This window comes from Coregonus clupeaformis, chromosome 11, assembly GCF_020615455.1.
Source record: "Coregonus clupeaformis isolate EN_2021a chromosome 11, ASM2061545v1, whole genome shotgun sequence".
NCBI lineage: Eukaryota > Metazoa > Chordata > Actinopteri > Salmoniformes > Salmonidae > Coregonus > Coregonus clupeaformis.
This window is the reverse complement of record NC_059202.1, coordinates 50,780,010-50,924,188: the sequence shown is the minus strand read 5'-3', so window position 1 is coordinate 50,924,188 and position 144,179 is coordinate 50,780,010. Positions and strand designations below refer to the sequence as shown.

Below are 144,179 nucleotides of genomic sequence, written 5' to 3'. Positions count from 1 at the left end.
ATATACAGCGTTCCTCTCTGAGTTTCCTGAATTCCTATCAGACCTTGTAGTCATAGCAGATCATATTCTAATTTTTGGTGATTTTAATATTCACATGGAGAAGTCCACAGACCCACTCCAAAAGTCTTTCGGAGCCATTATCGACTCAGTGGGTTTTGTCCAACATGTCTCTGGACCTACTCACTGCCACAGTCATACTCTGGACCTAGTTTTGTCCCATGGAATAAATGTTGTAGATCTTAATGTTTTTCCACAAAATCCTGGACTATCGGACCACCATTTTATTACATTTGCAATCGCAACAAATAATCTACTCAGACCCCAACCAAGGAGCATCAAAAGTCGTGCTATAAATTCTCAAACAACACAAAAATTCATTGATGCCCTTCCAGACTCCTTCTGCCTACCCAAGGACGTCAGAGGACAAAAATCAGTTAACCACTTAACTGAGGAACTCAATTTAACCTTGCGCAATACCCTAGATGCAGTTGCACCCCTAAAAACGAAAAACATTTGTCATAAGAAACTAGCTCCCTGGTATACAGAAAATACCCGAGCTTTGAAGCAAGCTTCCAGGAAATTGGAACGGAAATGGCGCCACACCAAACTGGAAGTCTTCCGACTAGCTTGGAAAGACAGTACCGTGCAGTACCGAAGAGCCCTCACTGCTGCTCGATCATCCTACTTTTCCAACTTAATTGAGGAAAATAAGAACAATCCAAAATTTCTTTTTGATACTGTTGCAAAGCTAACTAAAAAGCAGCATTCCCCAAGAGAGGATGGCTTTCACTTCAGCAGTGATAAATTCATGAACTTCTTTGAGGAAAAGATCATGACCATTAGAAAGCAAATTACGGACTCCTCTTTGAATCTGCGTATTCCTCCAGGGCTTAGCTGTCCTGGATCTGCACAGACTCTGCGAGGGCCTGGGATCGGGAGAGACACTTAAGTGTTTTAGTACTATATCTCTTGACACAATGATGAAAATAATCATGGCCTCTAAACCTTCAAGCTGCATACTGGATCCTATTCCTACTAAACTGCTGAAGGAGCTGCTTCCTGTGCTTGGCCCTCCTATGTTGAACATAATAAACAGCTCTCTATCCACCGGATGTGTACCAAACTCACTAAAAGTGGCAGTGATAAAGCCTCTCTTGAAAAAGCCAAACCTTGACCCGGAAAATATAAAAAACTATCGGCCTATATCGAATCTTCCATTCCTCTCAAAAATTTTAGAAAAAGCTGTTGCGCAGCAACTCACTGCCTTTCTGAAGACAAACAATGTATACGAAATGCTTCAGTCTGGTTTTAGACCCCATCATAGCACTGAGACTGCACTTGTAAAGGTGGTAAATTACCTTTTAATGGCGTCAGACCGAGGCTCTGCATCTGTCCTCGTGCTACTAGACCTTAGTGCTGCCTTTGACACCATCGATCACCACATTCTTTTGGAGAGACTGGAAACCCAAATTGGTCTACACGGACAAGTTCTGGCCTGGTTTAGATCCTACCTGTCGGAAAGATATCAGTTTGTCTCTGTGAATGGTCTGTCCTCCGACAAATCAACTGTACATTTCGGTGTTCCTCAAGGTTCCGTTTTAGGACCACTATTGTTTTCACTATATATTTTACCTCTTGGGGATGTTATTCGAAAACATAATGTTAACTTTCACTGCTATGCGGATGACACACAGCTGTACATTTCAATGAAACATGGTGAAGCCCCAAAATTGCCCTCGCTAGAAGCCTGTGTTTCAGACATAAGGAAGTGGATGGCTGAAAACTTTTTACTTTTAAACTCGGACAAAACAGAGATGCTTGTTCTAGGTCCCAAGAAACAAAGAGATCTTCTGTTAAATCTGACAATTCATCTAGATGGTTGTAAAGTCGTCTCAAATAAAACTGTGAAGGACCTCGGTGTTACTCTTGACCCTGATCTCTCTTTTGACGAACATATCAAGACTGTTTCAAGGACAGCTTTTTTCCATCTACGTAACATTGCAAAAATCAGAAATTTTCTGTCCAAAAATGATGCAGAAAAATTAATCCATGCATTTGTTACTTCTAGGTTAGACTACTGCAATGCTCTATTTTCCGGCTACCGGATAAAGCACTAAATAAACTTCAGTTAGTGCTAAATACGGCTGCTAGAATCCTGACTAGAACCAAGAAATTTGATCATATTACTCCAGTGCTAGCTTCCCTACACTGGCTTCCTGTTAAGGCAAGGGCTGATTTCAAGGTTTTACTGTTAACCTATAAAGCGTTACATGGGCTTGCTCCTACCTATCTTTCCGAGTTGGTCCTGCCGTACATACCAATACGCACGCTACGGTCACAAGACGCAGGCCTCCTAATTGTCCCTAGAATTTCTAAGCAAACAGCGGGAGGCAGGGCTTTCTCCTATAGATCTCCATTTTTATGGAACAGTCTGCCTACCCATGTGAGAGACGCAGACTCGGTCTCAACCTTTAAGTCTTTACTGAAGACTTATCTCTTCAGTAGGTCATATGATTGAGTGTAGTCTGGCCCAGGAGTGTGAAGGTGAACGGAAAGGCTGGAGCAACGAACAGCCCTTGCTGTCTCTGCCGGGCCGGTTCCCTCTCCACTGGGGTTCTCTGCCTCTAACCCTGTTGCAGGGGCTGAGTCACTGGCTTGCTGGTGCTCTTTCATGCCGTCCCTGGGAGGGGTGCGTCACTTGAGTGGGGTTGAGTTACTGACGTGATCTTCCTGTCTGGGTTGGCGCCCCCCTTGGTTTGTGCTGTGGTGGAGACCTCTGTGGGCTATACTCGGCCTTGTCTCAGGATTGTAAGTTGGTGGTTGGGGATATCCCTCTAGTGGTGCGGGGGCTGTGCTTTGGCGGAGTGGGTGGGGTTATATCCTTCCTGTTTGGCCCTGTCCGGGGTTTCTTCGGATGGGGCCACAGTGTCTCCGGACCGCTCCTGTCTCAGCCTCCAGTATTTATGCTGCAGTAGTTTATGTGTCGGGGGGCTGGGGTTAGTTGGTTATACCTGGAGTACTTCTCCTGTCTTATCCAGTGTCCTGTGTGAATTTAAGTATGCTCTCTCTAATTCTCTCGTTCTCTCTTTCTCTCTGAGAACCTGAGCCCTAGGACCATACGTCAGGACTACCGGGCATGATGACACCTTGCTGTCCCCAGTCCGCCTGGCCTTGCTGCTATTCCAGTTTCAACTGTTCTGCCTGCGGCTACGAAACCCCTACCTGTCCCAGACCTGCTGTTTTCAACTCTTTAATGATCGGCTATGAAAAGCCAACTGAGAGACCTGAGCCCTAGGACCATACGTCGGGACTACCGGCCGTGGTGACTCCTTGCTGTCCCCAGTCCGCCTGGCCTTGCTGCTATTCCAGTTTCAACTGTTCTGCCTGCGGTTATGGAACCCCCTACCTGTCCCAGACCTGCTGTTTTCAACTCTTAATGATCGGCTATGAAAAGCCAACTGAGATTTATTCCTGATTATTATTTGACCATGCTTGTCACTTATGAACATTTTTGAACATCTTGGCATGGTTCTGTTATAATCTCCACCCGGCACAGCCAGAAGAGGACTGGCCACCCCTCATAGCCTGGTTCCTCTCTAGGTTTCTTCCTAGGCTTTCGCCTTTCTAGGGAGTTTTTCCTAGCCACCGTGCTTCTACACCTGCATTACTAGCTGTTTGGGGTTTTAGGCTGGGTTTCTGTACAGCACTTCGAGATATTAGCTGATGTAAGAAGGGCTATATAAAATAAAATTGATTGATTGAAGATTTCTGGCTCTTACAGACCTGTAACTTCTTCTTTAAGAGGCTCCTCTGTCCTCCACTCGTTACCTGTATTAACGGCACCTGTTTGAACTTGTTATCAGTATAAAAGACACCTGTCCACAACCTCAAACAGTCACACTCCAAACTCCACTATGGCCAAGACCAAAGAGCTGTCAAAGGACACCAGAAACAAAATTGTAGACCTGCACCAGGCTGGGAAGACTGAATCTGCAATAGGTAAGCAGCTTGGTTTGAAGAAATCAACTGTGGGAGCAATTATTAGGAAATGGAAGACATACAAGACCACTGATAATCTCCCTCGATCTGGGGCTCCACGCAAGATCTCACCCCGTGGTGTCAAAATGATCACAAGAACGGTGAGCAAAAATCCCAGAACCACACGGGGGGACCTAGTGAATGACCTGCAGAGAGCTGGGACCAAAGTAACAAAGCCTACCATCAGTAACACACTACGCCGCCAGGGACTCAAATCCTGCAGTGCCAGACGTGTCCCCCTGCTTAAGCCAGTACATGTCCAGGCCCGTCTGAAGTTTGCTAGAGTGCATTTGGATGATCCAGAAGAGGATTGGGGCGGCGCGCAATTGGCCCAGCATCGTCCAGGGTAGGGGAGGGAATGGCCGGCAGGGATGTAGCTCAGTTGATAGAGCATGGCGTTTGCAACGCCAGGGTTGTGGGTTTGATTCCCACAGGGGGTATGAAAAAAAATATATATATAATAATAAATATGTATGCACTAACTGTAAGTCGCTCTGGATAAGAGCGTCTGCTAAATGACTAAAATGTAAATGTAAAATGATTGGGAGAATGTCATATGGTCAGATGAAACCAAAATATAACTTTTTGGTAAAAACTCAACTCGTCGTGTTTGGAGGACAAAGAATGCTGCGTTGCATCCAAAGAACACCATACCTACTGTGAAGCATAGGGTTGGAAACATCATGCTTTGGGGCTGTTTTTCTGCAAAGGGACCAGGACGACTGATCCGTGTAAAGGAAAGAATGAATGGGGCCATGTATCGTGAGATTTTGAGTGAAAACCTCCTTCCATCAGCAAAGGCATTGAAGATGAAACGTGGCTGGGTCTTTCAGCATGACAATGATCCCAAACACACCGCCCGGGCAATGAAGGAGTGGCTTCGTAAGAAGCATTTCAAGGTCCTGGAGTGGCCTAGCCAGTCTCCAGATCTCAACCCCATAGAAAATCTTTGGAGGGAGTTGAAAGTCCGTGTTGCCCAGTGACAGCCCCAAAACATCACTGCTCTAGAGGAGATCTGCATGGAGGAATGGGCCAAAATACCAGCAACAATGTGTGAAAACCTTGTGAAGACTTACAGAAAACGTTTGACCTGTGTCTGTCACGGTTCAGACAGACGACAAGAGGACCACAATTGCGTCACACCAGAAAGTTTATTAAAACTTAAGGGAAAAGGGAAGTAGGGGGTGAGTGAAGGCTCCAGGGGTATCCCGTCCAATGTGCTGGGTCTGTGCCCCCCCCCAGTGGCAGCGATGCGTCCGATGACGCCGGTGGTTGGTGGTCCAGAAGTCCTGGGGGGGGTGGAAACACAGACACAACGGGGCGGATGAAACAAGGCAGAAGTACAGTTCAAGGGAATTCCAAATACGTTGTAGCAAGGCAGAAGGCTGGTCAGAGTTACCGGGGTCGAAGAGTAGTCAGGAGTCGTAATGGCAGAAAGCAGGTCTGGTTTTCCTGGGGCAGAAGAGTATCCAAGAATCAGGCAGGTCCGGGGTCACGAAACAAGGGTGAGCCAGAAGCGCGAGCACACAGGTTCCGGGGGTGAGCTTTGCAGACGATCTGACAAAGGAGAGCTGAAAGACAGGACTTTAAATACTGGGAGAGGTTAGTGGGTAATGCAGCGCAGCTGGCAGAGTAATTAGAGCCGAGCAGAGCAGGGACAGGTGGAGCTAGTTAGGCTGAGTAGAGAGAGAGATGAGCAGAGTGGAAGATAGTGGAAACACATTAAGGTGGTAACCCGGTGGAGTGAGAGGGCTCATGACAGAACCCCCCCCCCAAGGGACGGCCCCAGAAGTCCCAAGAGCAACACCACGCCGGGCGGGAGGAGGGGAGCCGGAGGAGGGCTAGAACTCCTCCGAACGGTCCGAGCGAACGCCCTCATCCTCGGAGGAAGCCGGAGGGCCGTGGTCGGGAGATGGGACAGGTCCCGAGACAGGATCAGGCACAGGACAGGAAGCCGAGCGGGCAGGACGGTTAGGGATCCCTCTGGGGCGGCCCCTACGGATTGCAGGTTGATCAGGATGCCGTTGGTGGAAGGCGGTGATGAGAGTCCTATCCACAATCCGACTAGCTGGCACCCAGGTCCTTTCCTCAGGTCCATAGCCCTCCCAGTCAATGAGGTACTGGAGACCCCTACCCCCTCCGTCTGGACCGAAGCAGGCGGCGGACGGTGTAAACCAGACCACCATCGACGAGCTGTGGAGGAGGAGGACAAGGCGCAGCAGGGACCAGCGGACTCTCATGAATGGGCTTAATCTTAGACACATGGAAAGTGGGGTGCACCCTCATGGAATTAGGCAGTTGGAGCCGGACAGCAGTTGGGCTAATCACTCTTATGATAGGGAATGGGCCAATGAACCGAGGTGCCAACTTCTGCGACTCCACCCTGAGTGGCAGGTTCCTTGACGACAACCACACCCTTTGACCAACATGGTAGGTGGGAGCAGGGATTCTCCGACGGTTGGCCCCGCTAGTGTAGCTGGCAACGGATCTGAGAAGTGTGGCTCGGGCCTGTGACCAGGTGCGGCGACATCGACGGGCAAACGCAAGTGCAGATGGGCAAGTAACCTCCCCTTCCTGACTGGCAAATAGAGGAGGCTGGTATCCATAAACACATTGGAAAGGGGACATACCGATGGCAGAGCAGGTCAGAGAATTGTGTGCGTACTCCACCCATGTCAATTGCTGCGACCAGGAGTGGGGGTTGCGTGAGGTCATGCATCGCAGTGCCTTCTCGAGCTCCTGATTTGCCCGCTCTGACTGCCCATTGGATTGGGGATGGAATCCGGAAGTCAGACTGACTGTGGCTCCCAGCAGGTGACAGAACTCCTTCCAAAAAGCGGAGGAGAATTGTGGACCACGGTCAGAAACTACATCCTTTGGCAGTCCGTGGATCCGGAAGACGTGTTCCAGGACCACCTGGGCGGTCTCCTTGGCGGTTGGGAGCTTGGGGAGGGGAATGAAGTGTGCCATCTTGCTGAATCGGTCAACTATGGTGAGAATGACGGTCTTGCCCCTTGAAGGGGGCAGCCCCGTGACAAAGTCAAGGGCGATGTGAGACCAGGGACGTCTGGGCACAGGCAGGGGCTGCAGCAATCCGGCTGGGGGCTGGCAGGACGACTTGTGTTGGTTGCAGATGGGGCAGGCTTGGACGAATTCCCGTACATCCTTTCTCAGAGCGGGCCACCAGAACCTCTGGGCGAGCAGGTTGTAAGTGCGGGTGGAGCCAGGGTGACAAGCTAGGCGGGAGTCATGTCCCCACTGAACGACCTGGGACCTTAGGTTTTCGGGGACAAAAGGCGGTCAGCTGGGCAAGTGCTGGGACCGGGCTGGTTACGGAGAGCTTCCAGCACCTGTTCCTCAACAGCCCAGGTCAGAGCTGCTACGATGCAGGGACTTGGCAGAATCGACACAGGATCCTTGGAGGGGTTGTCATCCTTCTGGAATTGACGGGAGAGGGCGTCTGGCTTGGTGTTGCGTGATCCAGGCCGGTATGACAGAGTGAAATTAAACCTGGTGAAGAACAGGGCCCAGCGGGACTGCCTGGAGTTCAACCGTTTGGCCGTGCGGATGTACTCCAAGTTCTTATGATCGGTCCAAACGAGAAATGGAATGGTGGACCCCTCCAGCCAGTGACGCCACTCCTCCAAGGCAAGCTTCACAGCCAGCAGCTCTCGGTTCCCTATGTCGTAATTGCACTCAGAGGGGGACAACCGACGTGAGAAAAAGGCACAGGGATGGAGCTTCCTATCCTCCGCAGCCCACTGAGAAATCACAGCACCAACTCCCACATCCGAGGCGTCCACCTCCACAATGAATTGCCGGTCCACGTCAGGCATCTGGAGGATGGGAGCGGAGGTGAACCTTACCTTGAGGGTACTGAAGGCCTTGTCGGCTGCTGGGGTCCAGGTGAAGGGTTGCTTGGTGCTGGTTAGAGCAGTGAGAGGGGCAGCAACGGTACTGTAGTTCCGGATAAACTTTCTATAGAAGTTAGCAAACCCCAGAAACTGTTGCAGCTTCTTTCTGTTCTCCGGAACTGGCCATGAAGTGACTGCTGATACTTTGGCAGGATCCATTTGGATACTTCCCTCTGCCACTATGTACCCCAGGAAGGCCACTGTCTTGACGTGAAACTCACATTTCTCTGCCTTGGCGTAGAGGGAATTCTCCAGAAGACGATGAAGGACTTGCTGGACATGGCGGGTGTGTTCAGACAGGTTTCTGGAGTAGATTAAGATGTCATCCAGGTAAACGAAGACAAACTTGTTTAACATGTCCCGCAGTACATCATTCACTAGAGCCTGGAACACAGCAGGAGCATTGGTGAGGCCAAAAGGCATAACCAGATACTCGTAGTGGCCTGTTGGTGTATTGAATGCGGTCTTCCATTCATCTCCCTCCCGGATCCGCACTAGGTGGTAAGCGTTTCTGAGATCCAACTTGGTAAAAACAGTGGCTCCCTGGAGCAACTCAAAAGCAGAGGTGAGCAGAGGGAGAGGGTAACGGTTTTTCACTGTGATGTCGTTGAGTCCCCTGTAGTCGATGCAGGGGCGAAGAGATCCGTCCCTCTTCCCCACAAAGAAGAAGCCAGCACCAGCCGGAGATGAAGATGAACGGATCAATCCTGTGGACAGAGAGTCATTGATGTAGTCCTCCATGGACCTTCTTTCAGGAGCAGACAACGAATAAAGACGGCCCCTTGGAGGGGCTGTTCCAGGGAGGAGGTCGATGGCACAGTCGTACGGTCGGTGAGGGGGGCAGAGATGTGGCTCTTGCTTTGTTAAACACTTCTCTGAGACCATGGTAGCATTCTGGGACATGGGAGAGGTCAGGAGCGGAGTTAGTAGGTACTGGCCGAGGGGGAGTGCGGCAGCAAGCAGGCAGGTTCGGTGGCAGTCCTCTCCCCACTCCCTGATCACCCCGGTCACCCAGTCGAGCTGAGGGTTGTGCCGGCGGAGCCATGGGTAACCCAGGATGAGGGGTTGGCCTGGAGAGGGGAGCAGGTGAAACTGGATAGTTTCTTGATGGTTTCCCGGACAGACCCATCAAGACCGGGGCCGTGACATGAGTGACCGATCCGAGTAAGTGTCCGTCCAGTGCCCGGGCAGGAATAGGAGGTGTCAAACGGAGGTTCTCCAGTCCCAGTTGGCGTGCCAGCTTGATGTCCATTATGTTGGCTTCGGGCGCCCGAATCCACCAGAGCAGCCAGGGTGTGAGTTGAGTCAGAGAGGCGGAGGTGAACTTGCAGCAAGGGTTTGCGGTCGGAGGACTGGGTGGTCATTGAGCTCAACCGGACTCCCCCTATGCCCGGTGAGCTTCGGCTTTTAAAGGGCAGGTTACCACACGATGTCCATCACCTCCACAATAGAGGCAGAGGTTTGAGGTGAGCGGCGCTGGCGCTCTGCAGGAGTGAGAGAGGCTCGCCCAATCTCCATAGGCTCAGACTGATCAAGCTGACTTGGGTGAGTGGCAGTAGCTGACAGGAGCCCAGTCGGATCTCTCCGAATGCCGGTAGTTGGTGGACCTTGGCGCCCCCTCTCACGACGACGGGTCTGTATCCTTCTGTCGATCCGGACAGTCAGTGCGATGGCTTCATCAAGAGTGGAAGGCAGTTCATGGGAGACCAACTCGTCCTTGATATAGTCAGCCAAGCTATGGAAGAACGCGTCCACCAACGATGGTGTGTTCCAAGAACTTCGTCTTGCCAGGGTTCGGAAGTCGATGGAATGGTCTGCGACTGTACGTCTGCCTTGTCGAATACTGAACAGTTCACGAGACGCCTCTGCGGTTGGTGAATCCAGGTCAAACACCTTCAGCATCTCCTCAGCAAACAGGTCGAAGGTTGCACATGCGGGGGTTTGACGTTCGAACTCTGCTGTTCCCAGAGTCGAGCTCGGCCCGTCAGGTGAGTGATGGCATACCCGACCCTAGCCCCCTCCGTGGCGAAGGTCCTTGGCTGCAAGGAGAACTGAAGTCGGCAGCTAGTCAGGAATGGCCGGACCTGGGTAGAATCGCCGTTGAACCGCTCGGGGTTTCCAATCTTGGGTTCCGGGGCAGCGGCTGCAATGACCGGGGCAGGTAACTCGGAGGCAGGGCTGGTGGGCAGACTGGCTGGGGTAAGGTTGGTGAGGAGTTGGATGATCCTGGCGAGTTGTTGTTGCTGCTGCTGGGACTGCTGCTGGTGCTGCTGGAACTGCTGATGCTGTTGGTGGCCGACCTGAAGCAGAGAGGTGATGTCGCCGCTCATGCGGCCTAGCTCTCTCTCAGTGTGTTCCAGGCGTAGCATGGCGGTGGGTTGCTCAGGTTCTTCGGTTTCCATGTCGGGGGAAGTGTGCGCTGAGTCCATGATGGTCAGATCGTACTGTCACGGTTCAGACAGACGACAAGAGGACCACAATTGCGTCACACCAGAAAGTTTATTAAAACTTAAGGGAAAAGGGAAGTAGGGGGTGAGTGAAGGCTCCAGGGGTATCCCGTCCAATGTGCTGGGTCTGTGCCCCCCCCCAGTGGCAGCGATGCGTCCGATGACGCCGGTGGTTGGTGGTCCAGAAGTCCTGGGGGAAACACAGACACAACGGGGCGGATGAAACAAGGCAGAAGTACAGTTCAAGGGAATTCCAAATACGTTGTAGCAAGGCAGAAGGCTGGTCAGAGTTACCGGGTCGTAAGAGTAGTCAGGAGTCGTAATGGCAGAAAGCAGGTCTGGTTTTCCTGGGGCAGAAGAGTATCCAAGAATCAGGCAGGTCCGGGGTCACGAAACAAGGGTGAGCCAGAAGCGCGAGCACACAGGTTCCGGGGGGTGAGCTTTGCAGACGATCTGACAAAGGAGAGCTGAAAGACAGGACTTTAAATACTGGGAGAGGTTAGTGGGTAATGCAGCGCAGCTGGCAGAGTAATTAGAGCCGAGCAGAGCAGGGACAGGTGGAGCTAGTTAGGCTGAGTAGAGAGAGAGATGAGCAGAGTGGAAGATAGTGGAAACACATTAAGGTGGTAACCCGGTGGAGTGAGAGGGCTCATGACAGTGTCATTGCCAACAAAGGGTATATGACAAAGTATTGAGAAACTTTTGTTATTGACCAAATACTTATTTTCCACCATAATTTGCAAATAAATTCATTAAAAATCCTACAATGTGATTTTCTGGATTTTTATTTCTCATTTTGTCTGTCATAGTTGACGTGTACCTATGATGAAAATTACAGGCCTCTCTCATCTTTTTAAGTGGGAGAACTTGCACAATTGGTGGCTGACTAAATACTTTTTTCCCCCACTGTATATAGGTCATTATCAATAAAACATCACGATAAGGTGCAGAGCGTTTGATTTGTCTTCTGGGGGGCAAGGAGACCCCCAGCTCCTCTAAAACCATTGACAACTATGTGCCATTTGTGGTGGAGAAATCAGAATTAGCTAGGTAACATAGATAATTAAGATGTCTTATCTGCAGAATATGCTTATATGATTGAACTGTTGAACTCTTGTTATTAGAATGTCTCCTTTCAGACTCTGGTGTGGGCAGCTGCACTTCCTCCCTCATATGGGCCTCAGTCACCTGGGGCCCAGAGAGGGGAGAAATCAGGCTTGTCTATCACATGTCCCGGTTGCTATGCAGAATATCAGAAAGAGAATAGGGCAAAGGGGGTCCGAAGGAAACATTGTTTCCAAATGTGAATATGTGTCTTTACCTATTGCAAACCATGTGAACGGATGGCATGAGGAATGGGAACCAATCACTTGTCTCCACAATGTGTGTGTGTCAGTCACCCCCTCCTTTGGCCTTGGGAGATTGTTCTCTCGCCGGTTCCCTTTCTAGCAAGGTGGAAACTACGTAACAACAAATGTCCTTCTAAATTCTTAGTACTGAACAAAACAATGAGTTCTTTGGGCCTATGGTCTGGCACAGGATGTGTGGGTTTAGTGTCTGGAACCATTGTATGTTATCTCTGAGGTTGCACCTATCCTGACCCATCCTGAGATGGTATTTAACCCAGAGGCTCACTCCACTCAGTAAGATCTCACTCTATTCACTTTGGTGTGGGTATTGTGACCAGCTCCCTTATTGATAAGTTTTGAATAAATTTAATATTCTGATTGGTGATTGACCTTGTCTCTCGTCATTATTGATTAAAATACCCACTACACATTTCCAATGGATTGTTAAATAAATGGTAACTATTTGGTTGTAATATCATCACCTCTTGATGAGCATAGTCAGAACTACACATTTCCGATTATTCCATGCAAAACAATTGCGCACATTTAACTCTATTATCAGAGTAACTGCATGTTTTTAATTATCAGTAAACATCAATTGATCATGTAATGTCAGATACGTGAGGATGGCCGGCTCACAATATTTCTCAATATTGGCCACCATTAATTGGATATTTGAGTGATATAAAATAAAATTGAACTATACCGCACAAGTATGAGTGGTTTAGGTTCATTTCCCATCCTTTGTGGGCTCTGCCTGTCAAGAAGCAGAAGGGCGCATTTGCTGATGTACAAGCTGATAATGTTTACTTTGCAAGATACCGGTAGAAGCTTTGTACAGTTGGCTAAACATAGTGGTAAGTAGACCTAATGTACTTTTTTCTCCAACTAACGTAGGCATACCATGCGAAGTTAGCTAACGTTATCCCCTTTTCAAAATTGTTTTTAAGAGTGTTTAATCACGATTGCTGCTGTCAGGCATGATAGGCTACATTGATTGATTGATTAACAAGTTGTGTCAAATTGGCTAGCTAGCTAATAACAGATCACGTCAATATGGCTAGTTAACAAGTTAACTTTCAGGGGATAAACAAATATTGTTTGATTTGTTTGCCATCTATAGTGGTGATGTCTAGTGCCTGTAATCTGGTTCAGGTTATTAATCAACATACCAGGGTGTTTACAAACACTACAGGAACAAGATCATCCACATGTATTTATCACATTTTTACTAATACTGTTGAACTTTTGTTCTAAAGCTGTATCCGAACCCATTGGATGCAGTGATCACAATAAAGTAGCTATATCCAGGAAATCCAAAGTTCCAAAAGCTGGGCCTAAAATAGTGTTTAAGAGATCATACAAAAGATTTAGCTGTGATTCTTATGTGGCTGATGTGTGATTAATAAGGAGCATCCAGACTCTGCACTTCATGAATTTATGAAATTGCTTCTTCCAATTATTGATAAACATGCACCTGTTAAGAAACTGACTGTTAGAACTGTTAAGGCTACATGGATTGATAAGGAATTGAAAAACTGTATGGTTGAAGAGATGGGGCAAAAGGAGTGGCTAATAAGTCTGGCTGCACATCTGACTGGCTGACTTACTGCAAATTGAGAAATTATGTGACTAAACTCAACAAGAAGAAGAATAAACTGTATTATGAAGCCTAGATCAATTACATAAAAAATGATGGAAAAAAAACTTTTGAGAACTTTAAATAAAATGATGGTCAGAAAGACAAATTCAACTCCATCTTTCATTGAATCAGATGGCTTAATCATCACAAAACCATTTGATGTTGGCAATTATTTTAATGATTACTTCATTGGCAAAGTGGGCAAATTTAGGCAGGAAATGCCTAACCAACTAACAGTGAGCCATAGTATTCATGCATGAGAAAACGAATAATGAAAGAATTGTAAGTATGAAGGTTGTAATGTTAGTGTGGGAGAGGTGGAAAAATGATTGTTATTGGTCAATAATGACAAACCTCCTGGCATTGACAACTTAGATGGAAAGCTACTGAGGATGGTAGCTGACTCTATGGCCACTCCTATCTGTCATATCTTTAAACTGAGTCTAGAGGAAGGTGTTTGTCCTCAAGCCTGAAGGGAAGCCAAAGTCATTTCGATACCCAAGAGTGGCAAAGCGGCCTTTACTGACACGAGCCTACCAGATGGGCTAAATGCCTTTTATGCTCGCTTCGAGGCTGTGTGAGTAAGAACTTTACAAAGGTCAACATTCACAAGGCCGCAGGGCCAGACGGATAACCAGGACGTGTATTCAGAACATGCGCGGACCAACTGGCAAGTGTCTTCACTGACATTTTCAACCTCTCCCTGACCAAGTCTGTAACACCTACAGTTGAAGTCGGAAGTTTACATACACCTTAGCCAAATACATTTAAACTCAGTGTTTCACAATTCCTGACATTTAATCCTAGTAAAAATTCCCTCTCTTATTTTAAGAATGTGAAATGTCAGAATAATAGTAGAGAGAATTATTTATTTCAGCTTTTATTTCTTTTATCACATTCCCAGTGGGTCAGAAGTTTACATACACTCAATTAGTATTTGGTAGCATTGCCTTTAAATAGTTTAACTTGGGTCAAACGTTTCGGGTAGCCTTCCACAAGCGTCCCACAATAAATTGGGTGAATTTTGGCCCATTCCTCCTGACAGAGCTGGTGTAACTGAGTCAGGTTTGTAGGCCACCTTGCTCGCACACACTTTTTCAGTTCTGCCCACAGATTTGCTATAGGATTGAGGTCAGGGCTTTGTGATGGCCACTTCAATACCTTGACTTTGTTGTCCTTAAGCCATTTTGCCACAACTTTGGAAGTATGCTTGGGGTCATTGTCCATTTGGAAGACCCATTTGCGACCAAGCTTTAACTTTGCACTTTTTGCACCAAACTACGTTCATCTCTGGGATACAGAGTGCGTCTCCTTCCTGAGCGGTATGACGGCTGTGTGGTCCCATGGTGTTTATACTTGCATACTATTGTTTATACAGATGAACGTGGTACCTTCAGGCATTTGGAAATTGCTCCCAATGATGAACCAGACTTGTGGAGGTCTACCATTTTTTTTCTGAGGTCTTGGCTGATTTCTTTTGATTTTCCCATGATGTCAAGCAAAGAGGCACTGAGTTTGAAGGTAGGCCTTGAAATACATCCACAGGTACACCTCCAATTGACTTTGCAATTTTCTAAGCTGTTTAAAGGCACAGTTAACTTAGTGTATGTAAACGTCTGACCGACTGGAATTGTGATACAGTGAATTATAAGTGAAATAATCTGTCTGTAAACAATTGTTAGAAAAATGACTTGTGTCATGCACAAAGTAGATGTCCTAACCGACTTGCCAAAACTATAGTTTGTTAACAAGAAATTTGTGGAGTGGTTGAAAAACGAGTTTTAATGACTCCAACCTAAGTATATGTAAACTTCCGACTTCAACTGTACATGTTTCAAGCAGACCACCATAGTCCCTGTGCCCAAGAACGGCAAGGTAACCTGCCTAAATGACTACCGCTCCGTAGCACTCACGTCTGTAGCCATGAAGTGCTTTGAAAGGCTGGTCATGGCTCACATCAACACCATTATCCCAGAAACCCTAGACCCACTCCAATTCGCATAGCGCCCCAACAGATCCACAGAAGACGCTATCTCAATTGCACTCCACACTTCCCTTTCCCACCTGGACAAAAGGAACACATATGTGAGAATGCTGTTCATTGACTACAGCTCAGCATTCAACACCATAGTGCCCACAAAGCTCATCACTAAGCTAAGGACACTGGGACTAAACACCTCCCTCTGCAACTGGATCCTGGACTTCCAGGTGGTAATAGTACATTTACATATTTACATTTTAGTCATTTAGCAGACGCTCCAGGGGGGGGTAGAAGGATTACTTTATCCTATCCCAGGTATTCCTTAAAGAGGTGGGGTTTCAAATGTCTCCGGAAGGTGGTGAGTGAGGGAGCTGTCCTGGCGTCGTGAGGGAGCTTGTTCCACCATTGGGGTGCCAGAGCAGCGAACAGTTTTGACTGGGCTGAGCGGGAACTATGCTTCCGCAGAGGAAGGGGAGCCAGCAGGCCAGAGGTGGATGAACGCAATGCCCTCGTTTGGGTGTAGGGACTGATCAGAGCCCGAAGGTACAGAGGTGCCGTTCCCCTCACTGCTCCATAGGCAAGCACCATGGTCTTGTAGCGGATGCGAGCTTCAACTGGAAGCCAGTGGAGTGTGCGGAGGAGGGGGGGTGACGTGAGAGAACTTGGGAAGGTTGAACACCAGACGGGCTGCGGCATTCTGGATGAGTTGTAGGGGTTTAATGGCACAGGCAGGGAGGCCAGCCAACAGCGAGTTGCAGTAGTCCAGACGGGAGATGACAAGTGCCTGGATTAGGACCTGTGCCGCTTCCTGTGTAAGGCAGGGTCGTACTCTCCGAATGTTGTAGAGCATGAACCTGCAGGAGCGGGTCACCGCCTTGATGTTGGCGGAGAACGACAGGGTGTTGTCCAGGGTCACGCCTAGGCTCTTCGCACTCTGGGAGGAGGACACAGCGGAGTTGTCAACCGTGATGGCGAGATCATGGAACGGGCAGTCCTTCCCGGGAGGAAGAGCAGCTCCGTCTTGCCAGGGTTCAGCTTGAGGTGGTGATCCGTCATCCATACTGATATGTCTGCCAGACATGCAGAGATGCGATTCGCCACCTGGTTATCAGAAGGGGGAAAGGAGAAGATTAGTTGTGTATCGTCAGCGTAGCAATGATAGGAGAGGCCATGTGAGGATATGACAGAGCCAAGTGACTTGGTGTATAGGGAGAAAAGGAGAGGGCCTAGAACTGAGCCCTGGGGGACACCAGTGGTGAGAGCACGTGGTGCGGAGACAGCTTCTCGCCACGCCACTTGGTAGGAGCGACCGGTCAGGTAGGACGCAATCCAGGAGTGAGCCGCGCCGGAGATGCCCAGCTCAGAGAGGGTGGAGAGGAGGATCTGATGGTTCACAGTATCAAAGGCAGCAGACAGGTCTAGAAGGACAAGAGCAGAGGAGAGAGAGTTAGCTTTAGCAGTGCGGAGAGCCTCCGTGACACAGAGAAGAGCAGTCTCAGTTGAATGACCAGTCCTGAAACCTGACTGGTTTGGATCAAGAAGGTCATTCTGAGAGAGATAGCAAGAGAGTTGGCTAAAGACGGCACGCTCAATAGTTTTGGAAAGAAAAGAAAGAAGGGATACTGGTCTGTAGTTGTTGACATCAGTGGGATCGAGTGTTGGTTTCTTGAGAAGGGGAGCAACTCTCGCTCTCTTGAAGACGGAAGGGACATGGCCAGCGGTCAAGGATGAGTTGATCAGCGAGGTGAGGTAGGGGTTGAAGGTCACCGGAGATGGTCTGGAGAAGAGAGGAGGGGATGGGGTCAAGCGGGCAGGTTGTTGGGCGGCCTGCAGTCACAAGTCGCAGGATTTTATCTGGAGAGAGAGGGGAGAAAGAAGTCAAAGCATAGGGTAGGGCAGTGTGAGTAGGACCAGCAGTGTCATTAGACTTAACAAACGAGGATCGAATGTCGTCAACCTTCTTTTCAAAGTGGTTGACGAAGTCATCCACAGAGAGAGAGGAGGGGGGGGGCGGGGGGGGGAGGATTCAGGAGGGAGGAAAATGTGGCAAAGAGCTTCCTAGGGTTAGAGGCAGATGCTTGGAATTTAGAGTGGTAGAAAGTGGCCTTAGCAGCAGAAACAGACTGTAGGCAACAACACATCTGCCACGCTGATCCTCAACATGGGGGCCTCTCAGGGGTGCATGCTTAGTCCCCTCCTGTACTCCCTGTTCACCCATGACTATGTGGCCAAGCACGACTCCAACACCATCATTAACTTTGCTGACAACACAATGGTGATCACTGACAACGATGAGACAGCCTATAGCAGGGTTCTTCAATTCCGGTCCTGGAGGGCCGAAACACCTCTGTTTTTCATCCTCTCCTTCTAATCAGGGGCTAATTCAGACCTGGGACACCAGGTGAGTGCAATTAACTACCAGGTAGAAATAAAAAACAGAAGTGTTTTGGCCCTCCAGGACCGGAATTGAAGAACCCTGGCCTATAGGGAGGAGGTCAGAGACCTGGCAGTGTGGTGCCAGGATAACAACCTCTCCCTCAACGTGAACAAGACAAAGGAGCTGATCGTGGACTACAGGAAAAGGAGGGCCGAACACGCCCCCATTCACATCGACGGGGCTGTAGTGGAGCAGGTCGAGAGCTTCAAGTTCTTTGGTGTCCACATCACCAACACACTATCATGGTCCAAACACACCAAGACAGTCATGAAGAGGGCACAACAATGCCTATTCCCCCTTAGGAGACTGAAAAGATTTGGCATGGGTACACAGATCCTCCAAAAGTTCTACAGCTGCACCATCGAGAGAATCCTGGCCGGTTGCATCACCCTCTGGTATGGCAACTGCTTGGCTTCTGACCATAAGGCGCTACATAGGGTAGCGCGTTCGACCCAGTACATCACTGGGGCCAAGCTTCCTGCCATCCAGGACCTCTATACTAGGCGGTCTATTTGCATTGAACCCCCCCTCCCATATTTTTTTACACTGCTGCTACTCTCTGTTTATTATCTATGCATAGTCACTTTACCCCTACCTACATGTACATATTACCTCAATTACCTCAACTAACCGTTGCCCCCGCACATTGATTATGTACCGGTACCCCTGTTTATAGCCTTGTTATTGTTATTTTATTGTGTTACTTTCGTTTATTTAGTAAATATTTTCTTAAAACTGCATTGTTGGTTAAGGGCTATTAAGTAAGCATTTCACTGTAAGGTCTACACCTGCTGTATTCTGCGCATGTGACAAATAACATTTGATTTGATTTGACTGGTTCTAACAGCAGACCTATCAGCTTGCTCCCAAACTGTTGGAAATAATTGTGTTTAACCAAATACAATGCTATTTCTCTGTAAACAAATTGACACCAGACTTTCAGCATGCTTATAAAGAAGGGCACTCAATATGTACTGAACTGACACAAATGACTGATGATTGGTTGAAAGAAATTTATAGTAAGAAGATTGTGGGAGCTGTACTGTTAGATTTCAGTGCAGCCTTTGATATTATTGACCATAACCTGTTGTTGAGAAAACGTATGTTTTATGGCTTTTCAACCTCTGCCATATCCTGGATTCAGAGCTACACTACATGCCCAAAAGTATATGGACTCCTGCTCGTCGAACATCTCATTCCAAAATCATGGGCATTAATATGGAGTTGGTCCCCCCTTTGCTGCTATAACAGCCTCCACTCTTCTGGGAATGTTTTTCACTTGATGTTGGAACATTTCTGTGGGGACTTGCTTCCATTCAGCCACAAGAGCGTTAGTGAGGTCGGGCACTGATGTTGGGCGATTGGGCATGGCTCGCAGTCGGCGTTCCAATTCATTCCAAAGGTGTTAGATAGGGTTGAGGTCTGGGCTCTGTGCAGGCCAGTCAAGTTCTTCCACACCGATCTCGACAAACCATTTCTGTATGGACCTTGCTTTGTGCACAAGGGCATTGACATGCTGAAACAGGAAAGGGCCTTCCCCAAATGGTTGCCACAAAGTGGGAAGCACAGAATCGTCTAGAATATAATTGTATGCTGTAGCGTTAACATTTCCCTTTACTGGAACTCACGGACCTAGCCCGAACCATGAAAAACAGCCACAGACCATTATTCCTCCTCCATCAAACTTTACAGTTGGCACTATGCATTGGGGCAGGTAGCGTTCTCTTGGCATCTGCCAAACCCAGATTCATCACTCCAGAGAACGCGTTTCCACTGCTCCAGAGTCCAATGGCGGCAAGCTTTACACCACTTCAGCCAACGCTTGGCATTGTGCATGGTGATCTTAGGCTTGTGTGCGGCTGCTCGGCAATGGAAACCCTTTTCAAGAAGCTCCCAACGAACAGTTATTGTGCTGACATTGCTTTCAGAGGCCGTTTGGAACTCAGTAGTGAGTGTTGCAACCGAGGACAGACGATTTTCACGTACTACGCACTTCAGCATTTGGCGGTCCCGTTCTGTGAGCTTGTGTGGCCTACCACTTCGTGGCTGAGCCGTTGTTGCTCCTTGATGTTTCCACTTCACAATAACAGCTCTTACAGTTGACAGTGGCAGCTCTAGCAGGGCAGAAATTTGACGAACTGACTTGTTGGAAAGGTGGCATCCTATGACGGTGCCACGTTGAAAGTCACTGAGCTCTTCACTAAGGCCATTCTAATACCAATGTTTGTCTATGGAGATCGCATGGCTGTGTGCTCGATTTAATGCACCTGTCAGCAAAGGGTGTGGCTGAAATAGCCAAATCCACTCATTTGAAGGGGTGTCCACATACTTTTGTATATATGGTATATCTATCTAATAGAACTCAGAGGGTTTTCTTTAATGAAAGCCTCTCTAATGTCAAACATGTAGGGTGTGATGTAACACAGCGCAGCTCTCTAGGCCCTCTACTCTTTTCTATTTTTACCAATGACCTGCCACTGGCATTAAACATAGCCTGTGTGTCCATGTATGCTGATGACTCAACCATATACATGTCAGCAACTACAGCAACTACAGCTAATGAAGTCACTGAAACCCTTAACAAGGAGGGTCAGTTTTGGAATGGTAATAAACTGGTCCTGAAAATCTCTAAAACTAAGAGCATTGTATTTGGTACAAATCATTCCTTAAGCTCTAGACCTCAGCTGAATCTGATAATGAATGATGTGGCTGTTGAACAAGTTGAAGAGATTAAATTACTTGGTGTTACCTTAGATTGAAACCGGCATGGTCAAAACATATAGATTCAACGGTTGTAAAAATGGGGAGAGGTATGTCCATAATAAAGAGATGCTCTGCTTTTTGGACACCACACTCCAAAAAGCCAGTCCTGCAGGCTCTAGTTTTGTCTTATCTTGATTATTGTCCAGTCATGTGGTTAAGTGCTGCAAAGAAAGACATAGTTAAGCTGCAGCTGGCCCAGAACAGAGCGGCACGTCTTCCTCTTCATTGTAATCAGGGGGATAATAAAAATAATATGCATGCCAGTCTCTCTTGGCACAGAGTTGAGGAGAGACTGACTTTTATCACTTCTTCTTTTTATAAGAAACATGAATGTGTTGAAAATTCCAAATTGTTTGCATAGTCAACTTACACACAGCTCTGACACACACACTTACCCCACCAAACATGCCACCAGGGGACTTCTCACAGTGCCCAAATCCAGAAAAAATTTAAGAATGTGTACAGTATTATGTAGAGACATTATTGCATGGAACTCCCTTCCAGCTGATATTGCTCAAATGAACAGCAGACCTGGTTTGAAAAAATAGATAAAGCAACATCTCACAGCACAACGCCTCTTCCCTATTTGACCTAGATATTTTGTGTGTATGTATTGATATGTAGGCTACAGTGGTGGAAAAAAGTATTTATTCAGCCACCAATTGTGCAAGTTCTCCCACTTAAAAAGATGAGAGAGGCCTGTAATTTTCATCATAGGTACACGTCAACTATGACAGACAAATTGAGAGAAAATGTTTCCAGAAAATCACATTGTAGGATTTTCTATGAATTTATTTGCAAATTATGGTGGAAAATAAGTATTTGGTCACCTACAAACAAGCAAGATTTCTGGCTCTCACAGACCTGTAACTTCTTCTTTAAGAGGCTCCTCTGTCCTCCACTCGTTACCTGTATTAATGGCACCTGTTTGAACTTGTTATCAGTATAAAAGACACCTGTCCACAACCTCAAACAGTCACACTCCAAAATCCACTATGGCCAAGACCAAAGAGCTGTCAAAGGACACCAGAAACAAAATTGTAGACCTGCACCAGGCTGGGAAGACTGAATCTGCAATAGGTAAGCAGCTTGGTTTGAAGAAATCAACTGTGGGAGCAATTATTAGGAAATGGAAGACATACAAGACCACTGATAATCTCCCTCGATCTGGGGCTCCACGCAAGATCTCACCCCGTGGGGTCAAAATGATCACAAGAACGGTGAGCAAAAATCCCAGAACCACACGGGGGGACCTAGTGAATGACCTGCAGAGAGCTGGGACCAAAGTAACAAAGCCTACCATCAGTAACACACTACGCCGCCAGGGACTCAAATCCTGCAGTGCCAGACGTGTACCCCTGCTTAAGCCAGTACATGTCCAGGCCCGTCTGAAGTTTGCTAGAGTGCATTTGGATGATCCAGAAGAGGATTGGGAGAATGTCATATGGTCAGATGAAACCAAAATATAACTTTTTGGTAAAAACTCAACTCGTCGTGTTTGGAGGACAAAGAATGCTGAGTTGCATCCAAAGAACACCATACCTACTGTGAAGCATGGGGGTGGAAACATCATGCTTTGGGGCTGTTTTTCTGCAAAGGGACCAGGACGACTGATCCGTGTAAAGGAAAGAATGAATGGGGCCATGTATCATGAGATTTTGAGAGAAAACCTCCTTCCATCAGCAAGGGCATTGAAGATGAAACGTGGCTGGGTCTTTCAGCATGACAATGATCCCAAACACACCGCCCGGGCAACGAAGGAGTGGCTTCGTAAGAAGCATTTCAAGGTCCTGGAGTGGCCTAGCCAGTCTCCAGATCTCAACCCCATAGAAAATCTTTGGAGGGAGTTGAAAGTCCGTGTTGCCTAGCGACAGCCCTAAAACATCACTGCTCTAGAGGAGATCTGCATGGAGGAATGGGCCAAAATACCAGCAACAGTGTGTGAAAACCTTGTGAAGACTTACAGAAAACGTTTGACCTGTGTCAATGCCAACAAAGGGTATATAACAAAGTATTGAGAAACTTTTGTTATTGACCAAATACTTATTTTCCACCATAATTTGCAAATAAATTCATTACAAATCCTACAATGTGATTTTCTGGAAAAAAAATTCTCATTTTGTCTGTCATAGTTGATGTGTACCTATGATGAAAATTACAGGCCTCTCTCATCTTTTTAAGTGGGAGAACTTGCACAATTGGTGGCTGACTGAATTATTTTTCCCCCCACTGTTTGTGTGCTGTTTTTATATTTATGTAGTTTTGTCCTTGAGCTGTTCTTGTTTATTAACGTTCTGTATTATGTCTGTTATGTGGGCAGCTTGTCTCTCCCTTTTCTGTTTCCCTTCCTCCTTGTTTTGTCCCCTCTTTGTCTGTTGTATCTGTATGTGTGTTTGTCCCCATTATGTTGGTGCGTCTGCCGGTGTGTGTCTGGAGTGGATCGGGGGGCGTGCTCAGGATCTGCCTCTCCTGTGCAGCTGCGGGTTGTTTCCAGTGATTCCTGCCTACGCAGCTGCATCCTATTCTCTCATCAACCTGCACTACTAATTCCTGGGCATGGCTCTCCACCGGCGCCAGATCGTTGTTCTTACTAGAGCGGTAACTTGGCTCACCAGTAGAGTTAAATTGTCTTTGTCTTCAGCCTGGCTCTTTACTCTCCTTAACCTGTCGTTTGTTTTGTCTTCAGTTCAGACATACCTCCCAACCTGCCTGCCTGCCTTCCTGCCTGCCTGCCTGCCTGCCTCAGCCTCTCCTTCCTCCGGAGCCGACTAGCCCACTCTGTTCCTTTTCTTCAGTTGTTTTTGGACTAAGACAAATTGAACTTTTATTAAAATAATTTTTGTTTCTTCCACTCCCTTAGTCGTGTTTTGTTTCTCTGAGTGCTGGGTTTAACCATAGCGTAACAATGTCATGTTTTAGGTTTTGTGTGGACCCCAGGAAGAGTAGCTGCTGCTTTCGAAACAGCTAATGGGTTTCTAATAAAATACCAAATACCAATGACAGTAGTCCGACTGAAAACTATACCTTGATGAGGACTTGCCAATGTCAAACTCTTTTCAAAAGCTAAATGACATACTGTTTGTTTAGCTAGCTACATGCCATATGCCAAATGGATAGGCTACCGTCACTTATCTGAAAATAAATGCTAAATTGATGTTTAATGATCATGAAAAGCATGCAGTTAGTTCCTATATAACTCGGATAGAGCTAAATGTGTGCAATTATTTTGCATACAATAACCAGACATTTGTAGTTCTGACTCTTCAAGAGGTGATGATATTATAACCAAATAGTTAACATTTACAGTGCATTCGGAAAGTATTCCAACACCTTGTCTTTTTGCACATTTTGTTACATTTACAGCCTTATTCTAAAATGTATTCAATAAAACATCTACACACAATACCCCATAATGACAAAGCGAAAACAGGTTTTTAGAATATTTTGCAAATATAAAAAATTTAAAAACAGAAATACCCTATTTACATAAGTATTCAGACCCTTTGCTATGAGACTCAAAATTGAGCTCGGGTGCATCCTGTTTCCATTGATCATCCTTGAGTTGTTTCTACAACTGGATTGGAGTCAGCCTGTGGTAAATTAAATTGATTGGACATGATTTGGAAAGGCACACACCTGTCTATATGAGGTCCCACAGTTAACAGTGCATGTCAGAGCAAAAACCAAGCAATGAGGTCAAAGGAATTATCAGAGACAGGATTGTGTCGAGGCACAGATCTGGGAAAGCGTACCAAAACATTTCTGCAGCATTGAAGGTCCCCAAAAACACAGTGGCCTCCATCATTCTTAAATGGAAGAAGTTTGGAACCACGAAAGACTCTTCCTAGAGCTGTCCGCCCGGCCAAACTGAGCAATCGGGGGAGAAGGGCTTTGGTTAGGAGGTGACCAAGAACCCAATGGTCACTCTGACAGAGCTCCAGAGTTCCTCTGTAGAGATGGGACAACCTTCCAGAAGGACAACCATCTCTGCAGCACTCCACCAATCAGGTCTTTATGGCAGAGTGGCCAGACAGAAGCCACTCCTCAGTAAAAGGCACATGACAGCCCGCTTGGAGTTTGCCAAAAGGCACCTAAAGACTCTCAGACCATGAGAAACAAAATTATCTGGTCTGATGAAACCCCAGAGCGCTCAGGATCTCAAACTGGAGCGAAGGTTCACCCTCCAACAGGACAACGACCCTAAGCACACAGCCAAGATAACGTAGGAGTGGCTTCGGGACAAGTCTCTGAATGTCCTTGAGTGGCCCAGCCAGAGCTCGGACTTGAACCCGACCGAACATCTCTGGAGAGACCTGAAAATAGCTGTGCAGCAACGCTCCCCATCCAACCTGACAGAGCTTGAGAGGATCTGCAGAAAAGAATGGGAGAAACTCCCCAAATACAGGTGTGCCAAGCTTGTAGCGTCATACCCAAAAAGACTTGAGGCTGTAATCGCTGCCAAAGGTGCTTCAACAAAGTACTGAGTAAAGGGTCTGAATACTTATGTAAATGTGATATTGCAAAAAAATTGGGTATTGTGTGTAGATTAATGAGGGAAAAAACAATTTAATCAATTTTAGAATAAGGCTGTAATGTAACAAAATGTGGAAAAAGTCAAGGAGTCTGAATACTTTTAGAATGATCTGTATTTAACGATCTCACATAGTTGTTGTCAATGGTTTTAGCGGAGCTGGGGGTCTTCTTGCCCCCCAGCAGCCAAATCAAACGCTCTGCACCTTATTGTGACGTTTTATTGATAACGACCTATAGAATCCTTTTTGATAGTTCTTTATAGAACCTTTATGGAGAATGTTTCTATTAAGAACCTTTCTCAATCTCAAAGGTTCTTTGTTGAACAAATATATAAACACAACATGCAACAATTTCAAAGATTTTACTGAGTTACAGTTCATATAAGGAAAACAATCAATTGAAATAAATAAATTAGGCCCTAATCTATGGATTTTACATGACTGGGAAATAAATACAGATTATGCATCTGTTGGTCACAGATACTTTAAAAACAAATGTTTGGGCAAGGATCAGAAAACCAGACAGTATCTGGTATGACCCCCATTTGCCTCATGCAGCATGACACATCTCCTTTGCATAGAGTTGATTGTGGCCTCTGGGATGTTGTCCCACTCCTCTTCAATGGCAGTGCGAAGTTGCTGGATATTGTCGGGAACTTAAACACGTTGTCGTACACGTCGATCCAGAGCATCCCAAACAAGCTCAATGTGCCATGGATGAACTGGGACATGTTCAGCTTCCAGGAATTGTGTACAGATCCTTGCATTATGGGGCCGTGCATTATCATGATGAAACATGAGGTGATGGCGGCGGATGAATGGCACGACAATGGGCCTCAGGATCTCGTCACGGTATCTCTGTGCATTCAAATTGCCATCAATAAAATGCAATTGTGTTCATTGTCCGTAGCTTATGCCTGCCCATACCATAACCCCACCGCCACCATGGGGCACTCTGTTTGCAACGGTGACATCAGCAAACCGCTCGCCCACAAGGCGCCATACACGCGCCTGCCATCTGCCGGTACAGTTGAAACCGGGATTCATCCGTGAAGAGCACACTTCTCCAGAGTGCTAGTGGCCATTGAAGGTGAGCATTTGCCCACTGAAGTCGGTTACGACGCCGAACTGCAGTCAGGTCAAGACCCTGGTGAGGACGACGAGCACACAGATGAGCTTCCTTGAGATGGTCTCTGACAGTTTGTGCTGAAATTCTTCGGTTGTGCAAACCCACAGTTTCATCAGCTGTCCGGGTGGCTGGTCTCAGATGATCCCGCAGGTGAAGAAGCCGGATGTGGAGGTCATGGGCTGGTGGGTTACACGTGGTCTGCGTTTGTGAGGCCGGTTGGACGTACTGTCAAATTCTCTAACACAACGTTTTATGGTAGAGAAATGGCTTATGGTAGAGAAATTAACAATCAATTCTCTGGCAACATCTCTGGTAGACATTCCTGCAGTCACAATGCCAATTGCACGCTCCTTCAAAATTTGAGACATCTGTGGCATTGTGTGACAAAACTGCACATTTTAGAGTGGCCTTTTATTGTCCCCAACACAGGTTCACCTGTGTAATGATCATGCTGTTTAATCAGCTTCTTGACATGCCACACTGGTCAGGTGGATGGATTATCTTGGCGAAGGAGAAATGCTCACTAACAGGGATGTAAACACATTTGTGCACAACATTTGAGAGAAAAAAGCTTTTTGTGCGTATGGAACATTTCTGGGATCTTTTATTTTAGTTCATGAAACATGAGACCAACACTTTACATGTTGCGTTTATATTTTTGTTCAGTGTAGCTATTTGATTTGGAATTTTAGGACCACTTTAGGTATCCCCAAAAAATATATTTAAAAACAATTATTAAACATTGAATTTGGCCTTACTGCCATTGGTCCATAGAAATGCATTGAATAACAGATTCATACATGGAAAAACAGATAGTAAAAAAAAACTCTAAAGGAAGTTTGTTTTGAAGTGTCTGTCCTATATCTGAGAGATCTAAGAAAGATCAGGAAATTATCTATAAATATTTTTACACATACCTGTATTTAACCCCTTTTTTAAGGCACTAAACTACTTCCATACAGGATATACTGTACTTCCATTTTTTAAACTGGTATCGGACTACCTTCAGACGAGTCTTGTGAGCGTCCGAGAGCAAAACAACCGACATGTACAGTACGTGATCGTGAGAGTCTTGGTGAGTAGCCCAAACTGTTCGGACGCTACAGACAGAAGTTGGCAGCTCGGCGGTACCGACATCGGCAGATTGAGACACAGCCCATGCAAAAATCCAGATATCTCTAATTTAAACAGACACATTTTTTATGGGAATTTTTGTAGTATGCTAACTAAAACTGTAGCAGCAATGACAATGAGTAACGATAACTTGGCTATATACATGGGGCACCAGTACCAAGTCGATGTGCAGGGGTACGAGGTAATTGAGGTAGATATGTACTGTACATATTTACATTACATTTACATTTACATTTACGTCATTTAGCAGACGCTCTTATCCAGAGCGACTTACAAATAGGTGCATTCACCTTATAGCCAGTGGGATAACCACTTTACCATTTTTTAAAAGTTTTTTTTTTTTTTGTGGGGGTGGGTTGGAGTAAGGGGAGGGGGGTAGAAGGATTACTTTATCCTATCCCAGGTATTCCTTAAAGAGGTGGGGTTTCAAATGTCTCCGGAAGGTGGTGAGTGACTCCGCTGTCCTGGCGTCGTGAGGGAGCTTGTTCCACCATTGGCTGGGCTGAGCGGGAACTATGCTTCCGCAGAGGTAGGGGAGCCAGCAGGCCAGAGGTGGATGAACGCAGTGCCCTCGTTTGGGTGTAGGGACTGATCAGAGCCTGAAGGTACGGAGGTGCCGTTCCCCTCACAGCTCCGTAGGCAAGCACCATGGTCTTGTAGCAGATGCGAACTTCAACTGGAAGCCAGTGGAGTGTGCGGAGGAGCGGGGTGACGTGAGAGAACTTGGGAAGGTTGAACACCAGACGGGCTGCGGCATTCTGGATGAGTTGTAGGGGTTTAATGGCACAGGCAGGGAGCCCAGCCAACAGCGAGTTGCAGTAATCCAGACGGGAGATGACAAGTGCCTGGATTAGGACCTGCGCCGCTTCCTGTGTAAGGCAGGGTCGTACTCTCCGAATGTTGTAGAGCATGAACCTACAGGATCGGGTCACCGCCTTGATGTTAGCGGAGAACGACAGGGTGTTGTCCAGGGTCACGCCAAGGCTCTTCGCACTCTGGGAGGAGGACACAACGGAGTTGTCAACCGTAATGGCGAGATCATGGAACAGGCAGTCCTTCCCCGGGAGGAAGAGCAGCTCCGTCTTGCCAAGGTTCAGCTTGAGGTGGTGATCCGTCATCCATACTGATATGTCTGCCAGACATGCAGAGATGCGATTCGCCACCTGGTTATCAGAAGGGGGAAAGGAGAAGATTAGTTGTGTGTCGTCAGCGTAGCAATGATAGGAGAGGCCATGTGAGGATATGACAGAGCCAAGTGACTTGGTGTATAGCGAGAATAGGAGAGGGCCTAGAACTGAGCCCTGGGGGACACCAGTGGTGAGAGCACGTGGTGCGGAGACAGATTCTCGCCACGCCACTTGGTAGGAGCGACCGGTCAGGTAGGACGCAATCCAAGAGTGAGCCGCGCCGGAGATGCCCAGCTCGGAGAGGGTGGAGAGGAGGATCTGATGGTTCACAGTATCAAAGGCAGCAGACAGGTCTAGAAGGACAAGAGCAGAGGAGAGAGAGTTAGCTTTAGCAGTGCGGAGAGCCTCCGTGACACAGAGAGGAGCAGTCTCAGTTGAATGACCAGTCTTGAAACCTGACTGGTTTGGATCAAGAAGGTCATTCTGAGAGAGATAGCAAGAGAGTTGGCTAAAGACGGCACGCTCAATAGTTTTGGAGAGAAAATAAAGAAGGGATACTGGTCTGTAGTTGTTGACATCAGAGGGATCGAGTGTTGGTTTTTTGAGAAGGGGTGCAACTCTCGCTCTCTTGAAGACGGAAGGGACATAGCCAGTGGTCAAGGATGAGTTGATCAGTGAGGTGAGGTAAGGGAGAAGGTCACCGGAGATGGTCTGGAGAAGAGAGGAGGGGATAGGGTCAAGCGGGCAGGTTGTTGGGCGGCCTGCAGTCACAAGTCGCAAGATTTTATCTGGAGAGAGAGGGGAGAAAGAAGTCAAAGCATAGGGTAGGGCAGTGTGAGCAGGACCAGCAGTGTCATTTGACTTAACAAACGAGGATCGGATGTCGTCAAACTTCTTTTCAAAATGGTTGACGAAGTCATCCACAGAGAGGGAGAAGGGGGGGGAGGATTCAGCAGGGAGGAGAATGTGGCAAAGAGCTTCCTAGGGTTAGAGGCAGATGCTTGGAATTTAGAGTGGTAGAAAGTGGCCTTAGCAGCAGAAACAGATGAAGAAAATGTAGAGAGGAGGGAGTGAAAAGATGCCAGGTCCGCAGGGAGTCTAGTTTTCTTCCATTTCCGCTCAGCTGCCCGGAGCTCTGTTCTGTGAGCTCGCAATGAGTCATCAAGCCACGGAGCTGGAGGGGGAGGACCGAGCCGGCCGGGAGGATAGGGGACATAGAGAGTCAAAGGATGCAGAAAGGGAGGAGAGGAGGGTTGAGGAGGCAGAATCAGGAGATTGGAGGGAGAAGGATTGAGCAGAGGGAAGAGATGATAGGATGGAAGAGGAGAGAGTAGCGGGAGAGAGAGAGCGAAGGTTGCGACGGCGCATTACCATCTGTGTAGGGGCAGAGTGAGTAGTGTTGGAGGAGAGGGAGAGAGAAAAGGATACAAAGTAGTGGTCGGAGACTTGGAGGGGAGTTGCAGTGAGATTAGTAGAACAACAGCATCTAGTAAAGATGAGGTCAAGCGTATTGCCTGCCTTGTGAGTAGGGGGGGACGGTGAGAGGGTGAGGTCAAAAGAGGAGAGGAGTGGAAAGAAGGAGGCAGAGAGAAATGAGTCAAATGTAGACGTAGGGAGGTTGAAATCCCCCAGAACTGTGAGGGGTGAGCCATCCTCAGGAAAGGAACTTATCAAGGCGTCAAGCTCATTGATGAACTCTCCAAGGGAACCTGGAGGGCGATAGATGACAAGGATATTAAGCTTAAATGGGCTAGTGACTGTGACAGCATGGAATTCAAATGAGGAGATAGACAGATGGGTCAGGGGAAAAATTTAGAATATCCACTTGGGAGAGATGAGGATTCCTGTGCCACCACCCCGCTGACCAGATGCTCTCGGGGTATGCGAGAACACATGGACAGACGAGGAGAGAGCAGCAGGAGTAGCAGTGTTTTCAGTGGTAATCCATGTTTCCGTCAGCGCCAAGAAGTCGAGGGACTGGAGGGTAGCATAGGCCATCAATAAAATGCACATGTGTTCATTGTCCGTAGCTTATGCCTGCCCATACCATAACCCCACCGCCACCATGGGGCACTCTGTTTGCAACGGTGACATCAGCAAACCGCTCGCCCACAAGGCGCCATACACGCGCCTGCCATCTGCCGGTACAGTTGAAACCGGGATTCATCCGTGAAGAGCACACTTCTCCAGAGTGCTAGTGGCCATTGAAGGTGAGCATTTGCCCACTGAAGTCGGTTACGACGCCGAACTGCAGTCAGGTCAAGACCCTGGTGAGGACGACGAGCACACAGATGAGCTTCCATGAGATGGTCTCTGACAGTTTGTGCTGAAATTCTTCGGTTGTGCAAACCCACAGTTTCATCAGCTGTCCGGGTGGCTGGTCTCAGATGATCCCGCAGGTGAAGAAGCCGGATGTGGAGGTCATGGGCTGGTGGGTTACACGTGGTCTGCGTTTGTGAGGCCGGTTGGACGTACTGTCAAATTCTCTAACACAACGTCAGACGAGGAGAGAGCAGCAGGAGTAGCAGTGTTTTCAGTGGTAATCCATGTTTCCGTCAGCGCCAAGAAGTCGAGGGACTGGAGGGTAGCATAGGCTGAGATGAACTCTGCCTTGTTGGCAGCAGAACGGCAGTTCCAGAGGCTGCCTGAGACCTGGAACTCCACGTGGGTCGTGCGTGCAGGGACCACCAGGTTAGAGAGGCAGCAGCCACACGGTGTGAGGCGTTTGTGTAGCCTGTGCGGAGAGGAGAGAACAGGGATAGGCAGAGGCATAGTTGACAGGCTGCAGCAGATGGCTACAATAATGCAGAGTAGATCGGAATGAAATGAACTAAACATCTGGGAAAGGAGAGAGCGGGGCCTCCCTCACCACAACTCCCAAATATAACTCTCCCAACTTCCACCTCAGAAACTATAATTGTTGTAAACTACAGCGGTTCAATGTTTTCTAGGAATAGACTAACTTAGTTTATTCAGCTAGCTAACTAGGTGCAGTATTATTCCGTGAAAAACCTCCGGGCACCTCGTCATAAGACGCCACAGCCAGCTAGCATGCCGGTCTCCAACAACACGGTTTAGCGCCAATACTTGGCCACAACAAACCACCAGTGTATCAACACGCAAGCAGATCGTTCGTGTCCGTGTCTAACGTTGTGGGTTAGTCCCGACAGCTTGAGCGAGTCCGTCGTCAACTTATTCAGCCAGTTAGTTAGCTAGAATAGTTAGCAAACTAGCTAGCCATTGCCTTCAGACAAAGAAGAACCCCTCCTTTCACGGCACGAACACACAGAGAGAGCCAAACTAACGTTAACTAGTCACCCATGTCCCGAATTCCTTGAACGACTCGGGCTATCAATATGTAAAAAAAAAAAAACACAAGTGTAGGTTATGACTTACCCCTAGCAGCTACTGTTAGCTAGCCAAGTGCAAAGCTAGCCACTGAATTGACTCAGCCAGTTCGCGTCTGTTCGCTCGGTCGTTCCAGCTATTGTTTACATATGGGTGTGTGTGTTCAGTTCCGTCTGTATGGAGAGAGGCAACACAGGCAAGTCGGTGCTCTCAAAATCAGTTCTGTCATTGCTTTCCAGGATTGGGAATTGCAGTGTTGTAGTAGTTGCAAGTCATCCATTGCTTTCCTGTCTGATAGGTGTAAACATTAAACATATACTGTAACTGTCGGTAAGTCTCTGGTGTACAGCTGTATCCTGGAGTCCTGCTCAGCAACGAGTCTCCACACATGGCATTAATGACAAAAGAACACATTTGTCAATGTCAAACCCAATCAAAGCTTTACAGCTCTCCCTTAAAGATGTTATGGAGCATTACGTTGAGTGGAATGATTTACAGCACAACCTCGGGTAAGACTTTACTGCAGGTATACATTATGAAGCTGTAATAATGCAATGTAATACTTGTGGCATGAATGACCTCTCATTGAGTCCTTCCCTTCATTGCAGATTGAAATCTCTAATGATACAAAATACAAGGAGCTCCACCGAGGTTCACTATCCTCACAATAATCAATCACACACAAAGACAAGGGGGCAGAGGGAACACTTATACAGGTACTGATGAGGGGATATGAACCAGGTGTGTGTAATGAACAAGACAAAACCAATGGAATTATGAAATGAGGAGCGGCAGTGGCTAGAGGGCCGGTGACGACGAACGCCAAAGCCTGCCCGAACAAGGAGAGGTGTCAGCTTCGGAGGGAGTCGTGACAGGACCATTACCATATATTGTGTAAGTCCAGCTCCAAAGGTTAGGGGTCGGGGGTATATTACTTTTGAGGGTTTTCAGATCAAACTGTTTAAGTACTTGAAAAACTGAAATTATGTGGCTTATGTGAGAAAACCTTGTTAATGTTTTTGTGGCGTTGCTTCTATGGTCCCCATGAATATCCCCATGGATCCTCTCTTCCCCTCCCTGACCAACGGTTTGTCAAAGCCTCCGAAATTCCATCTAGCTGATCTTCCCCCAGACCCCCCCCTCCTGGGTGCCATCTGCTCTCACGTACGTTTCTCTTTTTACCTCTCTTTCTCTCTCTCCATCTCTCTCTCTCTCTTTCTCTCTTTCTCTCTTACTCGCCTCCTTCTTCTCTCTCGCTCTCTCTCTCTCTCACTCTTTCTCTCTCACCTCACTCACCACTCTCCTATCCCTGAACGGCTCAGACACAGCTCTCAAGATGTCCTGGACGCATACAACCTTCCTTGCGCTTGTCGCTGTGCTCCTGTCACTGTCCTGTGAGTGAGTCTGCCTGCAGGGGGACTGTATTGTCAGGGAATAATATATATTTACGGGGTGTGAATGAATACTTGAGGAGGATGGTGCAAGTCATATTTTCTGTGATATCGCTAGAGAAACTTTGAGAGTATTCTGAGGGCAGAGTGACTCTGTTACTAGTGATAGTGGTATGGGAACATTGTGATAGAGAGCTCAACGCTGATCTGATGTTTTGTTCTATCATCATGTACCTCTGAACCACTGCAGTGTCTCAGGAGGTAGACAGTGCAGCTGTCCCCGATGATAAGGGCATTACCAAGGCAACCGACCCGAGAGGTGAGAAGCACGACCTTCACTGAACCCTCTTCGTCTTCTGCAGCATATACAACCTAATTGCTTGGTGCGGGCTGGGACTTCAAACCTTACTGAACGCACTCTTTTTTTGCTTGCTGCTAAATCTACCCTCCTCTCATCTCTTATGCGATTGTAACATAATGGAAACGTTTTGTTGTCTTTGTTTTCCCCGATCTGGGAGCGAACTCACCACCCTCTGCATACCAACACAACGGCTCTCAACTCAAAGTCTTCTCTTTATCTTTTCTTCTCAGGTCCACTGAGGGAGATCTTCATGCCCGAGGCCGATGCAGCAAACTTCTTCAGACGCCGCAGCAGAAGAGCTGCGAAGTCTCAGGACGAAATCGACGGTGAATGAAGCTTTCTATGTCTCTTTGTTTGGATCTCTTTTAGGATCTCCTTTATGTTGCTTGGATGTTTCTGGGGTTGTTTTTCACCAATGGTCAGTGGTGAACTGGCAGTGGATGGTGTGGTGTTGCGTGCCTCTGTCTGTGGATGCCTGAACGAAGCATAGCTTGTGTGTCTAGCCTAGATGGATGGTTTGGTCCCACACATCTCTAGATTGATCAATGCTTTTTAAGGTCAGCTGAATGTTTTGGTTACAGAGGTGGTCTACTACTGCACTATGCCAGAGTATATTACTGGATGGAGTTTATATAGCTGCCTTCTACTGTGGATGGAGTTTACATTGCTGCAATTGAATACAGCAATGGCTGAAGTCCCAGTGTTTTATCTGTATTTGTAATGATTCGGTCCCGTGTGGCTCAGTTGGTAGAGCAACACCACTGTGGTTCGATTCCCATGTGGGACCAGTACGAACAAATATGAAAATGTATGCACTCACTACTGTAAGTTGCTCTGGATAAGAGCGTCTGCTAAATGACAAAAATGTCAAATGATTCAGCTGAATAGGTAATGTTATGACACTGAGTGAATACAGATTGAATACTGTTATGGCTGTACTGAGATGGAGAATAGTGTTTTTACTGTGGAAAGGCTGGCTGACAACTGGAAGCTGCAAAACCTATAGCCCTGGACACCTCAGGTGCTATACCCTTGCCAGACCGCCTCAGACCAGAGTTTTGTTCAGTAGGGCACACTACAAAACACTAAAATGTTTTGCAACAGAAAACCAAACCAAGTGTTCTCATTGGACAAGTTTAGGTATGGTACCTCCCTGTTTCAAACGTTTTCTCCCCACTGAACATGACCCAGCTATAAACGGTAGCATATTGGAGGCTGCCGCAGGAGCCACAGGGTACCATGGAGCATTTAGCTTCTCTCCTCCTTTTATCCTACTCAGCTAAAACTGAGGAGTAGACAAAAATCTCTACTTTCATTTCACTTCTGAGAAAAGTACATGTATTATGCAGGGAAAGGTGATACTTAGTCAGTTACAAAACTGAATGAATTCAACTGAAATGTGTCTTCCACATTTAACCCAACCCCTCTGAATCAGAGAGGTGCGGGAGTTTCCTTAATCGACATCATCAGGGTCAGGGGAAGAGTTGTTGTGGGGGTTAACTGCCTTGTTCAAAGGCAGAATGGCAGATTTGTACACCTTTCCAGCTCAGGGATTTGAACAAGCAACCTTTCAGGTTACTATCCCAACACTCTAACCACTAGGACACGAGAGGAGACCTTGTGAAAGTTCCCATAAGTGAGATGTTTGATTGTTTTCTTTAACTACTCAGTTGACGGCCAGGTGAGAGTTTAGCTGGAGAAAGAGAGAAAGAGAGCCGCTGAGAAGCGAGTTACATAATACATAAACTGTTAGCTGAAAGAAGTTAGAGATAGAGAAGAAAAAGAGAGAAAGAGAGAGTGAGATGGAGTGGTTTGTATTCAGTCTGGATATGGAGAGAGAGAGCAGTTAGAAGTTGAGTGTGGAATGTGCCAACACACAGTGGAGGGAGGGGGTCAGAGAGAAAAGAGACGGACAGAGCGAGATAAAAATGTGTTTACTTTTTTAAAGCCACTTTCGCAGCCACATGTTGACACTACTAAACCACAGTAAGTCACATGAGACCTGGAGAAAATGTGGATAAACCTATAGTGTGTGTGTACAGTCGTGGTCAAAAGTTTTGAGAATGACACAAATACTAATTTTCACAAAGTCTGCTGCCTCAGTTTTGATGATGGCAATTTGCATATACTCCAGAATGTCATGAAGAGTGATCAGATGAATTGCAATTAATTGCAAAGTCTCTCTTTGCCATGAAAATGAACTTAATCCCCAAAAAACATTTCCACTGCATTTCAGCCCTGCCACAAAAGGACCAGCTGCCATCATGTCAGTGATTCTCTCGTTAACACAGGCAAGAGTGTTGACGAGGACAAGGCTGGAGATCACTCTGTCATGCTGATTGAGTTAGAATAACAGACTGGAAGGAGGGTGGTGCTTGAAATCATTGTTATTCCTCTGCTAACCATGGTTACCTGCAAGGAAACACGTGCCGTCATCATTGCTTTGCACAAAAAGGGCTTCACAGGCAAGGATATTGCTGCTAGTAAGATTGCACCTAAATCAACCATTTATCGGATCATCAAGAACTTCAAGGAGAGAGGTTCAATTATAGTGAAGAAGGTGTCAGGGCGCCCAAGAAAGTCCAGCAAGCTCCAGGACCGCCTCCTAAAGTTGATTCAGCTGCGGGATCGGGGCACCACCAGTGCAGAGCTTGCTCAGGAATGGCAGCAGGCAGGTGTGAGTGCATCTGCACGCACAGTGAGGCGAAGACTTTTGGAGGATGGCCTGGTGTCAAGAAGGGCAGCAAAGAAGCCACTTCTCTCCAGGAAAAATATCAGGGACAGACTGATATTCTGTAAAAGGTACAGGGATTGGACTGCTGAGGACTGGGGTGAAGTCATTTTCTCTGATGAATCACCTTTCCGATTGTCTGGGGCATCTGGAAAACACCTTGTCCGGAGAAGACAAGGTGAGCGCTACCATCAGTCCTGTGTCATGCCAACAGTATCCTCCCGAGTGGCACAGTGGTTTAAGGCACTGCAACGCAGTGCTAGCTGTGCCACTAGAGATCCTGGTTCAAATCCAGGCTCTGTTGTAGCTGGCTGCGACCGGGAGACCCATGGGGCAGTGCACAATTGGTCCAGGGTATGGGGAGGGAATGGCCGGCAGGGATGTAGCTCAGTTGGTTGTGGGTTCAATTCCCACGGGGGGCCAGTGTAAAAAATAATGTATGCACTAACTGTAAGTCGCTCTGGATAAGAGTGTCTGCTAAATGACTAAAATGTAAAGCATCCTGAGACCATTCGTGTGGGGTTGCTTCTCAGCCAAGGGAGTGGGCTCACTCACAATTTTGCCTAAGAACACAGTCATGAATAAAGAATGGTACCAACACATCCTCCGAGAGCAACTTCTCCCAACCATCCAAGAACAGTTTGGTGACGAACAATGCCTTTTCCAGCATAATGGAGCACCTTGCCATAAGGCAAAAGTGATAACTAAGTGGCTCGGGGAACAAAACATCGACATTTTGGGTCCATGGCCAGGAAACTCCCCAGACCTTAATCCCATTGAGAACTTGTGGTCGATCCTCAAGAGGCGGGTGGACAAACAAAAACCCACAAATTCTGACAAACTCCAAGCATTGATTATGCAAGAATGGGCTGCCATCAGTCAGGATGTGGCCCAGAAGTTAATTGACAGCATGCCAGGGCGGATTGCAGAGGTCTTGAAAAAGAAGGGTCAACATTGCAAATATTGACTCTTTGCATAAACTTAATGTAATTGTTAATAAAATCATTTGACACTTATGGAATGCTTGTAATTCTACTTCAGTATACCATAGTAAAATCTGACAAAAATATCTCATAACACTGAAGCAGCGAACTTTGTGAAGACCAATACTTGTGTCATTCTCAAAACTTTTGACCACGACTGTACATCTGCATTTCTTGATGTTTGGGGTTTTAGGCTGGGTTTCTGTTTAAGCACATATGTTGATGTAAAAAGGGCTTAATACATTTATTTGATTGATTTATTGATTGATTGTGTGTCTGTGTTTTTGGTTTTCCTATCCTTGTGGGGACCAGAAGTCCCAGAAGTCCAACATCAATGTGCCTTTCACCTGTATTCAAATGGGTGAACCTGTTTGACTTTGGGGTTTTAGGTGTTGAGGTTATGCCATGTAGAAGTGAGTGGGTGGGTCAAATACTGTAAGACAGGAGTAAGGAGCATATCACTCATTTGCCCTGTGAGAAAATAAACTAGCAAAGAGTGTCTTTGTCTGTGTGTCACATTATCATCTTGATGTGTAAATAAGTGACTTGCATACAGTGCATTATCCCGATGATTGACATAACTCCTGAGTGGCGCAGTGGTCTAAGGCACTGCATCGCAGTGCTAACTGTGCCACTAGAGATCCTGGTTCGAATCCAGGCTCTGTCGCAGCCGGCCGCGACCGGGAGACTCATGGGCGGCGCACAATTGGCCCAGCGTCGTCCAGGGTAGGGGAGGGAATGGCCAGCAGGGATGTAGCTCAGTTGATAGAGCATGGCGTTTGCAACGCCAGGGTTGTGGGTTCGTTTCCCATGGGGGGCCAGTATAAAAAAATATGTATTCACTAACTGTAAGTCGCTCTGGATAAGAGCGTCTGCTAAATGACTAAAATGTAAATGTATAACCCTCCTGTAGCTCAGTTGGTAGAGCATGGCGCTAGCAACGCCAGAGTTGTGGGTTCGATTCCCACGGGGGGCCAGTACGAAAAATGTATGCACTCACTAACTGTAAGTTGCTCTGGATAAGAGCGTCTGCTAAAATGTAAATGTAAAATAACCCTTGGTTGATGATATTGGTGGTCACCTTTTTAGTTTTATTCACACTGGGTCATTACTTCACAACTCCCTGACCACCGACCTGCAAAGGAACGCTGCAAGCTTTACCATTTCAACTGTTAATCTTATTGCTTATCCATTTAGTTGTTATTTACAACTACCTGACTGACCTGAATTCCCAAAAGAAAATTCCAAAGGGAGTCGTTATGCAGGCAAAGACCTGTCCCATGGAACAACAATGACGACAAGGTCAGAGGTCAGGACTAGGAGAGGATTCCATGGCCCAAACCCAGAGTCTGCCTGTACTCTGCAGAGATCCAATCCTACGTAATGTTGTTGGTGCAGTTTGACGCAGGTGAAACTATTTAATTTACTTCCTTTTTATTTTGATCCTCCCCTATAGCTGAACAGAGGCAGGTGCTGGCTGCAGATGAGCGGAAGAGAGAGAACCATGAGGAACAGAGGAATAAGTTTGAGAACTACGCTGAGGAGGAGCAAGACGGTATAATAATAGACCTTGTACAAAACATTAGGAACACCTGTTCTTTCCATTATAATAATTTATTACATTTCTATAGCGCTTTTCATAATCTCAAAGTGCATCAAAAACTAAAAAGCAATACATCATCATGAGTAGCCTAACTATAGTTAGGTCAACCAATAGAGGCCAAGTCATCCTCCAAAGATAGAGAGGGTCAGTTCATGGCTTGATCAGAGGAAGGTGTTCAGCGAGATGGTTGATGAAGAAGAGAGGGTTGCTCTGGGAACCAGCCTGATTCGTGGTCCTCTGAGGCTCAATTGGTAGAGCATGGCGCTTGTAACGCCAGAGTAGTGGGTTCGATTCCCGGGACCACCCATACGTAAAAATGTATGCGCGCATGACTGTAAGTCGCTTTGGATAAAAGCGTCTGCTAAATGGCATATTATTATTATTATTATTATTGAACACCACGCTTGGATCCAAGTGGGTTTGCAGTTTCAAAGTCATCATAGTACAAATGGCATATTATTTATTTGTGTAGCTACTGGACTTCTCCTCCTTCCTAATGTATGCCACCCACTTGAGTGATGCCTTGACAGCCAGAAAGCTCACCACACACAGTTCAGAGTAGTAGCCAGTCGCCCTCACTACGAGCCCTCTGCCTCAGCATTCCTTTACTACATCTCCCATTCCTCTCAAGCTTCAGGTGACTCTTCAATTGATGTTTTCAAAAGATCAGGAACCAGCAGCCAGGTGAAACAAAAAAGCTGGTACAGTGTACAGATGCATAATTCTAACAAAAACTATTAAAAAGAGTTGACTTGCCAGTCCATCTGCAAATCTGTGGATCAAAACCACCAGAAATATGCAATAAAACTCAATGTATTCAAAAACAAAACAGCTGATTAAAAAAACACAGTTAAAAACACAAAAATAATTAAATATGTACATATTTACAGAAACTTTTTGCTTAGGCTGCTACTAGGGCGACATGGCAACTACCATGACATAGACTGACCAGGTGAATCCAGGTGAAAGCTATGATCCCTTATTGTTAAATCCACTTCAATCGGTTTAGATGAAGGGGGAGACAGGTTAAAGAAGGATTTTTAAGCCTTGAGACAGTTGAGACATGGATTGTGTATGTGTGCCATTCAGAGGGTGAATGGGCAAGACAAATGATTTAAGTGCCTTTGAACGGGGGATGGTAGTAGGTGCCAGGAGCACCGGTTTGAGTGTGTCAAGAACTGCAGCGCTGCTGGGTTTTCCATGCTCAACAGTTTCCTATGTGTATTAAGAATGGTCCACCACCCAAAGGACATCCAGCCAATTTGACACAACTGTGGAAAGCATTGGAGTCAACATGGGCCAGCATCCCTATGGAACACTTTCAACACCTTGTAGAGTCCATGCCCCGACGAATTGAGGCTGTTCCTAATGTTTTCTACACAGTGTATAATATACTGTATAATACCTTAATACACAGCATAATCAATAACAGGTTATTTTGTATTCTACTCCTGTAACAGTCCCTCTTTAGTTTGGGTGTATAATCAGAGCACAGTATGGCAGTAGGAAGGTAGCCTATGTTTATCAGTGAATTGATCCAGTAACTTGGATCTGTCTACCCTCCTCATTCCCTCCCATAACTTACCTCTGACATCAGAGCAAGACGAGAGGACACGGGAGAGCACCGAGCAGTGGCGAGAGTTCCACTATGACGGCCTGCATCCCCCCCAGGAGTACAACCGCCAATCTACCTGAGAGACATCACCGCCCTCCTGGAGAACAGTGGTATTACAGCAGGCAGGACACAGAGGGCCCGCCCCCTACTATAGACACACCTCTACCTGTAAAATTCGACTTTTTATCATCTCATGTACACTTTCATAAATACATTGGAAAGACTTTAGGTAGAAGGTGATCTCTTTTATATCTGTCTTATAAATAAGCGTTTTAAAGAAACAAATTAATGTTATTCTTCTGTGCTGGTTTGAAAGTTTGCATGTGTGTTGCATTTTCGCATGCTGTGTGACTATACAATGATGTAGATTTGAACATATACTGTACCAGTCAAAAGTTTGGACACACGTACTCATTCAAGGGTTTTTCTTAATTTTTTACTATTTTCTACATTGTAGAATAATAGTGAATACATCAAAACTATGAAATAACACATATGGAATCATGTAGTAAACAAAAAAGTGTTAAACAAATCAAAATATATTTTATATTTGAGAATCTTCAAATAGCCACCCTTTGCCTTGTTGACAGCTTTGCACACTCTTGGCATTCTCTCAACCAGCTTCATGAGGTAGTCACCTGGAATGCATTTCAATTAACAGGTGTGCCTTGTTAAAAGTTAATTTGTGGAATTTATTTCCTTCTTAATGCGTTTGAGCCAATCAGTTGTGTTGTGACAAGGTAATGGGGGGTATACAGAAGTCTTTGAAGATTTACACAAACAAGGATATTGATAAGAATCCACAACTCAAATCCAGCACCTAAAACCGGTAAAGGATAAATGCTCTGCATTGGCTGGGAATTTCACCCAGGTTAAGTGCTTGGAAGGCTGCTATGCTCACTATTATACCACCAATAAAATGTGTCTTTATACATAACATGGAGACATCAATTCATATCCTGACTGTCATTTGTGTGGAAACAAAAATTCTTTGACCAAATGGCTCGTTGGTCTAGGTGTATGATTCTGGCTTAGGATGCGAGAGGTTCCTGGTAAACCAATACCCGTTACCTTCAAACGATTCCAGTGACACTTGTGGGGAACGTAGGGCAAAACAGAGAACCTTTTGACAAATGGGGTCACATTAGTTTGTAGCCTTTGAAAGTTTATTCAAGTGCAGTCGCAAAAACCATCAAGCGCTATGATGAAACTGGCTCTCATGAGGACCGCCACAGGAAAGGAAGACCCAGAGTTACCTCTGCTGCAGAGGATAAGTTCATTAGTTACCAGCCTCAGAAATTGCAGCCCAAGTAAATGCTTCACAGAGTTCAAATAAACAGACACATCTCAACATCAACTGTTCAGAGGAGACTGCGTGAATCAGGCCTTCATGGTCGAATTGCTGCAGAGAAACCACTACTAAAGGACACCAATAAGAAGAAGAGACTTGCTTGGGCCAAGAAACACGAGCAATGGACATTAGACCGGTGGAAATCTGTCCTTTGGTCTGGAGTCCAAATTTGAGATTTTTGGTTCCAACTGCCATGTCTTTGTGAGACGCAGAGTAGGTGAACGGATTTTCTCTGAATGTGTAGATCCCACCATGAAGCATGGAGGAGGAGGTGTGATGGTGTGGGGGTGCTTTGCTTGTGACACTGTCTGTGATTTATTTAAATTCAAGGCACACTTAACCAGCATGTCTCCCACAGCATTCTGCAGCGATACGCCATCCCATCTGGTTTGCGATTAGTGGGATTATCATTTGTTTTTCAAAAGGACAATGACCCAACACACCTCCAGGCTGTGGAAGGGCTATTTGACCAAGAAGGAGAGTGATGGAGTACTGCATCAGATGACCTGGCCTCCACAATCACCCGACTTCAACCCAATTGAGATGGTTTGGGATGAGTTGTACCGCAGAGTGAAGGAAAAGCAGCCAACAAGTGCTCAACATATGTGGGAACTCCTTCAAGACTGTTGGAAAAGCACTCCAGGTGAAGCTTTTTGAGAGAATGCCAAGAGTGTTCAAAGCTGTCATCAAGGCAAAGGGTGGCTACTTTGAAGAATCTCAAATATAAAATGTAGCATAGTTTTGTTTGATAAAATCCATTTTTATATTCAAATGTAGGAACTGGGTTCTACAGTTTGAACCCCTGCTGTCTCTGGCTCCACACCCATCCCCCCCGGCCATCTAGATGTGTTAAAGTTAGTGTATAAACTAATGATCCATCATGTATGACATTCCTGGGAGTGTGTAAGCTTACATTTTGTATTACCATATCATTTTTGTATGTTCTCTATCAATTGACCAAGTTCGGCACATTTGGGCAGACTTGATACAAAATAGTCCAGTATTGCAATGCTTCACTGGATCAATCTGAAACTACAATATTATATTGTGGCCTTTCTCTTGCATTTCAAAGATAGAACAAAAAAAGTAATAGAAAACGCATGTTTTTTGGTTTGTATGATCTTTTACCAGATCTAGTGTGTTATATTCTCCTACATTAATTTCACATTTCCACAAACGTCAAAGTGTTTCCTTTCAAATGGTATCAAGAATATGCATATCCTTGCTTCAGGTCCAGCGCTACAAGCAGTTCGATTTGGGTATGTCATTTTAGGCGAAAATTGAAAAAAAGGGTCCGATCCTTAAGAGGTTAACACTATTTGGTTACTACATGATTCCATGTGTTATTTCATAGTTTTGATGTCTTCACTATTATTCTACATTGTAGAAAATAGTAAGAATAAAGAAACACCCTTGAATGAGTAGGTGTCCAAACTTTTGACTGGTACTGTATATAAATACATTTACATACAGGTGTAATATTTCTGTTTTATAGTCACTCCTTTGCAATAGCATTCCACACCAAGCCTCCTGGAGTTTGAAGTATATTGTAACTTTTTTTTTTTTTTTGAGTTAGTCATTTTGTAGTCCAATTTATCACAACTTACATACAGTACATCTAAAAATAAAAGTGCTTTTCATACATGCTTTGTAAAGCTTTATATTGTGCTTTGTATCATGCTGTTTTTGAAGAGAACATACAGTATTTGTAACGTAGAAAATCCATAATAAACACTACAATTCAAGCAAATATGGTTAATGAGATGTTTATCTACAAAGGACAAGAGGATCTACATCTTCATGAACATATATCTATACTCATAGTTTACTGCCCATGAGAAGTAGTTTTTCAAGTCCTTTACATTAACATTGCACATTGAGTTCTACAATCCAAAGTGACATTGTGCTCAACATCGAAACATACTAATTTCAAGCTTTTAAGTTGCATACAGGGTTGGGGTCAATACCATTAAAATAAAGTCAATTCAGAAAGTAAACAAACTGAAATTCTAATTCTGTTCCTGAATTGAAATGAAATAGACCTCAACGCTGGTTCCATCCATGTGGAACAGTGAAATATTAAGCAGCGATAACACAGGTAAAATGCTTGCTAGACAGATTTCCCTTCTCCTTGCAGTGTGAAGACCATCAGTTTTGGGAGAGAGGAGCGAAGAGAGAGAGTGAGGAAAGTGAGAGAGACAGCAACTGGCTGCTAAATTCAAAGGACGGGTATGAAAGCACACTGACCAAACAGCGTGTGAGCAGTTCTGGGAACAGGAGGGGACGTAAAGCAGCACAGCTAACTAAAGTAGGTTATACTACACAGGCTTCCACTAAATGATTCTGCAATGGAGCAATGATTATCAAATTACTTCAATCTTTATTTCTTAGTTTGTCATATGTGTTTAAATTGAGCTATATTGCAGTGGTCATTGTTTTCATATGCATTCTTTCAGTCTCATCCCAAACAAATCTAAAACAATGCCCCAACCATGGGATATATCAAACTGTCCATTCCATGTAAGGTTCATCCCCCCCAAAACATTTTTTTATTATGAGCTGAACTGTCCTGATGGCACGTAAGAATATGCAACGCTTGCTATAGTCAATACATGTATCATCATAAACTTCAACCTCAGCATCATAACTGGGGTTTCATTTCATCAAATTGTCAAAGTATCTCCCTGAGAACGGGTCAACAAGCTATGTTTATACACTGCATCCTTATGCTAAGGATGGCATCACAGTTACATCACAATTATTCATAATAAGTAACAACTATACATTTTAACCTATTATTGACATAACATATTTTCCCGTTTAAACATTTCAACGTAAAAGTCGAGTAGCACATTTACAATTTTTTTGTAAGTAATGTTCTTACAAAAGTCAGAATATAAGAAAATAAATAATTCAATCCCTTTCAATTAGGAAAAGTGTACAATGAATGCACTGTTATTCAAGTCATAACTGTCACAACCATCATTAGTCACAACTATCACAACTGGATATCAAAACTGCTCATGCCAGTTGTCTCACACTACTAAAGCACTTCATTCACAGGTGTGTGCATGATTCTGCAGATAGATATGTTTCTCTGACATTTTATATCCAGAAAACGTAAAGCAAATATATAACAGCTATGCCCTACAGTTGGGAATAATGAACCAGTGAACTACTCAACCTGAACTGCAGCTAAAAATGAAAACTAGAAATTAGGATAACAAGTAATCACTATTTTACCCTTGAATGCTCTTTCAGTTGCATAAAACACTAACTCCACTCAATGTTTTCCCACTGATTCAAGGTGCAATGTTGAACACAGGGCATAGAAGGCGTTATGCCCCTGACACTCACAGTCTCACAGAGTTACAGCAGTCTCAATAACAAAGAATAATAAAAACATGGTGAGTTCCCATAGTGTCTAGGTCGAAAAAAAACCCCAGAGGTTAAGATAACGTAATAATTCCATGCGTCAGCGTTCAAAAATATTGGACCAGCGCTGTTGCGGATTCTACAGGATAAGAATTGAAAACGTGACCAGCGGTTGGGTAATCAAGCTGTAAAGTGGCTGTAGCTCATTTGAAAAACATTTAAACTAATAGAATGACAGTAAAACAGTTATGCTATGTGTTTGCTGAGTAGTTAACAGAAATTCTCTACGATAGTGTTTATTTTCCAATTTGATGGCAAACTTTCTGTACTGCTAACATTCACTTCCAGTCATTTTCACTCCAGCGCTGGTCCAATGAATTTGTTTGTATTCAAACGCTTCTGCATGGAATTATTACATTGTCTTAACCTTCTCCATCTTCAACCTAGCATAGTGTGGCCTCATAACACCACCAATGTCCCATTTAGAGTGAATATTCTATAAGAGGTGAACATTTTAGGTTGCAATTACTCCGTACCGAGTGCACCAACCCAATTCAAGCACTGGGAAACTGGCCCAAAAATGTTTTACCCTCTGGTCAGGAGACGGAGAGAGAGAGACAGTGGTCCTCCTCATCTCTTCACCACCAGACCTGTGGCCTGTTAGGAAGCAGAATGTTCAAATAGGAATGTATCGTGTAGAACAGATATGATTGTCTGTTAGATAGAATAGGAAATCCTGTCAGCTCTCAAAATTCTATTTCACATCTCTGAAAACACTTCCTGTGGTTGGGTACAGACAGAGTGCTGCCCTGAGAATGCAGTAAGTGCTGAGCCATGTTAAATAGAAGGGGTCCTCAAGTTCTCAATCCTAACAGCTGATAATGGGCGGGATGGGCAGACTAGGAGAGAAATTCTGGAATTCTGAGGGGCTGAATTGGAATCCCAACTCAAAGCTCTGTGGTCTCCCAGCTGACCTCCCGCGGAACCAGACGTCATTTAGTCCCCATGTGGATGGTGGTGACTGTGGAGGGGCGTGGCCGGGGTGGTTCCACCGCTGCAGCTGGAGCCACAACCTGTGGTTCTGCCTGTGGTTCCACTCCGAAGCTGGCAGGGGCGCTGCAGGCTGCAGGGGAGAGAGGCAGAGGAGGCAGAGTAGGCAGAGGTCGTGGAGGACCTGAGGGGAGAAGAGCAACATCAAGACTAAAGCACTAGAATCACTGAAGTCTACAGTTAATAGAAAACAATTACTGCAACAGAATTGGAGTAAATAATCCTTCCTGAATATGGAATTGCACTACAACATAAGTCAATGGAACCAATAGATGAAAAAGTTAGATAGGCTTGATAAATCCAAAATACTAGACTAAATAGTAAATCGGTAAAGTAACGTAAAGGCGTCATTCAGTCACCGTCTTTGCGTGAGAGGGTGGCACAGTCTACAGACATGCTCTTGGCCAGCATAGAGTTCGGTCCCTGTTGGTCCATACTGCTGCCAAAGCTACTGTTCAGACTACTGCCCAGCTGCAAGCGCCTCATATGACGAATCACTGCCGTGGCGTTAAACGCTTGCTGTGGAGGAAACAGAGAGAGAAAAGGAGGGAGAGGAGGCAGGTAAGGAGAGATAGCGAGAGGAGAGCAGGCATGCAAAATAGACAGGATACAGATAGGACAAATAAATTACAGTACATTTACATTTTACATTTTAGTAATTTAGCAGACGCTCTTATCCAGAGCGACTTACAGGAGCAATTAGGGTTAAGTGCCTTGCTCAAGGGCACATCGACAGATTTTTCACCTAGTCGGCCCGGGGATTAGAACCAGCGACGATGTTTATGTTGGACACAATTTAAAATGTGTACTTGGTAAATTAGTACTTTTTGCATGCTTGGGTGTTTAATATTAATGTGTTTTTATAATCAAATCTCATGTGGGATGGGCCACAGGGGGTGGCAGGACAAAAAAATAATAATAAAAAAAGGAAAAAGAGAGAAGAGTAAATTGGATACCCACCCTCCATTTGCTTTTGGCAAAATTTTTCCTCATCTGCCGACTGACTGATTCATGGATGTTCTTGCAGAGAGCTGTGTCCCCAGCAATCCTGAAATACAAAGTCTGTTTATTGGTTAAAAAGTATTGATAAAGAACATGTAGTGTGCAGATGTTTTTCTTTTTACATGGTTAAAATTCCTGGCCTGGGTATCTATCACCAGCTCCAAGGTGTTGGATGTGTACTGACCTGTCTCACGTTATATAATACCCACCTGTTACAACCACCCATTGTGAGTCTGTATAAACTCTATCAAGCCACAATAGGCCCAAGACAGAATGGCTAGATTGCAACGGACAGGCATAATTTAACCTGCTCCTGCAGGTTACCGCTAGATTTCTTAAAACGCTAGTAACATGAGATTACATGCACCTGCGGGCTAAACTAAGCTTGATTGCAACGAAAAACCCACAAGGATAAACCAGCAGATCAGTTGATCTCTCATTGTTACCGTATCAAGTGATTATGATACCAGACAGCTGGTCTAGATTCTCTATTTGAAATATCGACCTATCGGGAGCATCAGAAACAGTAAGGCTGATTAATGTTAAAATACTTATTTGAGTATAAGAATAAAGAAGTAGTAGGCCTATATTTCAATCAAACGTTTCACCTTAAATGGCAAAACATTATAATATATGCCATTCAAAATAACTTTAGACTACATTTTCCTTTGATAAAACTCAATCACGATTTAGTTACACATTTCAAATAAGGACTATCCAGGGATATTTTTACCCCCAATCTTGATAAGAAATTACCATATTAGACAATTTTCTTTTAAAGACTGTTGTATTTAATGGACTATATAAATTTGAAACAAATAAAATAATGAGTAGGCTACACGTCAACATTAGTTTTCCGTGTCAGGTAATCTGCCACAGTTGATTTGCTGTGGTAAATGAGGAAATGCTTTATTTCAGTTGTACGGAATGATTGTCAAATATATAAATCACCCTTAGTCTGCTCATAAAGTAGGACTAAGTTGTTCCAATTATAATAGCAACCAGAGGGCAAAATTGTCTTAAATGTAATCAAGACTAAAAGACAATCTCGACATCCCCATTCGGGAGTCGTAAATCGCTGGCCAATGTTGGTTGCAGTTGAGATCAGCTGTGTGCGTGATTTTAGCACGTATTGATGGTTTAATGAGACATCAGCTGGTAATAACCTGGTGGCTTTCGATGGTTGCAATTGGCCTAAGATGTCCAAACAAGAGGCAATAAGTAAGATGCAATACGCCCATTACTAGATGCCTAACAGTCCTGTTCATATTCTACTCCAAAGCCAAGCCAATCACCCACATATTGTCTCTTTCATTAAAGCTACAATCTGGGATTTCTTTTGTAGCTAAATGGCAGCCCCACCACTTGAGTACTGTTCACATCGCAGTTTGAAGTGACTCAAATCTATTTTTTTGCATATCCGATTCAAATCTGTTATTTTCCTGCAGTCTGAACAGCCAAAAAGCACATGGAATCGGATATTTCAAGCGACATTCCGTAAGTGGTTTTAAACCAGATACAAATCTGATTCCTGGTCATGAGACTTGTCTGAATGGTCAAATCTGATGTATTTGCCCTCAAGTTTATAGACTGTTATTTGGCATATCTTGTTGCTTACTAGCTACTGTGTTGACAGTTTGACAAGAACATGTGGTAGCTAACTAGCTTGTTAATTGTTTACAAACAAATTAGTGAATGTGCTAGAAAGCTAAACAGCTACCCAGCTAGCTAGTTCTGAGCTAGTTGACTGCTGTGGCTAGCCAAGAAGGACTCGTTTTGAAAGTTGGACCATCTTATCCTTTGAGGCTTACAAAGTGTTCTTACACTATGATTTTGAACATTCAAAGCAACTGGGAAACATCCATGGCAGGCATTGTTGTCACCTTAGCTTGCTACATAGCCTCTGAGTGATAGGAAGCACGAGCACCACCAATCAGCCTACACCACTGCTCACACACCCGTCATTACTATGACAACTAGCCTAGCCATGTCAGCAAATGACTGCTGTCTGAACACACACAAATCTGATTTTGGTCACTTGTAACTTGCTGTTTGGACAGTAAGTATTCCAAAACGGATTTGAAAAACTGCATAAAGCATAAAGGCCTGCAGTTGGAACAAGGCTTTGATGTCCACTGAACAGATTCCCAGATCACAGACTAATGTTAGGTCTGGCCCAGGCCTGGGAGAGACATGCTAATTGTTCATTAGCGCCTCTGCTTCCCAAATGGCTCCCCATTCCCTATATAGTGTAAACATTCTGACCAGGGCCCATATGGTTCTGGTCAAAAGTAGTGGATTTTATAGGGAATAGGGTGCCATTTGGGACACCCACTGCCTCAGCATTCTCCAAGCATCCTTCAGGATGCAGCCTTCTAATTGGCAGCCATTTATTGAGAAGATTTCTCTCCCTCCTCTAATTACACTCTCTCTCCCTCTGCCTCTCTCTATCTCCATCCATCTCACCCGGTCTCTGTCTCTGTGTGTGTCTCTGTGTCCCTCTCTGTGTGTGTGTGTCTCTTTGATAGTGTGGTTCCAATTCACTTGTGTGCGTGTCTCTGTGTGTGTCTCTCTCTCTGTGTGTCTCTCTCTCTCTGTGTGTGTCTCTCTCTGTGGGTGTGTGTGTCTCTCTCTGTGTGTATGTGTGTGTGTCTCTCTCTGTGTGTGTGTGTGTGTCTCTCTCTCTCTCTCTCTGTGTGTGTGTGTGTCTCTCTCTGTGTGTGTCTGTGTTTGTCTGCTCTAAGTAACACCTGCGTCACCCAGACATCCTCTATTTGCGTCAGCTTCACCATGGTGCATTGATCCCTTTGATTGCGTGGTTCCAATTCACTTGTGTGCGTGTCTCTGTGTATGTGTCTCTCTCTCTGTGTGTGTGTGTCTCTCTGTGTGTCTCTCTGTGTGTGTGTGTGTGTGTGTGTGTGTGTGTGTGTGTCTCTCTCTCTCTCTGTGTGTGTGTGTCTCTCTGTGTGTTTGTGTGTGTGTCTCTGTGTGTTTGTGTGTCTCTCTGTGTGTTTGTCTGTGTGTGTCTCTTTCTGTGTGTGTGTGTGTGTGTGTGTGTGTGTGTGTGTGTGTGTGTCTCTTTCTGTGTGTGTGTGTGTGTGTGTGTCTGTCTCTGTGTGTGTCTGTCTCTCTCTGTGTGTGTCTGTTTCTCTCTCTGTGTGTGTGTGTGTGTGTGTGTGTCTCTCTCTGTGTGTGTGTGTCTCTCTCTGTGTGTGTGTGTGTGTGTGTCTCTCTCTCTCTCTGTGTCTCTCTCTCTCTGTGTCTCTCTCTCTCTCTGTGTGTGTGTGTGTCTCTCTCTCTCTCTGTGTGTGTGTGTGTGTCTGTCTCTCTCTGTGTGTGTGTGTCTGTCTCTCTCTGTGTGTGTGTGTGTCTCTGTCTCTCTATGTGTGTCTCTGTCTCTCTCTCCCAGTCTCTCTCTCCCAGTCTCTCTCTCCCAGTCTCTCTCTCCCAGTCTCTCTCTCCCAGTCTCTCTCTCCCAGTCTCTCTCCCAGTCTCAGACCAGCAGAGCAGAGAGTTTAGGAGGCGGGGAGGGAGTCATGGTGACAGATGACAGTGGGAGGACACGCATGGCACTGCTCTAAGTAACACCTGCGTCACCCAGACATCCTCTATCTACGTCAGCTTTCACCACGGTGCAATGTTCCCTTTGATTGTGCGGTCCCAATTCACTTACCACCCCTTCCCATTGTTCCTAACACTTTGATGTTTACAGATCTGTAATATGGAAGAGATATGAGGAGGCTTTATCACTACACGGACTCTACCTACCCAGACCCTTCAGATCTGCAAACATCAAAGGGTTAGGGCCAAGAGAAAGGGGTATGGAGTGAATTGGGATCAGCAGCTGTATGACGGTGCTCAGTAAGTATGGTGGTAATCAGACACTCACCAGGGGTGGGCTAGAGCCTGGTCACAGGTGAATCTCTTCTCTGGATCCTTCTCCATCAGAGAGCTGATGAACTCTTTGGCTGTATGTGGAACAGAGGAAGATACACACAATCTCACTCATGGGGCTGTATACCATGTACCATTAATTCAAGATAGCATTACACACAAACAATTGTATATGTGCACACACACACACATACAAGCCCAGCTATATCTTACTATACTTCTGAGGAGTTTTTGGGGACCAACAATTGATTCTCATTCAAAATCTTATTTTCCCTAACCCCTAAACCTAACCCTAAAATCGCCATTTTACAAGTGAGGACCGGCAAACTGTCCTCACTTCTCTGAATTTTAGTTGGTTTACTTTTCTTGTAAGGACTTATGGTACTGGATCCCACATGGCACTTGCAACGCCAATGTGGTGGGTTCAATTCCCACAGGGGACAAGTACGGAAAAGTATGAAAATGTATGCACTCACTAGTTTAAGTAGCTCTGGGTAAAAGTGTCTGCTAAATGACTAAAATGTAAAATGTGTACACACACATGCACACACGCGTACAGATGCAAACACACACAACTCACCTGAATCCGATATATCATCCCAATAGGGTGCATCAAACTCATAGTCTGCCTTGAGTATCTGCTCAAACAACTTAGAGTCATTCTCGTCATAGAATGGAGGGTAACCACACAACCTAGGGGACAGATGATAACATATCAATATACAGTGCCTTCAGAAAGTATTCATACCCTGGACTTATTCCACATTGTGTTGTGTTACAGCCTGAATTCAAAATGGTTTTCCTTCTCATTTACATAACTGTTCACACCTTGTAGCCAATACATGTTAGAGTCACCTTTGGCAGTGATTACAGCTGTGAGTCTTTCTGGGTAAGTCTCTAAGAGACTGTACAATATTTGCACATAATTCTTTAAAAAATTCTTTAAGCTCTGTCAAGTTCGTTGTTGATCATTGCTAGACAGCCATTTTCAAGCCAATTTAGGTCAAAACTGTAACTAAGCCACTCAAGAACATTCAATGTCGTCTTGATAAGCAACTCCAGTGTATATTTGGCTTTGTGTTTTAGGTTATTGTCCTGCTGAAAGGTGAATTTGTCTCCCAGTGTCTATTGGAAAGCAGACTGAACCAGGTTTTCTAGAATTTTGCCTGTGCTTATATCTATTCCATTTCTTTCTTTTTCTCCTAAAAAACTCCCTAGTCCTTGCCGATGACAAGCATACCCATAGCATGATGCAGCCACCACCATGCTTGAAAATATGAAGAGTGGTACTCAGTGACGTGTTGGATTTGCCAAAACATAACGCTTTGTATTCAGGACATAAAGTTCATTTCTTTGCTGCAGTTTTACTTTAATGCTTTATAACAAACAGGATGCATGTTTTGGAATATTTGTTATTCTGTACAGGCTTCCTTCTTTTCACTGTCAATTAAGTTAGTATTGTGGTGTAACTACAATGTTGTTGCTCCATCCTCAGCCATTAAACTCTGTAACTGTTTTAAAGTCACCATTAGCCTCATGGTGAAATCCCTGAGCGGTTTCCTTCCTCTCCGGCAACTGAGTTAGGAAGGATGCATGTATCTTTGTAGTGACTGGGTGTATTGATACACCATCCAAAGTGTAATTAATAACTTCACCATATTCAAAGGGATATTCAATGTCTGCTTTTTTTTACCCACATACTAATAGGTGCCCTTCTTTGTGAGGCATTGGAAAACCTCTCTGGTCTTTGTGTCTGAAATTCACTGCTCGACTGAGGGACCTTACAGATAATTGTATGTGTGTGGTACAGAGATGAGGTAGTCATTCAAAAATCACGTTAAACACTATTTCTGCACACAGAGTCCATGCAACTTATGTGACTTTTTAAACACATTTTTACTCCTGAACGTATTTAGGCTTGCATAACAAAGGGGTTGAATACTTATTGACTCAAGACATTTCAGCTTTTCATTAATTTGTAAAAATATCTAAATTCCACTTTGACATTATGGGGTATTGTGTCTAGGCCATTGACACAAAATATGAATTTAATCAACTTTAAATTCAGGCTGTAACACAACAAAATGTGGAACAAGTCAAGGGGTGTGAATAGTTTCTGAAGACACTGTATATGCTCTGTGTGAGTGTCATTTTGATTTCTGGCCATTTTTATTCCCTTTGGCAAAGAGTTTAGATTATCCCCGTTATGCAAAGTAATAATGCAAAGTTGCTAGTTAGAGAAATGATACAGTAAACATTATGGTTTGTCATGATAATGTTACTGGATGTTTAATTCTGACAAATATGTCAAAATGACAGCTATTTCTAAATGAGTAGGCCTATTGAATCTAGTATCAACATTGGGATTTTGTATCACATTAGTGTCTACACGTTCTCTCATTAACCACAATGCACTGCAACAACTTTCTTATTTTTGAAACTATTCCACCTGATTACCTTAACAGCATTCACATCTAACGAGTATTGGGTCACTATCGAGCAGTTTGACTACAGTTAATTGATTTGGAAGCTTAATGTAGATGCATTTGTCAGGGCTGCTTTTAGAAGAATATAATACAACAGATCTGTACAGCACCAAAGATAATGTGTTACATGGTCACACTTTTATAAAGGTTATACAAATGATTCCCAAATCATTTGAGTGAATGTTATAAGTTATATACTTTGCTTAAAGTGTGACCTGTTACATATGGATAGCCAAACTACCATCCACCCTCAATAACCATAAAATCAATGCACAATATCTATCACCAGGAGCTCAACTATTCACTCTGATATTACATCAAACAACCATATGTTATGGTCGGTTACTAACCTAACATAGCAGGCGTAAAATAAATGACTGAGCAGCGTTTCTTTCTGCCTGGTCCTGACGAGAGAAAAAATAAACAGTCGGGGAGGTTCTCTTCTGCACTGTTCAACCAATCCAGTAAATGTGGAGGAGGATTTAAGATGGAGTGTCGCCTTTTTAACGTCAAAAGGGGAAGTCGTGTCACGGGCTCTCTCTTTGCATGTCCCCTGAAAACCGGATGCATCCGGTTGTTTCCGGTCCCACTGAGGTCCTATGTTATGAGGTACTTACAGAATGTAAGCGATGACTCCGATAGACCAGCAGTCCACTGCTTTGCTGTAGGGCTTCTGAGCCAGAACCTCTGGGGCTGTGGGGAACAACATAAGGTTCAGAGGGAGATTTAGAACATTGAGGCCTTGCATAACAATCCCTGTGTTGAGCTTGAACTGACACTATCAAAGTATGTTCCAAACATACTGGTGTGGATAGGACATAAGGATTCTTCCACATTAACCCCCAAGTAGACAAGGACATAATAGAAGTAAGGGAGAGCCGAAGCTCTGTTGCCATATGTTCTTATGGAGGGCTTTTCAGCAACCACCCACTACTTCACCACTGTATCTACTAAACTCCTAATCATTTTGTTTGGGTGAGGTTTCCTCTGGTCAGATGAGGTGAATTATGTTTAGGTTAACCCAGAGGTAGAGATACGTTTAGGTTATGTCAAGGTTGGGTCTCTACTGCAGACTTCCTTATGTCATCATGGCTGGTCTTCCTTCCATTTTACCTAATGAAACCCATAGCAGGTTGTACTGTAACACGTTGCATTATATCTCAACTAACCCGTTAAGGTCGATAAAGTGTATCAAGGCTTAAGATTCAAGGCCTGGTTATTTCATGTTCATGAATGTTGCATTTTACCTAATGAAACCCATAGCGGGTGGTAACTATAAAAAAAGGTCTACAAGTTTAAGAGATTACATGTTACCCCAGGAAACCCATTGTGTGTGGTAACCGTAAAAAGTCTATACTTTACTCCAGGATACCCATTACGGGTGGTAACTATAGAAACAAGGTTGCTATATTCACGTCAGGGGAATTTAGTGACGTGTCATCCTATTTGCAACGCACCTCCTTGTTATTGCATTTCCATTTCCTTTTTTGTGTATTGCACTTGCATTCGGTAGCATCTATGAATCTATGAAGGCAGAAATGTATGAAAGCGTGTATACTTTTTTGCATTTATGTCGTTTTGTCTTTGTGATGTACTTGTCTATTCATGTTATGTATTATGTCATGTTTATGTTTTGTGAGGACTCCAGGAAGAGTAGCTACTGCTTTAACAGTAGCTAATAGGGATCCTAATAAAATACTACTACTAGAGAGAACAGCCTCACCCACATATCCTGGCGTCCCACAGGCAGTGGCCATCACGTCTCCTGTCCCCTCCATCTTAGACAGACCAAAGTCACTGATCATGATCTTAGCCTCATCATGGGGGTTGTAGTAAAGCAGGTTCTCTGGCTGAGAAAATAAACAATCAATATTGGGAAATAAGATAATTGAGCTGTGTGTGTGTGTCTCACTCAGTACCTTGAGGTCTCTGTGTACGATGCCCATAGCGTGGAGGTAGTTGACAGCGTCAAGCACCTGTTTAATGAGCCTGCTGGCGTCCATCTCTGTGTAGAAACCCTTCTCTACGATGCGATCAAACAACTCACCACCAGACACCCTGAGACAGAGACAGAGGTTTAGTCAATCTAACCCAACCGTAACCCTAGCTTCAGGTCTAGATCTTGGTTCAACTTCAACCCTAATCCTTACCCCAACCCTGGCTTCATGTCCAGATTCTGGTTCAACCCTAGCCTCAACCACAACCCTAACTCTAGCTTCATGTCCAGATCATGGTTCAACCCTAGCCTCAACCACAACCCAACTATACCCCTGGCTTCATGTCCATGTCCTGGTTCAACCCTAGCCTCAACCACAACCCTAACCCTTTATGATGCAGTCAAACAGCTTTCCTCCAGATAATCTGAGGACTGAATTAACCTACCCCTCACTTAGAGCTGGTTTCCCAGATACTTAAAACACATGTAACCCTAATGAAGCTTGCTGTCGAAATGTTGGTGAATAAATGATTGCATCGGAGCTAGAGTGTGCAGCTTTATCTTTTCCTTCAAAGGTTTCAGACACTTCATCCTAGTCCTGAATTAAAAGGCTATTTCAATAGAGATTCTCCATTGATCATGCTTTTTAGTCAAGGGCGAGGCAAAATCTTTGTCTGGGAAACTTTTTATTAGTCTTTCGCCAGACTGTGTTTGCTACAGTGTTAAAACAACAATGACGCATAAAGGAAACATAGAAGCAACTCTTGGGGAATGCTAATATCCATACAGGTTGCTTTCTAATAGCCAAGGCCAAATGCACCTCGATAGCACTTGAATGCTTACTGCAGCAAAACATGATACATTATCACAGTGATTGATTTGGACCAGTGTACACACTGATACAGAGTACCGGCACATATTATTTTCTACTGCGCGAGTACTGACACCTCTTGTAGAAATATGAACACCGGTCCTACATTATCAGAAAGACAGACAGACACATACAAGACACAGCCAGACAGACAAAATGGTGGTTGAGGTACTGTACTCACAACTGCATGATGAGGTATAGGTGGTTGGGGCTCTCATAGATGTCATCCAAAGCCACAATGTTCTCATGTTTTATCCTGAAGAGGGGAAACAGTAGATTTAATTGACTTACTGTTCTATTAACATCTGATCATTTCAATGCACAGCACAATTAAGCACAATTTCCTCACAAAATGGTTTTATTCATTACATACATCACAACAAAGCAATGTCAGTCCCAAACAGCACCCTATTCCCTATAGTGCACTACTTTTGACCAGAGTCCTATGGGCCCTGGTCAGAAGAAGTCGACTATAAAGGGAATGAGGGTGCCATTTGAAACGCAGATCTTTTCATGTTAAATTGCTCTGCCATTAAGTGTTTTCCAATTTCTTTCTGTTCTCAACAGGCCATAGAAAAAATCTCCTCTGTGTGTGTGCTCGTGGGCGAGAGAAAGTGAGTGTGTGTGTGAGTGGTTGTGTGTGTGGTGACAAGGCAGACAATGAACTTGTTGAAACCTCTACTTCAGTGTTTCACTAGCCGCAAAGAGAAATGTTGGGATCCCAAATTGTACCCTATTCCCCATATTGTGCACTACTTTTGACCAGAGCCTATTGAGCTACATAGGGAATAGGGTGCCATTTGAGATGCATTGAAAGAAAGCCCCTCTGCTCAGAGTTCTAACTAATCATAGGGTGTCCACCCACTCTGCCCAGGGATATTGTTATCCAAGTCGGCACCAAAGACGTTAGGATGAAACAGTCAGAGGTCACCAAGAGCAACATAGCTTCAGAGTGTAAATTAGCTAGAAAGATGTGTCGGCATCGAGTAATTGTCTCTTGCCCCCTCCCAGTTAGGGCGAGTGATGAGCTCTACAGCAGTCTCACAACTCAATCGCTGGTTGAAAACTGTTTTCTGCCCCTCCCAAAATATAGGATTTGTAGATAATTTGCCCTCTTTCTGGGACTCACCCACAAACAGGACCAAGCCTGGCCTGCTGAGGAGTGACGGACTCCATCCTAGCTGGAGGGGTGCTCTCATCTTATCTACCAACATAGACAGGGCTCTAACTCCTCTAGCTCCACAATGGGATAGGGTGCAGGCCAGGCAGCAGGCTGTTAGCCAGCCTGCTAGCTTAGTGGAGTCAGTGTAGTCAGCTCAGCTATCCCCATTGAGACCGTGTCTGTGCCTCGATCTAGGTTGAGCAAAACTAAACATGGCGGTGTTTGCCTTAGCAATCTCACTGGAATAAAGACCTCCTCCAATCCTGTCAATATTGAAAGAGATTGTGATAGCTCACATCTCAAAATAGGGCTACTTAATGTTAGATCCCTCACTTCCAAGGCAGTTATGGTCAATGAACTAATCACTGATCATAATAATCTTGATGTGATTGGCCTGACTGAAACATGGCTTAAGCCTGATGTATGTACTGTGTTAAATGAAGCCTCTCCTCCTGGTTACACTAGTGACCATATCCCCCGCGCATCCCGCAAAGGCGGAGGTGTTGCTAACATTTACGATAGCAAATGTCAATTTACCCCCCAAAAATGACTGCGTTTTTGTCTTTTGAGCAACTAGTCATGAAATCTATGCAGCCTACTCAATCACTTTTTATAGCTACTGTTTACAGGCCTCCTGGGCCGTATACAGAGTTCCTCACGGAGTTACCTGAATTCCTATCGGACCTTGTAGTCATGGCACATAATATTCTCATTTTTGGTGACATTAATATTCACATGGAAAGGTCCACAGACCCACTCCAAAAGACTTTTGGAGCCATCATCGACTCAGTGGGTTTTGTCCAACATGTCTCCGGACCTACTCATTACCACAGTCATACCTTGGATCTAGTTTTGTCCTGTGGAATAAATATTGTGGATCTAAATGTTTTTCCTCATAACCCTGGACTAATCGGACCACCATCTTATTACGTTTGCAATCGCAACAAATAATCTGCTCAGACCCCAACCAAGGACCATCAAAAGCCATGCTATAAATTCTCAGACAACCCAAAGATTCCTAGAGGCCCTTCCAGACTCCCTCCACCTACTCAAGGACGTCAGAGTACAAAAATCAGTTAACGACCTAACTGAGGATCTAAATTTAACCTTGCGTAATACCCTAGATGCAGTCGCACCACTAAAAACATTTCTCACAAGAAATTAGCTCCCTGGTATACAGAAAATACCCGAGCCCTGAAGCATGCTTCCAGAAAATTGGAACGGAAATGGCGCTTCACCAAACTGGAAGTCTTCCTACTAGCTTGGAAAGAAAGTACAGTGCAATATCAAAGAGCCCTCACTGCTGCTCGATCATCCTATTTTTCCAATCTAATTGAGGAGAATAAGAACAATCCAACATTTCTATTTGATACTGTCGCAAAGCTAACTAAAAAGCAGCATTCCCCAAAAGAGGATGCCTTTCACTTCAGCAGTGATGAATTCATGAACTTCTTTGACGAAAAGATCATGAGAAAGCAAATTATGGACTCCTTTTGAATCTGCGTATTTCTCCAAAGCTCAGCTGTCCTGAGTCTGCACAAAACTGCCAGGACCTAGGATCAATGGAGACACTCAAGTATTTTAATCCTATATCTCTTGACACATTCATGGCCTCTAAACCTCCAAGCTGCATACTGGACCCTATTCCAACTAAACTACTGAAAGAGCTACTTCCTGTGCTTGGCCCTCCTATGTTGAACATAATAAATGACTCCCTATCCAATGGATGTGTACCAAACTCACTAAAAGTAGCAGTAATCAAGCCTCTCTTGAAAAAGCCAAACCTTGACTCAAAATCAGCCTATATCGAATCTCCCATTCTTCCATTTTTTAAAGAAAAAGCTGTTGTGCAGCAACTCACTGCCTTTCTGAAGACAAATAATGTATACGAAATGCTTCAGTCTGGTTTTAGACCCCATCATAGCACTGACCTTTTAATAGCGTCAGACCAAGGCTCTGTCCTCGTGCTCCTAGACCTTAGTGCTGCTTTTGACACCATCGATCACCACATTCTTTTGGAGAGATTGGAAACCTTAATAATTGGTCTACACGGACAAGTTTTTGCCTGGTTTAGATCTTATCTGTCGGAAAAATATCAGTTAGTCGCTGTGGATGGTTTGTCCTCTGACAAATCAATTGTAAGTTTAGGTGTTCCTCAAGGTTCCGTTTTAGGACCACTATTGTTTTCACTATATATTTTACCTCTTGGTGATGTCATTCGGAAACACAATGCTAACTTTCATTGCTATGTGGACGACACGCAGCTGTACATTTCGATGAAACATGGTGAAGCCCCAAAATTGCCTACCCTGGAAGCCTGTGTTTCAGACATAAGGAAGTGGATGGCAGCAAATGTTTTACTTTTAAACTCGGACAAAACAGAGATGCTAGTTCTAGGTCCCAAGAAACAAAGAGATCTTCTGCAATGCTCTACTCTCCGGCTACCCGAATAAAGCACTAAATAAACTTCAGTTAGTGCTAAACACGGCTCCTAGAATCTTGACTAGAACCAAACAATTTGATCACATTACTCCAGTGCTAGCTTTTGGCTTCCTGTTAAGGCTAGGGCTGATTAAGGTTTTACTGCTAACCTACAAAGCATTACATGGGCTTGCTCCTACCTAATTCTACGATTTGGTCCTGCCGTACATACCTACACGTACGCTACGGTCACAAGACGCAGGCCTCCTTATCATCCCTAGAATTTCTAAGCAAACAGCTGGAGGCAGTGCTTTCTCCTATAGAGTTCAATTTTTATGGAATGGTCTGCCTATCCATTTGAGAGACGCAGACTCGGTCTCGACCTTTAAGTTTACTGAAGACTCATCTCTTCAGTAAGTCCTATGATTGAGTGTAGTCTGGCCCAGGTGTGCGAAAGTGAACGGAAAGACACTGGAGCGACAAACCGCCCTTGCTGTCTCTGCCTGGCCAGTTCCCGTCTCTCCATTGGGATTCTCTACCTCTGACCCTATTACGGGGGCTGAGTCACTGGCTTACTGGTGCTTTCAATGCCGTCCCTAGGAGAGGGTGCATCACTTGAGTGGGTTGAGTCACTGACGTGATCTTCCTGCCCGGTTTGTCGCCCCCTCTGGCTCGTGCAGTGGAGGAGATCTTCGTGGGCTATACTCAGCCTTGTCACAGGGTAGTAGGTTGGTGGTCTGCTGATATCCCTCTGGTGTTGTGGGGGCTGTGCTATGGCATAGTGGGTGGGGTAATATCCTGCCTGATTGGCCCTGTCCGGGGGTATCGTCGGACGGGGCCACAGTGTCTCCCGACCCCTCCTGTCTCAGCCTCCAGTATCTATGCTGCAATGGCCTATGTGCCGGGGGGCTAGGGTCAGTCTGTTATATCTGGTGTTATTCTCCTGTCTTATCCGGTGTCCTGTGTGAATTTAAGTATGCTCCCTCTAATTCTCTCTCTCCCTCTCTCCCTCTCTCCCTCTCTCTCTCCCTCTCTCCCTCTCTCCCTCTCTCCCTCCCTCCCTCCCTCCCGGAGGACCTGAGACCTAGGACCATGCCTCAGGACTACCTGGCCTGATGACTCCTTGCTGTCCCCAGTCCACCTGGTCATGCTGCTGCTCCAGTTTCAACTCTTCTGCCTGTGGCTATAGAACCCTGACCTGTTCACCGGACGTGCTACCTTGTCCCAGTCCTGCTGTTTTCAACTCTCTCTCTCTACCGCACCTGCTATTTCAACCTCTAAATGCCCGGCTATGAAAAGCCAAGTAACATTTACTCCTGATGTACTGACCTGTTGCAACCTCTACAACCACTGTGATTATCATTTGACCCTGCTGGTCATCTATGAACGTTTGAAAATCTTGGAGAAAAATCTGGCCTTAAATGGCCATGTATTGTTATAATCTCCACAGCCAGAAGGGGACTGGCCACCCCTCAGAGCCTGGTTCCTCTCTAGGTTTCTTCCTAGGTTTCTGCCTTTCTAGGGAGTTTTTCCTAGACACCGTGCTTCTACATCTGCATTGCTTGCTGTTTGGGGTTTTAGGCTGGGTTTCTGTACAGCACTTTGTAACATCGGCTGATGTAAAAGGGGCTTTATAAATCAATTCGATTGATTGGGTAAAAACGCACTTTGGTGATGAAGTTTCACTTCCTTATGTTATAAAACACATTTTACCAAGACAAATATGATTATTCATGTTCTGAATCGTTCAGTGGGGTCTTCCCCTAACATTTAATTAAGAGTATATCCAAAAAGTCGGATTTCGTAACCTAACACATCCGATAATAAGCAACGAGTTCTGTTGATAGCGGTGCAGGTTTCTCGTAACAACTTCAGTAGATTTTATATTTTGTGGTCTTTAAAGTTGTTTCCGCGGGTCGCATAAGGCACAATTTGCGTGACATGAGCTGAAATAAATGTAAAAGGCTTTGAAAATAAAAAGCTTAGTATGAGCTCAGAGAAATCTTAGAAAAACAGGAATTTCAAATTAATATGAAATGCGTATACTAAAACATGAAAACACGTCATGTCTCAAAATCATATCCATCTTACCTCTAAATTGTTTTATGTCCTGCAGATTCGAGAAGAAATATGACGAGTTCAACGGGAAAGTGAGCCTGTCAGGTAGCCAGTAGCCTAAATTCTTGCATAGAATCCAGCCTAGTTGACGCATTACTATTTTCCAGATTTCTGACCACTTTTTTTCTCTGGTCTCCATTGATTTAGTCTCCCTAATTCTGGCCATCCTACAAGGGTAAATGGATTGAATGGATTATGATAGAGACATGAGGTTTGGACCATTGGGTTTCTTAGACGATTATCCACACAAAATGTATTATTTTACCCATTGGGGTCAAAAGATGCACCTGGGTCCTGTTCAGTACGCAAGAAACAGAAGAAAAACTGTCCAAAGCGGAGGGAAACTGGGAAATGTTATCTGAATGTGTCCAATCAGAAAGGCTTGCTTCAGGTTTTTCCATAGCAAATTGTAATTTTCATCATAGGTACATATCAACTATGAGAGACAAAATGAGAAGAAAGAAAATCCAGAAAATCACATTGTAGGATTTTTAATGAATTTATTTGCAAATTATGGTGGAAAATAAGTATTTGGTCAATAACAAAAGTGTCTCAATACTTTGTTGTATACCCTTTGTTGGCAATGACACAGGTCAAATGTTTTCTGTAAGTCTTCACAAGGTTTTCACACACTGTTGCTGGTATTTTGGCCCATTCCTCCATGCAGATCTCCTCTAGAGCAGTGATGTTATGGGGCTGTCGCTGGGCAACACAGACTTTCAACTCCCTCCAAAGATTTTCTATGGGGTTGAGATCTGGAGACTGGCTAGGCCACTCCAGGACCTTGAAATGCTTCTTACGAAGCCACTCCTTTGTTGCCCGAGCGGTGTGTTTGGGATCATTGTCATGCTGAAAGACCCAGCCACGTTTCATCTTCAATGCCCTTGCTGATGGAAGGAGGTTTTCACTCAAAATCTCACGATACATGGCCCCATTCATTCTTTCCTTTACACGGATCAGTCGTCCTGGTGCCTTTGCAGAAAAACAGCCCCAAAGCATGATGTTTCCACCCCCATGCTTCACAGTAGGTATGGTGTTCTTTGGATGCAACGCAGCATTCTTTGTCCTCCAAACACGACGAGTTGAGTTTTTACCAAAAAAGTTCTATTTTGGTTTCATCTGACCATATGACATTCTCCCAATCCTCTTCTGGATCATCCAAATGCACTCTAGCAAACTTCAGACGGGCCTGGACATGTACTGGCTTAAGCAGGGGGACACGTCTGGCACTGCAGGATTTGAGTCCCTGGCGGCGTAGTGTGTTACTGATGGTAGGCTTTGTTACTTTGGTCCCAGCTCTCTGCAGGTCATTCACTAGGTCCCCCTGTGTGGTTCTGGGATTTTTGCTCACCATTCTTGTGATCATTTTGACCCCACGGGGTGAGATCTTGCGTGGAGCCCCAGATCGAGGGAGATTATCAGTGGTCTTGTATGTCTTCCATTTCCTAATAATTGCTCCCACAGTTGAGCCAGAAATCTTGCTTGTTTGTAGGTGACCAAATACTTATTTTCCACCATAATTTGCAAATAAATTCATTAAAAATCCTACAATGTGGTTTTCTGGAAGAAAAATTCACAATTTGTCTGTCATAGTTGACGTGTACCTATGATGAAAATTACAGGCCTCTCTCATCTTTTTAAGTGGGAGAACTTGCACAATTGGTGGCTGACTAAATACTTTTTTCCCCCACTGTATGGAGCCAGATACCTGCCAAAAGGTTGAACGTACGTATCGTTAGGATGGTAAGAAAATCCATACGTAAATTGTTAGGATCATAAGAAAAGCCATGCGTGAAACATGAACGTAAACGTGAAATTTCATCTGTGAACATACAAACACCATGTTACAATTACAGACTAACCTTTTAGGCTTGAACAATTATTGTGTTGCAATTCTGATGAAACTCTAAAAGGTATTATTGTACATCTCACCAACAACAAAAAAACGTACACCAAACGGTCTGTGAGGAGTACTACTCGAACAAGCATAACGCAGTATAAAAACAATTTGAAGTCAGGAAGACCGGAAAGAGGTATCCTGCATGCTTTCAAGTTAAAAGTCTCCATTCTCTATTACTCCTGTTGAGTTTACTGCACATTTAGGTAGCTAACGTAATGGATTTGTTTGCCAGCGCAGGTCTAGATAGCACTAGCTGTATTATGCCTACAACAGTGAAGTTTCAGTCCGCTAGGTGTATCTCTACAGCATGGGCATATCTCTGGGTGACGTGGACATCCCCATGCATGCACCTTATCAAAATATGCCTAATTCAATATTGCACCATCCCATTCTCCAGGCTCTGTTTGCAACCACAACCAGTAGTATATACCAGGAATAATGAGACATAGAATAATAATAGATGTTTGGTGAATCTATTAATTATGTATGACCACTCTTTTGCAGTGGTCTTAGGTAGTCTCCGTATAGGCTACTCCCTCCATGGCGACACTGCTGTCCAGTTGAAGAGCTTGTGATCTCCATGCAGCACTACAGCACCATGCGCCTTGGGAAAAGCACCCCTCAGCCTCAGAAGATGCCCTTCTGGAGGCATGCAGCCATAGAGTCACTATACCCTAATGTAGGCCTATTTGCCTACTAGCCAAATAAAGTGCAGAGCATGCATGATGCGTGCAACTCGTCATTCCAACATACTTGAACATTTAATTCATCCTTCATGTCAGTTCAGTCAGTCAGTATGTCATCCATTCAGTCATTTGTCTGAGTTGTAATAGGAACTAAATCAAAGAGAATAGAACATTCATGTGTATTCAAAATTATCTAAATTCTCCAAAGTTGTTTAGCCTATCACTTTAATAATTCAATGTTAAAATTAGGCATATCCAAATAAAAAAATTGGCCTTCAACTTGTAGGCATTGCAATTTAGGATATCATTTTGGGTACTGGTGACTTGCGGAATAATTTTAGAACTCTATTTGTGTTTTATAACTGTTTTTATTATAGGCCTTCCCTTAAAAAGAGCTCCCTAGCTCACAGGCCTCTAAATATAGCCTCTAAATAAATGTTAAACAAAATAGTTGAAGAAGCACATGCAGTGGCTGATAGGGAAAACAGATCTGGCAATATGAATAGGCTATAGATAGTCTAGAACATTTGGGACCCCTTGGCTATTTGGCTCAGGTCAAGTTATAGCTAAGAATTAATCAATATTTAGCTTTGTCTCATTTATTGAAATGGATATAGCCTCTGCGTGATGGGGTTGTGCAACACAAATGGCTATAACAAGCCTACATACAGCGTGGAATTCATTAATAAAACAGTCCAAATGCCTAATATAAGGCCTACAGTCCGTGCTCCCAAATACTGGAAAAAGTGTGATTCATTAGGTTACATGACCACCACAGCAGCCTCACGTGGCTATAAAAATAAATTCTGCAATTATATGGCCATTAAATAACACACAACAGCATGGCATATTTAGATAGCGGAATAGTCCTAAATCATATTTACTTTTGTGGTATCTAAGGAATTTATGACTTTGTTAGCTTTGCAAATGGTAATGTGGTATCTAAGGAATTTGTGACTTTGTGGGCGTTTGCAAATGGTAGTGTGGTATCTAAGGAATTTATGACGTTGTTAGTGTTTGCAAATGGTAGCTTAGAGAATGTTGATTTGGCCCAGGGAGACATCTGGAGAGCAGTTCTATAGGAGTACCCTAAAACAGAGGAAGTCTGTTGTGTGGAGTGATGGGATTGGTCTGTAGGGGAAACCACCCCTATCTTGGTAAAGATTATAAATACTTGGTGAAGACAAAGGAGGTCAGAACAACATATTATTTTGGGTCCACTGTTCTCCAGATGCCTGCAGGTATCTGTAAATCGACGCTGAAATCCTTTGTTATGAATAAACCTTTATAATCAAAGTACAGTGTCAGCGGATCTCCTTGTCCTCCACAGCATGATTAGCAACATGTTGTCAGACACTTTCTATGTTGCAGCTCAGGTGGTTGTTCTAGACAAGGCTCTTCTGTCTTTATCATTCTCACACAAGTCATTTCCTGAAGGCCCAAGCCTATACTGCGTCATCTACGGGTATAACGTCATTATTGAATGCGTGAAACATGAAATGTAAACGTTAAAATAGATCTGTAAACGTACAAACCCTATGTTAAAAAAACATTTAGGAAATTAAACCGGAAGCTGCAAAGCAACTCTAACGTCTGTGCTAGAGTTGCTTGATTGACTAGCTAACTTCGACTAGCTACGTTCGGTTCATGTCCTTTACAGATGTCACATTACTGACAAAAGTTTGTACGCATAAATATCATCTGTAACTGAGTAAAGGGAGACGTAAAGTAAGAATTGAATGTGGAAATATTCATTAATAGGTCGTAACATAGGGTTTGTACGTTTACAGATCTATTTTAACGTTTACATTTCATGTTTCACGCATGGCTTTTCTTACGATCCTAACAATTTACGTATGGATTTTCTTACTATCCTAACGATACATACGTTCAACCTTTTGGCAGGTATTTGGCTCCATACCTATACTATGTACCTGGTTTGAGAAGTTAACGAGGTAACTTTGGTCAACTGAGTTAAACTCTGGATAACCCAGTGGGGAAAAAGGTGCTTGTGATTTGATAAACACACCAAAGGCGGCATCAACAATAAGTAATAAAATAAAGACGCACAAGTAATAACATAAAGAGGGCACTTCTAAAAGCCTATTTCACACCATAGCCTGCTGAATTTGCAAGATAACTTTTTTCTCATTTTGATATCGGCACAAATGATAACGTGGCACTGAATCGCCCATGGATTGACGTTTCAGCATTGTCTCAATGAAGAGTTTGGCGTTCGACACGCACACGCAGTTACAAGCCTGCGAGAGTTAGCGGCAGGCGGACGAGCAATATCCACTGTTGTAAGACGGATGACGCCCGAGCTAGAATGTGACGCTAACTGAAGCTGGCTAGCTTAAGAAAACCCTGAGTAGATCTAGCTTGCATGACGGGCCTGTCATGTGGACTCTATAGACTGACAGAGTGCATGTACAGTATGAGATTCAACATGTAAGTTGCTTTGAATATCAATGACTGCTAAATAAACAAGGTAGAATTGTGCTGTATTGTTATCACAACTTCAGCCCTAATTTTCAGCGGCTGATAGGCCAGATATGGAGGAGAGGTCCAAGATTTGATTCCACCTTGGAGATGATATACAGTGGGGGAAAAAAGTATTTAGTCAGCCACCAATTGTGCAAGTTCTCCCACTTAAAAAGATGAGAGAGGCCTGTAATTTTCATCATAGGTACACGTCAACTATGACAGACAAAATTAGATTTTTTTTTCCAGATAATCACATTGTATCAATCAATCAATCAATTTTATTTTATATAGCCCTTCTTACATCAGCTAATATCTCGAAGTGCTGTACAGAAACCCAGCCTAAAACCCCAAACAGCTAATAATGCAGGTGTAGAAGCACGGTGGCTAGGAAAAACTCCCTAGAAAGGCAAAACCTAGGAAGAAACCTAGAGAGGAACCAGGCTATGAGGGGTGGCCAGTCCTCTTCTGGCTGTGCCGGGTGGAGATTATAACAGAACCATGCCAAGATGTTCAAAAATGTTCATAAGTGACAAGCATGGTCAAATAATAATCAGGAATAAATCTCAGTTGGCTTTTCATAGCCGATCATTAGAGTTTAAAACAGCAGGTCTGGGACAGGTAGGGGTTCCATAACCGCAGGCAGAACAGTTTAAACTGGAATAGCAGCAAGGCCAGGCGGACTGGGGACAGCAAGGAGTCACCACGGCCGGTAGTCCCGACGTATGGTCCTAGGGCTCAGGTCTCTCAGTTGGCTTTTCAAGCCGATCATTTAGAGTTGAAAACAGCAGGTCTGGGACAGGTAGGGGGTTTCGTAGCCGCAGGCAGAACAGTTGAAACTGGAATAGCAGCAAGGCCAGGCGGACTGGGGACAGCAAGGTGTCATCATGCCCGGTAGTCCTGACGTATGGTCCTAGGGGCTCAGGTTCTCAGAGAGAAAGAGAGAACGAGAGAATTAGAGAGAGCATACTTAAATTCACACAGGACACTGGATAAGACAGGAGAAGTACTCCAGGTATAACCAACTAACCCCAGCCCCCCGACACATAAACTACTGCAGCATAAATACTGGAGGCTGAGACAGGAGCGGTCCGGAGACACTGTGGCCCCATCCGAAGAAACCCGGACAGGGCCAAACAGGAAGGATATAACCCCACCCACTCCGCCAAAGCACAGCCCCCCGCACCACTAGAGGGATATCCCCAACCACCAACTTACAATCCTGAGACAAGGCCGAGTATAGCCCACAGAGGTCTCCACCACAGCACAAACCAAGGGGGGGCGCCAACCCAGACAGGAAGATCACGTCAGTAACTCAACCCACTCAAGTGACGCACCCCTCCCAGGGACGGCATGAAAGAGCACCAGCAAGCCAGTGACTCAGCCCCTGCAACAGGGTTAGAGGCAGAGAACCCCAGTGGAGAGGGGAACCGGCCCGGCAGAGACAGCAAGGGCTGTTCGTTGCTCCAGCCTTTCCGTTCACCTTCACACTCCTGGGCCAGACTACACTCAATCATATGACCTACTGAAGAGATAAGTCTTCAGTAAAGACTTAAAGGTTGAGACCGAGTCTGCGTCTCTCACATGGGTAGGCAGACTGTTCCATAAAAATGGAGATCTATAGGAGAAAGCCCTGCCTCCCGCTGTTTGCTTAGAAATTCTAGGGACAATTAGGAGGCCTGCGTCTTGTGACCGTAGCGTACGTATTGGTATGTACGGCAGGACCAACTCGGAAAGATAGGTAGGAGCAAGCCCATGTAACGCTTTATAGGTTAACAGTAAAACCTTGAAATCAGCCCTTGCCTTAACAGGAAGCCAGTGTAGGGAAGCTAGCACTGGAGTAATATGATCAAATTTCTTGGTTCTAGTCAGGATTCTAGCAGCCGTATTTAGCACTAACTGAAGTTTATTTAGTGCTTTATCCGGGTAGCCGGAAAATAGAGCATTGCAGTAGTCTAATCTAGAAGTAACAAATGCATGGATTAATTTTTCTGCATCATTTTTGGACAGAAAATTTCTGATTTTTGCAATGTTACGTAGATGGAAAAAGCTGTCCTTGAAACAGTCTTGATATGTTCGTCAAAAGAGAGATCAGGGTCAAGAGTAACGCCTAGGTCCTTCACAGTTTTATTTGAGACGACTTTACAACCATCAAGATGAATTGTCAGATTTAACAGAAGATCTCTTTGTTTCTTGGGACCTAGAACAAGCATCTCTGTTTTGTCCGAGTTTAAAAGTAAAAAGTTTTCAGCCATCCACTTCCTTATGTCTGAAACACAGGCTTCTAGCGAAGGCAATTTTGGGGCTTCACCATGCTTCATTGAAATGTACAGCTGTGTGTCATCCGCATAGCAGTGAAAGTTAACATTATGTTTTTCGAATAACATCCCCAAGAGGTAAAATATATAGTGAAAACAATAGTGGTCCTAAAACGGAACCTTGAGGAACACCGAAATGTACAGTTGATTTGTCGGAGGACAGACCATTCACAGAGACAAACTGATATCTTTCCGACAGGTAGGATCTAAACCAGGCCAGAACTTGTCCGTGTAGACCAATTTGGGTTTCCAGTCTCTCCAAAAGAATGTGGTGATCGATGGTGTCAAAGGCAGCACTAAGGTCTAGTAGCACGAGGACAGATGCAGAGCCTCGGTCTGACGCCATTAAAAGGTCATTTACCACCTTCACAAGTGCAGTCTCAGTGCTATGATGGGGTCTAAAACCAGACTGAAGCATTTCGTATACATTGTTTGTCTTCAGAAAGGCAGTGAGTTGCTGCGCAACAGCTTTTTCTAAAATTTTTGAGAGGAATGGAAGATTCGATATAGGCCGATAGTTTTTTATATTTTCCGGGTCAAGGTTTGGCTTTTTCAAGAGAGGCTTTATCACTGCCACTTTTAGTGAGTTTGGTACACATCCGGTGGATAGAGAGCTGTTTATTATGTTCAACATAGGAGGGCCAAGCACAGGGAAGCAGCTCCTTCAGCAGTTTAGTAGGAATAGGATCCAGTATGCAGCTTGAAGGTTTAGAGGCCATGATTATTTTCATCATTGTGTCAAGAGATATAGTACTAAAACACTTAAGTGTCTCTCCCGATCCCAGGCCCTCGCAGAGCTGTGCAGATCCAGGACAGCTAAGCCCTGGAGGAATACGCAGATTCAAAGAGGAGTCCGTAATTTGCTTTCTAATGGTCATGATCTTTTCCTCAAAGAAGTTCATGAATTTATCACTGCTGAAGTGAAAACCATCCTCTCTTGGGGAATGCTGCTTTTTAGTTAGCTTTGCAACAGTATCAAAAAGAAATTTTGGATTGTTCTTATTTTCCTCGATTAATTTGGAAAAGTAGGATGATCGAGCAGCAGTGAGGGCTCTTCGGTACTGCACGGTACTGTCTTTCCAAGCTAGTCGGAAGACTTCCAGTTTGGTGTGGCGCCATTTCCGTTCCAATTTCCTGGAAGCTTGCTTCAAAGCTCGGGTATTTTCTGTATACCAGGGAGCTAGTTTCTTATGACAAATGTTTTTCGTTTTTAGGGGTGCAACTGCATCTAGGGTATTGCGCAAGGTTAAATTGAGTTCCTCAGTTAAGTGGTTAACTGATTTTTGTCCTCTGACGTCCTTGGGTAGGCAGAAGGAGTCTGGAAGGGCATCAATGAATTTTTTGTGTTGTCTGAGAATTTATAGTACGACTTTTGATGCTCCTTGGTTGGGGTCTGAGCAGATTATTTGTTGCGATTGCAAACGTAATAAAATGGTGGTCCGATAGTCCAGGATTTTGTGGAAAAACATTAAGATCTACAACATTTATTCCATGGGACAAAACTAGGTCCAGAGTATGACTGTGGCAGTGAGTAGGTCCAGAGACATGTTGGACAAAACCCACTGAGTCGATAATGGCTCTGAAAGACTTTTGGAGTGGGTCTGTGGACTTCTCCATGTGAATATTAAAATCACCAAAAATTAGAATATGATCTGCTATGACTACAAGGTCTGATAGGAATTCAGGAAACTCAGAGAGGAACGCTGTATATGGCCCAGGAGGCCTGTAAACAGTAGCTATAAAAAGTGATTGAGTAGGCTGCATAGATTTCATGACTAGAAGCTCGAAAGATGAAAACGTCATTTTTTTTTTTGTAAATTGAAATTTGCTATCGTAAATGTTAGCAACACCTCCGCCTTTGCGGGATGCACGGGAATATGGTCACTAGTGTAACCAGGAGGTGAGGCCTCATTTAACACAGCAAATTCATCAGGCTTAAGCCATGTTTCAGTCAGGCCAATCACATCAAGATTATGATCAGTGATTAGTTCATTGACTATGACTGCCTTTGAAGTGAGGGATCTAACATTGGTAACCCTATTTTGAGATGTGAGGTATCACGATCTCTTTCAATAATGGCAGGAATGGAGGAGGTCTTTATCCTAATAAGATTGCTAGGGTGAACACCACCATGTTTAGTTTTGCCCAACCTAGGTCGAGGCACAGACACAGTCTCAATGGGTATGGCTGAGCTGACTACACTGACTATGCTATTGGCAGACTCCACTAAGCTGGCAGGTTGGCTAACAGCCTGCTGCCTGGCCTGCACCCTATTTCACTGTGGGGCTAGAGGAGTTAGAGCCCTATCTATGTTGGTAGATAAGAGGAGAGCACCCCTCCAGTTAGGATGGAGTCCGTCACTCCTCAGCAGGTCAGGCTTGATCCTGTTTGTGGGTGAGTCCCAGAAAGAGGGCCAATTATCCACAAATGTTATCTTTTGGGAGGGGCAGAAAACAGTTTTCAACCAGCGATTGAGTGCTGAGACTCTGCTGTAGAGCTCGTCACTTCCCCTAACTGGGAGGGGGCCAGAGACAATTACTCGATGCCGACACATCTTTCTAGCTGATTTACACGCTGAAGCTATGTTGCACTTGGTGACCTCTGACTGTTTCATCCTAACATCGTTGGTGCCGACGTGGATAACAATATCTCTATACTCTCTACACTCGCCAGTTTTAGCTTTAGCCAGCACCATCTTTAGATTAGCCTTAACGTCGGTAGCCCTGCCCCCTGGTAAACAGTGTATGATCGCTGGGTGATTCGTTTTAAGTCTAATACTGCGGGTAATGGAGTCGCCAATGACTAGGGTTTTCAATTTGTCAGAGCTAATGGTGGGAGCCTTCGGAGTCTCAGACCCCGTAACGGGAGGAGTAGAGACTAGAGAAGACTCAGACTCAGACTCCGACTCGCTACATAATGGGGAAAACCGGTTGAAGGTTTCCACCCCCATGCTTCACAGTAGGTATGGTGTTCTTTGGATGCAACTCAGCATTCTTTGTCCTCCAAACACGACGAGTTGATTTTTTTTTGTAGGATTTTTTATGAATTTATTTGCAAATTATGGTGGAAAATAAGTATTTGGTCAATAACAAAAGTTTCTCAATACTTTATTATATACCCTTTTTTGGCAATGCCACAGGTCAAACGTTTTCTGTAAGTCTTCACAAGATTTTCACACACTGTTGCTGGTATTTTGGCCCATTCCTCCATGCAGATCTCCTCTAGAGCAGTGATGTTTTGGGGCTGTCGCTGGGCAACACGGACTTTCAACTCCCTCCAAAGATTTTCTATGGGGTTGAGATCTGGAGACTGGCTAGGCCACTCCAGGACCTTGAAATGCTTCTTAAGAAGCCACTCCTTCGTTGCCCGGGCGGTGTGTTTGGGATCATTGTCATGCTGAAAGACCCAGCCACGTTTCATCTTCAATGCCCTTGCTGATGGAAGGAGGTTTTCAATCATAATCTCACACTACATGGCCCCATTCATTCTTTCCTTTACACGGATCAGTCGTCCTGGTCCCTTTGCAGAAAAACAGCCCCAAAGCATGATGTTTCCACCCCCATGCTTCACAGTAGGTATGGTGTTCTTTGGATGCAACTCAGCATTCTTTGTCCTCCAAACACGACGAGTTGATTTTTTACCAAAAAGTTCTATTTTGGTTTCATCTGACCATATGACATTCTCCCAATCCTCTTCTGGATCATCCAAATGCACTCTAGCAAACTTCAGACGGGCCTGGCTTAAGCAGGGGGACACGTCTCGCACTGCAAGATTTGAGTCCCTGGCGGTGTAGTGTGTTACTGATGGTAGGCTTTGTTACTTTGGTCCCAGCTCTCTGCAGGTCATTCACTAGGTCCCCCCGTGTGGTTCTGGGATTTTTGCTCACCATTCTTGTGATCATTTTGACTCCACGGGGTGAGATCTTGCGTGGAGCCCCAGATCGAGGTAGATTATCAGTGGTCTTGTATGTCTTCCATTTCCTAATAATTGCTCCCACAGTTGATTTCTTCAAACCAAGCTGCTTACCTATTGCAGATTCAGTCTTCCCAGCCTGGTGCAGGTCTACAATTTTGTTTCTGGTGTCCTTTGACAGCTCTTTGGTCTTGGCCATAGTGGAGTTTGGAGTGTGACTGTTTGAGGTTGTGAACAGGTGTCTTTTATACTGATAACAAGTTCAAACAGGTGCCATTAATACAGGTAACGAGTGGAGGACAGAGGAGCCTCTTAAAGAAGAAGTTACAGGTCTGTGAGAGCCAGAAATCTTGCTTGTTTGTAGTTGACCAAATACTTATTTTCCACCATAATTTGCAAATAAATTCATTAAAAATCCTACAATGTGATCTTCTGGATTTTTTTTTCTCAATTTGTCTGTCATAGTTGACGTGTACCTATGATGAAAATTACAGGCCTCTGAAATCTTTTTAAGTGGGAGAACTTGCACAATTGGTGGCTGACTAAATACTTTTTTTCCCCACTGTACATTGATTATCTTTTATAAAGGCATGGTGTCATCTTAGGAGGGTTGGGTTTCCTTCATTAAGATCCCCATAGTGAAGTCCAGTGTTATGGTAACTACAGTTTTTATATTTAATAAATAGATAGAGTTGAAGGCAGACAGGAAAGGAGAGAGAGATTTGTGTCAGCATAGCAACAGCATGGAGTTTGCGCCTGTGCAGACATGGGCATATGGTTCCCCCCCTAGATCCCCCTCAGGGCCCATGGTACCTACTTCCTAAGCACGGCAATTTCATTCTCAATGCTGGTCTCCTTCCCCTTCAGTGCTTTCTTAGGGATGCACTTCACTGCAACCATCTTCCCTGTGGCCTTCTCCCTGGCCATGACCACCTCTGAGAATGCACCACTGTGGAGAGAGAGAGAGAGAGAGAGAAAGATAGAGATAGGGCGGAGAGAGTGAGGGGGGGGAGAAGGAGGGGGGGTAGTGAGAGAGACAGAGATACGGGAGAGTAGAGGGAGAGAGAGTACATAGGTTAACTTTGCACTGAAACTTTGCACAGAGCGCATAGGTTAACCATTGCACCGATTCCCCAATTACCCTCTGGACATCACCCATCTTGTGCCAACTCACCACACCTGAACTCACTCTGATAATCACCATTCCTCTCCCATTCCTCTGGTATAAAGTAGCTTGTGTTTTCCTTAGTGTTTGTTCAGTGTGGTGGCATGGGGCGGCCCAAATCCTTATTCCTTTGTTGTGCGGACCTGACTCTAAAGGAAGTGCCCTTTATATGTATGGAGAATTGTATAATGCTAACTTTCTAGCCTGTATGTTTATTGTCAGTCAGACCGTTTATGATGCTATACTTTCCTTAGAATACTTCCTTTGTCGTCTTGTATATCCTGTTCCATAGATATTGGTAAATGTCTTTTGTTTTGGTTAGCATGAAACCTCCTATCATAACTTGTATCACAAACTTACCTACCGGCCTTACAAGCAATGAAATCTCCATCCATGTGCACCTGTGTCCTTATGCTGTGCTTTTTGAAAGTTAGTTAATAAATACCCTGAACTGGAAACCTTGTCTCCAACCATCATTCCAGCGTTCTTACAGATGCACCATAGTGGCAACATCACTCCTCAACCTAAGACACAGTCCACCCTAGTCCCTTTCATTACATGCACACAATATTGACACTGTCGAGAGAGCTAGAAAGCACACAGAAAGCCCATATAGGGTAGACTAACAGCAAATTGTGAATATTTACTGAGGGTCCATAGATGCAGACAACAGAAGTCCATGTTGATGTGTGCACACCGTGTGTGTGCATATGCATGCAATAGCACTGCAAACACCTGTATACCTTTCAAACATACCCATTTGCTATTCCAGGTAGAGATCTCTTTGGCCACCTGGCTCCATACATAAAACCTTTATAAAAGAAAATGTGGAATTACAGGAACATTTGCACAAGCAATCTGCATCTGTTGCTATGCTATGTCGATGCTCAGTCCACCTGAATGAATGTATGAGCTGGCTACACGATCAGTTTCCTCCATTATAGTTCCTCTCCTTCCCGATGGCTACCCCTTTCTCCCTCCTATACTCTCTCCTACTTTTCTATATTTACTTTTGTGTCATTATCTTCCCTGCTCTTTAACCACACAACAGAAATAAGAGCCTGAATGTTAGTCATTATCATACACACGCACACACCCCTATACACACCATCCCTACACACACCCAGTCAGAGAGTAACCTCCGTGGTAGTGCTGTCTTTTTAAAGCCATGGCTCCTGTCGAGGGTCTATTACAGGGATAGGCCACTGGTAGGCCAGCGGATCAATCCCTCCCCACCACACCGCAAAAAGTTGGGGTCTCAACCTATTGTTGAGTAGAATTGTAGAATTCACCAGGAGCTATTTTGAAATGTGCTTGTGCATCAGCAGTTTATATTTTATGTCAGTCACTGAGTCACTCAAAATAGCTCCTGTTTTTTTTTGTTGGTTAGTCTAGCCAGCCATCTAAACTTGTAATCATGGTCGAATGACCGACCGTGGGGCCCCCACTGATTTTGTTTCTCGCTCAGATATATGTAAAAACTGGAAACATTTCTCTCCACCCTATGGAGAAATGTGTGTAGAATTGCAGGAAATTAGTTGTAAAACTGCTATTTGTTTTCTCAGCCCCAAGGCAAAATTAGTAGAATTGCATCAAACTTGCTTTAAACTGCAACATTTTCTCTACGCCACATGGCAAAATGTGTAGAATTGCAGGAAATTAATTAGAAAACTTCAGCTGTCAAGAGGAGGACCGCTAAAAGGTTTTGATCGCAAGGTGGGGGGGGCAACAGAATTTCGCTTAGGACACCCAAAAGGCTAGGGCTGGCTCTGACTGCAAGCATGGGTATGCAGACAGAGCCACTGTGTGTAAAATCGGCTCCTTTCAGCAGGCTCTAAACTCAGCTGTAGTCGGCCTGCTAAACCTCCCCTGGTCATCAAATCCACGCTAATCCTGCTATCCTCTACACCCCATAGATCATATATACAGTAACACACACACACACACACTCCACAGCAACAGGCAGGCCACTACAACCCTCCTATAACCACCTACCATCTCTCTGCTGCAGCATTGAGACTTTAGTGAGAAAGAACATCTGACTCATAAGCAGCTGTATTTACTCCTCTGTTACTGTGTGTGTGCGCATGTCTGTGGTGTGTGTGTGTGAAAGGTGTTTCGTGCATGTCTTTACCAGAGCATTGTATAGTTTGCTCTATGAGTCAGAGTGAAAGGAACACAATGATTAAAACCACAGGAAGCCTGGAGGGGATGTTACAATGCACAGAAGCAACTGTTCACCACACACACAGTTAGAAAATGGTTGCTGTTGTGCATTCTCACACAGGGTGTGCCAGCATCATTTCCTGCTGGTAACTACACAGCCGAACACCACAGAGAGTTTTCTCTCAGTCACTACATGACACACACACGGTACATTAAACATTATACACAATAGGGTCTCCCACAATATAGGCAACTCCTTATGGGTGGAAGTTGGGATATCTTTTCTTGAGGTTAAATTAAAACATTTGTGGCCTCCCGAGTGGCGCAGTGGTCTAAGGCACTGCATCGCAGTGCTAGCTGTGCCACTAGAGATCCTGGTTCGAGTCCAGGCTCTGTCGAGAGCCGGCCGCAACCGGGAGACCCATGGGGCGGCGCACAATTGGCCCAGCGTCGTCCAGGTTAGGGGAGGGTTTGGCCGGCAGGGATGTTCTTGTCCCATCGCGCACTAGCGACTCCTGTGGCGGGCTGGGCGCAGTGCACGCTGACATGGTCGCCAATGTTTCCTCCGACACATTGGTGCGGCTGGCTTCCGGGTTAAGCGGGCATTGTGTTAAGAAGCAGTGTGGCTCGGTTGGGTTGTGTTTCGGAGGACCCACGGCTCTCGACCTTCGCCTCTCCCGTGTCCGTAAGGAAGTTGCAGCGATGGGACAAGACTGTAACTACCAATTGGAAATGGTGGAGAGAAAATAAAACAAAAAACATTTGTGCATACACACAGTCAGACAAGAGAGCGACTATGTTTTTAAAAACTAGACACCTTATGTCAAGTCTACTGTGTTTGACTATAATCCAAGGTGTGAGCAGGAAAATAAGCGCAGCATTAAATTGAGGAGAAAAGCTTCATCTGAATTTGGCTCTTGATTAAAACTCATTTCAATCCATTACTGGGATTTAAATATTACAGCGTGGCTCCACAAAATGGCTTCGACTCAGTCACATACTAGTGCGCTATCAGTGTGTGTATGTCATAGACTAGTTTGCTTTGACCTTGAGCACTTTACAGCCATGAATACACGGACTCTCTTTTGCTCTGCTTTCGTGGAATAAGTGGCTGATTAGCTCCTAGTCAGTTACCTCAAAAGGTCCTTCCAGAGTGAATAGGCCCTTCCTCTATGAGCTACACTCGCAGGATAAGAAACCTTGTCTGAGACCTGAAGACTTATGTTGGCTTCCCGAGCTAATGCCTAGGCTTTAGCGGAGTGGCCTAACCTAGTCTCGTGACACACGAGATCCAGTTTTGAACCACAGTTGGTCACACCTACATTGCCGTGTATGACTTGTACACAAGTTGAGACCAGGCTAAGATGCTAGCTAAGCTGACTAATGGATATTCATCCTCTGTTGGAGGGCTGCTGAAGAGGGATGCTGCTGTATGCAATAAGCCTGCAACAAGACACCCAATTCATCCAGTACTCTGAGGCTCAGGGCACTCAAACATGAAAAGCACTTGCACATTCTAAGATTCTTTTAGCGAGTCCGCTTAGGAAATGTTTAAATGTAACTTTAGAGAAAAGAGAGATATTGACAGGTGCAGTGTGATGTTTTTTCTTTCCTCTAAAGAGCACGGGGCACTAGCATAACAACCGTTGGCAATTATGCAAATATAGAGTGAGTTTATGTAAATGTTAAGGTGTGGAGTGGTTTTGGAATCTGTTTCACGGGGGCCGAGCTAGGCTAGAGTTGGTGTGTGTGTGCGTGCGTGTGAGAGAGCGTGCCGTAGTCACGGCCTGTGCTGCTGCTATAGCTGCTGAGTCAGTGTAATCACAGAGAATCATCTTGTGTAAGACGCATTAGTGCTCCGCTTATGTCATCTATTGGATGGAAAGTCATTGCTAGGCTAGATAATCCTGGTGGGGTAGAGCATGTACTGGTCTAATGGAACTCAAATTAGAATTCCCTTTAGGATTGAGTTCATGGTCATTGTTCGGCTGCAGAACAGTCAACAGACCACAACCTCCCTCGAGTACGGTCACTAGTGTCTTTGTCCCTTGTCAGGACTATTCAGTTACCACTACAGTGTTATATGCCAACATTCAACAAAACAAGCAATGTCTAAGGCATATAATATGTCATGTCTCTCTAGTAGACAATTACAACTGACTCAAAGCGGATGTAATTTAGTCAGGATCACAATGAGATGATAATTATATTATAAGCGGACATGCATCCTTATGACAGGTCTTACAATGTATTATAACTGAATCATAATACCTGCAGGCTAAAGTGTTGCCCTCCGCACAAATTAACTTTTAAGAAGACACACCTGTTAATTGAAATGCATTCCAGGTGACTACCTCATGAAGCTGGTTGAGAGAATGCCAAGAGCGTGCAAAGCTGTCATCAAGGCAAAGGGTGGCTACTTTGAAGAATCTAAAATATGAAATATTTTTTGATTTGTTAAACACTTTTTGGGTTACTCCATGATTCCATATGTGTTATTTCATAGCTTTGATGTCTTCACTATTATTCTACAATGTAGAAAATTGTAAAAATAAGGAAAAACCCTTGAATGAGTAGGTGTGTCCGAAACTTTTGACTGGTACTGTATATACACTACCGTTCAAAAGTTTGGGGTCACTTAGACATTTCCTTGTTTTCGAAAGAAAATAATAAAAAAAGTCCATTAAAATAACATCAAATTGATCAGATATACAGTGTAGACATTGTTAATGTTGTAAATGGCTATGGTATATGGAAACGGCTGATTTTTAATGGAATATCTACATAGGCGTACAGAGGCCCATTGTCAACAACCATCAGTCCTGTGTTCCAATGGCACGTTGTGTTTGCTAAGTTTATTATTTGAAAAGGCTAATTGATCATTAGCAAACCCTTTTTCAATTATGTTAGCACAGCTGAAAACTGTTGTGCTGATTAAAGAAGCAATAAAACTGGCCTTCTTGAGACTAGTTGAGTATCTGGAGCATCAGCAATTGTGGGTTCGATTACAGGCTCAAAATGGCCAGAAACCAATAACGTTCTTCTGAAACTCGTCAATCTATTCTTGTTCTGAGAAAGGAAGGCTATTCCATGCGAGAAATTGCCAAGAAACTGAAGATCTCGTACAACGCTGTGTACTACTCCCTTCACAGAACAGTGCAAACTGGTTCTAACCAGAATAGAAAGAGGAGTGGGAGGCCCCGGTGCACAACTGAGCAAGAGGACAAATACATTAGTGTCTAGTTTGAGAAACAGGCGCCTCACAGGTCCTCAACTGGCAGCTTCATTAAATAGTACCCGCAAAACACCAGTCTCAACGTCAACAGTGCAGAGGCGACTCCGGGATGTTGACCTTCTAGGCAGAGTTGCAAAGAAAAAGCCATATCTCAGACTGGCCAATAAAAAGAAAAGATGAAGAAGGGCAGTCTGAGATATGGCTTTTTCTTTGCAACTCTGCCTAGAAGGTCAGCAAAATGATAAACTTGGATTAGCAAACACAACGTGCCATTGGAACACAAGACTTATGGTTGCTGATAATGGGCCTCTGTACGCCTATGTAGATATTCCATAACAAATCAGCCATTTCCAGCTACAATAGCCACTTAGAACATTACCAATGTCTACAATGTATTTCTGATCAATTTGATGTTATTTTAATGGACAAAAAAATTGATTTTCTTTCAAAAACAAGAATTTCTAAATGACCCAAACCTTTGAACGGTAGTGTGTGTGTGTATACAGTCGTGGTCAAAGGTTTTGAGTATGACAAGTATTGGTCTTCAAAGTTCGCTGCTTCAGTATTATCAGATATTTTAGTCAGATGTTACTATGGTATACTGAAGTTTAATTACAAGCATTCCATAAGTGTCAAAGGCTTTTATTGACAATTACATTAAGTTTATACAAAATGTCAATATTTGCGGTGTTAACGCTTTTTCAAGACCTCTGCAATCCGCCCTGGCATGCTGTCAATTAATTTCTGGGCCACATCCTGACTGATGGCAGCCCATTCTTGCATAATCAATGCTTGGAGTTTGTCCGAATTTGTGAGGTTTTGTTTGTCCACCCGCCTCTTGAGGATCGACCACAAGTTCTCAATGGGATTAAGGTCTGGGGAGTTTCCTGGCCATGGACCCAAAATTTCGATATTTTGTTCCCCGAGCCACTTAGCTATCACTTTTGCCTTATGGCAAGGTGCTCCATCATGCTGGAAAAGGCATTGGTCGTCACCAAACTGTTCTTGGATGGTTGGGAGAAGTTGCTCTCGGAGGATGTGTTGGTACCATTCTTTATTCATGGCTGTGTTCTTAGGCAAAATTGTGAGTGAGCCCACTCCCTTGGCTGAGAAGCAACCACACACATGAATGGTCTCAGGATGCTTTACTGTTGGCATGACACAGGACTGATGGTAGCGCTCACCTTGTCTTCTCCGGACAAGGTGTTTTCTGGATGCCCCAAACAATCGGAAAGGGGATTCATCAGAGAAAATGACTTTACCCCAGTCCTCAGCAGTCCAATCCCTGTACCTTTTGCAGAATATCAGTCTGTCCCTGATGTTTTTCCTGAAGAGAAGGGGCTTCTTTGCTGCCCTTCTTGACACCAGGCCATCCTCCAAAACTCTTTGCCTCATTGTGCGTGCAGATGCACTCACACCTGCCTGCTGCCATTCCTGAGCAAGCTCTGCACTGGTGGTGCCCCAATCCCGCAGCTGAATCAACTTTAGGAGACGGTCCTGGCGCTTGCTGGACTTTCTTGGGCGCCCTGACACCTTCTTCAAAACAATTGAACCTCTCTCCTTGAAGTTATTGATGATCCGATAAATGGTTGATTAGGTGCAATCTTACTAGCAGCAATATCCTTGCCTGTGAAGCCCTTTTTGTGCAAAGCAATGATGACGGCACATGTTTCCTTGTAGGTAACCATGGTTAACAGAGGAAGAACAATGATTTCAAGCACCACCCTACTTTTAAAGCTTCCAGTCTGTTATTCTAACTCAATCAGCATGACAGCGTGATCTCCAGCCTTGTCCTCGTCAACACCTGTGTTAAAAAGAGAATCACTGACATGATGGTAGCTGGTCCTTTTGTGGCAGGGCTGAAATGCAGTGGAAATGTTATTTTGGGATTAACTTCATTTTCATGGCAAAGAGGGACTTTGCAATTAATTGCAATTCATCTGATCACTCTTCATGACATTCTGGAGTATATGCAAATTGCCATCATCAAAACTGAGGCATCAGACTGTGAAAATTAGTATGTGTGTCATTCTCACGACTGTACAGTTGAAGTCGGAAGTTTACATATACTTAGGTTGGAGTCATTAAAACTAGTTTTTCAACCACTCCACACATTTCTTGTTAACAAACTATAGTTTTGGCAAGGTTAGGTTAGGACATCTACTTTGTGCATGACAAGAACTGTTTCCAACAATTGTTTACAGACAGATTATTTCACTTAAAATTCACTGTATCACAATTCCAGTGGGTCAGAAGTTTACATACACTAAGTTGACTGTGCCTTTAAACAGCTTGGAAAATTCCAGAAAATGATGACACAAGTCATTGTTGAAAAAATGACTTGTGTCATGCACAAAGTAGATGTCCTAACCGACTTGCCAAAACTATAGTTTGTTAACAAGACATTCGTGGAGTGGTTGAACAACGAGTTTTAATGACTCCAATCTAAGTGTATGTAAACCTCCGACTTCAACTGATATACACTGCTCAAAGAAATTAAGGGAACACTAAAATAACACATCCTAGATCTGAATGAATTAAATAATCTTATTAAATACTTTTTTTTTACATAGTTGAATGTGCTGACAACAAAATCACACAAAAATTATCAATGGAAATCAAATGTATCAACCCATGGAGGTCTGGATTTGGAGTCACCCTCAAAATTAAAGTGGAAAACCACACTACAGGCTGATCCAACTTTGATGTAATGTCCTTAAAACAAGTCAAAATGAGGCTCAGTAGTGTGTGTGGCCTCCACATGCCTGTATGACCTCCCTACAACGCCTGGGCATGCTCCTGATGAGGTGGCGGATGGTCTCCTGAGGGATCTCCTCCCAGACCTGGACTAAAGCATCCGCCAACTCCTGGACAGTCTGTGGTGCAACGTGGCGTTGGTGGATGGAGCGAGACATGATGTCCCAGATGTGCTCAATTGGATTCAGGTCTGGGGAACGGGCGGGCCAGTCCATAACATCAATGCCTTCCTCTTGCAGGAACTGCTGACACACTCCAGCCACATGAGGTCTAGCATTGTCTTGCATTAGGAGGAACCCAGGGCCAACCGCACCAGCATATGGTCTCACAAGGGGTCTGAGGATCTCATCTCGGTACCTAATGGCAGTCAGGCTACCTCTGGCGAGCACATGGAGGCCCCCCAAAGAAATGCCACCCCACACCATGACTGACCCACCGCCAAACCGGTCATGCTGGAGGATGTTGCAGGCAGCAGAACGTTCTCCACGGCGTCTCCAGACTCTGTCACATGTGCTCAGTGTGAACCTGCTTTCATCTGTGAAGAGCACAGGGCGCCAGTGGCGAATTTGCCAATCTTGGTGTTCTCTGGCAAATGCCAAACGTCCTGCACGGTGTTGGGCTGTAAGCACAACCCCCACCTGTGGACGTCGGGCCCTTATACCACCCTCATGGAGTCTGTTTCTGACCGTTTGAGCAGACACATGCACGTGTGGCCTGCTGGAGGTCATTTTGCAGGGCTCTGGCAGTGCTCCTCCTGCTCCTCCTTGCACAAAGGCGGAGGTAGCAGTCCTGCTGCTGGGTTGTTGCCCTCCTACGGCCTCCTCCACATCTCCTGATGTACTGGCCTGTCTCCTGGTAGCGCCTCCATGCTCTGGACACTACGCTGACAGACACAGCAAACCTTCTTGCCACAGCTCGCATTGATGTGCCATCCTGGATGAGCTGCACTACCTGAGCCACTTGTGTGAGTTGTAGACTCAGTCTCATGCTACCACTAGAGTGAAAGCACCACCAGCATTCAAAAGTGACCAACACATCAGCCAGGAAGCATAGGAACTGAGAAGTGGTCTGTGGTCACCACCTGCAAAACCAGTCCTTTATTGGGGGTGTCTTGCTAATTGCCTATAATTTCCACCTGTTGTCTATTCCATTTGCACAACAGCATGTGACATTTATTGTCAATCAGTGTTGCTTCCTAAGTGGACAGTTTGATTTCACAGAAGTGTGATTGACTTGGAGTTACATTGTGTTGTTTAAGAGTTCCCTTTATTTTTTTGAGCAGTATATATATATATATATATATATATATATATATATATATATATATATATATATCATTTTCCCCCTGATGCAAAGAGCACACATCAGATGTTTGCTTTACACAACTTTTATTCTATTGTATTCTAATCTATCCTTATCCTATCTTATTCTGTTTGTATTGAGAAACAAAATGGATTACACCTGCCTGCCAGACATTCAATTGACCTGTAGTAGAGGAACAATATGATAAAGTAAAGTAGATGTCAGGGTCCGTGGATCAATAGCAGAATCTCCCTCTCTCATAGCTATGCATTGTTGAAGGGTAACAGGTAAAGACTATGGCCTCATCCAGAAGCAACCCTAAGGACCTCACCTTGATTCTTAAAGGATTGAATAGGTATGAGCCATATGGTGGTAGGTCCAAATTTCCCTCTGATAGGCTAGTTGGAATTTCTGGGGAAGCCCAAAGTGGAGGAGGGGAAGGACGAGGGGAGGAGAAGAGATCATCTCTTCTTGTCCCTCACCTCCTTTGATCAGTCTATTCTTAATCCCCAAGCAAAGCGTCTAGGCTGAACACGGGATCGGGAAGAGGAGAGAAGACAGCGCTGTGTATGTGTGCTATAGCCGGCAGGGCTGGCTCACCCTGAGTGACCTGCCTGCTGTCAGCCTGTGACACCAGCTCAGCAGGCAGCTAGCTCACTGAATACCACACCACACACAAACACACACACACACCTGCTGTCTCTGCTTATACACAACACAGCAGGAGCAAGGAACCCCAACCAGGGCCTCTGCTGTGTTGGCATGGGACTGAGTGTGTGTGTGTGTGTGTGTGTGTGTGTGTGTGTGTGTGTGTGTGTGTGTGTGTGTGTGTGTGTGTGTGTGTAGAGAAAAGTTTTACAACAGAAACTGAGCATGACCGAGCTACTGCAGACATACACTACCAGTCAAAAGTTTGGACACACCTACTCATTCAACGGTTTTTCTTTATTTTTACATTGTAGAATAATAGTGAAGACATCAAAACTATGAAATAACACATATGGAATCATGTAGTAACCAAATAAGTGTTAAACAAATCAAAAAATATTTTATATTTGAGATTCTTCAAATAGCCACCCTTTGACTTGATGACAGCTTCGCACACTCTTGGCATTCTCTCAACCAGCTTCGTGAGATAGTCACCTGGAATGCATTTCAATTAACAGGCCTTCTTAAAAGTTAATTTGTGGAATTTCTTTCATTCTTAATGCGTTTGAGCCAATCAGTTGTGTTGTGACAAGGTAGGGGGGTATACAGAAGATAGCCCTATTTGGTAAAGACCAAGTCCATATTATGGTAAGAACAGCTCAAATAAGCAAAGAGAAACAATAGTCCATAATTACTTTAAGACATGAAGGTCAGTCAATACGGAACATTTCAAGAACTTTGAACATTTCAGTCGCAAAAACCATCAAGCGCTATAATGAAACTGGCTAGCATGAGCAGAGTTACCTCTGCTGCAGAGGATAAGTTCATTAGAGTTACCAGCCTCAGAAATTGCAGCCCAAATAAATGCTTCACAGAGTTGAAGTAACATACATCTCAACATCAACTGTTCAGAGGAGACTGTGTGAATCAGTCCTTCATGGTCGAATTTCTGTAAAGAAACCACTAAAGGACACCAATAAGAGAAGAAGAGACTTTGCTTTGGGCAAGAAACACGAGCAATGGACATTAGACCGGTGGAAATTTGTCCTTTGGTCTGGAGTCCAAATTGGAGATTTTTGGTTCCAACCGCCGTGTCTTTGTGAGACGAGGTGTGGGTGAACGGATGATCTCCACATGTGTATTTCCCACCGTAAAGCATGGAGGAGGGGTTGTTATGGTGTGGGGATGCTTTGCTGGTGACACTGTCTGTGATTTATTTAGAATTCAAGGCACACTTAACCAGCATGGCTCCCACAGCATTCTGCAGCGATACGCCATCCCATCTGGTTTGGGCTTAGTGGGACTATCATTAGTTTTTCAACAGGACAATAACCCAACACACCTCCAGGCTGTTTTACCAAGAAGGAGAGTGATGGAGTGCTGCATCAGATGACCTGGCCTCCACAATCCCCCGACCTCAACCCAATTGAGATGGTTTGGGATGAGTCGGACCGCAGAGTGAAGGGAAAGCAGCCAACAAGTGCTCAGCATATGTGGGAACTCCTTCAAGACTGTTGGAAAAGCATTCCAGGTGAAGCTGGTTGAGAGAATGCCAAGAGTGTGCAAAGCTGTCATCAAGGCAACGGATGGCTACTTTGAAGAATCTCAAATATATTTAGATTTGTTTAACACTTTTTTTGGTTAATATCTGATTCCATATTTAACATTTTTTAAAACATTTTTAGTAATTTAGCAGACACTCTTAACCAGAGCGACTTACAGTTAGTGAGTGCATACATTTTCATACTGGCCCCCCGTGGGAACATATGTGTTATTTCATAGTTTTGATGTCTTCACTATAATTCTACAAATGCAGAAAATGGTAAAAATAAAGCCCTGGAATGAGTAAGTGTGTCCAACATTTTGACTGGTACTGTAGGTGGGCAGAGAGGCAGAGGAGTAGTGAGCTGTTATTTAGAGATGACTGGTTTTCAACAGAGACATTGACTCATGATGATGACATTCACAGGTAACAATAAAAGAACAGACGAGGGCATCGTAACCTTTTCCCTTTATGATCGCCCACTCCTTGAATACAACTGGAGCCTGTTCCACTGTGCTTCTATGACTGTGACACATATTACTTCTTAACTGTATACTAAATTGTGTGTCTTATGTGCTCCTGGATGCACAATGAATTTCCCTGCAAGGACAATATAGTGATAGTTCCACATTTCCCACTGACAGGCTTGTTGGAATTTCTGCCATATTGCTTATACCTAATAACCTATCCAATCCGCTCTGATGTAAACGTGTCTATGGGCTAGTGGGTAAATGCCAGGGCCGGGGGAAAGGGTTTAAGGTTATTCAGTCAGGGAGACCTAAAGTGAATGCGTGAGAAGGGCTGATCCCTATTGGACACTGATGGGGAAGCCGAAGTGGAGGAGGGGAAGGACGAGGGGAGGAGAAGAGATCATCTCTTCCTGTCCCTCACCTCCTTTGATCAGTCTATTCTTAATCCCCAAGCAAAGCGTCTAGGCTGAACAAGGGATCGGGAAGAGGAGAGAAGACAGCGCTGTGCTTGTGTGCTATAGCTGCCAGGGCTGGCTCACCCGGAGTGACCTGCCTGCTGTCAGCCTGTGACACCAGCTCAGCAGGCAGCTAGCTTACTGAATACCACACCACACACACACACCTGCTGTCTCTGCTTATACACAACACAGCAGGAGCAAGGAACCCCAACCAGGGCCTCTGCTGTGTTGACATGGGACTGAGTGTGTGTAGAAAAAAAGTTTCACAACAGAAACTGAGCATGACCGAGCTACTGCAGACATAGGTGGGCAGACAGGCAGAGGCATGGTGAGCTGTTATGTAGAGATGACTGGTTTTCAACCTATCGACTGTTTAGACAGCGGCCCCCTGTAGCTCAGTTGGTAGAGCATGGCGCTTGCAATGCCAGGGTTGTGGGTTCGATTCCCACGGAGGGCCAGTATGAAAAATGTATGCACTCACTAACTGTAAGTCGCTCTGGATAAGAGCGTCTGCTAAATGACTAGAATGTAAAATGTAATGATGATGACATTCACAGGTAACAATAAAATGGTCCTCTGTAGCTCAGCTGGTAGAGCACGGCGCTTGTAACGCCAAGGTAGTGGGTTCGATCCCCGGGACCACCCATACACAAAAAAATTTATGCACGCATGACTGTAAGTCGCTTTGGATAAAAGCGTCTGCTAAATGGCATATTATTATTATTATTATAAAATAATACGAGGGCATCCTAACCATCTGCCGTTACGATCGCCCACTCCTTGAATAAAACGGGAGCCTGTTCCACTGTGCTTATATGACTGTGACACATATTACTTCTTAACTGTATACTAAATTGTGTGTCTTATGTGCTCCTGGAAGCACAATGAATTTCCCTGCAAGGACAATATAGTTGAATGGAATGGAGTGAATTACGTAAGGTCTCTTGGTGTGACCCAAGTCGGGGGTTGCAATCACACGTACGCCATTTGTATTCAAGTCAAGATGCTGATGGGAACAAGGCGCTCCTCTGAGAGGCACAGCCTGTACCTCGGAGGACAGGGTGGAACACGGATCCATATGGGTTTAGGGGGGAGGCCGTTAGGGGACATTAAGGGCTGTCATGCTGCATGTTCTTGCTAAGCCAAAAAGTGTGCAGACTGAATGTGACTTAGCCTAAGAGAGGTAGCATATTGAGAATGGTCTTAGACTCTGAACAACAAATAGGCTATGCCGTGATGAAGGGATAGCATCATTGCTGTGTGTGTTATCCCTCCAAATATACAGGAAGTAAACTGAGATTCCAATTCCATTTTTATTTCAGTTTATTTCCTGAATTGACTGAATCAAAATGGAATTGACCCCAATCCTGATCCCCATATTGTCCAAGTTGAATGGAGACCAGCATTGTCAGTTTATTGAAGCTAAGACTGGCCTACTTTTCCAGCTTGACATCAATCTCCCTGGGCTGGCCAAAACCATATTTCCCCCAGGAGTCCCCTTCTCTGACACAGGCCTCCTACAATACCCGATCAAATCACATTCTCCCCAAAATATGGGTAGCTGATGGATGTGTTGCTGCTTACATTGAGGGAAATAAACAGAAAAAAACATCTGTAGGTCAAAGGACTTAGTCTTTCATTTCCTATAACACACAGCTTATCAATTCAACCTCTAGCAAACATGCTGAGATTTTAACTTAAAGATCAAAACACACTAAAAACAAGTTAGTCATTGGACAGGGAGCCGAAGCACCGCTTTTTAGCCTAATCAAAATCAAGCTTTATTTATACAGCACATTTCAGACATGAAATGCAACACAATGTGGTTTACAGGAAAAAAACGAATAAAAAAAACACTGAAAATAAAAGCTGAAATTTTTAATACACAACAAACATCAGATAAAAAAATTTTTTTTAAAGAATGGCACAAACTGAAGAACTAAAAAGTACCCTAAGGAAAAGCAAAGCTAAAAATAGGTTTTACGGTCTCTTAAATATGTCCACAGTTTCAGCCCCCCTCATGTTATCAAGCAGGCTATTCCAGAAGCTAGGGGCATAATAACTAAAGACTGCCTCTCCATGCCTCTTGGTCCTAGGCTTTGGGATAGTTAACAGGCCAGTGCCAGAGGACCTGCGGGACCTACTGGGTACATAACTTAAAAGCATGTCTGACATGTATTTGGGTGCACAATCGTGGATTGATTTGAAAACCAATACAAGAATCTTAAAATTAATTATAAAACTCAGCCAGTGCAGAGACCTTAAAACCGGTGTAATGTGTGCTCTACGTCTGGTCTTGGTCAGTACTCGTGCTGCAGCATTCTGTATGTTTTTCAATTGACCAATGGCTTTCTTGGGTAGACCAGACAGGAGAGCATTACAGTAGTCAAGCCTGCTTGCAATGAAAGCATGGATGAGTCTCGCGTTATCAGCCTGAGAGAGAAACGGCCACACCTTGGCAATGTTCCTCAGGTGGTAAAAAGCTATTTTGATCACATTCCTAATGCGTGATTCGAAAAGTAGTTCAGAATCTAAAATAACACCTAGGTTTTTCTTTATTGCCTGTGAATTAAAAAGTGTGGCTAGATTCTCTCTCCGTGCTTTGGCTCCAACAACAAGTAACGTCCAATACGTAACACCTACAGTATGCATGTAACACCCAGACCATTGATGACAATCTTGAAGAGGGAGAGACGTTTTGGGAAGAACTGTCTTCGTCTTCCATTTGGGGAATTTGCCCTTCAAAGTGAGTACTAACATACTCCCAGTCTGCATCATAACTCATCCACAGCAGAGCAGAGCAGACATTAAGTCAAGCAGCACTAACTGTAGGACAGAAATAACTCTGCTGGAATTCGTCTGCTCTGAAAAAGTTCAAGCACAGGATAATAAGTTGTGAGAATAACAGAACTGTGAGTGTGAGCAGAACTTTTGTCCCAAGTACAACAAACAGTACTAATGGGATGTAACCCATCCCCAAATGTGTGTCTGTCTTTTAATCCGTTTCCCAGTTCAAAGGTCAGTCTAGCTTTAATAAAAGCATTTCTTGGGGTGCCCAGTATCTCTGTGTTCGAGATGTCCACGATGAGTATGACGTGTCTCCTCTCTAAACACCCAGGAAGCTCCGATTCAAACTACCATTAGACAGCTCTGCAAGCATTGTAACGTCTAAAAATACGTTCGTTACAAATATGGAGTTTCACTGAGCAACCATCTTCATTTACTCCTGTTACGGCCAGTACGTACTTCCAAAAGAGGTCTAAATAAAAATGTACAAGCAACCAAATAAAAGCCTCTTCAGCACCTCCAATGTATTGAGCTGTTGTAGACTTCCGACCTGTGTGTGATAGTTATTAGTGATTTACATTGAGGTGCAAAAAAGGCATTTTCTTGGTTGCTTGTACATTTTTATTTAGACCTTTTTTGGAAGTACATAACGGACGTAACAGGAATAAATGAAGATTGTTGCTCAGCGAAACTCCATATTTGGTGAGTAACAAACATATTTTGACATTATAAAGCTTGCAGAGCTGTCTAATGGGAGTTTGAATCGGAGCTTCCTGGGCGTTAGACAGGAGACACATCATACTCATCTTTGACATCTTGAACGCACATATACTTGGGAACCGTCAACCAGAGATCTGAAGTGATAATGAAAATGGTCCATACTCCCAGAGTGATCAGAAAAATGCCAGGTAACTTATTAGACTATAGATGAAGTGATAGCAGTGCATTCATGACTACTGATGAAGAGGATAACATTACATGCATTGATTGACATTAAGGGTTGACTTACTGCCTGGGGAAAGTGACCTGCGCACGGAGCAGTTGCACAAGTTGTGGGGCAGGTGAATTTGTTTTCATGACAACAACCAAAATGCAAATAATTCCAGTAGTCTGGTCCAGATCTTGCACCAGGATAAAGTGACTAAGGGGGCAGTGGACATCGGCAAGGGGGCAAACATTTTCAGGGTTCTTGCATTGGAATGACATTGGATTCTGCTTATATCAAGCTATACCACAATAAACATAAAAGTTCAAATGCCGAGACTCCGAGATCATCGAGTGCTTTTGGAGTGACAGGCTGGCACGAAATCTGTAGCCTATCTCCGCTGCGCTGTATCAGCGTAAAATAGGGGCCTTCTAGCAGTTGTAAGGACAAAGATTCAGCAGGAGGCAGGCAGATAGCGGTGCAAATGAGTGTTGGATTTTTTTACACAGCGCTGGTGTTTCAAAGATGACTGTGATATCTACAAATACAAGAGTATGTGGACAACCCTTCAAATTAGTGGATCCGGCTATTTCAACCACACCTGTTGCTGACAGGTGTATAAAATCGAGCACACTGCCATGCATTCTCCATAGACAAACATTGGCAGTAGAATGGCCTTACTGAAGAGCTCAGTGACTTTCAACGTGGCACCGTCATAGGACGCCATCTTTCCATGGCCAAGCAGCTGCATACAAGCCTAAGATCACCATCCGCAATGCCAAGGGTCGGCTGGAGTGGTGTAAAGCTTGCCACCATCTGGCAGTCCGACAGACTAATCTGGGTTTGGCGGATGCCAGGAGAACACTACCTGCCCGAATGCGTAGTGCCAACTGTAAACTTTGGTCAAGGAGGAATAATGGTCTGGGGCTATTTTTCATGGTTCGGGCTAGGCCCCTTAGTTCCAGTGAAGGGAAATCTTAACGCTAAAGCATACAATGACATTCTAGACGATTCTGTGCTTCCAACTTTGTGGCAACAGTTTGGAGAAAGCCCTTTCCTGTTTCAGCATGACAATGCTCCTGTGCACAAAGCGAGGTCCATACAGAAATGGTTTGTCGAGATCGGTGTGGAAGAACTTGACTGGCCTGCACAGAGCTCTGACCTCAACCCCATCTAACACTTTTGGGATGAATTGGAACGCCGACTGCGAGCCAGGCCTAATCGCCCAACATCAGTGCCCGAGCTCACTAATGCTCTTGTGGCTGAATGGAAGTATGTCCCTGCAGCAATGTTCCAACATCTAGTGGAAAGCCTTCCCAGAAGAGTAGAGGCTGTTGTAGCAACAAAGGGGGGCCCAACTTCATATTAATGCCCATGATGTTGGAATGAGATGTTCGACGAGCAGGTGTCCACATACTTTTGGTCATGTAGTGTATATATACAAAGTTCTGACTTCAGAATGTCAGCATTCAAAAGAAAAAGCCTTTCATTAGGCAAACCCTGTCTTAACCAATAAGCACAGGTGGGGTCCACCAGGCTCAGATACAGCCTCCCCTAGAGTTACCCAAAGTGAACTAACTAGAACATCCCCAAAACGGGCACTTAAATACATTTGGCCACACCTATTCTTGGCACGCAGGCCAGGTAAATCTATGCATGCTACAGCGCGTGCGTTCACACAACATTAAACATGATGGAGAAACCAGACACATGCTCTCCAAAAAAAGACCACAAAGAAATGTACAGAAAACTGGCAAATGCAATTAAATCAACCAAAAGTTCTTCATCACAATTGTTGCGCAGTTTTGAGCTCTCCAAAAAACATTTCCACTTGGAGAATGATGAAAATGGTAGGAATGTATGATATTTAATGAATTATCAAAACTTCCGTAACCAAACATTCTAAATTAATGGGGGAATATGTTGGAATTAACAGTAACTTCACTGATTAATATATATTTCATGGGGCAGTAATAAACGTTGACACAATTAAACAAATAGTGCGCAATAATTGGCCGGAGTCAGTTCGCAATAGTGGCTATAGTGCGTCATCGCCACACAACCCTCCCCTTATTCTTATCTCAACATTTTAAATTATGCTTGAGACAAGTTCCTCACACATAAGCAGTAACCTCATACATTGTCAGGACATATCAGTGGGAATTTTCCCTTCAACTGAAATCATTACGGTTCAGTATTTCTAACCATCCCCCTTAGAACGCACACACTACCCAAACTAATGGACATGTGACAGCAAGGCAGAATGGCACATTCCAAAATGAGCACATGATACATATTGACCAACATGTTATGTCCATTTGGTGAATGTAGATTGGTGGAGTAAATAAAGGAATATCATAGCAGTTGCCCCGAGGCAGATGAAGACTTTGCCCAGGCCCTGAACACTGTCCACTAACGCGATGCAGGGTCACAAACTTCCCTGCACGGGTCTTTGTTGAAGCAGGTAAGGGAGCATTCTCTGCTGAACGATGCACAGTGGACACTGGGGTTGTCTCCAGACCCCCCAGCAGTGACAACTTCCATGCCACACCCAGGAAAATGTTGCAGTACAGTCATTTTCTCTCCAAGCCCGGGGAAAGAGTCAGAGCACACAGCTCGGTCATAATCGATTCAGTGTCAGTCAGTAACTAGGTTTCAATCCAATTGGCCACAGATTTTCATGCGAATATTCAAAAATCTGCATAAAGAAAATGTGCATTTTCCCACCAAACAGACTTGTTGCAGATAAAAATCAGTGCGTAATGACGTAGTGCAAAATGTACTTTTTCGCTTAAGTTTTCAGGTACCTAATAAAAAGTTCAACGTGTTTCCATCACATTTTCAACTCTACTGATAGTTTGTCACAAAAACTGTTGCGTTAAATAGCAAATATGACCGACCAGCTCGAGTCGGTCTTATGTAGCAGAATTTGATATATATATATATATTTTTTTACATCGGATAAAAGTAAAGACTCCGAGCTAGGAAATAGTATATCATACAGTACAGTTGAGGAACAATGGAAAAGTAATTCTGCTTTGAAAGATGATAAACCTGTAACCTCACTTTTGAGAAAATGGCCCTTGAATGTTTTGGTAAACCTACTGGAGCGCTCTTCTTTGTCTACACCCATTCAGCATCATTCACAACCTCTTAAGCCTTAGCCCCACCCATCTTTTTAAGGATTCACATGTGAGGCCATGTACTAAACAACCAAAGATTTCAAGACTAAAGGCTGGTTTATAGTATGTCTATCGACAAGTATGTATACAGTTTTTGCAGTGACATCATGAACATTCTATTGTCGTCCGACATCAAACTTGTCGTTGTCCTTATGAAAAAGTATAAACACAAAAACTACAGGCTGTATGATATCAGCAGCCTGGTGGTCCAAAATAGCATAACTGGTATTTTAACACCAATGAATCCACCCGTTTAAAAATGAATTTAGTATATGTCAATCTAGCGAACCAGGCAACTAAAAGTAACTTTCTAAACAATCTTTTGGTTCGTTTCTAGCTTGTTAGCTAGCTAATGTTAAGTTAGCTGGCTAGGCAGTTCAAATAATGACCATATCATATAGCTGACAACGTTTTCACTTTAATCAAATCAAATCAAATCAAATTTTATTGGTCACATGCGCCGAATACAACAGGTGCAGACATTACAGTGAAATGCTTACTTACAGCCCTTAACCAACAGTGCATTTATTTTAAACAAAAAAAGTAGGAATAAAACAACAACAAAAAAGTGTTGAGAAAAAAAGAGCAGAAGTAAAATAAAGTGACATAAAGTGACAGTAGGGAGGCTATATATACAGTAAATAAAGTGACAGTAGGGAGGCTATATATACAGGGGGGTACCGTTGCATAGTCAATGTGCGGGGGCACCGGCTAGTTGAGGTAGTTGAGGTAATATGTACATGTGGGTAGAGTTAAAGTGACTATGCATAAATACTTAACAGAGTAGCAGCAGCGTAAAAAGGATAGGGTGGGGGGGGCAGTGCAAATAGTCCGGGTAGCCATGATTAGCTGTTCAGGAGTCTTATGGCTTGGGGTAGAAGCTGTTGAGAAGTCTTTTGGACCTAGACTTGGCACTCCGGTACCGCTTGCCGTGCGGTAGCAGAGAGAACAGTCTATGACTAGGGTGGCTGGAGTCTTTGACAATTTTGAGGGCCTTCCTCTGACACCGCCTGGTATAGAGGTCCTGGATGGCAGGGAGCTTTGCCCCAGTGATGTACTGGGCCGTACGCACTACCCTCTGTAGTGCCTTGCGGTCAGAGGCCAAGCAGTTGCCATACCAGGCGGTGATGCAACCAGTCAGGATGCTCTCGATGGTGCAGCTGTAGAATTTTTGAGGATCTGAGGACCCATGCCAAATCTTTTTAGTCTCCTGAGGGGGAATAGGCTTTGTCGTGCCCTCTTCACGACTGTCTTGGTGTGTTTGGACCATGATAGTTCGTTGGTGATGTGGACACCAAGGAACTTGAAGCTCTCAACCTGTTCCACTACAGCCCCGTCGATGAGAATGGGGGCGTGCTCAGTCCTCTTTTTTTTCCCTGAAGTCCACAATCATCTCCTTTGTCTTGAGGGAGAGGTTGTTGTCCTGGCACCACACGGCCAGATCTCTGACCTCCTCCCTATAGGCTGTCTCATCGTTGTCGGTGATCAGGCCTACCACTGTTGTGTCGTCGGCAAACTTAATGATGGTGTTGGAGTCGTGCCTGGCCATGCAGTCATGGGTGAACAGAGAGTACAGGAGGGGACTGAGCACGCACCCCTGAGGGGCCCCCGTGTTGAGGATCAGTGTGGCAGATGTGTTGTTACCTACCCTTACCACCTGGGGGCGGCCCGTCAGGAAGTCCAGGATCCAGTTGCAGAGGGAGGTGTTTAGTCCCAGGATCCTTAGCTTAGTGATGAGTTTAGAGGGCACTATGGTGTTGAATGCTGAGCTGTAGTCAATGAATAGCATTCTCACGTAGGTGTTCCTCTTGTCCAGGTGGGAAAGGGCAGTGTGGAGTGCGATAGAGATTGCATCATCTGTGGATCTGTTGGGGCGGTATGCAAATTGGAGTGGGTCTAGGGTTTCTGGGATTATGCTGTTGATGTTTAGCCATGACCAGTCTTTCAAAGCACTTCATGGCTACAGACGTCAGTGCTACGGGTCGGTAGTCATTTAGGCAGGTTATCTTAGAGTTCTTGGGCACGGGGACTATGGTGGTCTGCTTGAAACATGTTGGTATTACAGACTCAGTCAGGGACATGTTGAAAATGTCAGTGAAGACACTTGCCAGTTGGTCAGCACATGCTCGGAGTACACGTCCTGGTAATCCGTCTGGCCCTGCGGCCTTGTGAATGTTGACCTGCTTAAAAGTCTTACTCACATCGGCTACGGAGAGCGTGATCACATAGTCGTCCGGAACAGCTGGTGCTCTCGTGCATGCTTCAGTGTTGCTTGCCTCGAAGCGAGCATAGAAGTGGTTTAGCTCGTCTGGTAGGCTTGTGTCACTGGGCAGCTCGCGGCTGTGCTTCCCTTTGTAGTCTGTAATAGTTTTCAAGCCCTGCCACATCCGACGAGCGTCAGAGCCAGTGTAGTATGATTCAATCTTAGACCTGTATTGACTCTTTGCCTGTTTGATGGTTCGTCGGAGGTCATAGCGGGATTTCTTATAAGCGTCCGGGTTAGAGTCCCGTTCCTTGAAAGCGGCAGCTCTACCCTTTAGCTCAGTGCGGATGTTTCCTGTAATCCATGGCTTCTGGTTGGGGTATGTACGTACGGTCACTGTGGGGACGACATCATCGATGCACTTATTGATGAAGCCAGTGACTGATGTGGTGTACTCCTCAATGCTGTCTGAAGAATCCCGGAACATGTTCCAGTCTGTGCTAGCAAAACAGTCCTGTAGCTTAGCATCTGCGTCATCTGACCACTTTTTTATTAACCGAATCACTGGTGCTTCCTGCTTCAGTTTTTGCTTATAAGCAGGAATCAGGAGGATAGAGTTATGGTCAGATTTGCCAAATGGAGGGCGAGGGAGAGCTTTGTATGAGTCTCTGTGTGTGGAGTAAAGGTGGTCTAGAGTTTTTTCCCCTCTGGTTGCACATTTAACATGCTGGTAGAAATTAGGTAGAACGGATTTAAGTTTCCCTGCATTAAAGTCCCCGGCTACTAGGAGCGCTGCATCTGGCTCATTTGTCTTCATTATTACAGGAAAATAAACTCACAACAAGATCATTATTTACAAGTTAATGGCGAGCCAATTATAGAAAATAGCTTACGGTTCACATTACCATCTCTGGTAAACACATACTATATCAAATAAAATCAAAGTTTATTTGTCACATGCACAGGATACAGAAGATGTAGTGAAATTGTTACTTGCATAGTGGAGTATTTTGTTTAGACATGTTGCTAGCTAGCTAGCTAAACAACTAACCATAATCCCAACTCATAACATTACTACCCTGCATGAATCTGCAGGTAGCTAACCAACCAGGGTCAATGTTAGCTAGCTAGCTAACATTAGGCTATAACTAACAATGCAAATGGCTCTGAGATTCAAATAATATTACTACACAGATCATACACGTAACGTTAGCTAGCGAGCCAGCCAGCTGACGTTAGCTAGCTAACAGTATGCTTAACTTGAAATGAAAACGACTTTCTGACAAAATTAGAAACATATAATATCTGAAAATGTAGCTAGGGAGACTATCTTACCCGTATACATGGATGGACACTTCTCCCTCTCTGTCACGGATGCCATGGTTGCCCTTAGTTTGAAGATGTAATCCGGAGACAGGTATTTTATACAACAGCCTTCTGTGTGTTCTCTTTTTGACTCCCTCTGCATATTTGCAATCAAACGCCAGAATGTTCTCCATCTGCTTAGCTATCATACTCTAATTCCACCGGGCATTCAACTGATTTCAAAACTCGGTCCTACAGAAAGTGTAGAGCAACACTTTTGCAGTTCTACTACGTGATATCTTTCAAAAAAGCTGTGTTTGAAAGGATTACCTACACATACTGACCAGCTCATGTTATAGACAGAAGCAAGCTACATGGCAGACCAATCCAAACTCATCTCTCGTCATGTCCAGCCCATCCATTATCTCAGCCAATCATGGCTAGCGGGAAGGTTCCTGTCTTTTTCCGTTGCTAAACCAACTAGGCTGGTAATTTAACAATTGTATTCGTATTTACAGATGACATACAAGTTTGTTATTAAGGCACACGAAAGTTCACATGTTCCAGAACGCATTTTAGCCCCCTCTTGAAGCTGGGTATGGTCTGGTCTTTCCCCTGCGTGTAGGAGAAATTAGCCATTTAAAATTTCCGTCCAAGTGATCATAATCTTGGGGCAACCCAAAAAATACCCCTGATTTACCCAATGGGCAAGTGCCTTCTGTGCACAGAACTGCTCATAATAATGGCCGGAACGGAACCAATGGAATGGCATCAAACACCTGGAAACCATGTGTGTGATGTATTTGATGCCATTCCACTAATTCCACTCCAGTCATTACCACGAGCCTGTTCTCCCCAATTAAGGTCCCACCAACCTCCTGTGCTTTCGTGTTATCATAAATGAAATACAGCAAAGACATGATCATAATTTAACAACAGGACAAGTTTTATAATCTTCTGCATCTATTCAATGTTATCCAGTCTGACGAGACACTAGAAACTACATTCTCATCAGCAGCTGACAGTCCAATTCTCCTGACCATTTTGACTACCTTTCAGAGTCCTGTCAATGCATTTAATAACAGGTGCTGCCATATTTCTGCTTATATATATATACTCAAGTTGATGTACATGAATAAAGAAAACCTCAAGAGAATCTATTCTGTAATCCAGGTGCATTGAGTTGATGCGTCACCTTGGGCACGCGCCATAACCTACCAGAACTAATCGCGGATCAAAATAACATTCCATTATATTAGAGATAAATTGAGGTAATGTCGAATTCTATTGAGGCGGGCGCGACCGATTCTCCATCAAACACCTGGCACCATAGAATAGACCTAGTATTGACAGTTTGCGCACGTGCTGTCGAATTGTTGCATCCAGAAAGTAACTTTCGATTTCATAAACATTTGTAGGACATCATAAAGCATCATTAATATTTGTAAAAATCGCAGGTAGGCTGGCTATCACAGGCCATATTGTCTATACGTCGTTGACAATAGTGGAAATCTGACTAGGTCATCCAATGTGCAACAGAACATAATGACAATTGCATTTCCGCTACTGTTACATTGTATCATTGTCTTGTCTGTCATGTAAACTGAGAGTCGACTACAAAGTTAAGTGTAACACCCTAGGTTCTAGAACAGAGTAGGATAAACCACATTACTCACGTTCCAAGGACTTCTTTGAACTCGAATACATTCTTGATATCATCGACATTCTTCTTCCAAGATCCATCCGCGCCCGACTCTCCGTTCTCCCTATCCATATCGCCACCGGGGAAGACCGATTAGATTAGAGATACGGTTTTTCACCTCGTCGTGCTGACTCAGTGAGGAAAGATGGTCCCCCGTCTCGTGCCGACTAAAGTCGGACTGATATCACAGAGCTTCTTCCTGATTGTCTCCCAATTCTACCTTGCATTGCTCAGCCCATCCATCCAACCGCTGCGCCGCCAATGCAAAGGTCTCCTACAGTAGCCCTGCCACCAATCACACGTAGCAGCCTACCTACAGGTTATCAGACTAGCCTAATCTATTTGACGTAATAGAACGGGAGCTTCCTCGTTATTCTGTCTCCTTTTGGTTTGGAACACATCATTCTAGCTCTTCATATTCTGTTTAGGCTATTCTACTTGACCGAAAGATGATTACTGTTGGCAGAGTCGATCGGTTGGTGTGTGTGTGTGTCTGAACTGAACCGCTATTCTAGTGAGTCACGCTGCCTGCCCCTTTTGTTGCTATACCATAAGGAGGAGTGGGAGGCTGCTCTCATCTATTGTCTAAATAGCCGACAGCGTGCGTGAGGATAGGTAGGCTACGCTTCGAACACACCGACTGTGTTTTGCTACACCAGAAGTACATTAATTTCCAATGGTACGCTGCATATGCCTTGTAGAATTGCGTTGCAGAGGCAGTGCGTTTTTTTTGGTCATTTAGCAGACGCTCTTATCCAGAGCGACTTACAATTAGTGAGTGCATACATTTTTCATACTGTGTTGGATTTATCAAACGTATGCGTCAAACTGTATTCGTAAACGGGTTGACAGAAATGGTAGCAGGTGGTGAATGTTGAACTTTTGTTGCACACATATCTAGATGACGCTGCATACTATTTTGCGCAATGACACAGTCGGTGTGTCCAAAGCGTAAGAGTGAACGATTGGCGTTCGCATTGCACCAAATCCACGACCCATGTCATTGGAGTAAGTAATGGCTATAGTTGACATGCAAGTGGGCTTTCCCATGAATACAACTATGGTGACAGTGAACTATGTTAAGTCCTTCTCACAAAAAAGTTATTACTCTGATCCCCTGGCATTGTCTTATGTTGCCCTAGCGGCCTGATCCAATCTACATGGCCTCAGCCAAGCCAAAAGGTGTGTAACAGTTTTCTGCATGTGCCTGGTCTATGTTATCACATTCTACTCTACTATATCATTATGAGGAAGATACTTTTTAATTCCCAAAAGCAAAGGGACATCGTCATTGCTGTTAACTGAGATGATTCTATAGAAAACCAATTAGATCTGTTAATTAAAGTGTCGGAGACTCTGAAGGAAGTGCAATTGGTCTTCTGGTCATTACAATGTGTTAATGAGATGGTGGCGCCTCTCCGGTCTTTCTCCCTGGACAGACTGGTTCATCTCTGAGCAGAGCACTGAGGATCCCAAATCAACCCTAATATAGCATCCTTAAGCTTTAGGCCTAGTCCGACCCACCATCCTGACTGCTGCACTCTCCTTTAGTTTAATAGCAAAACAGAATGTAAGCTTGCGAGAACAGGATGGTCGAACAAGGCTACCTTGTCCCTGTCCAAAAAACAACCTCTAGCCCCTACAGCAGGGTTTCCCAAACTCAGTCCTCCGGACCCCAAAGAATGCACATTTTGTTTTTCGCCCTAGCACTACACAGCTGATTGAAATAATCAATTAATCATCAAGATTTGATCATTTGAATCAGCTGAGTAGTGTTAGGGCAAAAACCAAAACATGTACCCGTTGGGGTCCCGAGGACAGTTTGGGAAACGCTGCCCTACGCACTTGTGTAGGATTCAGGGTAAGATTGAATCCTGTCTCCCAGGACAGACTGGGTTCTCTGGGCAGTTCCAAATTAGGGCCAAGCTCCTACACCTGTGGAGGTCTGAGAGGATTTGATGGGTGTAAGCAAGGAGATAAGACAAGAGGAATTGTTGCCATATTGTTAGAGTAAGACAGATTTTCCACCATATTGCTTACATCAATCCTCTCCGAAGTGAGTAGGGGCTGATTTGGGTTCATAGTACGAGCCTACGAATCTAAAGAAGCTCAACGATGCTACTATATTACTGACAATAGAACAGTGGAATGACCAGACTATTCTGAATAATAGTATTAACTATGATTGATAACCAACTGAAATCTCCCACAACATATTGAGCAACTGTTTTTACACAACAGTAGCTTTTTGTTGTGACGCTATATTAACATGGTAGTTACTAGGAAACTACACTGAACAAAAATATAAACGCAACATGTAAAGTGTTGGTCCCATCTTTCATGAGCTGAAATAAAAGATACCAGAAATGTTCCATATGCACAAAAACCTTATTTCTCTCAAGTTTTGTGCACAAATGTATTCACATCCCTGTTAGTGAGCATTTCTCCTTTGCCAAGATAAACCATTCACCTGACATGTGTGGCTTATCAAGAAGCTGATTAAACAGCATGATCATTACCAGTGGCGACCCGTCATTCAGGGCAGCCCCACATTTTGCATGTTATTTTGGCATTAATATGTGTCACATATCAGTTTGCAAACAATGTAAAAAAAATATATATATATATCACTGAGTTAATAAAGCCGCATACAAACATGGTCTCTTTTTTGCTTTCTTGAGTAAGGCAGCTCCAAAATGCAGGTGTTTCAGCCTAGCTCAGTGCTTTCTGTGGTGGTAGGGCAGCCAGCGGAAAATACGGCGCGTAGGGGTTGGTAATGTTCGTTTTCAACGGTCATCCAACTCGGAATTGTAAGTCAGGAACTCTTTCTAGAGCTACGCCCTGAAGATCACTGACGTCATCATGATTCAACCTTGTTTTTTTCAGAGTTCCCAGTTGTCTTGAAAGCACCATAAATCCAGAGAATGCCAGACTTTGATGACAAAGTTTGATGACAAAATTTGCCTACAAAGGCCCGCCGCGCCTCCTTCCTGTTCAAGTGAGCACAGCACAACAAGCTGAGTCCAAAAATGTCTTGTATGCTGATGCATAAATGATGTAATATGCCAGGGAATATGTATACTGTAGCTAAGAAAGTAATACTAAGTGTATGTTGTGTAGTAAGCTGTTAGTAGCCCATGTGCCTCACCCTAATAATTTGGTCTATTTTCCCCTCTTAATTTCACCTACTGTTCTGACTTGGTTGTGCACATGTAGCCTATAACCTGTTTTAGAGAAATGTAATCATCAAATATTGTCCCCTTTATTTATCCTACGGTTCTGACTTGGTGTACAGGGAGAATACTGTAAGAGCAACCCATGTTCTGAATTCTGTCGCTGTACATTTCAAAAGTGCTGAACAAATAGTTATATTGACTATGTCCGTCCTAGCTCGCTCATTAATGTCTTAATCGAAATTACGGATTGCCTCTTATCCGCTTGTCCTCCCCTTATGCCATAGTTTGTACATCTCAATTGTCAGTAGAAACCACATTTGTTTAAGCAAGTCAGCTATATCAGCTATGTTTTTTTTTAAAGGCAGTAAATGAGGCTGAATTAACTATTTTGCTGCCAGACAAGGCTCCACTGATTCCCAGGTGTAGCAGTGGTAAGGTGTTGAGACAGCTTTATGTAGGCCCTAACAGTTTGTGGGCACTGTTTGTCACCGTTATAGTGCAATTAATGTATTGTTTAGTGTTGTGTTGTGGCGTTGCTGGCATGCATCCCCCATTTTTTATTTTGTTTGCCCCACCAAGATTTACATGCTAAAATCGCCACTGATCATTACACAGGTGCACCTTGTGCTGGGGACAATAAAAGGCCACTCGAAAATGTGCAGTTTTGTCACACAACGCCACAGATGTCTCAAGTTGAGGGAGCGCGCAATTAGCATGCTGACTTCAGGAATGTCCATCAGAGCTGTTGCCAGAGAATTTAATGTTCATTTCTCTACCATAAACCGCCTCCAACTTCGTTTTAGAAAATGTGGCAATACGTCCAACCTGCCTCACAACCGCAGACCACGTGTATGGCGTCTTGTGGACGAGCGGTTTACTGATGTGAACAGAGTGCCCCATGGTGGCGGTGGGGTTATGGTATGGGCAGGCATAACCTACGGACAACGAACACAATTGCATTTTATCGACGGCAATTCGAGTGCAAAGAGATACCGTGACGAGATCCTGAGGCCCATTGTCGTGCCATTCATCCACCGCCATCACCTCATGTTTCAGCATGATAATGCACAGCCCCATGTCGGAAGGATCTTTACACAATTCCTGGAAGCTGAAAATGTCCCAGTTCTTCCATGGCCTGCATACTCACCAGACATGTCACCCATTGGGCATGTTTGGGATGCTCTGGATCGACGTGTACAACAGTGTGTTCTAGTTCCCGTCAATATCCAGCAACTTCACACAGCCATTGAAGAGGAGTGGGACAACATTCCACTCTATGTTAAGGAGATGTCGCGCTGCATGAGGCAAATGGCGGTCATGATAATGACTAGTTTTCTGAACCATGCCCCTACCTTTTTTTAAAGGCATTTGTGACCAACAGATGCATATCTGTATTCCCAGTTATGTGAAATCCATAGATTAGGGCCTAATGAATTTATTTAAATTGACTGATTTCCTTATACTGTAATTCAGTCACATCTTGGAAATTGTTGCATGTTGCATTTATATTTTTGTTTCAGTATAGTAAATTGAATGCAATTATATTGTGTGAAATTAACTTTAGCATAAAGTTAAAAAACATTAAGAATTAAAAATCAGATATTACAATAAAAATTAACAACATTTTCAGGGCAATATTGACTTGCTTTACGATGCAATCTCAGACCATCTACATCACGTTGTTTTTATACAGTTACAACTCCATTTCATAATGCTCAATGAAACAGCCCTTCCTAACCACCAAACAGTCTTGTTCCACTCAGTACCTGAAGCCCCCACCCCCCCACCCCACATTGAGGAAGCAGCCTTTAGCACTTGTGTTTTTGAAAACATTTGAACATACAGGAAGAAAAGAGAGCATGGACTGAATCACAACATTTCACTATTGTTTCATCTCAACAATTGATAGAAAGTTGAGTGAAACAGAGATAAATTCAGCCTGGAGGTCCAGGCTAGAGAAGAGATGTCATGTGGTTTTACTGGCGCAGGGAGGGTGCATCCATTCTGGGGCCTGCGGGAGCAGCCATCTTGGGGCCCAGTGGCTCAAGAGGAGAAGGTGGCAGTGAGGATGGCCTCGTTCTGCTGGTGGTGGAGCGTTCCGATGCCCACAGCCGGGGCGGGAAGAGCAGGCCGACTCACCAACCGGAGCTGGAGGAAGTGGGCAAATGAAAATGGTAGGTAAAAAAAACGGCATATATACACTGTGTACACAAAACATTAGGAACACATTCCTAATATTGAGTTGCACGCCCTTTTGCCCTCAGAACAGCCTCAATTCGTCGGTGCATGGACTCTACAAGCTGTCGAAAGCTTTCCACAGGGATGCTGGCCCATGTTGACTCCAATGCTTCCCACAGTTGTGTCAAGTTGGCTGGATGTCCTTTGGGTGGTGGACCATTCTTGATACACACGGGAGACTGTCACCTACTACCATACCCCGTTCAAAGGCACTTAAATCTTTTGTCTTGCCCATTCACCCTCTGAATGGCACACATACACAATCCATGTCTCAATTGTGTCAAGGCTTAAAAATCCTTCTTCTTCCCCTTCATCTACACGATTGAAGTGGATTTAACAGTAAGCGATCATAACTTTCACCTGGTCAGTCTATATCATGGAAAGAGCATGTTTTGTACACTCAGTTTATTGTGCATGTTTGAGATCCACTACATTGCAGTCGGACTGTGCAGAATCAATGATCTACAAATCACCTTGCATCCCAAATAACTACTAATTATCTAGCAATTCTGAGCCTCGCCTTGCTTGCTCAAATTGATCCCCTTAAACACGTCAAATGTATTTCTCTGATCATTCAGACAGGGCAGGACTCACCTTGCAGGCCAGCTGCTTCTCAAACCTACGGGCCACGAAGGACCAGGGGCCCATGTTCTGGGGCTCCTCCTGGCTCCAGACGAACTCTGTATGGGACACCCAAACACATGAAGATTACATAAAAAAATTATCTTGAAGATGGCAAAACACTAGGGATGGGCACGGTTAATCAAATATCTGGATATCCGAACAGACGTATTTGATAACGTGAGTAAGTGTTCATTTTTGGAGAAAATACTATTGTAGACCTATTTTAACAATAAAAGCCTTGTCCAAATTAAATTATCCTGTTGACATTTTTACCTACAAGGATATACCATGACATTTGAAATTCTTAATTTAATAAAACAATGTTTTGAATGTAGTTTTTATAACGGTGCACAGAGCTACTGTTGCCCTACTGCTGCACATCTATCCCTTCAGGCTGGCCTGACGTCGGTACGCTATTTTCCCCACTTCAAATAGCAATTATAGGCACTCACCTAATGGAGTTTCCACAAGACCTGACACAGATCAATGCAAAACACTCACCAGAAAACCTTTTTTGTAACAGAATCAGTTTTATCATGGTGAAAATCAGACTTCTCTTTCGCTGTTGCTTTTAGCTAGACTACCAGAGAAAATCAGCATGTCCGCTGTTTACCTCTGCCATGTGCATTTGCGTCATTCTGATTGGTCGAGAGTCAATAAGTGTTCGTTTTTTTGACTATCCGGATATCAGAAAAAAATGTGTGATATTATTTGAATAGTAAAATAATTTAAAATGCCCATCCCTACCAAATACAGTGCACAAAATTATTTATTGATCCGATGCTGCAGCACAGTCTCTGGTAAGCAGTGTTGAACAGTAAGGGACAGTTTCTCAGATACAGACTAAACCTAATCCTGGAATAAAAAGCATGCTCAATGGAGAATCTCCATTGAAATAGCTTTTTAGACCAGGCTTAATCTGTGTCCGGGAAACCGGCCTATAGTGTCTGTGGTAAGAAGTGAAGACCAGTGCAGGTCAGGCCAGGCCAGGGGTCACTTACATACCTTTGGTGTTGGTGTACTTGGATAAAAGCGATTCTTAAGTGGCATTTTAGATATTAGATCGTGTCTGAGGTAAGTAGTGGCCAGGTCAGGTATAGCCTACCTTTGGCGTTGGTGTACTTGGTGAGCTCCTGCTGCAGGGCCTCCAGAGGGAAGGGACACAGCTCCTCCAGTCTGATCAGTGCTGTGTTCTGAGTGGCTGCTGATGCCTCCCTCTGCTTCAACAGGGCATAGTAGTGCTTCCCTGAACACAGCACCACCTGCTGGACACTACAGGGATAGCAGGAAAGGACAGTTATTAAAGCAGTTGGGCTCATACTGTACTGGGTTGGGGTCGATTCCATTTGAATTCAGCCAACCCTGGAAGGTGCAGCAGATACAGATGTAGCTACACTGTACTATTTGACCTCATAAATAAAGTCAAATAAAGTGACACCATTATACAATTGACAAAAGTTTTAAATGAGATATATCATATCAATTTGTAAGTCGCTCTGGATAAGAGCGTCTGCTAAATGACGAAAATGTAAAATGTAAAAATGTATCAACAGGAAGCAGAAGAGAGGGTGTAATGTTGTGGATACTTCTTTACCTGGCTGGTGTGACTGCGGTGTCACCAATCACAGGTTTGAAAGAGGTTCCAGGAGCCATGTCAGCCAGACTGGATGTTGCCCCCTACAGGTAGCGACAGGAACTCATCAACTCAGTCACCAAATATCACCGTAAACATGTTCACAGTAGCCGTGTTTGAGTACCTTAAAATGAACCCTTACTTTTTTATTTCCTTGAGGAAATCACTGATATGACATGGTGAGATTGGTGGAACCAATGCAGTGAAAACCATGCCTTCACCTAACCACTCACTCACCTGAAAAGGGGGAAGGAAGGATGCATTTTAAAGGTTTTCAAACAGGCCCATTTAACTCATGAATGGCTTGTATTGGATGTGTTATTGAGTAGCTTACAGAGAATCGGAGCAGAGTTTTGGGCCCAGCCACGATCAGTGGCTTGCGGAAGTTGCGTATCATCTGTCGTCTCAGCAGGTGGAAGTACTGTGCTGGGGTCGTAGGGTTGACCACGCCCATGTTGACATTGTCACCATCCACCCCCTCCTCCTTACTGTCGCACAGCTGGGAGCAAGAGAAAGAAGAGGATATTTAGACAGAGAAGACAGGAACAGTCAAATCCATATGTTTCAATTAGCATCATACACAGCGATACAATAAATATTACAAGAGACAGTGAGATCTGATATTGGTTTCCAAAGAGTAGCCCTGGGCTCCTTCTCAAAAGTCTGTTCTCCTCGATTTCTTTCTGCCACAAAATGCAGAGGAGAAGATCGGAGGTTCCCCGTGTTTTGTGTTCCCCTCTTCACCTGTAGGAACCTCTCCATGCGGCAGGAGGAGTGTTCAGGTCCTGCTCCGTCGTAACCATGGGGAAGCAGGATCACCAGCCCGCACTGCAGCAGCCACTTAGCCTCGCCTGGGAGAGAGAGACGTTTCAATCAACACCTAATGGAACCAGAATGTAGCGTCTAACGTTTATGAATGCTTTATGACTGCTCTATAAAGCTTTTATATTAAAGTGTAGTTTGTGTTCTACTGGGCCCCATGATTTACTGATCATGTTGATCAAATATCCAGTTTTATCTCAACTGTATACTAAACAAAGTGTTGGCTCCATTCCATTTATCCCCTTCCCCTAACTCTTGTCAATCTGTGTTCACAGAACTGAAAGGACTTGATAGGTGTTAGCCAGGGGCTAGAATTAAACTGGATTATGATATACAACTATCTGCAACCTCAAAGGAGGAGACCTAAAAATAGCCCTTCAGAGAGTTATTGACCAGAGTATCAGCATTCATTACCTCCGGAGAGGAAGGTGTCGAATATGATCTGAGCTCCGTTGAAGAAGTCTCCAAACTGAGCCTCCCAGATAGGCAGTAGTTTAGGCTGGGCGATGGCCATGCCATACTCAAAGCCCAGCACGGCCTCCTCAGACAGGGCGCTGTTGCACACCTAGAAAACACACACACACACACACACGAGTGCACACCGTATTACAGGTGGATGTCCAAGACAGTCTTATACAACTTAGAAGTAAAACAAGTAAACAAGTCATGAGGTCCAAGTCTCGAGTCTCATTGGTTGTTTTTTTCTCTCGTTGCAATAACTCATTATTTACCTCCATGAATCCTTTCTGTTCAGGGTCTATGTGATTGAGGGGGATGTACATGTCATCTGTGTCTTGACAAACTATCATGGCATGTCTCTGACTGAAGGTGCCCCTCCCAACATCCTGTCCACTGATACGAATGTTGAAGCCTGCAAAACAAATTAAACACAAAATGCATTCTTACAGCCAGAGACATGAGAATTACATATATAAATGACTCAAAATATATATATTTTTGTAAGTATTGACATAGTATGGTAATAACAGGCCTGGAAAACACAAATCTATCTATCTATCTATCTAACAAGCAATTTCTGTAAAACTATTTTATCTTTAAGATCAATCCCTTTTCACATTACCATGCCAACCCAAATCAAATTGTGCTGCCTATGATATTCCAGCAACTATAAAGGATGTGTTACCAGGCCAGCTCAGTACAGCTTGGTTTGGCTCAGTAGTGTAAAAAGCTGTTGAGAGGCAGACTGACCTTGGCAGAGCAGAGAGCCAAACGCCATGGCCTCAGCAGTGGACCAGTCCAGATTAGTTCCATTCTCCACCTTCGCACGGCGACCCTGAGAGAAGAACACAACAGATCTGTTTTCATTGAGCTTCAGAGAGTCTTTAAAACATCGGGGGAAAAACACATTCATCCAGCTCTAACAAGACTGCACTACTGACCCTAGTGAAGCATGCCGTCACCCAAGTACCTTTGGGCTTTAGAAAAGCGCAATACTGTAGCGACCTTAAAGGGATACTCGGGATTTTGGCAATGAAGCCCTTTATCTATTTTCCCAGAGTCAAATGAACTCGTGGATACCATTGTCTCTGATCTCCCGAACTATACCTTTAACTCAACACCTAGCAAACTTGTAAAGAGGTTCAGATCTGTTAGCGTAATGGCTACAATATATATATATCCTGCAATTGTTATTACCGCCACATGCATCTTCCCCAGGTGGCTGTGTAGCTGGACCTCGTCGGGTATCTCCACAGATTTGGCCCCTACATACTGCAGCAGGGGGGCTGGCACCCCCGTGTCCCAGTGGGTGACTCTGGCCTGGGGCTCCACCAGACCTCCCCAGCGCCCCTGGAACAACAACACAACTTTATAAGTCCATTTGTTACAGACAATCATGGAAATCTGTGTTCTGTTAGTTTCTCAACACTCCAAAAAGCACTCATCACCAGACCTGGGTACAAACGTTTTGAGTGTTCGCTTTAGTCTGCCTGTAGTGCCAGATGGGTGGGGTTTGCACTTTTGCAACTATTCTATTGGTTCCATTGTGCCAGGTAAACTAAAATCAAGCACAGCTAAAGTATTTGAAATGATTGCACATCACAGACCTGCAGGTTGGTGGGTGCAGGGCTGTATAGGGTCATGTTGGCCAGCTTGTCGTTCAGCATGCCGTAGTGGGCTGTCCTGATGGCACCACGTTCCTCCTCGGTCATCAGGCCCTCTGAGATCAGCTGGTCAGCATAGGAGTCTGGGATGCTCTTCCTGGAGCTGGGGGGATGAGAAGAGGGTAGGATGTCATGGTTAGATATTTGTTATTTGGGCATTGTTCTGTAATCAAGGGCTCCCGAGTGGCCTCAGTGCTTGAGGCGTCACTACAGACCCCCTGGTTCGATTCCAGGCTGTATCACAACCGGCCGTGATTGGGAGTCCCATAGGGCGGCGCAAAATTGGACCAGCGTCGTCCGGGTTTGGCCGGTGTAGGCCATCATTGTAAATAGGAATTTGTTCTTAACTGACTTGCCTAGTTAAATAAAGGTTAAATAAAATAAAAATAATACGAGGGCAAATAATCTAAAGCAAATATAAAATTGTAGGTAAACAATATATGCTTTTGTTCATGGTTGTGGGAATGTGTTCCCCTTTCAATACAATGAGGTCGTTTCTGGACAATATTTATTTCCATTTAGTGGACCCCTTTTGGCTCAAGAGCAGCCAGAGAGGGAAGAGTATAGCAAATATAGTGAAGTGAACTCACCGGATAATCCTGTACATGGCAGGGTTAGTGAATCCAGGTTCGTCCAGCTCATTGTGTCCCCACTGTCTGTAGCAGAGCAGGTCCAGGATGACGTCCTTCCTGAAGCGTCTCTGGTACTCTACCGCCAAACGCGTTGCACGCACCACCTCCTCCGTATCATCACCGTTCACATGTATCACCGCACAGCCCACCATCTTACCTGGAGAGTGGAGAACACACACAGAGTGCGATAGAGAAGTATTAAAATTCCCATAAAAATGTATTTGTGATTATAATTCCCATTGGTACATATTATAATTCTGTATATAATAAATCCCATAAAGATCTATTATAGATAAAGCGATACATTTCACATACCAACATCACTGCAGTATAAAGACGATCTCCCTCTCGCAGATGGAGTGGTATAACCCACTTGGTTGTTTACAATGAGGTGGATGCTCCCACCGACTCTGAAGTGGGGGAGTAGTGAAATGGTGAATGTCTCTGGAACAATCCCTTGACCCGAGAATGAAGCATCCCCATGGACCTGAGAAAAGTAAGGAGAGTTTCCACAATGATCACCAGTTCATTTCAGGCTTGAAATTTGGAAAATATCTTGACATCAACAATGGATAATGCCTGTATGTCCCAATAAACTGTACTTCAGTGTCATACTCCCTTTACTATCCCTCTCTATGACGTATTGTAATTATAGTATTGTGCAAGACAAATTCACAAGATTAAGTAATGAAGTACAGTTGAAGTCGGAAGTTTACAAACACTTAGGTTGGAGTCATTAAAACTCGTTTTTCAACCACTCCACAAATGTCTTGTTAACAAACTATAGTATTGGCAAGTCGGTTAGGAAATCTACTTTGTGCATGACACAAGGAATTTTTCCAACAATTGTTAACAGACAGATTATTTCACTTATAATTCACTGTATCACAATTCCAGTGGGTCAGAAGTTTACATACAATGAGTTGACTGTGCTTTTAAACAGCTTGGAAAATTCCAGAAAATGATGTCATGGCTTTAGAAGCTTCTGATAGGCTAATTGACATAATTTGAGTCAATTGGAGGTGTACCTGTGGATGTATTTCAAGGCCTACCTTCAAACTCAGTGCCTCTTTGCTTGACATCATGGGAAAATCAAAAGAAATCAGCCAAGACCTCAGAAAGAAAATGTAGACCTCCACAAGTCTGGTTCATCCTTGGGAGCAATTATCAAACGCCTGAAGGTACCACGTTCATCTGTAAAAACAATAATACGCAAGTATAAACACCATGGGACCACGCAGCCGTCATACCGCTCAGGAAGGAGACGCGTTCTGTCTCCTAGAGATGAACGTACTTTGGTGCGAAAAGTGCAAATCAATCCCAGAACAACAGCAAAGGACCTTGTGAAGATGCTGGAGGAAACAGGTACAAAAGTATCTATATCCACAGGAAAACAAGTCCTATATCGACATAACTTGAAAGGCCGCTCAGCAAGGAAGAAGCCACTGCTCCAAAACCACCATAAAAAAAGCCAGACTACGGTTTACAACTGCACATGGGGACAAAGATCATACTTTTTGGAGAAATGTCCTCTGGTCTGATGAAACAAAAATAGAACTGTTTGGCCATAATGACCATCGTTATGTTTGGAGGAAAAAGGGGGGCTTGCAAGCCGAAGAACACCATCCCAACCGTGAAGCACAGGGGTGGCAGCATCATACTATGGGGGTGCTTTGCTGCAGGAGGGACTGGTGCACTTCACAAAATAGATGGCATCATGAGGAAGGAAAATTATGTGGATATATTGAAGCAACATCTCAATACATCAGTCAGGAAGATAAAGCTTGGTCGCAAATGGGACTTCCAAATGGACAATGACCCCAAGCATACTTCCAAAGTTGTGGCAAAATGGCTTAAGGACAACAAAGTAAATGTATTGGAGTGGCCATCACAAAGCCCTGACCTCAATCCTTTAGAACATTTGTGGGCAGAACTGAAAAAGCATGTGGGAGCAAGGAGGCCTATAAACCTGACTCAGTTACACAAGCTCTGTCAGGAGGAATGGGCCAAAATTCACCCAACTTATTGTGGGAAGCTTGTGGAAGGCTACCTGAAATGTTTGACCCAAGTTAAACAATTTAAAGGCAATGCTACCAAATACTAATTGAGTGTATGTAAACTTCTGACCCAGTGGGAATGTGAGGAAAGAAATAAAAGCTGAAATAAATAATTCTCTCTACAATTATTCTGACATTTCACATTCTTAAAATAAAGTGGTGATCCTAACTGACCTAAGACAGGGAATTTTTACTAGGATTAAATGTCAGGAATTGTGAAAAACTGTTTAAATGTACAGTGAGGGAAAAAAGTATTTGACCCCTCTGCAAAACATGACGTAGTACTTGGTGGCAAAACCCTTGTTGGCAATCACAGAGGTCAGACGTTTCTTGTAGTTGGCCACCAGGTTTGCACACATCTCAGGAGGGATTTTGTCCCACTCCTCTTTGCAGATCTTCTCCAAGTCATTAAGGTTTCGAGGCAGACGTTTGGTAACTCGAACCTTCAGCTCCCTCCACAGATTTTCTATGGGATTAAGGTCTGGAGACTGGCTAGGCCACTCCAGGACCTTAATGTGCTTCTTCTTGAGCCACTCCTTTGTTGCCTTGGCCATGTGTTTTGGGTCATTGTCATGCTGGAATACCCATCCACGACCCATTTTCAATGCCCTGGCTGAGGGAAGGAGGTTCTCACCCAAGATTTGATGGTACATGGCCCCGTCCATCGTCCCTTTGATGCGGTGAAGTTGTCCTGTCCCCTTAGCAGAAAAACACCCCAAAGCATAATGTTTCCACCTCCATGTTTGACGGTGGGGATGGTGTTCTTGGGGTCATAGGCAGCATTCCTCCTCCTCCAAATACGGCGAGTTGAGTTGATGCCAAAGAGCTCGATTTTGGTCTCATCTGACCACAACACTTTCACCCAGTTCTCCTCTGAATCATTCAGATGTTCATTGGCAAACTTCAGACGGGCATGTATATGTGCTTTCTTAAGCAGGGGGACCTTGCGGGCACTGCAGGATTTCAGTCCTTCACGGCGTAGTGTGTTACCAATTGTTTTCTTGGTGACTATGGTCCCAGCTGCCTTGAGATCATTGACAAGATCCTCCCATGTAGTTCTGGGCGGATTCCTCACCGTTCTCATGATCATTGCAACTCCACGAGGTGAGATCTTGCATGGAGCCCCAGGCCGAGGGAGATTGACAGTTATTTTGTGTTTCTTCCATTTGCGAATAACCGCACCAACTGTTGTCACTTTCTCACCAAGCTGCTTGGCGATGGTCTTGTAGCCCATTCCAGCAATGTGTAGGTCTACAATCTTGTCCCTGACATCCTTGGAGAGCTCTTTGGTCTTGGCCATGGTGGAGAGTTTGGAATCTGATTGATTGATTACTTCTGTGGACAGGTGTCTTTTATACAGGTAACAAACTGAGATTAGGAGCACTCCCTTTAAGAGTGTGCTCCTAATCTCAGCTCGTAACCTGTATAAAAGACACCTGGGAGCCAGAAATCTTTCTGATTGAGAGGGGGTCAAATACGTATTTCCCTCATTAAAATGCTAATCAATTTATAACATTTTTGACATGCGTTTTTATGGATTATTTTGTTGTTATTCTGTCTCTCACTGTTCAAATAAACCTACCATTAAAATTATAGACTGATCATTTCTTTGTCAGTGGGCAAACGTACAAAATCAGCAGGGGATCAAATACTTTTTTTCCCTCACTGTATGTCTATGTATGTCAATAAATGTCTATATGCGTCTACCTAGGCCTGAGTACTATACCTGGAGACATACGACTTTATCCCCAGGTTGTGCGTTCTCATCTGGTGAGTAGTCTCCCTCCTGTTTGAGCTGCTGCCGGGCCCTGGTCTTCCCCTGGGTGACTGGGTTGATGGCCTCCAGGTGGGAGGGGTTGGGCAGCATGGTCACTTTGAGGGGGTGGGCAGTACCGAAGTCCAGCTCTACAGAGGAGGTGAGGTGGGAGAGGACGTCACCGATGGAGGGAGAGTCCGCTGGGAACTCACTGAGGCCACGCATCTTACGGAACATCAGCTGGAGGTGGAGTGAGAGAGGCACCAAATATATAAATGTTAGACTGGGGTTCAACATTTCACTTTTACCTCTCTCAAAACCTGTTTACCTATGTATGAAAAACAATAACATTAAAAAAGGTGAAAGAAATTCTGTTCTCTGACAAAAAAAAACATTCAAGGTCATCATCCACAGAAACTTTTTACGGTCACTTTCTGATAAGGTAACACTGGATTCTCTCTTATCTTGTTTTCACACTGCATAGCGCATTGCAGCGGACAATTACATGGAGTTAATTGGTAAGTAAGTGTGGTTAATTCAGGTAACAATTACAGCCATGAATTTGACCTGGAAGTGATAGTGTCTGAACCCTGACCTCTGGTGGGAACTGCAGCAGCCCCGTGAGGAGGTTGAGTCGCCCGCGGTGAGGCATCCCCATGACGATATCCGTCACCCCACTGTGGGCCGACAGGCGGAAGATCTCATAGAACACTCCCATCATGCTCTCTGCTCCCTCACCACCGTAACGCTTCACCGTGGAAAACTTGGTGGCCAGGAAGTGATCGAACTCCTGAGGTAGCACAAGATGAAATAGGTCATTTCAGGTTGTTATTGTAAAAAGAGAACGTGTTCTCAATGACTAATGAAATAAGGGCAAAATACATAAATAAGTCACGGAAATAGGATACAATTTTAATTAACATTGATCAAAACAATACCATCTCATTCTCGCTGATAAGATAATGACTTTATTCCCACAGGGAAATTTTTAACTAGATGCCAATTACTCTGTTAGATAAGATACAATGTTCATTAATTAGGCTATAAAAGGTCATTAGGCTGTAATACTGTGTGACGATGTCAACCTTTGACCAATCTACCTGTGACTCCAGCATGAGTTTGGCCAGCTTCTTCCTCTCCTCCGCCGTAAATGTCTCCTTCTTCAACTCCTCGAAGCGGTCGGCGAGCCACTCCCTTTCCTCCAGTCTGGTCAACTGACTGGTCTCTATGGAAATGCGGCCACAGTAGGCCTCCTCCAGGTAGGCAAGCACCTCCTCCACCGACGCCTCAGCCTTGCCAAAGTGACGCAGTCCTGGAGAAGAAAGGAATTTATGTAGGAGAGTGTGAATTTCAGGTCCGTTGAAAAATAGGAATTTCTTAGGATGACCTGTTTGGTTGCAAATGCGTTGCAGTACAGGACCTGCTGGTATGCCTGCAGGACAAAAAAAATGTGTGTATTGTACATGTACATAATTCTTTATCTCCATGAACACAGACTGAAGACCAAGAACTTTGACAGTCTGACAAGATGAGGCGTGTGTGTGTGGGCATCATTCCTTATCTCTATGAATGGGTATCATAGGAACCCTCAATCAATCAAATGTATTTTCACATCAGCAGTCACAAAGTGCTTTTACCATCTAAATCCTATCCACAAAGTAATGTGCACTTTCATTTGATTGATCTACTAATTTGGGAGTGATGATGGTAATGACTGAGGTATGAGATACTGTTGACTGTCATTGAAAATGCCTCATCCCAGGAGACACCATCCACTCAAACTGAGTGTCTGTATTAATCGCATGTGCTGTGAGTGAGTCACCACACAAATTAGCAGTTTGGGGCATTTAAAGGCACGGATTTCCTTCAAATCTTTATTGGTGCCATTCCATTGCAATGGGTGGTTTAGCAATTCAAATGTTGGGTGATGGGTTTTATATTGGCTTAAAGGTTAGGAAGCATGAGTTTTTACCCACCAAAGTAACAACACAGTGTGGTCAAAGACTTAGTAACTTAATTGTAGTCACAATCTGGTTACCTATAACTACAAACAGTTATGTTTTAGGTTTTTTAAATATTTATTCACTTATTTTCCGGATATCTTCTAAACTACCCAACATGCACTATTTCTTAACGTCATATGGAGAATCTACTCTGTGTTAGCTAGCTTGAGTTGCTAACGTTAGCCACTAGCGATGCAGACAGAGTGCTGGCAGTGGTGAGCTAAAACAACAATTGGCCACCTCACGGTTCAGCTGTCGGAGATTTGAGCGCTAAATGCATCTGGGCATTGCATGCATATACAGGGCCTTCAGAAAGTATTTATACCCCTTGACGTATTCCTAATTTTGTTGTGTTACAGCCTGAACTCAAAATTGATTAAATATTTAAAAAAAATCCACACAACACCCCATAATGACAAAGTGAAAACATGTATAGACATTTTTGCAAATTTATTGAAAATGAAATACAGAAATATCTGATTTACATAAGTATTCACACCCCCGAGTCAATACATGTTAGAATCACCTATTACAGCTGTGAGTTTTCTGGGTAAGTCTCTAAGAGCTTTTCACACCTGGATTGTACAATATTTGCACATTATTCTTTCTAAAATTATTCAAGCTCTGTCAAGTTGGTTGTTGATCATTGCTAGACAGCCATTTTCAAGACTTGCCATAGAGTTTCAAGCTGATTTATGTCAAAACTCTAACTAGGCCACTCAGGAACATTCACTGTCTTCTTGGTAAGCAACTCTAGTGTATATCTGGCCTTGCGCTTTAGGTTATTGTCCTGCTGAAAGGTGAATTTGTCTCCCAGTGTCTGTTGGAAAGCAGACTGAACAAGGTTTTCCTCTAAGATTTTGCCTGTGCTTAGCTCTACTATGCTTCTTTTATCCTAAAAAACTCCCTTGTCCTTGCCGATGACAAGCATAACCATAACATGATGCAGCCACCACCATGCTTGAAAATATGAAGAGTGGTACTCAGTGATGTGTTATGTTGGATTTGCCCCAAACATAACATTCAGTTAATAAAGTTAATTTCTTTGTCAAATGTTTTGCAGTTTTACTTTAGTGAGTTATTGCAAACAAGATGCATGTTCTGGAATATTTTTATTCAGTACATGCTTCCTTCTTTTCACTCAGTCATTTAGGTTAGTATTGTGGCTTAACTACAATGTTGCTGATCCATCAGTTCTCTCCTCTCACAGCCATTCAACTCTAACGGTTTTAAAGTCACCATTGGCCTCATGGTGAAATCTCTTGAGTGGTTTCATTCCTCTCTGGTCACTGAGTTAGGAAATACACCTGTATCTTTGTAGTGACTGATACACCATCCAAAAGTGTAATTAATAACTTCACCATACTCAGAGATATCTAATGTCTGCTTTTATATTTTTACCGATCTACCAATAGGTGCACTTCTTTGTGAGGCATTGGAAAACCTCCCTTGTCTTTGTGGTTGAACCTGCGTTTGAAATTCACTGCTCGACTGAGGGACCTTACAGATAATTGTATGTGTGGGGTACAGAGAGTAGTCATTCAAAAATCATGTTAAACACTATTATTGCACACAGAGTGAGTCCATGCAACTTATTATGTGACTTGTTAAGACATTTTTTACTCCTGAACTTATTTAGGCTTGCCATACCAAAGGGGTTGAATACTTATTCACTCAAGACATTTCAGCTTTTCATTTTTAATTAACTTGTAAACATACCGATTAGCATTTTAAAAAATCCACTTTGACATATCAGGTCTTGTGTGTAGGCCAGTGTCACAAAATCTCAATTTAATCCATTTTAAATTCAGGCTGTAACAACTAAATGTGGAACAAGTCAAGGGGTGTGAATACTTTCTGAAGGCACTGTCGGCCTATAGGCCTAGGCGCCAACTGTATGATATTAATATTTAAAAAATATATAAAAGTAAGAGAAGCTTAGGTCTAGCCCTAGAGAGACCAAGAGAAAGATCGAGATATGCCGGCGCCATGTTCCCGACACCAACATGCATTCTTTATCCTTGTAGGCTACTACCGCTATACAGATATAGGCGTACAGAAGGAGGCTAATTTGTACATTTGAGATCAGAATTTTTCAAATAAAGATAAGCATTATATTGTTAGATTAAAGGAGTAACTCTGGTAGGCCTAAAACATTCTTCCTCACTGCAAGTTCAAATGTCGGAGTCAGATGGAGCTCCGGTGTGCATTGCCTTCATAGGCCTGCTGTAGCTAAGCCTAATAATAGCCATTCCATACCAAACCTTCACAAAAGTTGCTTAACTGTATTGGGTAATATCAAAAGTAAGGGAAGTCATTGTTTATTTAAGTGATAATGCCTGAGAAGCCGGTGTTTGGAGGATATATTGGCACGTGTGAGGGCTGGCAAACCGTGCCAATACATCCTCCAAACACCGGCTTTGAGGGCATTATCACTTTTATACAACGGGTTACCAACATATTCATATTTTCATTAAAAACATGATTTTGATTAATTTCTTCATACTATTTCATCCTTCCACAAGATATAGTCCCGACACAAATCTAGGGTTGCTAGAGACATGACCCAGTCGTTCAATCTTTTTGTTCTGTATCTATGTAATGGCTGGCAACGTTCTTATCCCTTGCTTGCTAGCTAGCCAACTACGGCTAACTTACAGTCACGTCAAACAGTGCAGCCAGAATAATAACAGTAGCTGCATTTGCATTTGCATTTGCTTAAGCTGTTTTCTAGTGACATTTATTTGGGTATATCCATAACAATGAGCTGATGAGGCGCAATTTCGCCTTGCATAGAAAATGTGCTCTCGTCAGGACACTGTTGTTCAGAGGAGCTAGCCAACAACACAGCCAACACAATCACTTCAAACTGAAGCTGGAAAGACTGCAAATTAGCTGCGTTTCGTTTTACCTTTTTTTCAATGTACCTTTTTTTGTATATATCCATAAAAATGATGCCAGCTGATTCATGATTTCGACTGGCTGAGAAACGCTGCATGCCTGTCTGGCTCGTCCCGACATGTTCATTACTATGGGACAGCAGGAGATCAAATTTGAATATTGAAACAATGTTGCAAATGTCGGAGAGACCGGCAGAAAGGTTTATACAAATCTCCACTGTTGAAAACGAAATGGTAGTCTAAAAGAAATGTGATATAATGTCTAGATGCTTTTTATAGCGGAGATCAAGTTTATAAGTTGCCTGACTGGGCTGATGAGACAGTGGATTGCACAGTCAGATGGAACAGAGTATATAGGCATTTTAAAGTCATATATTTAGCCGGTGGCAACTTGTGGAATAGACACCGTTGGGAATGCGGTTTTAACCAATCAGCATTCAGGATTAGACCCACTCGTTGTATTAAGGGAAAATACGAACAGGTTATTATATTGCGGCATTAAATTAAGTTTCCTCTTTGGTTTTTCCTTTTCATGGTTTGATTGTGAGTAGCCCAATAGTAGGCCTACCGGTAATTCTATTATGTTGTGGCAAACATTAAAGTTGGAGCTTAAATTTGGCCAAAGAAAATGGCTCAACAGAATGAAACAAAACACTTGATGCATATTTAAAGAACTGGTTTAAACCTTCACAAACGTTTTGAAGAGGCCTATATTGCAGCAATTACCACAAAGGCGAGTTCCTACCGTAGGCCTACCCAACAAATGACAGCAATAGGCTAATGATCCTTATTTCACAACAGGCCTTTGAACGTGTTAACCCTCGCAAGGCTGCCAGCCCAGACGGCATCCCTGGTCCTCAGAGCTAGCGCAGACCAGCTGGCTGGTGTGTTTACGGGCATATTCAATCTCTCCCTATCCCAGTCTACTGTCCCCACATGCTTCAAGATGGCCACAATTGTTCCTGTACCCAAGAAAGCAAAGGTAACTGAACTAAACGACTATTGCCCCGTAGCACTCACCTCTGTCATCATGAAGTGCTTTGAGAGACTAGTCAAGGGTCATATCACCTCTACCTTACCTGCCACCCTAGACCCACTTCAATTTGCTTACCGCCCCAATAGATCCAATCTCCATCACTCTGCCCTATCCCATCTGGACAAGAGGAATACCTATGTAAGAATGCTGTTCATTGACTATAGCTCAGCATTCAACACCATAGTACCCTCCAAGCTCATCATTAAGCTTGAGGCCCTTGGTCTGAACCCCGCCCTGTGCAACTGGGTCCTGGACTTCCTGACGGGCCGCCCCCAGGTGGTGAAGGTAGGAAACAACACCTCCACTTCGCTGATCCTAAACACTGGGGCCCCACAAGGGTGCGTGCTCAGCCCACTCATGTACTCCCTGTTCACCCATGACTGCGTGGCCAAGCACGCCTCCAACTCAATAATCAAGTTTGCAGACGACACAACAGTAGTAGGCTTGATTACCAACAATGACGAGACAGCCTACAGGGAGGAGGTGAGGGCTCTGGGAGTGTGGTGGCAGGAAAATAACCTCTCACTCAACGTCAACAAAACAAAGGAGATGACCGTTGACTTCAGGAAACAGCAGAGGGTGCACCCCCTATCCACATCGACAGGACCGCAGTGGAGAAGGTGGAAAACTTCAAGTTCCTTGGCGTACACATCACTGACAAACTGAAATGGACCACTCACACAGACAGTGTGGCGAAGAAGGCACAACAGAGCCTCTTCAACCTCAGGAGGCTAAATAAATTTGGCTTGGCACCTACAACCCTCACAAACTTTTACAGATGCACAATTGAGAGCATCCTGTCGGGCTGTATCACCGCCTGGTACAGCAACTGCACCGCCCGCAACTGCAAGGCCCTCCATTACCGGGGGCAAACTACCCGCCCTCCAGGACACCTACAGCACCCGATGTCACAGGAAGGCCAAAAAGATCATCAAGGACATCAACCACCCGAGCCACTGCCTGTTCACCCCGCTATCATCCAGAAGGCGAGGTCAGTACATGTGCATCAAAGCTGGGCCCGAGAGACAGAAAAACTGCTTCTATCTCAAGGCCATCAGACTGTTAAACAGCCATCACTAGCACATTAGAGGCTGCTGCTGCCTATTGAAATCACTGGCCACTTTAAGAAATGGAACACTAGCCAGTTTAATAATGTTTACATATCTTGCATTACTCATCTCATACATATACAGTGAGGGAAAAAATATTTGATCCCCTGCTGATTTTGTACGTTTGCCCACTGACAAAGAAATTATCAGTCTATAATTTTAATGGTAGGTTTATTTGAACAGTGAGAGACAGAATAACAACAAAAAATCAATCAATCAGATTCCAAACTCTCCACCATGGCCAAGACCAAAGAGCTCTCCAAGGATGTCAGGGACAAGATTGTAGACCTATACAAGGCTGGAATGGGCTACAAGACCATCGCCAAGCAGCTTGGTGAGAAGGTGACAACAGTTGGTCACATAATTAGTTAAATAAAGTCCACCTGTGTGCAATCTAATTGTCACATGATCTGTCACATGATCTCAGTATATATACACCTGTTCGGAAAGGCCCCAGAGTCTGCAACACCACTAAGCAAGGGGCACCACCAAGCAAGCGGCAACATGAAGACCAAGGAGCTCTCCAAACAGGTCAGGGACAAAGTTGTGGAGAAGTACAGATCAGGGTTGGGTTATTGATATGACGTGTTTTATACAGGATTTGTTAATATGACTGATATTGTGTGTTGCATAGGATTTTGAGGATGAGGACATTCCATTTATTTATGTCACTGGTGGGTGCCAGAAGGTCTGCGTGCCAAGAAGGCTGGGAGGCAACTGATGTTAATTTCAGAATGAGTATGTGATGGAATGTCCTGACTAAGGCGCAAGATGATACCATCTAGGGTGATACTATTGTAGTTGGGAGTGACACCCAATAATGGTTGGCAACTGTTAGATAGAATTAGCTTACAAAGCAGTATATAAACAGAGATTTTGTATGCCTATCATTTAAATGGCAAGAGGCAATTGACTTGTGTCTTGTTATGTTGAATCCGGTACCGTATTTATTAAATACATGTATCAACTCTCCATCTAAGTGTTTAACTATTTTCTTTCATCCTGAATTCCTTGATACCAGAGAACTCATCATAACAGATTGGCGTCTAAACGAACAGGATACAGTTTACGGCCGAACTGACAGGTAAGCAGACTTTCATTTTTTAAATTATGTTAAAATCTGCTTATCTGTGGTAAAGCTGAACTGTAAAGAACGTTTAAAATTCAATATTTTTTGTTAAAGATTAGAGTCTTTGTAAAAGCCCTATCAGTTAAAATAAGCCATAATTGATTAAGGGAGTGACAACACTATAGAGGAGAAGTACAAATTAAGGAGGTTCAGTCCTCTGAGAGTTAGAGTACCTTGGTGAAGAGAGAATTCGTCCTTTGTGAATTACTCAAAATGGGCAGGAGAGAGAAAACAATAACTCACATGATATAAGACTCATGCAGATACAATTAAGCATATTGCATCATGGCACCAATGACAAAGTAGACAAATGAAATTTTAATAAAGATGAAGGTGGGGATTTGATTCAAATATTTAATTACTAACATTGCATGAATTAATATATAAATATGGGGAGTCAACTCAGTAGACCGGTATCTGGCAAGACAGTAACAATTAAGAATAAATCTGAGCTTGATTTACCTCGAAGAGAGCGAAAGGAAATGACGAAAAAATTACAGACAAATCCACATCTAAAACAAGTCACTTTTAAAAGTATTGAAAATCAGACACCGCGCGAATGGATGTTGAGTAAATTAGGATTTTTCTATGTGGAACCATATCTCAGTGATTTATCAGCATGGACAGATGATGAGTATCCTCAAGATGGTAGTTTTAAAAGGGATAAGTTACAGATAACGCAAAAATATATTATTGACAATACAGCCGTAAGCAGCCCAAAATGGGATTTAGATTATATGAAAGAGGCGTATAAAGCATGGGATTTAATGAGCGCACAATGGCCGGGTAATATAATTAGGAAGGATAAAAAAATCAGTTAGGAAATTTGGCAATTGTTGCCAATTTGGCTTACCTGGTTAAATAAAGGTGAAATAAAAAATGGAACAACAATCTACCTTATGAAAAGAGTCAGACCACATGGGCTATAAAAATATCTGACAATATGAAAGGAATTTATCCACAGTTAGCGAACTCTATTCAGCCTCCAGCTTATAGTACAGAGGATGACGTAGAAGTGGATAGCGACATATATGATTGGTTATTGATAGAATCTTACGGAAGTCAGGCTAAGAACAAAATCATTCCTAAAATCAGTTCTACATCCATGTTTCCTATAGTTAAAACAGATAACTTTGACGGTGGCGAGAGGAATGTAGGGCATTGTGGTTACAACGACTTAGTAGAGCCTTCGAAACGGCAGAAAGAAGGTTTAGGGGTAATGCAGGACGAATAGACATTGAAAAAGTGAAATATACTAGAGAAAGTATAGAAATTCAATATAAAAATATATTTGCAATAGTCAGAAAACGCCAAAACATCGATTTAAACGATAGATTAGCAAATAAAATTCTGGAATTTTTCGTTGAAGCAGTGGAACGATACCAAATAGAGAAAAATATTAAACTTCATCCAACATCCGCAGTTCAGACAAAGGATATAAAAGGAGTTTTATCTTGTATTTTAGACAGTGAAGTGAAAAATATTTCTCAGAAAGTTGAATTGATTGTGGATGATTTGGCAAGTAGAGTTAGAAATAGACAATATGAAGAGGATAATATACAGAAGGACTAAGTGATGGCACCACTTTTGGAAGATAGGGTTTTGGATAAACCGCTTACTTTAGCCGAAATTTCTCAAATTACAAAAGATGCACCTCCGCCATTAATCAACCCACTAGGATTTATAAATTGGTGGCGCACAACTTTAATGCATGGATCGATGTGTGGTAAAGACGTGAGATACATTTTAAATACTCTAATGCCAAATATTAACTTGGAAACCTTGATAACTTCATGTGATAACGATGGTCCTAGAGATGGGAAGAATCCAGAAGACAGGTTTCCTAGGTTGAGTAGGGATCATAAAGATGATCATATCGAAAAACTTAAAGTATTCTTAAAAGAACATGCTAGTCAGGAACGAGATGTGACCCAATTGTTAAATTGTAAACGTAAACCAAATGAAACAATGTCTGAATATGCAACGCGTTTTCAAAAAACATGGAGAGAGGAGGCTAAATTGGAAATCAATGATTCGGAGGACAATTTTTTCATAAGCATGTTTTTGAATGGCATGGACCAAGAGTCGGCGTATACTCTGAAACTGTCTACAGCAGAAATATATTCAATAAAACCAGTACAATTATTTAAAAAGATTAGGGAATTAGAGGCAGTAGGATTATTCAATGAGCAGAAACCTACAATTCAGGCACTACAATTTCCCCAATACAAACAGCAGGATAGAATGGTACCATTTCATCAACCTACAAACGGCCAATTTGTACCTTATAATAATAATAATAATAATAATAATAATAATAATAATAATAATAATAATAATAGAGGGAGAGGCAGGTTCAATGGTAATTCCAGAGGAGGAAGATGGAGGTTTAACAGAGACATGGATACTTGCAATTATTGTAAACAATGGGGACGTTGGGTTCGAGATTGTACTGTGCGATTACAGGATGAGGAGAGACGGCGATACGGAGATAGAGAGAGGGGGAATTGGAATCCTGCCCAACCACACCCTAATCCCCAGAAAAAACCTAGAGAGGAGACTCCAGGTAATCTTTTATGGGGACAATGATATTCAACACCGATAGGCAGGGAGAAGGGCGGCAGGTAGCTTAGTGGTTAAGAGCGTTGTGCCAGTAACCGAAAGGTCGCTGGTTCTAATCCCCGAGCTGACTAGGTGAAAAATCTGTCGATGTGCCCTTGAGCAAGGCACTTAACCCTAATTGCTCCTGTAAGTGGCTCTGGATAAGAGCGTCTGCTAAATGACTAAAATGTAAATGTAAATGAGAAGGTTAAATACATGATCAATGCCCCACAATTGCATATTTCGGATAACCCATTAGAAATGCTATGTGTATCTGGTAAAATAATTATATTTCTAATAGATACAGGGTTAACTCTGTCATGTTTAAGGCAATGAGATTTAAAGTGTCCTTTAAGTAATCAGATGGTCCAGTCTATCGGAATTAGTGGAACTCTGCAAATTGATCCTATATCTCTCCCATTACAAGTTGGTTTAGACGATATTCAATTCCAACATGTATTTATAGTAAGCACTACAACTCCTATGGCGTTGATGGGAAGAGTAAACTTAATGCGACCATTTTTTGTTCACCAGATGGCATTGAGGTACACATTCCGCCGAATAGCGCATATCAATTGATTTCTAATGGCAATCAATGTACCTATAGTGCGAAAACTACATTGGTAAAGGCAGAATTAGTGACAAAATTATTTACGATGGACGGGTTAAAAAGATTAGCGTCTTGCCATGCCGCAGCGGCAGCAATGATAATGAACATGAAAACTGTAAATATGCCTTTTTCGGTTGAAGTAATTGATGTAGAGAAAATGAAGGAAATTCCACAAAATATTTTCATATCACCACACTGACTTTTATTATTATGAAAGACACTTCTAATAATATTGTGACTTTTGTATGTGCAGTGAGGAATGATTTTACTGATATTGATGCTAATTCTTTTAGTGGGGAAAAAAAGTATTTAGTCAGCGACCAATTGTGCAAGTTCTCCCACTTAAAAAGATGAGAGGCCTGTAATTTTCATCATAGGTACACGTCAACTATGACAGACAAATTGAGAAAAGCAAATCCAGAAAATCACATTGTAGGATTTTTTATGAATTTATTTGCAAATTATGGTGGAAAATAAGTATTTGGTCACCTACAAACAAGCAAGATTTCTGGCTCTCACAGACCTGTAACTTCTTCTTTAAGAGGCTCCTCTGTCTTCCACTCGTTACCTGTATTAATTGCACCTGTTTGAACTTCTTATCAGTATAAAAGACACCTGTCCACAACCTCAAGCAGTCACACTCCAAACTCCACTATGGCCAAGACCAAAGAGCTGTCAAAGGACACCAGAAACAAAATTGTAGACCTGCACCAGGTTGGGAAGACTGAATCTGCAATAGGTAAGCAGCTTGGTTTGAAGAAATCAACTGTGGGAGCAATTATTAGGAAATGGAAGACATACAAGACCACTGATAATCTCCCTCGATCTGGGGCTCCACGCAAGATCTCACCCCATGGGGTCAAAATGATCACAAGAACGGTGAGCAAAAATACCAGAACCACACGGGGGGACCTAGTGAATGACCTGCAGAGAGCTGGGACCAAAGTAACAAAGCCTACCATCAGTAACACACTACGCCGCCAGGGACTCAAATCCTGCAGTGCCAGACGTGTCCCCCTGCTTAAGCCAGTACATGTCCAGGCCTGTCTGAAGTTTGCTAGAGTGCATTTGGATGATCCAGAAGAGGATTGGGAGAATGTCATATGGTCAGATGAAACCAAAATATAACTTTTTGGTAAAAACTCAACTCGTCATGTTTGGAGGACAAAGAATGCTGAGTTGCATCCAAAGAACACCATACCTACTGTGAATCATGGGGGTGGAAACATCATGCTTTGGGGCTGTTTTTCTGCAAAGGGACCAGGACGACTGATCCGTGTAAAGGAAAGAATTAATGGGGCCATGTATCGTGAGATTTTGAGTGAAAACCTCCTTCCATCAGCAAGGGCATTGAAGATGAAACGTGGCTGGGTCTTTCAGCATGACAATGATCCCAAACACACCGCCCGGGCAACGAAGGAGTGGCTTCGTAAGAAGCATTTCAAGGTCCTGGAGTGCCTAGCCAGTCTCCAAATCTCAACCCCATAGAACATCTTTGGAGGGAGTTGAAAGTCCGTGTTGCCCAGCGACAGCCCCAAAACATCACTGCTCTAGAGGAGATCTGCATGGAGGAATGGGCCAAAATACCAGCAACAGTATGTGAAAACCTTGTGAAGACTTACAGAAAATGTTTGACCTGTGTCATTGCCAACAAATGGTATATAACAAAGGATTGAGAAACTTTTGTTATTGACCAAATACTTATTTTCCACCATAATTTGCAAATAAATTCATAAAAAATCCTACAATGTGATTTTCAGGATTTTTTATTCTCCTTTTGTCTGTTATAGTTGACGTGTACCTATGATGAAAATTACAGGCCTCTCTCATCTTTTTAAGTGGGAGAACTTGCACAATTGGTGGCTGACTAAATACTTTTTTTCCCCACTGTACATGCTCTAGTTAATGCAATTAATTCCGCAGCCTGAGCTGATGAAACCGGTATTATGCAGTGGGGAGAACAAGTATTTGATACACTGCCGATTTTGCAGGTTTTCCTACTTACAAAGCATGTAGAGGTCTGTAATTTTTATCATATGTACATTTCAACTGTGAGAGACGGAATCTAAAACAAAAATCCAGAAAATCACATTGTATGATTTTTAAGCAATTAATTTGCATTTTATTGCATAACATAAGTATTTGATACATCAGAAAAGCAGAACTTAATATTTGGTACAGAAACCTTTGTTTGCAATTACAGAGATCATACGTTTCCTGTAGGTCTTGACCAGGTTTGCACACACTGCTGCAGGGATTTTGGCCCACTCCTCCATACAGACCTTCTCCAGATCCTTCAGGTTTCAGGGCTGTCGCTGGGCAATACAGACTTTCAGCTCCCTCCAAAGATGTTCTATTGGGTTCAGGTCTGGAGACTGGCTAGGCCACTCCAGGACCTTGAGATGCTTCTTACGGAGCCACTCCTTAGTTGCCCTGGCTGTGTGTTTCGGGTCGTTGTCATGCTGGAAGACCCAGCCACGACCCATCTTCAATGCTCTTACTGAGGGAAGGAGGTTGTTGGCCAAGATCTCGCGATACATGGCCCCATCCATCCTCCCCTCAATAAGGTGCAGTCGCCCCTTTGCAGAAAAGCATCCTCAAAGAATGATGTTTCCACCTCCATGCTTCACGGTTGGGATGGTGTTCTTGGGGTTGTACTCATCCTTCTTCTTCCTCCAAACACGGCGAGTGGCATTTAGACCAACAAGCTCTATTTTTGTCTCATCAGACCACATGACCTTCTCACATTCCTCCTATGGATCATCCAGATGGTCATTGGCAAACTTCAGATGGGCCTGGACATGCACTGGCTTGAGCAGGGGGACCTTGAGTGCGCTGCAGGATTTTAATCCATGACGGCATAGTGTGTTACTAATGGTTTTCTTTGAGACTGTGGTCCCAGCTCTCTTCAGGTCATTGACCAGGTCCTGCCGTGTAGTTCTGGGCTGATCCCTCACCTTCCTCATGATCATTGATGCCCCACAAGGTGAGATCTTGCATAGAGCCCCAGACCGAGGGTGATTGACCGTCATCTTGAACTTCTTCCATTTTCTAATAATTGCGCCAACAGTTGTTGCCTTCTCACCAAGCTGCTTGCCTATTGTCCTGTAGCCCATCCCAGCCTTGTGCAGGTCTACAATTTTATCCCTGATGTCCTTACACAGCTCTCTGGTCTTGGCCATTGTGGAGAGGTTGGAGTCTGTTTGATTGAGTGTGTGGACAGGTGTCTTTTATACAGGTAACGAGTTCAAACAGGTGCAGTTAATACAGGTAATGAGTGGAGAACAGGAGGGCTTCTTAAAGAAAAACTAACAGGTCTGTGAGAGCCGGAATTCTTACTGGTTGGTAGGTGATCAAATACTTATGTCATGCAATAAAATGCAAATTAATTACTTAAAAATCATACAATGTGATTTTCTGGCAGTGTATCAAATACTTGTTCTCCCCACTGTATATACCACTATTGGAGAATATATTATTGTGGCAGTGGAGTGCGGTGTGAATTGTTTGGTTTAAGTAATGTTATCCACTACTGTTCAAAAGTTTGGGGTCACTTAGAAATGTCCTAATTTTCGAAAGAAAAGCAATTTTTTTGTCCATAAAAATAACAGAAAATTGATCAGAAATACAGTGTAGACATTGTTAATGTTGTAAAATGCTATTGTAGATGGAAACAGCTGATTTTTTATGGAATATCTACATTGGCGTACAGAGGCCCATTATCAGCAACCATCAGTCCTGTGTTCCAATGGCACGTTGTGTTTGCTAATTTTATCATTTTAAAAGGCTAATTGATCATTAGAAAACCCTTTTGCAATTATGTTAGCACAGCTGAAAACTGTTGTGCTGATTAAAGAAGCAATAAAACTGGCCTTCTTGAGACTAGTTGAGTATCTGGAGCATCAGCAATTGTGGGTTCGATTACAGAATCAAAATGGCCAGAAACCAATAACTTTCTTCTGAAACTCATCAGTCTATTCTTGTTCTGAGAAATGAAGGATATTCCATGTGAGAAATTGCCAAGAAACTGAAGATCTCGTACAACGCTGTGTACTACTCCCTTCACAGAACAGTGCAAACTGGCTCTAACCAGAATAGAAAGAGGAGTGGGAGGCCCCGGTGCACAACTGAGCAAGAGGACAAATACATTAGAGTGTCTAGTTTGAGAAACAGACGCCTCACAGGTCCTCAACTGGCAGCTTCATTAAATAGTACCCGCAAAACACCAGTCTCAACAGTGAAGAGGCGACTCCGGGATGCTGACCTAGGCAGAGTTGCAAAGAAAAAGTCCAGTGTCTGTGTTCTTTTGCCCATCTTAATCTTTTATTTTTATTGGCCAGTCTGAGATATGGCTTTTTCTTTGCAACTCTGCCTAGGTCAGCATCCCGGAGTCGCCTCTTCACTGTTGACGTTGAGACTGGTGTTTCACGGACCAGGCAAGGAGGGCAATAATCAAAGAGGCAACAAATAGACCAAAGATAACCCTGAAGGAGCTGCAAAGCTCCATAGCGGAGATTGGAGTATCTGTCCATAGGACCACTTTAAGCCGTACACTCCACAGAGCTGGGCTTCACGGAAGAGTGGCCAGATAAAAGCCATTGCTTAAAGAAAAAAATCAGCAAACACGTTTGGTGTTCGCCAAAAGGCATGTGGGAGACTCCCCAAACATATGGAAGAAGGTACTCTGGTCAGATGAGACTAAATGTAAGCTTTTTGGCCATCAAGGAAAACGCTATGTCTGGCACAAACCCAACACCTCTCATCACCCCGAGAACACCATCCCCACATCGATGGGGATGTTCTTCATCGGCAGGGACTGGGAAACTGGTCAGAATTGAAGGAATGATGGATGGCGCTAAATACAGGGAAATTCTTGAGGGAAACCTGTTTCAGTCTTCCAGAGATTTGAGACTGGGACGGAGGTTCACCTTCCAGCAGGACAATGACCCTAAGCATACTGCTAAAGCAACACTCGAGTGGTTTAAGGGGAAACATTTAAATGTCTTGGAATGGCCTAGTCAAAGCCCAGACCTCAATCCAATTGAGAATCTGTGGTATGACTTAAAAGATTGCTGTACACCAGCGGAACCCATCCAACTTGAAGGATCTGGAGCAGTTTTGCCTTGAAGAATGGGCAAAAATCTCAGTGGCTAGATGTGCCAAGCTTATAGAGACATGCCCCAAGAGACTTGCAGCTGTAATTTCTGCAAAAGGTGGCTCTACAAAGTATTGACTTTGGAGGGGTGAATAGTTATGCACACTCAAGTTCAGTTTTTTTGTCTTATTTCTTGTTTGTTTCACACACAAACAATATTTTGCATCTTCAAAGTGGTAGGCATGTTGTGTAAATCAAATGATACAAACCCCCCAAAAAATCTATTTTAATTCCAGGTTGTAAGGAAACAAAATAGGAAAAATGCCAAGGGGGGTGAATACTTTCGCAAGCCACTGTATATACACAGGGTACCAGTACAGAGTCGATGTGCAGCGGTAGGAGGTAATTGAGGTAGATATGTACATATAGGCGGGGGTAAAGGCACTAGGCAACAGGATAGATAATAAACAGTAGCAGCAGCGTATGTGATGAGTCAAAAGAGTAAGTGCAAAAAGGGAAAGTGGATACCTAGTCAGCTGCACAACTGAATGCATTCAACCGAAACGTGTCTACTGCATTTAACCCAACCCCTCTGAATCAGAGAGGTGCGGGGGACTGCCTGAATCGACATCCACGTCATCGGCGCATGTGGAGCAGTTGTTGTTGGGGGTTAACTGCCTTGCTCAAGGGCAAAAAGGCACATTGCCGGCTCGAGGATTCGAACCAGCAGGTTCGCTACTGCGAGTTGGCTACTGACCCAACACTTTTAACTGATAGGCTACTTTCTGCAGATAGTTAAATAGTTAACCAATAGCTACCCATACTAATTATTTAGCAGAATGGCTTGGGGGTAGAAGCTATTCAGGGTCCTGTTGGTTCCAGCCCTGCGGTAGCAGAGAGAACAGTCTGACTTGGGTGGCTGGAGTCTTCCTCTGACACCGTATAGAGGTCCTGGATGGCAGGAATCTTGGCCCCAGTGATGTACTAGGCGGTATGCACTACCCTCTGTAGCGCTTTGCCTTCGGATGCCAAGTAGTTTCCATATCAAGCAGTGATGCAGCCAGTCAAGACACCCAACGGTGCAGCTGTATAACTTTTTGAGGATCTGAGGGCCCATGCCAAATATTTTCAGCTGCCTGAGGGGGAAGAGGTGTTGTCATGCCTTCTTCACGACTGTATTAGTGTGTGAGGCCCATGATAATTGCTTAGTGATGTGGACACTGAGGAACTTGAAGCGCTCGACCCGCTCCACTACAGCCCCATCGATGTGGATGCTTCCTCCGTTTCCTGTAGTCCACGATCAGCTCGTTTGTCTTGCTGACGTTGAGGAGAGGTTGTTGTCCTGGCACCATACTGCCAGGGCACTGACCTCCTCCCTATAGGCTGTCTCATCGTCGTCGGTGATCTGGCCAACCACCGTGGTGTCGTCAGCAAACTTAATGATGGTGTTGCTGTTGTGCGTGGCCACGCAGTCGTGGGTGAACAGGGAGTACAGGAGGGGATAAAGCACACACCCCTAAGGGGCACCCGTGTTGCGGGTTAGCTTGGCGGATGTGTTGTTGCCTACACTCACCACCTGGGGGCGGCCTGTCAGGAAGTCCAGGATCCAGTTGCAGAGGGAGGTGTTCAGTCCCAGGGTCCTGAGCTTAGTGATGAGCTTGGAGGGCACTATGGTGTTGAACGCTTAACTATAGTCAATGAACAGAATTCTCACATAGGTGTTCCTCTTGTCCAGGTGGGAGAGGGCAGTGTGGAGTGTAATAGAGATTGCATCATCTGCGGATCTGTTGGGGCGGTATGCAAATTGGATTGGGTCCAGGGTGTCTGGGATGATGGTGTTGATGTGAGCCATGACCAGCCTTTCAAAGCATTTCATGGCTACAAATGTGAGTGCTATGGGGTGACAGTCATTTAAACTTGCCGTTATTGGGTACAGGGACTTTGGTCGTCTGCTTGAAACATGTAGGTATTACAGACTGGGTCAGGGAGAAAATGAAAAATGTCAGTGAAGACACTTGCCAGCTGGTCTGCGAATGTTCCAAGTATGCATCCTGGTAATCAGTCTGGCCCCACGGCCTTGTCAATGTTAACCTGTTTAAAGGTCTTACTCACATTGGCTACAGAGTGCGAGATCACACAGTCGTCCGGAACAGCTAGTGCTCTCATGCATGGTTCAGTGTTGCTTTCCTCGAAGCGAGCATAGAATACATTTAGCTAATCTGGTAGGCTCGTGTCACTGGGTTCCCTTTGTAATCCGTGATAGTTTGCAAGTCTGCCACATCCGACGAGTGTCACAGCCGGCGTAGTAGGATTCGATCCTAGTCCTGTATTGACGTCTTTACTGTTTGATGGCTCGTCGAAGGTCGTAGCAGGGTTTCTTATAAGCGTCCGGATTAGTGTCCCGCTACTTCAAAGTGGCAGCTCTAGCCTTTAGCTCAGTGCGGATGTTGCCTGTAATCCATGGCTTCTGGTTGGGATATGTACGTATGGTCACTGTGGGGACGACGTTGTCAATGCACTTACTGTATTAATGAAGCCAGTGATTGATGTGGTAAACTCCTCAATGTTATCGGATGAATCCCGGAACATATTCCAGTCTGTGCTAGCGAACAAGCCTGTTGCTTAGCATCCGCTTCATCTGACCACTTCCACTTCCTGTTTGAGTTTTTGCTTGTAAGCAGGAATCAGGAGGATAGAGTTATGGTCAGATTTGCCAAATGGAGGGCAAGTGAGAGCTTTGTATGCGTCTGTGTGTGTGGAGTAAAGGTAATCTAGAGTTTTGTCGCCTCTAGTTGCACAGGTGACATGCTGGTAGAAATGAGGAAAGACGGATTTCAGTTTCCCTGCATTCAAATCACCAGCCACTAAGAGCGCCGCAACTGGATGTGCATTTCCTTGCTTGCTTATACAGCTTGTTGAGTGGGGTCTTAGTGCCAGCGTCGGTTTGTGGTGGTAAATAAACAGCTATGAAAAATATAGATAAACTACACTGAACATAAATATAAAAACGCAACATGCAACAATTTCAAAAACTTTACTGAGTTACAGTTCATATAAGGAAATCAGTCAATTGAAATGAATTCATTAGGCCCTAATCTATGGATTTCACATGACTGGGAATAGAGATATGCATCTGTTGGTCACAAATACCTTACAATAATGTAGGGGCGTGGATCAGAAAACCAGTCAGTATCTGGTGTGTCCACCATTTGCCTCATGCAGCGCAACACATTTGCTTCAAGCTGATCAGGCTGTTGATTGTGGCCTGTGGAATGCTGTCCCAGTCCTCTTCAATGGCTCATGGGAAGTTGCTGGATATTGGAACACGCCGTCGATCAAGAGCATCCCAAGCATGCTCAATGGGTGGCATGTCTGGTGAGTGTGCAGGACATTGGAAGAACTGGGACATTTTCAGCTTCCAGGAATTGTGTCCAGATCCTTGCGACATGGGGCTGTGCATTATCATGCTGAAACATGAGGTGATGGCGGCGGATGAATGGAATGACAATGGGCCTCAGGATCTCGTCACAGTATGTCTGTGCATTCAAATTGCCATTGATAAAATGCAATTGTGTTCATTGTCCGAAGCGTATGCCTCCCCATAGCCTAACCCCACCGCCACCATGGGGCACTCTGTTTACAACGTTGACGGGACCGCTGTGGAGCAGGTGGGAAGCTTCAAGTTCCTCTGCGTACACATCACTGACGATCTGAAATGGTCCACCCACACAGACAGTGAGGTGAAGAAGGCTGAATAAATGTAGGTTGGCACCTAAAACCCCCACAACCTTTTACAGATGCACAATAGAGTGCATCATGTCGGGCTGTATCACCGCCTGGTACGGCAACTGCACCGCCCGCAATCGCAGGGCTCTCCAGAGGGTGGTGCGGTCTGCCCAACACATCACCGGGGGCAAACTACCTGCCCTCCAGGACACCTACAGCACCCGATGTCACAGGAAGGCCAAACAGATCATCAAGGACATCAACCACCCGAGCCACTGCCTGTTCACCCCGCTATCATCCAGAAAGTGAGGTCAGTACAGGTGCATCGAAGCTGGGACAGAGAGACTGAAAAACAGCTTCTATCTCAAGGCCATCAGACTGTTAAATAGCCATCACTAGGCAGCTTCCACCTGATTACATAACCCTGCACCTTCGAGGCTGCTGCCCCATATACATAGACTTGAAATCACTGGCCAGTTTAATAATGGAACACTAGTCACTCTAATAATGTTTACATATTTTTGCTTTACTCATCTCATATGTATATACTGCATTCTATTTTACTGTATTTTAGTCTGTGCCACTCATACATCGCTCATCCTAATATTTCAAATATTTATATATTCCTGAATTAAATCATTTTACTTTTAGGTTGTGTGTCTTGTTGTAAATTGTTAGATATGCTGCACTGTTGGAGCTAGAAACACAAGCATTTCACTACACCCACAATAACATCTGCTAAACATGTGTATGTGACGAATAACATTTGATTTGACATCAACAAACCGCTCACCCACAAAACGCCATCTGCCCGGTACAGTTGAAACAGGGATTCATCGGTGAAGAGCACACCTTTCCAGCGTGCCAGTGGCCATCGAAGGTGCAAATTTGCCCACTGAAGTCGGTTATGACGCCGATCTGCAGTCAGGTCAAGACCCTGGTGAGGACGACGAGCACGCAGATGAGCTTCCCTGAGACGGTTTCTGACAGTTTGTGCAGAATTTATTCTGTTGTGCAAACCCACAGTGTTAATCAGCTGTCCAAGTGGTAGGTCTCAGACGATCCCGCAGGTGAAGAAACCGGATGTGGAGGTCCTGGGCTGGTGTGGTTACACGTGGTCTGTGGTTGTGAGGCCGGTTGGACGCACTGCCAAATTCTCTAAAACGATGTTGGATGCGGCTTATGTTAGAGAAATTAACATTCAATTCTCTGGCAACAGCTTTGGTGGACATTCCTGCAGTCAGCATGCCAATTGCACGCTCCCTCAAAACTTGAGACATCTGTATCATTGTGTTGTGTGACAAATCTGCAAATTTTAGTGGCCTTTTATTGTCCCCAGCACAAGGTGCACCTGTGTAATGATCATGCTGTTTAATCAGCTTCTAGATATGCCACACGTCAGGTAGATGGATTATCTTGGCAAAGGAGATATGCTCACTAACAGGGATGTAAACTAATTTGCACATCATTTTAGAGAACTAAGCTTTTTGTGCGAATGGAAAATGTGTGACCAACACTTGACATGTTGCGTTTATATTTTTGTTCAGTATAGTATGGTCCACAGCTTATCATGAGGAAGTCTAACAGAGATTGTCTCTTTGTTAACAACAGCTGGTGCGCAAACACCTCCCCCCTTAACTTTACCCGAAGCTGCAGTTCGGTCTTGACGATGCATGGAAAAACCAGCTAGACGTATATTATCCATGTCCTTAATAATAATAAATAATAATAGTATTTCTTGCAGTTAAATGATACACCAAATGTTAATTTTGTTCAAATAGATTTCTGTACGATTTCTTTCTTTCAGCATCTTGAGAGAATGTGAACGCGCTGTTAGGGACCGTGCAAATGTGCTGTCTTTGTCAGCGACATAAAAGCTTACAGTTGGCTATTTCAACCACATAAAATATGCATAAAAGACAAACTGAAATCTTATCAAATTGGACTGCTTTCACATGCAGCTTTTCATTTTCTTGAAACTGGTCAAACAGATGTAATTAGGAAATTTTGCAGGGAAAATCTTTCCGCTCTTTTAGAGTTAGGCTATTGCATTTTCTCCCTGGGCCTTACACGTCCTCGCTCTGTGAGTAAAAATGGAAGAGAACTTTACAGATGTGAACTAGATTAGGCCTATTAGTGATGCATTCATTTTATCGATTTATTACATTGTTCTGGTGAGCACCCCTTTTTTTTTTTCTAGGGCAACAAGTAATTACAGAAAAAAGCTATGTGTAGGCATATCTAATTATAGACAAGTTGTCTAACAAACAGCCTACCAAATGTCGGAAATTATATGCAGAAAAATTGCCTGAGTAGGCAGATGACTGCCCGGGACACACGCGGACAGCAGTAGACGCATCAATCAATTCGGGCTACAAGTGTGCCTAATGACAATCGCCAAATGTCATAACACTTTTGGTGTTTTAATAAAATCTTTACATTCATCAAATGGCTGTACGTGTACGTTTTCGATGCTGGAATCAATATAGAGTGGATTTTGGTTGGCCGTTATCCAGATTTTCATACCTTCATACCGTTTCTGTACCATACAGGGGTATACGGTATTACCGGCAGTGCACACAAGGGGGAGCTATTTCTTTCCGAATGTATATATATTTTTTTAAATAATAAAGTATGCTAACAAATGCTAACAAAGTACAGTCGTGGTCAAAAGTTTTGAGAATGACACAAGTATTGGTCTCCACAAAGTTTGCTGCTTCAGTGTTCTTAGATCTTTATGTCAGTAGTTACTATGGTACACTGAAGTATAATTACAAGTATTCCATAAGTGTCTTTCATTGACAATGACATTCAGTTTATGCAAAGAGTCAATATTTGCGGTGTTAACGCTTCTTTTTCAAGACCTCTGCAATCCGCCCTGGCATGCTGTCAATTAACTTCTGGGCCACATCCTGACTGATGGCAGCCCATTCTTGCATAATCAATGCTTGGAGTGGTGTTTTGTTTGTCCACCTGCCTCTTGAGGATCGACCACAAGTTCTCAATGGGATTAAGGCCTGGGGAGTTTCCTGGCCATGGACCCAAAATGTCGATGTTTTGTTCCCCGAGCCACTTAGTTATCACTTTTGCCTTATGGCAAAGTGCTCCATCATGCTGGAAAAGGCATTGGTCGTCACCAAACTGTTCTTGGATGGTTGGGAGAAGTTGCTCTCGGAGGATGTGCTGGTACCATTCTTTATTCATGGCTGTGTTCTTAGGCAAAATTGTGAGTGAGCCCACTCCATTGGCTGAGAAGCAACCCCACACATGAATGGTCTCAGGATGCTTTACTGTTGGCATGACACAGGACTGATGGTAGCGCTCACCTTGTCTTCTCCGGACAAGGTGTTTTCCGGATGGCCCAAACAATCGGAAAGGGGATTAATCAGAGAAAATGACTCTAACCCAGTCCTCAGCAGTCCAATCCCTGTACCTTTAGCAGAATATCAGTCTGTCCCTGATGTTTTTCCTGGAGAGGAGTGGCTTCTTTGCTGCCCTTCTTGACACCAGGCTATCCTCCAAAAGTCTTCGCCTCACTGTGCGTGCAGATGCACGCACACCTGCCTGCTGCCATTCCTGAGCAAGCTCTGCACTGGTGGTGCCCCGATCCCGCAGCTGAATCAACTTTAGGAGATGGTCCTGGTGCTTGCTGGACTTTCTTGGGCGCCCTGACGCCTTCTTCACAACAATTGAACCTCTCTCCTTGAAGTTCTTGATGATCTGATAAATGGTTGATTTAGGTGCAATCTTACTAGCAGCAATATCCTTGCCTGTGAAGCCCTTTTTGTGCAAAGCAATGCTGATGGCACGTGTTTCCTTGCAGGTAACCATGGTTGACAGAGGAAGAACAATGATTTCAAGCACCACCCTCCTTTTAAAGCTTCCAGTCTGTTATTCTGACTCAATCAGCATGACAGAGTGATCTCCAGCCTTGTCCTCGTCAACACTCTCACCTGTGTTAAAAAGAGAATCACTGACATGATGGCAGCTGGTCCTTTTGTGGCAGGGCTGAAATGCTTGTTCATTTTCATGGCAAAGAGGGACTTTGCAATTAATTGCAATTCATCTGATCACTCTTCATGACATTCTGGAGTATATGCAAATTGCCATCATCAACACTGAGGCAGCAAACTTTGTGGAGACCAATACTTGTGTCATTCTCAAAACTTTTGACCACGACTGTACTAGCAAATTCTCAATGCGGACGCTAGCTAAATGCTAACAAGCGAACATAAACTAATTGCAAGGACAGACACCCCAGCTCATGAAGTTATACAACTATCTCAAAAGGTTTGCTTCACACACAAAACAGATATTAGACAGCAAGGATATTGATCCAGGAGTGGATTGATTGTCTCTGCTGTAACCAAGAAGCTTGATCTTGCAAGCTAGCCAATTAGCTAGCAAGTTAGTAAACGAAATGCATAGCTGGATCCCTGATCCCCGCCGAATTTGGCCCGCGGGTGGTTTTATTTTTCACCTCTCTTGTGCTGCACAACAGTGGATCGTCACGAAACTTTTCGTTTGCTCCGTGTGCTCTTTGTAAACAAACATACCATGTGACTGGCTCAATCAGCTACTTCGGGGAACGGGAACGGCTTCATAATGAAAAAATTATGCAACAGGCAAAATGAAGAACGTGTTCTGCTTTATCTATTAACCTAGTGCACAAATTGACAGCAGATATTTCTTTGAAAATAACTAATATTCACATTTATTTAAAAAAACTAGCTAAAATAGTTTCAGCGGTATTGACGTTATTGAAAAGTATTGACGGTATTGAAAATCATACTGTGGGTATTTCTAAATACCTATATGTGACTTGTTTCAGGAAACTAGGCGTATGTCGCACATCACTACTTTGAACATAAACATTTTTTTTTATCAAAATGCTTTTTTTTTTGGCAGAAATGCATTCTGGAACATGTGAACTTTCATGTGCCTTAATAACAAACTTGTATGCCATCTGTAAATACAATTGTTAAATTACGAGCCTAGTTGGTATAGCCACGGAAAAGGACAGGAACCTTCCCGCTAGTCATGATTGGCTGAGATAATGGATGGGCTGGACATGCCGAGAGACGAGTTCAGATTGGTCTGCCATGTAGCATGCTTCTGTCTATAACATGAGCTGCTCAGTATCTGTAAGTAATCATTTCTAACGATATCACGAAGAACTGCAATAGTGTTGCTAATGCCCCACACTTTCTGGAGGACCGAGTTTTGAAATCAGTGGAATGCCCGGTGGAAGCAGAGTATGATAGCTAAGCAGATGGAGTAAATTCTGGCGTTTGATTGCAAATATGCGGAGGGAGTAGGAAAGAGAACACACAGAAGGCTGTTGTATAAAACACCTGTCTCCGGATTACATCTTTAAACTAAGGGCAACCATGGCATCCGTGACAGAGAGGGAGAAGCGTTCATCCATGTACACAGGTAAGATAGTCTAGCTAGCTACATTTTCAGATATTATACGTTTCTAATTTTGTCAGAAAGTTGTTTTCATTGCAAGTTAAAGCATACTGTTAGCTACCTAGCTAACGTTAGCTGGCTGGCTCGCTAGCTAACGTTACATGTATGTTGTGTGTAGTACTATTATTTGCATCTCAGAAAGCTATTTGCATTGCTAGTTATAGCCTAATGTTAGCTAGCTAGCCAACATTGAACCTAGTTGGTTAGCTTTAGCTACCTGCAGATTCATGCATGGTAGTAAGGTTATGAGTTGGGATTATGGTTCATTGTTTAGCTAGCTAGCTAGCTCCATGTCTAAACAAAAGACTCCACTATGCAAGTGCCGTTTACAACTTCTGTATCCTGTGCATGTGACAAATAAACTTTGATTTTATTTGATATAGTGTGTGTTTACCAGAGATGGTAATGTGAAGAACAACATGACCTGCACCAAAGTCAAATTAGGATATAACGTTAGGCAAACAAGACAGTGTCCAAGTCCTAAAAATTATCTGGTAGAATGCCCTGCTTTTATTTCGTCACACTCACAACCGTAAGCTATTTTCTGTAATTAGCTCGCCATTAACTTAGCCAGCTAACTTAACGTGTCTTTAGTATTATGTCCATTAAAAAATATATATGCACCCGCACAGGTCCCGCACTCCCTGTAAAAAAAATAGTTCAGCTGTCTCTGCCTAGTAGTAGGTAGGCCTATCATTACAATTGACATAGTCAATAGAGTCATACTACAACATTTGCAGAGTACGACCCTACCTTACACAGAAAGCGGCACAGGTCCTAATCCAGGCACTTGTCATCTCCCGTCTGGATTACTGCAACTCGCTGTTGGCTGGGCTCCCTGCCTGTGCCATTAAACCCCTACAACTTATCCAGAACGCTGCAGCCCGTCAGGTGGCAGGTAGCTTAGTGGTTAAGAGCGTTGTGCCAGTAACCGAAAGGTCACTGGTTCTAATCCCCGAGCCGACTAGGTGAAAAATCTGCCGATGTGCCCTTGAGCAAGGCACTTAACCCTAATTGCTCCTGTAAGTCGCTCTGGATAACAGCGTCTGCTAAATGACTAAAATGTAAATGTAAAATGTGTTCAAGTTCTCTCATGTCACCCCGCTCCTCCGCACACTCCACTGGCTTCCAGTTGAAGCTCGCATCTGCTACATGGTTACATCTGCGCATGGTGCTTGCCTACGGAGCTGTGAGGGGAACGGCACCTCCTTACCTTCAGGCTCTGATCAGACCCTACACCCAAACGAGGGCACTACGTTCATCCACCTCTGGCCTGCTAGCCCCCCTACCTCTACGGAAGCACAGTCCCCGCTCAGCCCAGTCAAAGCTATTCGCTGCTCTGGCACCCCAATGGTGGAACAAGCTCCCCCACGACGCCAGGACAGCGGAGTCACTGACCACCTTCCGGAGACACTTGAAACCCTACCTCTTTGAGGAATACCTGGAATAGTATAACAGTAATCCTTCTACCAAGCCCCCCCATAAAAAAAAAAAGTGGATGTCCCACTGGCTATCCTAAGTTGAATGCACCAATTTGTAAGTCGCTCTGGATAAGAGCGTCTGCTAAATGACTTAAATGTAAATGTAGTAGGCAGTAGTACTGTAGTGTAGTTAAATAGTAGTGTTATGCACCATCCGTGTGAACTGTCTTCCCAATCCCATCAATCATTGATAGATTGATGAATTGATTGATTTATTAAAAGAAGTGTCTTCCCAATCCTTGTTACAAATCCCTCAATGAAGGGGGAAAGTGTACTGTTCTTTAGAATCTGTTCCAAAAACGTTAAAAATGTTGAACTTTCCAATAGAGAATAGGTGTGGATTGTTCACTATTGGTCTACAGCTTTGTGTGTGTGCTTCTTTATTGGCAAATTTGTCATATGCAACGTTTTTGGAACACATTCTAAAGAACATTCTTGAGAATAATACCATCCCCATATGAATCTCCCAATAGACCACATAGCCTACCAGATGTGTTGAGGGGTCCTTGTACAGCCCCAGTCAACATGTTGATCTCTGGCACGGTGTCCTCCACTGGGTCCTCTGGCAGTAGAGGGTTAATTTTAGCAGCCTTGTGTCCATGTGCTCGGTAAGCCTCCACCAGGCGCATGAGACCATGATCTGTGTAAACAGAACAGCCTTTTTAATGTAAAATTGATGTGAACTGATTTGTATTTATATGAATTCATCTATTATGATTGTAAAATGTGAAAAAATACTTCAATAAAGATTATTCAAAAATAACACTAAAAAAAAGACAATATTCCTCTAGGCTATGACAAACGTTAGCCTACTTTACAGTTAAATGCAAATTAAAGTAAGTAGTAAGTATGGTATGCAGTGACAATAAGGAATTGAATAACAACAACGACAATCTCTTCAGCAATTACAATAGGTGAATGGATAGGCCTACAATCAATAAAATATGTAGAATTAACTTTGTGTAAAGGATCCACAATTGTCCAATAGTCTTGCTTAGTTGTTTTCCCATTGAAAATGACAACGATTTATGATAGTTTAATGTTCATTATCTGCAAAACCTACTGACCTTGATTAAGTGCAGCGATATGGTCGCTCTGCAACTTCGGGTCCCCTTCGGTTTGTTTGGGTCGGTAACCGTAGACTCCTTTTTCGGTGTGATACAGACAACCGACGACCGGGCGCGCGACGCTTATGCAGTGCAAGTTTTTCAAGAATAGTAGCGCTGACATGATTTAAAATGAATAAAATAGGTAAACACTACTTAGAAGTTTACACACACTACAGAACGTAAGCCATACTGCTTACGAAAGATGGGAGTTGACACCCCACTGCAAGTGATTGGTTGAGCCGTCGGAGTGTTTCGCCAAAGATAGTACGGGATGCTCTGTGGTTTAGCCAAAGAGCAGACTGGTCAAAGACATGGGCGTAATCATTACGCCTTTTCTGTTGCAAAACGTGTCTTGAACGGATGCAAACGAAACGGGGAGGGAACTACACGAATTTGTCCAATAGGAACTCTCGTTTTCGTTGCAAAAGCAACTGTTTGGACTGATGATTAGGCCTACACCCCAGTATAGTATAGAAATTGTGGCGTGGCGTGTCGTGCAGTAAACGGATTACATTAAGGGAGTTCGATTAGAATGAACTTGGGTAAACAGATCTATTGCCGCATTCAAGTGCTAATCGGAACTACGAAACTGAAAAGTCCGACCTGCTACCTGGTTGTAGTTATACACGTGCCGTGTCAACCAGTTAGCATGTCGGAAATGTCAGTTTCCTAGTTCCGACTATCATTTGAACGTGGCATATGGTCCGGCATGTCACCGGGCAAAAGCGCCTGGCTCAAATCGAGCATGTGTCAACAAAACAGCGTGATGGATCTTTCAGAAACCCAAAGCATGTATTTTCTATAAATTATATATTACATATATATATTATTAAAAATGTGCATGAAAACGAGTCGTCTCGTTTAATGACAACAAATAATTTATTTAAGAATCCCTACTGTTGACCAATCACCGACGAAGGGCGTAGTCTTCGGTTACCTACTTTGGCTTGCCTTGAGCAACATTTCGTTAAACCCCCCATAAAAAGTACAAAACGAACAAACGTTGGCATCCAATAAATGTTGCATTATAGCCACCTACTAGACTGGAGTACAACTCCCTTATACTTTGCTTGAAAAAATTATACATACAAAAAAAAACATCTAACACTACACTCACAAAAAAGTAAATAATAATGTGTGTGTTGCGAGAGCACTGCGTTATTGGCTGAATCACGTGAGTGAGAGGAACGAAAGCAGCACGCGCGCACATTGTGACAACTTTTTACCAGTTGTAGGTAGGCTAGTTAATTGTCATTATGGAGACGCTTATTTCCAAACCTTTTTCCATAAAACATATTAATTCGCTAGAACTGATGCACATCAAGAAATAATGGAGACAAAGCACTGGAAAACAACTTTGGGTGCATTACATAAAAGCTCGGAGGTGGTTTAAACTGCATTCTAATGTTGACTGCTTAAAGGAAACGGTATCAAGCGAAGTGCTTTATGCATGCTCAGTTCTTGGGTCTCGCGCAGCCCGAGTGGAAATTTGAAATGGAAGTTATGGA

The 144,179-nt window shown here is 44.0% G+C and overlaps 3 protein-coding genes and 1 non-coding gene across 4 annotated transcripts; 2 read left to right on the top strand and 2 right to left on the bottom strand.

The window, feature by feature from the left end:
- The first annotated feature begins 33,158 nt into the window (after window positions 1–33,158).
- On the top strand, window positions 33,159–40,933 carry ucmab (upper zone of growth plate and cartilage matrix associated b). Its single transcript, XM_041891132.2, has 5 exons — window positions 33,159–33,235; window positions 33,483–33,551; window positions 33,824–33,919; window positions 38,764–38,862; window positions 40,508–40,933. Exons 1-5 carry the CDS (start codon window positions 33,178–33,180, stop codon window positions 40,603–40,605), a joined length of 420 nt encoding a protein of 139 aa, XP_041747066.2. The 5' UTR covers window positions 33,159–33,177; the 3' UTR covers window positions 40,606–40,933.
- trnaa-agc lies at window positions 38,209–38,283 on the top strand. Its single transcript has one exon. It is a non-coding gene; the product is annotated as a tRNA-Ala (tRNA).
- Window positions 40,934–44,236: 3,303 nt separating the features above from the next.
- On the bottom strand, window positions 44,237–99,905 carry LOC121577080 (calcium/calmodulin-dependent protein kinase type 1D). The gene is made up of 11 exons (XM_041890843.2): window positions 99,314–99,905; window positions 74,309–74,440; window positions 56,672–56,746; window positions 55,603–55,741; window positions 55,407–55,533; window positions 54,301–54,376; window positions 51,778–51,890; window positions 51,193–51,271; window positions 47,262–47,349; window positions 46,661–46,820; window positions 44,237–46,425 (listed from the first exon to the last, which is right to left on the bottom strand). The coding sequence occupies exons 1-11, from the start codon at window positions 99,409–99,411 to the stop codon at window positions 46,244–46,246; spliced, it is 1,269 nt and encodes a 422-aa protein (XP_041746777.2). The 5' UTR covers window positions 99,412–99,905; the 3' UTR covers window positions 44,237–46,243.
- A 4,073-nt stretch (window positions 99,906–103,978) lies between these two features.
- Window positions 103,979–143,139, bottom strand: LOC121577079 (probable 2-oxoglutarate dehydrogenase E1 component DHKTD1, mitochondrial). Its single transcript, XM_041890842.2, has 18 exons — window positions 142,630–143,139; window positions 142,050–142,202; window positions 115,501–115,712; window positions 114,996–115,190; window positions 114,371–114,640; window positions 110,903–111,074; window positions 110,546–110,744; window positions 109,899–110,058; window positions 109,489–109,641; window positions 109,042–109,126; window positions 108,564–108,703; window positions 108,247–108,397; window positions 107,755–107,861; window positions 107,345–107,509; window positions 106,972–107,054; window positions 106,483–106,649; window positions 105,348–105,433; window positions 103,979–104,663 (listed from the first exon to the last, which is right to left on the bottom strand). Exons 1-18 carry the CDS (start codon window positions 142,790–142,792, stop codon window positions 104,559–104,561), a joined length of 2,766 nt encoding a protein of 921 aa, XP_041746776.2. The 5' UTR covers window positions 142,793–143,139; the 3' UTR covers window positions 103,979–104,558.
- Window positions 143,140–144,179: the final 1,040 nt, after the last annotated feature.

Excerpts from the sequence above, each read along its gene's own strand:
- ucmab (XM_041891132.2), top strand. The coding sequence starts at position 33,178 with ATGTCCTGGACGCATACAACCTTCCTTGCGCTTGTCGCTGTGCTCCTG. Across the intron at positions 33,236-33,482 it reads TGTGCTCCTGTCACTGTCCT|TGTCTCAGGAGGTAGACAGT; the intron begins GTGAGTGAGTCT and ends GAACCACTGCAG. Across the intron at positions 33,552-33,823 it reads CAAGGCAACCGACCCGAGAG|GTCCACTGAGGGAGATCTTC; the intron begins GTGAGAAGCACG and ends TTTTCTTCTCAG.
- LOC121577080 (XM_041890843.2), bottom strand. The coding sequence starts at position 99,411 with ATGGATAGGGAGAACGGAGAGTCGGGCGCGGATGGATCTTGGAAGAAG. Across the intron at positions 54,377-55,406 it reads TGGGACGCCAGGATATGTGG|CCCCAGAGGTTCTGGCTCAG; the intron begins GTGAGGCTGTTC and ends TGTTCCCCACAG. Across the intron at positions 47,350-51,192 it reads CAGGCTCTAGCCCACCCCTG|GATTGCTGGGGACACAGCTC; the intron begins GTGAGTGTCTGA and ends TTTGTATTTCAG.
- LOC121577079 (XM_041890842.2), bottom strand. The coding sequence starts at position 142,792 with ATGTCAGCGCTACTATTCTTGAAAAACTTGCACTGCATAAGCGTCGCG. Across the intron at positions 109,642-109,898 it reads CTGCACCCACCAACCTGCAG|GGGCGCTGGGGAGGTCTGGT; the intron begins GTCTGTGATGTG and ends TTGTTGTTCCAG. Across the intron at positions 108,398-108,563 it reads AACAGAAAGGATTCATGGAG|GTGTGCAACAGCGCCCTGTC; the intron begins GTAAATAATGAG and ends TGTGTTTTCTAG.